This window comes from Ammospiza nelsoni, chromosome 3, assembly GCF_027579445.1.
Source record: "Ammospiza nelsoni isolate bAmmNel1 chromosome 3, bAmmNel1.pri, whole genome shotgun sequence".
NCBI classification, from domain to species: Eukaryota; Metazoa; Chordata; class Aves; order Passeriformes; family Passerellidae; genus Ammospiza; species Ammospiza nelsoni.
In genome coordinates this window covers 70614448-70758626 of record NC_080635.1, presented here as the reverse complement: position 1 = coordinate 70758626, position 144179 = coordinate 70614448, and the positions used below count along the sequence as shown (strand labels likewise).

Sequence of the window (144179 nt, the reverse complement as noted above, 5' to 3'; positions counted from 1 at the left end):
CAGATGCTGTTGCACTCATGGAAAGAGTAAGTTACATTGCCACAGCTCATATGCTGGGATCCTGAAACACTGGATTTCACCACAAAACCAATCTTTGCACATACTTTTTATATATGCAATTCAATATCAACACTAGAAACCTTTGGAATCATGATTTTGATAGAAAGTAAGGTCTAAAATTTTTTAAGTCATTGTTTCAGGTCTTTTTGATGTTGCTGTTGCTTCTGCTATTTTACAAACAGGGTGGCAAGCAGATGATGGGAAGATATTCCATGGGTATAGGCTTGGATCTGTTTTGGTGGCTTTACCCAAGACAAGCAATCCTCAGACACTCCAGCAGTTACACTGGACAAAACAATAACTCACGGGGGTGAGTGAGTTATTATTTTTTGCATTGACATCACACACATTGTGGTGTCAGTGCAAAAAAAAAAAACCCATTCCCACGGTGTCTATGCTCTTGTCTCAATTCTTCAACAGAAATTCTTGATTTTAGAAATAAAACCAATGTAACAGTCAAAAATGCAAATGACACCATTCTGACCCACTCTTTGACACAGTATTATAACTTCCAGTACCTCAATATCATGAAGAACAAAACAAGTGTGAAGCTGAAGTTACTGTAAAAGCAAAGTCTAATATTCCAATGATTTCCAATGAAAATGGCACATTCAAATTTAAGTTAGTCTACACATTTGAAAATCTGAATTAATTAAAAATACTGTTTCTAATGGTAAAATGTAAAACTGCTCTTGAAGAGCACAACCATAAAAAAAATTCTTTATTATCAGAAAGTGATAGAAAAGGAAGATGCAGAAATGGGGAGTGGAGCAATAGTTTCAATACATGTATTTGCACCAGTGAATATCACGCTCTTAGCGAGTCATTGATAGCTGTCACTGATGGTCTTTACCCATGTACAAATGTAGTCAGCCACTTCCCACTGCTGCGGTGCCAACAGAAATGCAACACACACACTGAAACGCAACAAATTTAGTGCCTGACTGTCCCAGGTGCTGAGAACCCTCAGCTACCAACAGGCCCTTCAGTCTAAACCAAAGCATACTCTTGACAATAATTTAGTGGTCAAAGTCTTAGCAGTTTAAAGAGCCTGTCACTTTTTTTGCTTTCTTAGCTTTTTTCAGTATATCACACTTTTTTCTGTTAGGACGCCGGCACCTTTCATCGATGCTCGGTATACATTCATAATGCCACACCTCTTCCATTTTCTCCACAGGATAAACTGCCTCCACATAATGACGGATCAGTCTCAGTCTGATGGGATCAAGCTGTTTTTTATTACAAGCACCTGAATGGTTGTACTGCAGTCTCAGATTCTCCGGAGTAAAGAGTTCAGGGAAGAGTCTTACAAGAAGCCTGGCAGCAAAGTTGCCGACCGACAGGCTCTGCTGCACTATCTCTCTTATCTCCTTGTCAGACAGCAAATACAGAGAAGGCACGGGGAAGTCTGGATTAGGAACAACAAGTTCATCAAGTGGTATTTTGCAAAAATCCTTGCTGCTTCTTTCTGGTGGCAGTGGCGGCCCTTCAAATTCTTCCCGAAATCTCTCAGGGTTTATTGCATAGGTGAGAAATTCCCTCCTGTCGGGCCCTGGCACATGGATTTTCCGTTGCTGTTGGTACGAGCGCCTTTGCTCCGTGTCTCTTCGTCGACACCTCTCGTCAAGCTTCCCAACAAACTCTAATGTCCACACTCTGTCATTCTTCGCTCTGGGGTACAGTATCTGCACATAATGTCGAATTAATTTAATTCTAGTGGGGTCAAGCTGTTTCTTGCCTAAAGATCCGCTACAGTTGTATTGCTTCCGTAAGTTTTCATGAGTAAATAGTTCAGGAAATAAGAGAACAAGCAATCGGGAAGCAAAGTTGCCTATGGAAAGACTGCTTTCATATATGCTTTTAATCTGTTCCTTGTTCAACAGGTAATCTGGGACAGGGACATCAAAATCAGGAGGGGGAAAGTCAAGTTTGTCAAAATCTATGGGTACAAGCCAAATTTTTTTGGACCGTCTGCCAGGCTTTTCATATTCAAAACTGTCTTCCACTTTTATGATTGATACATCATCTGGTAAACTAGAAGAATCGTAACAGTCATCTCTCATCTGGTCACATTCACTTCCATCCATATACGTACTTTCAAGCTCATCATTTATTCGCTGAACACACTGCTGCAACCAGGCTTCCTCTTCTTGCACGTCTGGAAAGTAAATTTCAGTGTACCTACGGATTATTTGAAGCCGATGAGGATCCAGCAGTTGTTTTCCAGAGTCTCCAAAGCAGCTGTACCTTTCAGCTAATTTTCTGTGGTCAAAGAGCTCTGGAAACAGTCTGTGTAACAAAAAAACAGAAAACTCTCCTGGTGAAGAAGCTTCATCTAAAAATTCATTGAGATCCTGAGCATCCAGCATGTAATCTGAGGCAATGACATTACTCCTGTCCAACGACAAAGCTTCTTCTTGCTCTTTATCCTCCATAAAATGAGAGGATTCGACCTGTTCAGTCTCATAAAAACTGGATGATTGCACATTCTGCTGACTGTTTTCCATTTCCCTTTGAGCCCAAAATCTATTGAAAAAATCATTGACTTGAGGCAAACACTCCAACTGCCACACAGCTGTATTCTTCACAGAAGGATAACAAACTTCCACATAGTTACGAATAAGCTGCAGATGAAGAGATTCAAGTTTCCTTTTGTTGAGAAAGCCACATGCACTACAGCTCCTGCCAAACTCATCATCACTGAAGAGCTCTGGGAAGAGCTGCACCAGCAACCGGCAAGCCAGGTCTCCACCCGATGTGCTTTGATCCATGATTTGTTTGAGTTCCGTAGAAGTCAACTGGTACTCCGGGGGAGGCTTGAAGTCAGCAACAGACTCTGCTGGGCTGACTTGCTTTTTAATTCTGCTAACCTCCAGAGACAACAGGTCAACTTTACTGTGAAGCTGAGTCATATTGGTGTTGAGGGTGTTCAGTGTGTAAAACATTTTCTGTATCAAAGAATATATATTTGATTCTGAATCTGCTGATGCTGCCGCTAGTGCAATGCCTGAGTCTCTTTTGCGTTGATCGTTCAAAGTCCGAATTTGTGAGGGACTGCTGGGGTTGATTTTTTCAAACAACTCATAAGAAGCAAACTGCTCTGCTCCTGGTGGGTTCTTCTTCTCTGTGATTTTGTGTGAGATGCCATAGAGAGGTTTCTTATAAGATGGAGTGATTATGTCACTGAAAGATTCTTCTTCACAGAGCCATGCTACATTAGAATTCTTGTTCTTGCTTGGCTGTTCTGCATTCGTGGGTGAGCCAGCATCTCTGTTCCTCATGTTTGAAAGGGAGCCCTTCAAATGAACAAATATTGTATTAGTAACACTCCCTTTAAAATATTAGCTATAAATATTTGCTCCTTAAGCAGGCATTGTTACATAAATATGCAAAGTCAAATTTTCTCCAGGGGACTTGTGTTAAACAATGAAAATTAATAATTTCACTGGAAAAAATAAAAATACAGTAAAGAAATATTTAGGTTTCCTTTTTGTTTTCCTTTTTTTGGCTTATAGCTTTCCCCATGGAACAGAAATGCAATAATAATTCTTAGTACTCTCTACCCACAGAGCTCTAATTACTCCCCCAAATTAAGTATCATTAGGCTTCACCTTGGATATGAGGATCTTGGGCTGTCAAGAATTTGGGTGGCAACAAGTCAGCAACAGAGCCAAGAATAGCATCTAGATTTTCTGACTCCTAGTCCTGTGACCTTGCCATTGCCTCCAACGACTGCATTTAACATTCCAGCACTCTCTTTAGGTTAGCTTTTGAAAATGTCACAAAGGCTATAAACCACAAAAAATATGCTTATTCCCTTTTTTCTGATGTGAAAGGTTTATATATGTTTTAAAAAAAATCTTTATAATGGTGCAGAAGTACTAAACAAGTCCTAGAAATTTATTAATTTTTAAAAGGTATTCTATTTAAATAATAAAAAAGTGGAAAGTACCTTGGTACAATATATTTTTTTTAAGGAAGCCTAACAGAAGATTTCTTTATTTCTGAAAGACAAGGAAGTTTAGACTCATGGATTTCTAACTTTCTAAATTATTTAAACTATAGAAATTTATATAATTTATAAATTATATAAAACTAGTAATGAATTCTTGAGGACTTAATGTTCCAATTATTTGTACTTATTCCTCATTGCTTGAAATTGGAACCAAGCATTTTCATCATCACACAGTAGATATGCAGGGCTTGATTTGGGGTTTTTTTCACAAACACATGGATATTGCAAATAATTCTTAAAAGTTAAGCAGATACAACAGAATCAAAATCCAACATAAAGAATTCAAACATGAGAAAACACTCCGAGATTTGTAGATGTTTCTATACTGAAACAATTTTCTTGGCTTGTTCTATAGAACATGAATTAGATAGAACACTACAGAATTTGCATTCAAGTATTAAAACAAATGAAACACAGACTTCAGGTCTGAGCTGAGAGCCACAAGAAATTTGAAATTCTAGTGAAGGCCCCATTATGTCCTACAATGAGGAACTTGAATTAAGGTTTCTTTCTTAAGAAACAGAACTGTGAGTCATGAAATCAATGTGGTCCCTATGTGTACTCATACTTGGCATCTGCTTACTGCAGTGACAAATTGAATCTAATTATTTTTTAATTTCTAATGCAATGTATACTCAAAGGAGACTCAGAAAGAACAAGCTGGTTTCCACTCCAAGTTTAGAAACCAGCATTCAATTAAACTGAAGCTGTTTCCAAGTACTGCTCTCACTCACATCACATTACCCTACATACAAAACCTTGTGTTTGCACATCCAAAGCTGTGTGAAGAGACGATCAAATGAAAATGTAATGCCAAGGAGATGCATTTCAGTGTGCAGAATCCCTGGCTGTCATGGTGCCTAGGACACCTGGTTTCCAGGTCCCAGTTAGAAGACTGTCCCACTCCAGTCCCACTCATAACAAAGCCAGAACAGCGACCGAACTGTGAGCAAACTGAAAGCCACGCTGCCCCCACCAAACTGCAGGCTCCTAGGCTGGGACTGAAGATGTCATAGCCCACCTGTACTTCTCAGTGAAGAAACAGAGGAAGCTCCAGGTGGTAACAGAGCCCTGCATAGACATCACCTAAAAGCAGGCCATGAAAATCTCACTGACAGTGTGCACAATACTGCTCCCCAGTCAGGCACACAAACTGAATTACAAAGCTTTTTATTATTCTACATCTAAAGAACAAAACCAAACTTTTCTTACACAACCAGTGAGACCTACCACCTAAGCTGCTCTTTCATTAACACTCCTGTTAACTGAGAATATACCAAATATGCCTTCAGAAACAGCATATGCCTCTTTCAATTCCTCTTCTACTACGAAAATACCTTGCTGCTAAATAGCTTGCCATGGGCCACCAGGTATCTGTCAGTTCTCATTTGACCTCCTGCTGTTTATTTTCCCTAATTAATTAATAATAAAACTTGGCAATATAAGGGTAACTTCTATTGATGTGCCCCTCACACACAGTCAGGCCAAATCAATATTAGAATGTGTATTAAAGAACATTAATTCATTACTTTGACAGTAAGATCATTAAAGTTTGCAGTCTCAGTTTTGGACATGGTGCTCTGGAGCTCATGCTAAGAACTACACTACAATAGCAGCTGAACTTCTTCCTTCACTAATGCAGCTCCCAGTGTCTGGATCTGGCTGCGGGATGGATTTGCATTTCAGAATATTTGCATTTCAGAAACATATAGCCAGTGTTCTCCCAGCAGATGACAAAACATTTGGGCCTTAAAAATATTTAAGGATATTTTAGTTCAGATGCATTCTCATTTTCTTTTCTTTTGCTTTTAATTATCCTGTCTATGATTTCCATCTGGGAACAGCACTATCAACACCATAAATACATGGCTTTTGCAAAATGTACAATTTAACTAATCAGTTTTCTGTAACACTGATCTTTAAACATCCATGAATTGCAAATAATACTTGCACCCATTTAAGATTATCAGTTCTAAAGTACTATCAAAAAAGAAGCAAAGATATTGTTCTATGAGACTCAATGCATGTAAGACACTGCTGCTTTTCATACTACAGTTGCATAGCAAGTTTTTATGTTCTAGACATTTTATGAACATTTGCAAAGTACAGTATTTTGCAAAACATCGACCAATACAAGAAATTGTGAAATAGTCTCTCACATACTCCCTGGGAATCCTAAGCCAAGTTTTAAAAGTTGCTTAGTTATTGTGCTGCTTAATCCTCAAGTCCATTTATGACCTTTGTTATGCTTAATAAACAAAGTCTAAATATCTCTAAGAATACAGTGCATAATATTCAAGCACAGAAGTAAAGAATAAATAAATACCTAAGCAAGAAACATATACTTTCAGGCACATAAAAATATGGAAAGTCCTGCACATAACTTTTTAAAATCTACAATCTTCTACATATTGTTTTTTAAAAAGAAAATCAGGAAAAATTAATTCATGATTATGAAGTGGCACTCAAAATTTTAAAAAAAGAGTGAAGTCTTCAGATAAAAAGTAATTTAATAATATAATTACCAGCCCAAAAGTACAGCTCTGTTTATATCATAGATAGATGCCTATATGATGTGCAGTAAAAATATATAAGCACAACATTCTTCAGAATAATTAAGATTTTTCCACTGTTTAAATAGAAATAGTTAATAAAGTCATCAATTAAAACAAAATATTGGTACTAGAGAAGTAATTAACTTTAAAAATCCTGTTAAGATTGAAGACTATTTCTGGTTGGTTATTTAACTAAACATGCTGATTCATTGGGGTCAGCCAAGAATGAATTTTCATTGTTATTCCTGGGTCAACTTCTGATATTATAAATCCAAAGTTAAAATTAATTTCAAATAAAACTTTAAAATTTATTAATGGCAAACAGGAAAATGCAAAGCAAGCACAGTTCACATTATAAAGCTCTTTTAAGAATCTGAATGTAAGGAAAACAATTGTAAAAAGAAAAAGAGAAAGGAAAAGAAAGAAACCGTGTAATAAGATTAAAACCTACCTACCACAGGCATTCAGGGGGAAAAAACAGCCGTAAGAAGTCAGAGAGATGATAGTCAAGAAAAAGAATCACAGAGAACTACAGCTATAAAGAAGACATGAAATGTGCAAATACAACATGGAATAACTGGCTAGGTAGTAGAAGAGCAGAAAAGGATACGTGCATTAGGATAGGTCACAAACTAAATATAACCCAGGGCCTGAAGTTATTCAAAAGAGGATGAATTTGAATCTAGGTTATTTTAATAAAGTGCTGAGTGTGAAAAACAGGAGGTCATTATACTGCTCTAGAGGGTGGCAGGAGAGATGTTACTACCCAACACTGGACACTAGTCTGTCTGGACTCTCAAATGGAACAACAAAAATATAACGTGACTCCTGAAGAAGAGCTGAAAAAAGAGAATTTTAATCTTGGAAAGGAAGGACTGAGAGTGGACAACATCACATGAATTTTCCCACAAGCAGAAGACTTTTCTAGGAACAGATGATCATTGCTCTCCCTACTGAAAAGAACAAGGACAAAAAGAAGCTAGCTCAATTTCAGCAGAGATTAGTTAAAATCCACCATTACTAGAGAGGTGAAACACAAGATCAGGATAATGGAAAAGACTGGGCATCTCCTTCACTGGCTAGAGAAACATCTGGATTGTCCCAAGCTGGGATGCCACATCAGATGCTGTAATACATTCCACTCTTGATATAACTGAAATATTCTGCATCCCTGCATTTTTATCCTTCAAATAATACAGTAATTTATACTGTATTATTTTATACATTTTATTTAATGTCTTACTGACATTAAATCTTTGTCACTGAAGAAAGAATCACAGCCCTGATTCTGCCACTCGGGATCAAGCTGAGGGACTGTGTGACAGGAGAGGGATTGTAATCAGTCATGCCCAGTTACTCCAAGTCACTGCCCCTTCCTATGTTATCTGCTGAACAACAAAAATATAATTCACATAAATGAATTAATCTATAACTGTGAACTATATTTCATAAATATGACCACTTTCATGTTATTTAGAGAACACCCAGCCGTGTGCAAACTGGCTTAAGATTAGCCACATTTGCAACAAACTCATTACTGATGCAAATTTAGTTAAAAGACTTGCATTCTACTTAAAGCAGCAGAGAATTTAGCCTAGAAAATATGAACCAAAAAATCACAGTCATGTGTAGAGCAGTCACCTCTTGTGTAAAGCGTCTCTTCTTCACGCTGGGTAAGGCATCCTGCTGGCCTCCTGACCCATCACAGCCAAGGGAGCTCTGTTTCCGTTTGCTGGAATCCTGTAGGCAAGTCACCGCACCATCCAGTGAGTGTTTCTCAGCTGATCTGGAAGTTACTGAGCAGTCCAGAGCTTCATCTTTATTTTCTGTTTCCACTTTCACATTTTTCTTAGGAATTTTTACTGAAAAAAGAGAAAGATAAAGGACCCTCTCCAGAAAACCATGACATCCTTAGTATAATGTTCTGTGATTTGTCTCTTTATACGAAAATGTGTTTTGAAGAACTTCATTATATTTATTACTTCTATGGTAAGTGTATATTGGGGCCACCACAAAATCAAATCATTCCATTTTCCAATAAATGACATCTTCTTGTCCAAAGAAGAATCTAAAGTATAAACAAATAATATTACAGGAGGAAGATTTTTTGGAGGGGAGGAAGGATGTAGAGCAGAAATAATAATGACTAACAAAGATAATGCCCTATTTTAGATAACTTTAAAAAAAACATTAGTGTAATTTGTCTTGATCCAACTGCATTCTCTATTAGGTGGCAAATACTTTAAATCAACAAATATTTCTGCCTGATCAAAAATTATACGAAGTATCATATTTTACCTTCATCATCATCAGTGATTTCAGCTGAATTCATCTTCTATCTCTCTAAAGAACAAAACAAAACCACAAAAATAAATATCAGCATCTTCTAGAATCAGGGAATATCTACATCTCCTCTTGTAATTACTCTTAATCTAGAAGTATTGAGTTAACAGCCCACAAATGACTCCCAGTCTTTCCAGTCTGTATGTTTGTTATTTTCAATAGTTATTTTCAATAACCTTCATGGCCATCTACGGACCCGTCAACAGGCAAACTATATTGTTAATAACGCACAGCAGGTAGGGAACTATTTTAAACTCTATGTCTTTTTCTGGTACAGACAAACGTAAAAGTCATTCAAACCTTCTCTGTAGTGTCTTGGCAGTATATAAATGGAAGTTAATTGTATTAAGTCTTCCCCCTGTACAAAATCGCTATTATTACAGTCAAATGTGTTCATATTGTCCTTGTGGTTGACACAAAGTCATCACAGAAAGAAAACTCATCATTAATAGTAACATACATCCTGGAGTATGTTTTTATTTAAAAATCTTTCATCTTTTGGTATAAATTGCATCAATTCCAGCAGAACATTGCACATAGATCTACACTAAGTCCTTTTTCTCTGTCAGCCTCTAAATAATGTGGGTTTTGTAGGGAAAAGCAAATATATATATTATGCTAGCATGATTTTAGTGTTACTTCTCACGTGAAAAACTCACCTGCATTTCTGTTTACTTGAAAACTAATTTTGCAAGTTACTTGGGGCCAAACATCAATCTCTGTACGTGTTCGTAAAAGATATTCTAAATCTTTGGAGATCTACAAAGCAAACAACTTGGTCAGATATCACTGACCCTTCCAGGGCACGCAGCTGCAAATTGACACTCTCCACTGGAGAGCGGGTGACTGGCAAACGGTCACGCTCTGCTCATGCTCCTCTACACGCAGCATTACGCTTATCTGGCCCAGAATATTATTGCTTTACAAGTGAAAGTCAATAAAACCAGTCAATCAAAAGTGTACACATAGCCCAGGAGTGGGAATTATAATGAAATTGATAAGAAAGATGGGGAAAGAAAGACAGAGAATCCATTGTGGAAGGAAAAATAGTCTGTAACTCTCTCCTGAATAATGCTGAATCAATTTTTATTTTTTTTACATCTCAAAACACTTTTTAAAAACTCTGTAAACACGTGAATGCTGTGTAGATATGAATTTCAATTTGTAGGTCATTGATGGCTGTAATGGTAACTATGAGGTTCCATTCTGGATTAGATCTTGTACAATTTACAATAGGTGGCACCCAAATAAAAGATGCACAGATTTATAAAATCAGCTTATACTGGGCCACCCTTGAAGCCAAGATACTCTTTGATGTGCTGATCTTCCATATGGCCCCTATATACAGCCTTGTAAAGGGCATCCTCAAGGGGATAAAATGAGATTGTCTTCATCATCACGTATAAAAATAAGCCTCTCTCAGTTGGATGTAGAGCTACTACAAACCCCTCAGATACCTTATCCTTTTACCCACCATAATTCCCTATTTCAGGACTTGTATTGATTTATGAATTGATCCATATATCAATTATGCAAGCCTAACAGTACCATAATCATGTCACTTAAACTCCTGCAAATTCTCTAAACATAACAGCGTGAAGCTAAGTGGCCTGCACCAACTTTTAAACTACCTGATAAGCCCTGACATGGGTTAATACCCGGTCTTATTAACTCAACAGTATTTAGAGATTTAGACAAAGCCACTACAGCTCCTCATGAAAAATCCTAGAGCAGTCTACTTCTCACAGCACCATCAAAAAGCCCTCCTGGACCTTAAGAAAATCCCATTGTACTAACAGTTCATATTTTGCCCTGATATCCCACATACATTGATAGTTACTGCCTGCATCTTCCTTGCACTTTTCCATGCTGCACTAGGTATGGCTCTGAGGGCTGTGGTACAAGACCAACAGATGTCAGTGCTCAGGGAGTGTGACATACAATCTTTTTGTGAGAGCCTGAGGTGACAGTAAGCAAATCTATCAATACCACTACAGAACATTCTAAAATGGAGATCAAAATGATTTTTCATATAATCCTAGACTGCTTCGTTGGAGCAAAACAGTGAAAAATGTTAACCAGAAAGGCAGAAGAGAAGATTAAAAGGTGGCAGTGGATGAAACAAATATTTAGGAAGGAATATTTAGGAATTTTATTTTCTTTCTAATTCCTGCTATTACTATTGTTAAAATGGGAAGAATGCTTTAGAAGAATTCCTATCAGAGGAAAAATCAAACTAAAAGGAGAAGATAAATGACTACCTGAAAAACCACTCTTTAACACTGGAAAGAAGTGAAAATTAAAGCAAAGCAACAGTTAACTTTCTGAAGGAAACAACATTAGGAAGGCCAAAGCTACCCTGAATTCAGGTCAAATAACACTGAGTTAAAACATTGCTTCACAAATTTTAAATACAGGTTTAAACCTTTTAAGGTTTTTTAATCCGAAGACTGCCAGAATACAATTAAAAGTGAATAGTGAAGATCAGTGTCAGAACCAATGAAGCCTAGGAAGACTGTGTTCCATACCTGAGATCTTAGGTGTCAAAAAAAAAGCATGAACTCCAATTTTTTTTTTTCATTTTTGGGAGCCCTGGTAATAATCTCTTTCCTTATCTAGTTTCCTGTCTTCTTTGTGAGATTTGTAAGAACTCTGGTATTGAGAAAATGAAGCACATCAAACATATAACAGCTTCTGTTAAGAGACAGGATTCAATTGTCCCTTTGATTTCCTGTCTTGCAGCCCCACCTGCTCCCTTGGTCAAGCATGGGTGCCCACCTTAACCTTCCATCTTGATAAACTGTCAGAAATCAACTCCTTTTTTTCCTGGGTCACTTTCCTTGTAAGACAGAAGCAAAGGGCCCAGCTCAGGAATATGCACAAGGTTTGGGCTGGAAAGGAGGAATTAAAATCTCTCCTCATACCAGCAAGTCACTGGCTTGGTTCAACTATTCAATGATACCTTATTTATTCCACCATCTTGCTTCAAATCTGGGTCATAGTGGACCCACGGGTGACTAGTGAGCAAACAAAGAGGCACCAACATAGCAATGGCATCATTGCTTCCACAGGAAATTAGGATTTATGAAAAGGTAGAAAGCCTGTATCTGTTTCTGAGTGTGCCTGTGCACGCATGCCTGTATATGTAAGATTAACAACAATTTTGTTGATTGTTTCAAGTCCACTAAAGATAAAAGATTTCATATTTGCTAAAATATTGTTTGCTGTGCATCAGTTCTTACTAATAATAACTTCCTCTTTAAAAGAGGTAACACTGTCAAAGTCTGTTTCGAGGTAGCATTCTAGCTCAGACTGTGAGATTAGGCAAAGCTGGAATGAAAAAAAAAAGTCTAAAAGATCTTGGGGCAAAATACTGCAAAAAGCAATTGAGTGAGAAATACATACAGTAAAGCAAACATCCAACAGTTGTTCCTTGTCATGTTGAGTATACAAAACATATTTCAATCTTATATGTATTTTTTTCAAAACGGAAGATAAATATACTTATCATCCTCAGCCTAATAATTGCTCAATGCTATCTAGAGGACAGCTGTTAGCAAGTTCTAGGAAAGAGTGAACACTCTGTGCTGAAGTTGGAAGCCCACGCCTGCAACTGTGACTGGCAGAGCAACCAGCCTTGGCAGCTTTATCTCGCTGGGATACAGACAGATGCTGCACTGCATCCTGTTTTCTGGTGAACCCCCTGGAAGAAAGATTCCAAACCAAACACTTACACCTATGTCAACAGCCAAATCCAAGGGAGTAGGGAACGAAGGGGAGTCCTGGAACACCTTGTCTGTCACTACTGGACAAATTCCCTTCCCACAGATCCTGCTCTCCCTTCTCATCAGACTAGGCAATGAACAAGACAGTTCAATGAAGGGACTTAACACTCCCTACTTCAATTACTCTTGCTTAGACATCTGCCTCTATTCCAAAAATGTACCAGGTCATGACACTTAACTGCACTATTGTATCATTTTGGTAATGACATTCCACATTGAAATGGTATTACCCATGGACAACAGAGAAGCTCAAAGAATAGGGCAGTGCTGGGAGTTCCAAAGCATGGAATAACACCTTAAAAAGATGTTTTGGAATGTTTCTCTGTGCATTTAGTGTTACCGACCACCCTGATGCTGCTTTGCATGTAGAACGGAACATGTGAACCACCTACCAAAAATGCACCTACTCAAAATATGCACTGAAGATTTAAAGATTTAAAGCACTGGGGTACGACAGATTTTATGAGTAAGGAAAGAAATTGCAACTCATACTCAGAATGTATTTCATTCTCATATCATCTAGTATAATGCATATTGCTACTTCAAAGTAGCATAAGGTTTATCTAGTTATTGATACACAAAACAAAACTGAATGTTTTGTTTAGTTTGTTAAGTTATATCTTCCCATAATGTGCATTCTCCTCCTCCTGTTTACCACCTAACAATTACTCACGTGTTTGCCTTGAAGGATGCTTTCCCGACCCCTCTTATGATTTTGACCATTACAAAAGCACAATACAGGGAGAAAAGATCCTGCTCATCATGTAAGATGAAGGTAGTTCTCTGCCTTTGCAATCATTCTTAAAGAAAGCCTGACTGATCATTTTCACATCCTGATTTAAAAATTGAATGAAAAAATTCCACCAGAAAAAAATACTGCTGTCCTGCTGTTTGTAACTAAAGTAACTCTGTACTCTTTGAACTCCCATATCTAATGTGCTAAGTTCTGACAAATGAAAAAAATAGTGTAAAAACCACACAGGAAACTATAAAACTGTACACATGCTGCTTGTGGAAAGCAACTGGGATTTCATCACACTTGTTAATGCTAATCATAAATGAAAATTAATCACTACCTTAAACAAGTTACTAAATAATAACAATAATGATGATTATCAGTTTTATAGAAGTTTGCTGCTTAGAATTTAACTCCTTACAGAACATTGTATTGTTCAATTCACTAAGGCATGGTAAAAATGTAGAAGTTGCTTCTTGGATGCACATCGTCCCACTAAGTATTTTAGCTTCTTCATGTAGGTTGGCAGGAATGTCCCTAATTCTTCATTACTGGCTACAAGAATGTTATTAAAAACACAGGGATTGAGACATTGTGTTTTAAGTTTATTCCCTTTAAAGCCTCATGGTGGTACATTGCTTCATACATAAAACTCAGCTCATAATGAAAAGTGTTCTTGAGCGTTGCTTCTGAAAATGTCAACTGTTCTTCTACATTTTGGGCAAATGTTAAGACATACATGTTTGTTAGTAACATTAAATACATGTTTGATAACATATGCAGAATAAACTGCTCTGTTTCCTTAGCTTTCAGCATGCAGTGAAAGATACAACATCCCTCTTACAGCATATGTATCCTAATAAAGTTAAATAAATGAGGAACAAAAAGAAAAAAAGCGGATCTTTTAAGGAGATGACACTAGCTAAATTTTCTAAGACATGTACATTCAACTGCTGTTTAACAGCCAAAATTAGCACCTCCTCCTACACATACCATCATGTAACAGGACTTTATCACTGAATTGCAATGGTATTACACTACATAACTAGAGCATGATTTACCCAGAGCCAATCAAAAGCACTGTACATATATTCATTGTCAGCAATTGACAATGATTAATCAATTAATCTGGGCCAACACTCAAGTGTCTGTCCTGCTCCCTGTCTCAGACTCTCTGCCTATACTTCCTATCATGCACTGGGTGAAGCACAGAAAGTAACCAAAGCCTCCCATGGGAAGTCCAGAGCCTTGAAAGCTGGTGGGAGTAGGTGGAAGCAGCGCCATTCCACACAGCAGGTGAGCAGAGGGCTGCTCCAAGTGCCTGGCAATGGTGTGGAACTCTGTCCCTCGTGATGATTTAGAAGACTGATTCCTATAGAACAGTTGGAAATAATGAGAGGAAATAACAATTCTCAACCCAGCCCTACAGTCCCAGAGTCAAAAAGGACTGGAGGCGTGTGCCCTTTGCTCAGGCTGCCCAGGAGCTGCCTCCTGTTCGGGGTGCATGCTGCTCTCCATCCAGGCTGTCTCTTGGAAAGCTCTCCTGCTGGGCTGAGAAGCAAACCTAGAGAACTGCGAGTTCTGCGCTCTGCTTTGGGTGCCAAGTAATCTGCATCTTTTATTTCCTAACTGCAGCACTGGGTTCAATAATTTCAATATTGCAATTATCCTCAGGGTAGATTTTATTCCTCTGATTTGTAAAAGACAATGCAACTCAAATTCAATTCAACTAAATTAGACATAAATACCACTCCAAGACAGAGCTGGAAAATGTATTTCTTAAAGGCAATGCTTGCCTTTTGTTCAGGTCTATGGGCCAGTGATTTGGGTCTATGATTTGACAACAAATTTTACATAATTTTGACAAGGCCTTATAAATTTTGAAGAAGCAGAGGGTCAAAGAAGTCCAATACCTGAAATCACCTTAATAAAAAACACTACCAAACAAAACTGACCACCCATCTTAAAGAAACTAAGATCTGAATGTTGCCTCATTTAACTGAGCAAAGAGAAAAATGCAAGTAGACAGCATATGAAATACTAAAAGCAAATGCTTTCTGTTCTATTCGTTTTGAGGTAATAGGGTGCTGCAGCCTTGTTTCTCAATAAAATTTGTTCTTAATATCCAGTACTGACCCTTGTAAAACTAAGTACTGTAGAAAACAGTATTCCAACATGACGAGCATTTTGACTACATGAATAGTAAGTTCTAAAACTACAAAGATTTTAAGGAACCAGCAGATGTCGTTGGAAGCATTACTCTTATGGAGAATAAAAACCCTCATGTTTTCATACTTTCAAAACCTCCTTTGCTGTCCTGTGGAGCAGGACATGAAGCCTCAAATCTCCACTGAAGCCAGCCTGCAACAAGGGTGCTTTTTCAGTAGGACTAAGAGGGCATGCACTTAATTTGGGTCTTTCATATTTCATTTTAATTAAGTTAAATATGCAGATTTAAAAAATAAAAAACAAACAAAAATGCCTAAAAAACCGACCAAACAAAAACCCCTTAAAAACCCAAAAAACAACCCAACAAATCAAAACCACTCTGCTCAGTTTTCTCACAATTTGCCTAAAATTGAAGTTTTCTCAATCTGTCCTCTGTACTTCTACCAAACAGCAATTTAATCTTGCAGGGGTCAGCAAAACACTAACCTAGTTTATTTCCAGCAGTAATGCATGGATTTGTCTTTTCTTCAACCACGTGTTTTCCACTGGTCTATTAAAACATTTTGTTTTCCTCTCTCCCCTCTCAGTCTGCTTTTATTTTAAAATACTGTTCCATCTGAACTCTGTGCAGTTTAAATTCTCCTCCAAACTTCATTCACCTTCCGTTTATTTTTATCCACTGAACTTACCTAACCTAAGAAAATACTTAGCGCAAAGATAAAAACTCAGTTGGTCCAATAATGAGTTTGATTTAGCAGGAGATAAGAAGTATGTATGAACATCCATGGGTAATTATTTGTTTTACGCGATGTAAATCATTAAAGTTGGAAACAGGGAAAAGGTTTCCCTTTCCCTGCCTAGATGTCTCTGCCCCATGGGTCAGGCATACTCTGTGTTTATGGGTGGCAGCGCAATCCCTACTCACACTTCAACCCAAAAAAACTCTGGGACTGCGTCAACGCTATGTGGGAGCCGTCACATGGCTGCTGGCCCGCGGCCGGCTCGCATTCTGCTGGTTCAGAGTTTGTTCCCTTCTATTTACAAAGGGCTGTGTGGACACACCGCAGGGAAAAGTAGGGTAGAGGCAGCGGGCGATCAGTGCAGGGGAAGCGGGCGGTGATCGGGGAAGGGGCGGTGAGCGTGGTCCGGGCGGAGGCAGCGGCTGTTCGGGGCAGGGGAAGCCGCGGCTGACCTGGCGGGAGGCGGTCGGGCCAGGGGCGGCCCGTTCCCCCGCAGTGCCCTTCACCGGGCCCCTCAGAGCGCGACCCAGCGAGGACCGACACGAATTCCAGCGCAACCACCCGCCGGCCGCTCCTCCCGCCGTGTATGATAGGACAGGCGGGACCCTGACCCCGGCGCTGGCTCCCGGGGCACGCGTGGCCCCGCGGAGCCCCGGGGCGGTGCCCGGGCGGGCCCGTGGCGGGGCCGGGCGCGGCCGGGGCTCCCCCCGCGCCTACCGAGGGCCGGCGGAGCGGCCGCCACGTGGGAGCGGCGCGCGCGGCGGCGGCGGCGCGAGGCCCCGCCCGGGGGCGGGCGCTGCGGTGGGGGACGCCCCGCGCGCACCGCACGCGGCGCGGCCGCGGCCGCTTCCGCGGTCAGACCCACGAGCCCGAGGCGGAGGCGGCGGTTGGTGCTTCCGGTCCGAACCCTGCCCGGGCGGATCTATGTGGCCGGCGCGCGGGGGAGGAGGGGGAAGGGGTTAAGGTGAGGCTGGAGGTGACGGCGGCGTGACCGTTCCGTTGCCCCCCCCCCCCCCCCCACCGGCTCCCCATTGTCCCCCTCCCCCAGCCCCGCGGATGGAGGCACCCGGGCCGGGCGCGCGCGACCCGCGCCGCCGCAGCGCCGCTCGGAGCGGCGAACAAAGAGACCCCCGCCCGCGCGGCCCCGGCAGCGCGGCCCCGGCCCGCGGGCGGCCGGGGGAGGGGCCGGCCCCGCGCCTCCCCCGCTCGGCCCCCCCCCTCCCCGTTCTTCCCCCACCCGCCGGGGCGGCGCTCCCCGCTCGCCGTGGGGTGCGTGGAACGGCGCCCGTCCCCACCAGCGGCGGTGGCGAGACTTACCTCTGCTCCGCGCGGGGCCACGGGAGCCCCGGGGCGGCGGGGGCGGCTGGAGCGGCCGCCGCTGGAGCCCGCGCTTCCCCCCCGCTCTTTGTGTGCGAGGGTCCGCGCGCTGCGCTCTCGCGTGACGTGACGGGACCGTGTGTCATTTCCGCACAAGGACACCGAGCCCCGACCCGCCGCGGCCAGCGCCACCCGCCGCCCCGGGGCAGGGGCAGGGGAGGGAGGGAGCGGGGGTGGGGGGGGAGAGCGGCCCGCTCCTCCCCCGTCCCCTGGCTCCCCACCCCCCGCCCTCCCCGGCACTGCCACTGGGAACGCGCGCGGTTCCCACTGGAGACCCCGCGCCGCGCCCGCCCCGCCGCCCACTCGGTGCCGCGCGGGCAGAGGCCCCGCCGCCGGGAGTGCCACGCGCCCGCCCCGCGACACGCCCTGCCCTGGACCCCGCGCCCGCACGTGGGGCCGCCGCCGCTCGGGGACACGGCCCCGCGTGACGGGGCCGGGACCGGCGGGGACGGGGCGCGCTCGCTGCCGGCGGCCGCCGCCGCGCGGAAAACGCGCTCCCCCCCGCCGCCCTCCCCGGCCTTTGCGCGGCCGGGCCGCTCCGCGCGGTCTCGCGTGGAGAGTCAGGCGGCGGGCCGCGCACGTGCGCGCGCGGGGGAGGCGGCGGCGGGGGCCGCGTGCCCACGGCAGGTGGCGGCGAGCACGTGGCCGCGCGCGGGCACACTGTCCCGCATCCCCCCGCGCGCCTTCCCAACACCCACCCGCCACTCGCGTCCCGCCGCCGCCACCGCCAGGCTGCGACAAAACCGGGGGGATCCGGGTCATCCCCAGGCAGAGCCGGGCTCCGGCCGCGCCGCCGGAGAGATCGCCCGGCTGCTCCCGAGACCCCGGCCGCGGCCGCACCGATCCCGTAAATCCGTCCCCACGGCGGCGTGCCCGCGGGTCAGCCCGGGGCAGCTCTGCGGGCGGAGCTGGGGGACGCGCCGAGAGCTCCTCGCACACACGGGCTGTGACACCCGCACGCCGCCTCTGCCCGGCCCGGCAGGCTCCGGCCCCCGGCGCTGCCCCGAGCTGGCAGCGCCCGTGGGAGCGCTGCCCGCCCGCCTTTATGTGACCTTAACGCGGGTTTCTGTGCATAGCGCCAAGTGGGAAACGCCGGTGTTTGGTGCCGCGTTAGGCTTAAGCCTGTACTTTAAAAAAAAAGTTATTTCAATAAGTTGGTTTAATTCAGATCCAGGCTTTTTCCCACGCTGGTTAAACACAAGACCGCTTCCATGCTCCGCGTTTGCGGGGCAGATGGCAGCAGTGATTTATAAAACAGACATCGCATTCTTTTTTAATTAAGTATCCTTGTAGATTTTATCTTCCCTGAAATTGACAGGAGCACATAAGACGTTACATTAGTCTGCCAAATCATACGTGCCCTTTCGACTAACAGCTTGTAGGAAACCAAACCGTTTCCCAAAGATTAAAAAATAATTAAAAAAAAAAAAAAAGTGGGAGAGCGAAGTCTGGTTTTGTATCCTATGGTCAGTTCTAGCAGTTATGTTTTTTGGCTATATATAACACACCTTTGGAACTTGGCATTTTTTTGGGAAATGTTTTGCTTACACAATGAACTCAGCCAGTGCTGCCGTTCCTAATAAATAGATTAATTTTGCTGTTAATAAAAGTACACAGCCAAGTGCTCTAATTATATTGTAGTTGCTTTACGTTTTCTTTTTTTTTTTTTTTTTCTCCAGAATAAAAGAAGTTCAGTCTAAAGATGTTTATAAAAGGTGTTTATTATAAAATAAGTAGGTGAGGGCTGATGCTGCCATGAAGCATGATGGATTCTGTGCAGCATGGAGGATTTATCTGATAGAAGTTACAAGGCAAATACACACTGCCCAAGCGGCAAGTAAATGTGGAGGTAGAACTCGTGAGCTCTGAGCAGTGCTGTGAATGTAACTGATAAACATTTCGTTTGATTTTTCAAACTTTTTTTTTTAATTCAGAAGCAATACAAAGACATGTAAGTCAACTGAGAAATAACTGGACAAAAATTTCAGATAAATCTGCCCCACAAATAGCTCAGCACTTTCCTAGTCACATGCTGTTTCCTCTGAAATGAACAATACAAAGAGTGCCTCTTAAAATAAAAAATCCTCACCATTTCAGATTTTTGGCGCTTTCTTTAGATGCAGTTCTCTAAAATTTTGTTCTTCCACTTATGTCGCTCTTCTAAATTTAGCATTTGGGACTTTTGGTATGTTTACAGTGTCATATCCATGAATAATCCTAACAGATAATAGTTTGTTGATTTTAACTTTGACTGCTCCTTTTATTATTGCTGTTGATAGACAGCTGTTAAAAGGAGCCCTTAAAAGCGGGAACCACCAGCATTGTAACTCCTCCGATGAATCACTCCAACGAAGGATACATTTATTAGCAAGACAAGCGTTCTGCAATTAGCGCATCATTCTCTCTTTGGAGATAAAGAGCACTTCCCGCGAACTTTTCTGAGCCTGTTAGCGCTATGAACACCGACGTTCACGGCGTGATTTGCCCCCTCCTTTATCGTAAGGATAATTGAGGCTTTTCTTAAAGGGTGCCGTGTTTTAACAGCCGGCCCAGCTGCTAAGTAGTGCTAGATCTCAGTTGGATTTTACTAGAATGCTTTACTTAGTGGGGCTAGGGAAAGGCAACCATAAGGCAAGAGCAAGCCAGTGGAATCCCAAACTCAATTTCAGAGCCCTTGAGAAAATACCTTGCCAGTTTGAACTTCACCTCATTTCTGCTCTATAGTGCTGGCCTGAGGCATTGTAGCTACTAGGGACTCAAGCCCAGGAGGAGACCTGAAGGGCCTCAGCTAAGCATAAAGTAGCACGAGCATATTGTTGCAATAACAGTATTCAATGGAAAGGGAGCGAGCCAAGTTGTCTCCAGGCAATGCAGGTAGCAAGCTTAGATTGGCTTCCCAGCCAGACAAGTCCCATTTATTTTCACCATTTGAACTTGTGCTATACACGTCATTTATTCAAATGTTCATCTTTTCCCCACTTTGTGCCTTTGGCTCAAAAGCCACTCTGTGACACTGCGGCAATCTGTGAAAAATTCCAGGTCACCAGGGAGGGGAGTAGTGGTGCTCTAGCGAGAGAACTCTTCAGTAAAAAATCACCACTGCTCTTGAGCCATTACTGGCTTGAGCAAACTGCAGGAGATTTCAGTCACCAGCACGATGTGCTCAGAACCCCAGGGAAGCTGAAAGCACAGTTTACACTTGTATGGACTTCTCTAAGGGTGGGCTGTGGCAGGTCCCTAGACCTTTACTTGCAGAAACTCTAAGGTGCCGGCCCTCCCCGGAGAATGCCTTCTCTGAGTGAGTTCCAAGGATCCAGTCGGCCAGAGATTCCCCTGGGCAGGGGTGAGGAACTACGGTGCCTGGCAGGGAGGTGGCAGAGCTGGCACTGCTTGTCCCTGAGCTGGGACTCGGAACAGCTCAGTGTGCTGGTGCTTGGTACGACGACAAGGAGCAGAAGAATGAACCTAAATTTAGAAGCCTTTTTGCTTCCTGCGCTGCAAACATTTGGGATAAGCAAGAATCCAACTTGAAACCTTCAGCAAGGCTTCCTTCTTGTAAATCTTTGCAATAGCCTACAGCACTCACTAGGCAGAGATGTGGCATGAGATGTCAAAACCACTTTCAAGCAGAAACTAATTTTGGCAGTTTCATTCTGTAAAAAGTATTGCTATGGTACTAGTACATCGTCTATCACTTCACCACATCTTGAAACTAGGCCACTGTGCAGCCAGACACAAGAGTTATGGAGCCCGGAAGGAAAGGAGATGAGAAACAGTGGGGTGTAGAGCTAGCTCCTTGAAACTTACATACACTTTCTGTTAAGACTCTAATCAGCAAACAAGCCCCTTGTGCAAAAAGACAAGGCCACACGGGTAGCCAGAGCCCTTCCTGCTGCTCTTGGGCTGGCTTTCAGCGGTTCCTGTTGCTGGCCACACCGTGTGTGCAGCAGGCAGGGGAGCAGCCCAGAGCCACGCGGCTGTTCTCTGCAACACAGCGCAATTTCTTCAGCCGAAAGTGGTTCCAGCCTTTGCTGGAAGGGTGCTTGTCCCTGGGGACAGCCAAATGGATGGAGTCTCATGTTTCCTGCGGGTTCCTCCGGGCTGGCTCGGGCGCAGCTGGGCTGGATGGGACGGGCAGGATTGCCCTCTAGAGGGACGGCACGGGGGACGCGGGTGTCCAGCGGGCTCGAACTCCAGCGGCGTCAGGAGCCAGGCACTGACTCACCCAAATCGGGCAGATACTTAAATTAGGCAGCTTGGAATTCACCTTAAATTATTTAGGCATGTATTTGATATAAATAAACTTCAAAGAGACTGACTATATTGGAGGAGGGGGAGGGAAAAAAAAAAAAAGAATGCAGCTTCCAAAATTTTCTGCCTTGAATTAAAAGTGTCTGACAGGCACCATTAAAAAATTGGTCCAATTAACTCATCTGATTTGCAGTAAAATGTGTTCTGCAATTCAAAATGTATAAAACTTATATATTTAATGGCAAATAAAGCAACTTGATTACAAACTTTGCATACCTTCATGCTCTTCACAGCAAGTCTGACTGAAAGGACATGTATGGACACATTGCACAGGAATATTTGGAACCTCTGTTGGCCACAGGCAACAATACTGAACAAGTAACATGCTGCGGGCAATACCCATATATTGCTGTAACCCAGGCAGAGATGAACAGTGGCAGACATCTGAACTTTATTTATATTTTTAAACTTCCTGTGGCTGCAAGCAGTGTTGGAGGGTTCTGCCAGCAAAATACTATACTAGTTGGGAAACATTAGTTTAGAGTGCCAGTTAATGTAATTGCTTTTTTTTTCTGCCTTTTTTTTTTTTTTTTTTCTGAAGAAACAGAATTTTTACATTACACTCTGGGGTTTTATTTTAATTTTATGGCAACACTGCTTCTTGTTCTTAGATACAATGATAGATGCCACTGGAAACTTCAAAATTTGCTACTCAGCTAGACTGAGAGATGGGCAAGATGTGTAATTGTGTTGCTTGCTGAATCAAGGATATCAAAATAGAGAAATATACACATGGCATCTTTGGATTTTAAAAACAAGTCGGTTCATCTCCAAGTGCATGTGGGTTGGAAATCTTAAGAGTTTAGCTCACAGAGAAGAAGTTCCAAAAATGAACACTCATAAGAAAACCCTTTTCTAGCCTGAAGCAGCACCAGAGTATACTGGCAAGACAAGAGATATGTAACACTTGAGCACCAAAGGAAGAAAAATTTTATATAAAAGCTTAAAATAAAAATCAGATCGAAGCCGAAGTGGAAGAGTAAAACAGAAATGTAAAGGAGCTTCAAGAACAGAGTAACTCAACCCAGTGAGCAACCTAAATTCTCCTTCTGTGCTGCAGCAGTTTACTGAGACATCAGTTGCATCCATAACTGTTTAAAAACTGACAAATCTGAGCAACTTCACTCTTGGAAGCATAAGCCTCTTTTAATCTCTTGGCAATGAAATCGCAGTTCTCTTTACTCTCTGTTAGTTCAGCCAAGAACTGCGCCATTGTGCGCTATTTCACAGCTTTGCATTTAAAAAGAAGCAATGCTCACTTAATGCACAGTCATCCTATCATTGACACCATAACTAACTCTGAACGATCAAACATTTATCCCATAAAGGTCTGTTTGCCAAGTTCTGTTTTACATCCAGAAGAGGTAAATACACCCTGGAAAGTCCTTTCTCCCAAAGACATCCACATCTTCCAATCAAGTGCAAACAGCACATTCTTCTTTGTGTGCTTAACACTCAGTTCCATATCTTGCCCACTATATGGAGAAAGAATATTTTGGAACAATTGCATAGTCTCATACCTCACTCAGATATGTAAGTTCAAGTGCTTGCAACAATAGTAGAAAGAAAAAAATTGTGAAGCAATGTAGAAAACTAGGTTTCTTTGAGAACTCAGCTGGAAGATTTAGCTGCTACTACTGCTACTGCTACTACTACTATTATTATTATTATGTGTGTAAACAACTGTTTTTCTTGAATCAAAGAAGCACTATTCAGATAGTAGGAATACTCTTTGTTTCAGGTCCCAAAACTGAAACAGTCTTTCTAAGTTTTTTGAGGTCCAGCTGCTTCTGTCATGGCCAACATGTTATACAGTCTTTTTCACAAAAAATAAGTCACTGTCTTAGAAGCAGCTAGGGATTCTCCCTTCTCTACTACTACCCTCACTACTGTTGGGAAGCTACTCCTGAACCTTGCTCTTTGGGTGGATAGGAATCTTCCCTTCTGAACTTGCATTAATGTGGATCTCTGGCTCGTGGCTACTTGATGCCCTTTCTAGTATAACCTAGTCATACCCTACAGCAGTGCCTTTGAGAACAACCATGAATTTAAAAGGTGAATGAGTTTTATCCAACAGGAATTTCCCTTTGATATTGGTGAAAATTCAATCTGGACTGACTTTTGATAAAAACTGTAGGTGGAGGGACCTAGGTTTACAATAAGAAAAAAAACACCTGCTTGGTGGTTATTACTACAACAGAATGTGATTGAAAGCAATTACTTTTCATAAAAGTTGATGTAAGAAATACTTCTACTCATTAGTAAGGTGACTGCTTTTAGCAGCAGCAGTCATCTTCAAGAAATACTAGGTGTTTAAACCCTGTTTATTTTTCTGCAAAGATATCTTAGCATACTCCATCTAAAAGCCATGTATATTGCTTGTAGTCTTACATAATGTGAGCAGAGGTAGGGACATTCACAGTTTTTATACTTTGGATATAAATAAAATTGTTTGATTAAAAATAAATCTTACCAATACAGACATTTTTTCTGTAATGTTCTCCCGCTAAACCCATTTTTATGAAAATAATGATGCAAGCAACTAAGTGTAATTGTAGAAAATTATTGCTAGTGATTTGCATATGAAATACACACCTTTTACAGCCTCTACTAGCATTGTTCAACGAGCTTATAAATAGTACAGCTGAAATGCTGCAAACAGAAAACAGTTTTCGATGGGCACATGCTATGAATGAAGAAATGTTCAGACACAATGTGCAACTTGGAGAGCTTTCATCAAAACTAGCCAAGAGGGAAAAATGCCTCATTTCCTAACCACACTGTGTTTTGGATAAGCTGGTCACATAGAAAAAGCATCAGGCTCCTCTGCAGAGAGTAAAGCTTTTTAAAATAAGGGTTAATATTTTTTATGGGGGGAAAAAAATAACCTAATCTATTAGTACTTGCTGAGATTTTTCTAATGGCTTCTGCATAACATTTATATTTCTATAATTTGATATTTAATAACTGCTAAAATCTGAATCTCACAATGGAGGCCAGTCATTTGCTGTAGTCATTGAAGGCACAGAAAAGTCTAGTTTTAAGATACTGTTTTTGTTTCAAGTAAAATACTTCTGTGTACAATTTTAAAACTAAAGATTATGAGCATTGTTCTAATAATAAAGCAGAGTATTTTGAATCTTTGATATTTGGGGCAAAGGGTGAAGGGAGGAAGAAAAAGTGGAATAGGGTAAAGAAGGAAATGTCAAATATTTTTTTTATAATGTTGCTGCAAAATTGCAGTTCTCCTACACAATATATCAAAATATGCCTCAAATGGAATTTAAAGTAGAAATTTCTTAAAAACCAGATAAATCTGAGAACTACTGTTTCTGTTATCAGTGGGATACCTGCCTGTCACTATTAGCCAAGAGGAATGTTCTTGTACGATGTGATCCCCCTTTTCTCCTGCAGACAGACTTGCAGTTTCACCATACGAAGTCGGTAAAACACTGCTTTCCAGTTTAGTAGGTGATCCGTCATGTTGCTCTTTCTATTTTGGAGAAAAAGGTTGCCTTTCCTCAAGAGAGGCACACTGACTGAAGCATTTTGCAAACAGGCATGAATTTAAGTCAACTTCATGCGCTGCAGAGAAGGGATCTCCTACACAGGGGGGAGCCCGAGCATTCTCGGGCGGCTGTCGGGGCTGGGAACACGGCAGCAACGCCGGGAGCTGCGGGCAGAGTCACGCACGAGTCAAGCGCACGAAGGGCTGGACAAACGTGACCGCAGGAGGCTTTGGTGTATCGATGCCAATGTGTTTGTCATCCTCTTCTCCCCTTCTCAACTCAGGGCAAGCTCTGTACTTTATCTTTTTGTTTATTTTTAAGGAATTTGCTGTAAGAATTTTAGCTTAATGGCCACTTTCTCTTAGCTTTAGAAAACGACAACCCACGACACAGGCTTAGCCTAAAAGAGAAACACGTGAATGCTAATTATGTAAATAATTCATGCATTTTAGGGATTGGTTTCCGAAAGGTGGAACAAAAAAGGATAATTTAATTCAAAGACCATCAGAAGAGATGACTTTCAGAACTGGAAATATTTTTTTCCTTTGAACTGCTTTGAGAAACTGAAAAGCTTTAGCTCTTTATTTTTGGTAAGACACTGTGCAGGTAAAAGACTTTGAAGACTACAAAGAATAAAAAAAGTCTGATGCCTCACTCTTCTGTGAGATTGAAGTAGCTGACGAGAGTAGTGACAGCCAGTGCTCTGACCCAGAAGCCACTTCCTTGACAAATCTGCAGCATGGCACAATTGCCTGAGTTAGCCTTTTGTGCTGATGAAAATTCAAATACTGCTTGGAAGAACAAGCCACGGGGAGATCTCACCAGCAGGTGCACCCCTGAGAACACTGGTCTGGCATCCTTAGCACTGCTTGGGGCAAGAAGCACTCCCCAGCAGCTCCAGAGAATGCCTCCTTAATGTTTCCATTAAGCCAAAAAGAGCTTTTCAATCTTTTAGCAACTTGTCAAGTTCAACACTAAGTCAAATATGGGCCACATGTGCATTCTTTCTTGCCAATAAGGCAAGGCACATGGAGGGCTACATTAAGAGAAGCACAGCCAGCTGATCAGGTGTGCCAGGCCATCAAATCCATGCACTCAAATACACCTGGTAATCCCTTTCATTCCCTGGCCAGAGGCAGGGCCCCTCAATTCCTGGATGGTGCATTCATTACCTGATCCTTTTTCTGCTAACCAGAAGTTCCACACTGGGGTCAAAGGCAGTATCAGTCCTTCTCCACTGTCTGGGAAGCTGCTCAATAGCAACCAGAATACTAATTCTCCTGTATGGAGCCTTTTTGGCCACCAAATCCCTCACAATTCACATAGCCCAGCTTGCACATTTGAGGCATCCCACTGCCCGATGCTCTCCTCAAGGTAATGCACACAGAACCACAGGGTGGCACACCAGTGTGCACATGGCACCCTCTCCCCGGGCAGAAAACAGCTCCCTTGTCAGCCTCCATGGTGGCTGGTGGGGAGGAGGAGAACACACAAGGTCTTTGAATGGCTGGAACTGTTGGGAGTCTCCCCCCAGCTGAGGCACAGGTCTGCAGGGGTGGGTGGGAGAGAGATTCTCTTTGAATTGCTGGAGCAGACTGGCCAATCTGCCCACAGCTGGGGCCTTGGTGTCTGGCCAAGTCACGAGCACCAGGTGCTGGCATACGATGACTGTGCTCCATACAAACTTCACTGCATGCACCACAGGCACTGGATTTCATTTGGGTCTTCAGATGCCTGGCTGCTATCCAGGCTGCTGCAGATCACCTCCACCACTGCTAGCTCCCTCACAGACTGGATACTCTCAGTGGTTGTCCACTCTTGCCTTAATAGTTTACAAGACTTTCTTCAAGGGGATACTTCTTCATACTCAACACAAACTGCCTCCAGAGGGTGCTGATTTTTGCTCCTTTTCCAATCCTTTTGTTGATCCCCCATTCCCTTGTGAGGCATCCCAGCTGCTGGGCTGCCTTGCTCTCTAATTCCTGACTGTTGGCTCCAGTACCAGAGCACTGCAGCAGCCAGCTGATAATTAGCTCACCAGGCTGATGGCTATAATATTTATGTGTATCTTGCAGCTTACTGAGGGATAAGGAGTTGATGATTTCTGCATTGTTCGTGATTTCTGTCTCTTTCCCCTCCTGTTCTTGTGACTGTTCTGCTGCACAACAGGCTGCCTCTCCAAATCCTCCTCCTGCACCCTCTTGGGAAAAGCTTTCCCCCGACTGAGGGATTTTACTTCTGCCTCTATTGTTTCTTTGTGACAACAGGGGTAACTGATAGAGTTGAGAGGTGGGTGCCTGGCTTAGCCATGGTGCTTTCTGTGTGTCTTCAGGCACAGAGACCATCTCTGCCCTCCAAGGGTGCTGAACAGTTCTTGGCAGGGTTAGGCCAGGCCCAGCAGTGTGAGAAGTTGTGTCCCTTTAGCACAGCCAGGGCATCCTTTTCTCAAGTGTACTGTCACTTCTTCAGGATCCTGCACTTGTTTGGCAGTCAGGTTCCACATGATCAGAGGTAAAAACCTGTTCTAGATACCTTGCCACCCATGACCACACAACCTCAGGGCACATCCCTGTGTGATATTCCTAAATACTCAGTTAATCCTAGGAAAAGCTGGATACAGATTCTTGAGACACACTGATGTGAACATTCCATTACCCAGGAGTGTTCAAAATATGGGGGAGTCATTGTAACAAGCTGGAAAGCAACCCTGCAGGAAGCAAAGAGAAAGGTGCTGTTGTTTCCTCCACAAACTGTGTCTCAGAGGAAAGGAGAGAAAAGGTGTAATTGTTAATTATCTCCACGAGATGGTTCCCAAAGTACTGGGACAGCAGCAACACACAGCCCAAATATCAGATTAGGCTCAGGGCCAGTGCTTTCATCATAGTTCTCCAAGGGAAAACACAACCAAGAGCTACACAGCACAGCAAACTGCAAAAGACAAACCCAGCTTTCAACAAACTGTCAAATTGTCATGTTTACTCTTGAGCAAGACAGGGAGTGGGTAAGGGAACAAATAAACCTGCATCAAGAGTAAGTCAACATCACGACCAGCAATAGCTAAACAGGCATAAAAGGTTCCCTCTAGCACACTCTGGTAAAACATCTTATTATCTTGAGCCCTATGTGTCCATCCTGGGTACCAAAAAGAATTGTGTTGGACAGCAGCTAGGCTGCTCAATCAGTGCCCCCCACCATGGGATGTACTGTGGGTTTTTAGCTCTGTACAGACAAAGGATGGATACAGTCTTTCATAGAGGGATTTTCTGGGCTGAGATAAAGCACATCTGGGGTTAGACATGCCCAACCAAGTTCAGTGTGGTACATCCCACCCTCTGTGCCCAGCACAGAGGAACAGGGAGAGCATTCCTCTCTATCCAGCTGAGGCAGTGTGAGGCCAGAGGCAGGCAAACAAGGGCTTTTCTATTTGCATGCCTTGCTGCTTTACTAAAAGTAAATGCAAAATCATTCAACGAGATCAAAGAGTGATCTCCCTCACAAGCAGGTGAGGGAGATCTGAAGAGTACAAAGACAGTCTACTAAAAGTGCTTTATGATTAAAGCCTATTTCCCTCTGGTCTTTGCGGGTGCTTCAGCTCAGTGAACATGAGTGGGGGCAAGGAGACTCTCAGACCAGAAGAGAAAGAACTTTTTACTGAACCGCTTCTGTTCCTGGAACAATTTAAGGCTGCAATCCTAAAGGTCAAAAATATTGTGGGAAACTGGAATTGATGCCACCAAAAAAAAATACTTTTTAGTAGATTCTTCTAAAAATCCCTAACCATTAAGAGATAGAGAAGTGTCCCCACACTCTATCCCAGAGAAAAGAAACAGTGAGAAAATCTGTTGGTTGAGTAAAAGACAGTTTAATAGATAAAAGGGGAAAAAATGAAAACCAAACCATGAAAAACAAGCAAGGAAAAAACAATCACTACCAGTTGATTGACAGTCCCCAAACAACAGACCCCTGCAACATCGCCCCTCCCCACCCCCAGTTTTTATTACTGAGCATGATCTTGTACAGCACAGGCTGTCTCTGAGGTCAGCTGCCCCAGCTGTGCCCCCTCCTGCCCCCTGCCCACAACCAGCCCCTCACTGGGTGTCAGAGTGAGGAGCAGAGAAAGCCTTGGTAGTGTGCAAGCACTACTGTGCTGAGCACAGCAGGTCAGCAACATCCAAAGCATGGGACTGCATAGGATACTATCAAGAAAATTAATGCCATCACAAGTGGGATGCAGTAGATCAGGATAATTTTTTTATTTTAATTTGGTTTAAAAAGCAGCTGGGACCTTGTCCTGTATTTTGTGCATCTGTGGAACGGTGCAGCAATTCCATAGTGGTGATAGGTTCAGAGGAGCAGCCACCAGGAATGTCTGGTTGAGTAGCTGGGTGACTGAAGTAAATGGTGTGAATGCCTTCCTCAGACCACAGGCCTCCCTCTCCCTGACCTGCTTTAGAGGTAGGTGGGGACAAGGAACCAAGGAGACAAAAATAAGAGCATGACCAGACCAGAACAGCCCTAAGGTTACACATTGCTAAGAAGCTGTATGAGGTGTGAGGAGTACATTAGTACACAGCAATGGCTAATTCACCCAGAGTCTGACAGATAGATACAATATTTTGCTTGTAGTTTACCTAGAGGAAACAAGACAACAAAAATTTCTGAAGAATTACAGGCAAATACCTTAAATATAAGATTACTTGATAATATTGATAAGGGATAATTCACATTGTTTATTTGGTATTTTTTTAAATTAAGGTTGAATAATTCAAAAGCAATCTGAACATTCTGGTGATCAAGATACAAAAAAAGTAATTAATTTTTGATGATTCCCCTTTATTTGTAACAAGTACAAATAAAAACTTGTACTTGCATGAAAAAAATAAATGAGATGTACATAGTTTTGCAGTATGGTTGGTGTTTCTTTGGCATAGCTGAGGTGAAGTGACTCAGAATATCTCCAGCAACCCAAGCTTTTTGCAGCCCTAAATCATTATGAACCAATTAACATAGATGTAAAACAAAGAAAAGATGATAAATGGCTCTTACTTCATGTAATGTGCAAAAACAAGAGCCAAAAAAAGCTGAAATGTGACTCTGGTTGAACTTAGGTAGTTCTTTCAAGCACATTTTTTAATTAGAACTTCAGGGAACTTAATGGGTAAGTGCCTGGAATAAACCACAGTTCTCAGTGGTTCTCTTCTGTCTTCAGCCCTCCTGCTGCAGTAAAAACAGTAACTCAGGGAGAAGTTCCAGAGTCTTGGGAAGAGAGAAAATGCCAGGGCAGGAAAGAGAGAAAGTGCAAGAAAGAAGGGGTCTGGTGTTGAAGCCATTCTCCAGAACAAAGTGAGTCCTGAGTTCTGGATGGTGCTCCTAAACAAAGATTGGGACTCAAGGTTGCTTATTATAAATAAAATATCATGGTATAATGTGGGCAGAATGTACATAGAATATTATGTACATTACACAGGATGTATTTCAGTGTATTTTTAGAGGACAGAGTTTTTATTTATATTTTGCATTTGGTGGAATGCAACACTCGGATCTATGACAAACAAGCTGTGCAATGGGGAGGGAGCGCAGGGGGATAAGGAGGGAGGAGAGAATTTAACAGAAATAACTCCACTTAGTGTTTGACTGAGGGATGTAATGAAATCTGTTTGCTGTGCTAGCTGTCTCCAGATTGGGCTGTAATTACACCACAGAAGGAAGAAAGGTAGCTGAGTCTCAATCTAGATCATTTATGTAAACTCAGCCTTCTTGTCAACGGCATTCTCAGATTGCACGAGTGCAAACCACAAAAATCATCTCCTATGAACAAAACAGAGACGGTCTCAAATTGCAGGCTTCTGATACACCTTATAAGCCGTCTGTAATTGGACTTGAAACTCCAACACACTGAGGTTCAAAACTTCTCCAGTATTTTCTGCATTTTATTCAGGGCAGTGACTACTCACAGAGGACCATTCCTGCTTCCTTTTTGCCAAAGGCTGATGTCTAGCCTTACAAATTAACATTTATCTGGCTTAAATTAACACAAGTGTCACAAACATAGGAAATTCTTTTGTGTAAGACTCTGTTGAAACAAACTGCTGGATCTGAGGGAGGGATATTCCCTCCCCCAGAAGAGTTGGAAAAACCTCGTTCTTTGACCCAGAGCAACATTTTACATAGGCACAGTATAAACTCCAGGCACTCACTTCCCTTAACAGAGCCAAATTAATATTTGATTAAATATTTCAAAGCTCCTACTTACCATGCTTGACACATTTTCTCAGCAAGTTTCTCAAATACAGAACTCATTAGGCACAGGGTAATTTTACATTTGAATACATAAAAAGAGTGTGAGGAGACATAACTGCGTGCAGACAGAGAGGGATTTTCCCCCATTAATCCCCTAAACTGCCCTTCCCCTTGGATAAGGGTAAGTTAATTCCCGGCTTCGGCAGCCCGCTCTCTCTGGGCAGGTTATAGCGGGTTTCTCGTGACACCTGGATCTTCACGCCCTTCCATCCCTCCCTCTCTCCCTGCATCCCTCCCTCTGGCAGGAAAACCACCGGCCTCCGCCCTGGCGCCGTCCCCGCTGGTGCCCAATCAATACGGCCTTATTTCCTGTCCATTTGCTGAGGTCACGGAAACGGGACTCATTAATTATTTCTACCAGTGCAGCCTCAAGTGCGCTTCTGGCACGGCAAGCGAAAACCGTCTGTGACCTTTTTTCTTTCCTCGGCCGAATTTTGCCGGTGGCGGCGGCAGCGAGGGCGCGTTCCCCTGCCGGGACGGGACGAGGCGATCGGAGGCGTGAGGCGGCACCGCCGTCCCCGCCGGGTCGCTTCCACCCGCGGGGCAGCAGGTCAGGGAAACCTGGTCACGGCGCAGACGATGTTGGCCAAGGCGTCCCTGGCCTCCGAGGGAGGGAATCGCTCCAGGGCTGCCAGCGCTCTGTTTCCGTGGCAGCGGCAGAGGTCGATGGCAGAAGTCACACCTTTGCCAGCCTTGATCGCTTCCTGCAGCTGTTGGAAAACACAGGCACATCGGTGTGTGGGGGGGTTTCGGCCCTGCACAATTACCTCTGCGAACACAGGGCTTCTACCGCCTCTTCCCGAGGTAAAGGCAAAGCCAAAGCCATGACACAAAGCCCTTAAAGCCTCTCAGCTGCTCTGTTTAGCTCCCTACCGCAGCGAAACTGTGTGTAATGTAAACTACACCACCCGTTACTTCAGCACATAAAAGATGCTGGCTCTCCAATGGGCACGCTTAAACTAAAAAAATAAAATTAAACTTTTAAATATCTGAACATTTGATAACTCAGCCAGTGCCTGAGAGCTTTTGTTCAGAACTGGCAAACCAGCCATTTGCTCACATTCCTGTTTTCTGCAGTGAAAATCTGCATTTTGTGAACACCCATTCCATCCCCTGCTTTCAAAAACCAGCATAGGACGACACAGGTGGAACGACTATTTTGTAATAGGGGTTTCTATTTATAGACCATGTGATTACATTGCTCATAGTGGACAAAAGCAAATTTTGTCAGTAAAATGTGGTAAACTATCATACTGTACTCATGCAAAGTCCATCTTATCAATAAGGCCAGGGAATTTGACAAAGGCTTGGCGATACACCATAGGAGAAAGAAAATACTTTCATGGAATAACTGACATCTCACAGCAAGTTGCTGGAAAGATCTGGCACCTAAAAAACTTGGGTAAATGATGGGTTAAATTTCCTCTGAAATAATACAGACAAAATTGACAAAATAAAGCATGTTATTTTACCCATACCTGAACTTAGCAGAACTCTAAACAGCTTTTATTAGGGGCTTTTTTATTTTTAATTAGTATTTTCTTTTTGAACAGCATCAGGAGACTGTCATGAAACACTATTACATTTTCTGCTCTAAAATACAGGTGTTCCCAGACCAACTCCAGCCTGATTCCTTATCCAAGAGCCTGGGAACAAAGGTGAGGTGGATCTTTGGGATTTGATTTTTCCAAAAGCATTACAGCATTTCATGATCTTTAACATGCCCTACCCAGCTTTCACAACTGTCTAACATCATTGCACCAGCTTTTTTTAAAAAAAGACTTTTCTTGGATACAGGTCCTACAGTAACAAACTATACAGGGTTTCCTAAGTCATGTTTTTCATCAATGTTTTCACAGCTCAGTGCCCAAATTATTTTTTAAAATACTATGACCTTACCTATCCAGTTTAAATAATATACATATATATATATATATATATACCTATCTTAAAAAAAATTCTAGATATGACCAAATTGTAAGTCACCCATTTTCTATACATGATTGCATTCAAACAGAATGATTGATGCTTCTTATCTGAAAGTGGATTCATTATCTGTATTTAAAGATGAAATTAGCTGAAAGCATATTACAGCACTTGAGTGTTCAAGTCCCAGTTCATAAAAATTTTATTCTTCTCTTCAGTTGGAATCTTGCTGCACTGTGTGCTGGAAAGGAACTTGCCCTGAGGCATAAATGCATCACATAGCTAATTCAACGCGTCTTCTAATGAGTGGGAATCAGCCATATTTCCAGGGCTCTGCAGCAAAGGTGAGGATAGGTGAGATGAGGTGCTCTAGCAGCGTGCAAAGGTGTCCCTTCCTCTTCTCTGAGGGACAACCTTGTGGGACAGTAGAACCCCACACATCTTGAAGCAAACTCTGCTGAATTTGCTAAATCTTATTACAAAGGATTAGCATAACTTCTAGTACTCATGGAAATATATACTGAGATGTAAAGGAAAGAAAATAGCTCCTAGAAAGTGTTCAAATTGGTGAAAAGCCAGAGAAGCTTAGCTTAGGCATATATATGCTCACATATATGTACCATGACTGAGTTGAAAGAGCAGAGCCTGGAAAGGGGGAGAATCCTAACACAAGGACACAATCCCTTTACACGCCTGTCTTGTGTAAGCCCTCAGACACATGCACTGCTTTGAAGCCAATACAATCACAAAGCTCGTGTCAAACTATAGGCAGAGGATCACTACACAAAAATCAGACTAATCCGCTGTTGAGTGTTTCCCAGCAAAGTTCAAGGAACCTCAAAATGGAAAATACCTGCTTACATGGACAGCTTTTCAGTTAGAGATCCTCCTATGTAACAATTCATAGGCCTCAAAACGTACCTGGTTTGTATTCCCTTTGCAGAAGCAGCTGGTCAGCTCAAATAAGCATACACAGAGGCAAAGCAGTCTGAACTAACCAGACTACACACTAGCTCTATCTCAGCAGGGGTTGTAAAAGGGAAAAAAGAAGTACAAATATGGCTTTTTGTAGTGGGAAACTTCTAAAAGAAATACAGGAACTAACTCTGACAAACCAGGCTTCAGCAGCTCTGCTGTATGCAAAAGTCCCCTAATTTAAGATTTTAGTTGCACTCTTGGTTATATTACAGTTACGTTTTCAGACTCTGTCTCTCAGATTTTGAGCTTCAATAATTTTATGTAATGAACTTCACAGACTAAGGACACAGAAGAAAAAAAATCAATGTATCCAGTATAGATGCATTATTTTCAAATCTGGATAGGAGCAGCTTATTTTTACAGCAAATTATCAGAAAAGCAGAATTTACTGCTTTGATTTTTTACTTTATAAACTTTATTTAAGCTGCCTCATTGATTTCTTCTAAATATAAGAATCTGCTCTTTTAGTTCTACTTATATGGCATATTTAATTTTGTGCATATTTCCACTTGTAGGAACAACTTAATCCACACAACCTTCTTCAAAATGATATTCAGTAATTAAAACTGAATACAAGTCAAAACACAGATTGCTTAGCTACACTTTTCTCCATTTGAACTGCTAGATATGCTGGAATACTGCATTTTTGCTTTTAAGCTTTTGTTCAGACCATTGGCATTAAAGCCTTACTTCATTCTAGAAGTGCCAAGACTCTGAAAAAATCACCAACTGGGTTTTGGTTATTTAAATTCAGCTTAAAGAATAGTCTTGCAATAGCACAGCCAAGCTGAGGCTCAGATGAGATGTGATCTCCTCCACCACGTATCTGCACTGTTCTGCAACCTGTGCCCTTGCAGATACTCAGAACTTAACTGAGCAAACCCACACTGGCTCTGCTTTGAGAGAGAGGCTGGACCAGACATCCCCCAGAGATCCCTTCCAGCTTCCAGTACTGTATGATTCTGTGAAGAGACTTCAAAGTACCATGTTTCTCAGTCTGTTTGTTTTAAAAGGGCAAAGAGAGGGCTTCTCACCCATACCACAAAAGTGAAGGATTTGCCTGTCAGACCAAGTGCTCTGGATTGCTGTTGGACAGAACAGCTGGTCTGAGGGCAGCAAGAGGTCAGAGAGGAAAGCTAGGAACTGCTGGATTTTGGAGACTGAAGAACTAAAGGAGTCAAAAACTAAGCAGGTGTTCAAGTACAAAGTCAACTAATTTCAAATCTTCTCTGCTGAGACATTTCTGCTTCGTGAGCCAAAGGAAAGAAGATTCCTTTCACAGTGCTACCTGTAGGGAGCAACAAATCAGGAGCAGGGTGGGGAGGGGTGGGAAGACTCACTGAATACGTGGTGAATATTTTGGCTGTAATAGACTTTATATGCAAAGGGAGAAAGACAGCACTGAAATTCCTGATGTTTTTTTTTCTTAGTCCAACCTAGGATTAACTTTTTCCGATTAGTAATTATTTCCGATTAATTATTTCAGTGGCAATATCTCAAAAGTAACTTCAGATTTTTTTGTTGTTGTTTTAAAAGGATGATCCTAAACCAGATAATTTGTTATCTACTGAAATCTTTGAATATCACACATTCTCTCTGATCCTGAAGCGAGCTAAAACATTTTACATTTCTGAAGTACACAGTACTTGCTGAAACAAAAAGAAACCCTAAAACCTAAATTGATCTGTGGCTGAGTGACAGAATAATGCTCAAAATGCCTGCAGTGTTCTGCACTGGCTTTCCTAAATTTGTTTTCCCTTTTGTGGGAGCAGCACGCTTAATAAGCACTGGTGTTTTAGACCACTGAAATGTTAACCTTAAAAAAGTATCAACATATTTCATAGGTAGTAGATCAATTTTGTCAAATTTTTTCTTTGTTTACTAAAGAAGTACTTTGGAACATTTCAGCATCCATTCTTGCAGCTGGACATAGGGTTGAGCTCTTCCTTCTCAAAAATACACTGCACAATCATTTATTTGCATCACTTCATAGCATAGATATAAATTTATTTTTTAAAAAATCTTTTGTTTGCTATATGCAACATGACATGCCAGCTGAAACCAGGGCAGTATTTATCAAATATTTCCTGAGAAACTCTTCTGTACAAAAGATAAAGAAATGCATCTTCAAAGGGCCCAAATGCTCTGCAAAAGCCCCCATTAATAGAGTAGAATTTATTTTCTTTATTCATCTGACAAACAGAAAAAAATTCTTTTTACTTCAAACTGAAACCCACACTACATATAGGATGAGACCAAATGTGGGGAGGGTCGTCCCCAACAGGAGAGGAAAGATGGCCTGCTTACAGGGAACACTGCTGTTACACAGCTCTTAAAATACTCTGCCAAAAAAAATTACAAGCCATCCCAAGACACTGATTGATTGTACACATTCTTTATTATTTTGGAAGGGACACCAAAGCATTTCTATGCCTTTCACAATGAACTTAACAAGACCCACCAGTTCTTAAATCTAAACAATGGAGGTTGTGAAGACTCTTCACCCAAAAGCATAATTTTCTTAAATCCCCCTAATACAAAGCGTTTGTTAATTGTCATCTTAGCACACACAAGCAATCAACTTCATATTTATGTTAAAACATATTATTTGCTTTAATGAAACAAATTTATGCTGGATTTATACCCCAAAGAAGTGGGAAAATACCCACTGATTACAAAGATGCAACTGATTGTTGGTACTGGATGTGCACCTTGATAATTCAGATATTAATTCCAAAAAATAAGAAAATTGCTTCATCTGAATCACTTTGGATGCTTTTGTAATACTACTAACACATCTAAAAAGCCCTATTGACTGACTATGCTGTGTTTTTTATTATATGTAACAAAAGGAGCTAATGGCAGTGGTTGCTCCAAAACAAACACGACAAATCTTCATGCAAAACCAAGAGGGTCATAAGCATCTACACACAACGCTCTGTTTTTAACTCTTTGCTGCATTTCAGGAGCAAGAGGGTGAGCAGCCTGTGGCCTACAGTCCCATGATGACTCCCTGGCATGTTAACAAAGCCATGGGATGACTGTTCCTTACCCCATGGGGCTGCAGACCCACAGCCAGCACTGCACAGGATGGCTGCACTCGCCGTGGCAGCCAGCGGTGGGGTGGGCAAGGGCAGCCTGCACCTCTGGCTGGCACCTCTGGCTGGCACTGTGCTATTGTTATTTATTAGCAGCATGGCAGCAGGCTACCACTGAGAAACCTCCTTGTAGCCAAATGTGACCTTTCCCATTTTTCTTCTGTTTCCCACCATCTGGGAAGTCAAGACTTCAGTGCCATGCAGTGTATGAACAGCTGGATCTGCCCCATCCTGACTCACGCCTTCCAGCATGGTACAAACTCAGCTCCTGGTGTTGATGTAGTGCACAATATTTCATACACAAACCAAGAAAGTATGTCATAGCATGCCATGCCAGACTATGCCATACTTTCCAAGCCAGTTTGGATGAAAGGCCTCTATAACAGACAGCAGAGCAAATGGACAGGGATACAAAAAAAAAAAAAAAGTTTTGCTACATCCTCTCTCACTTGACTTAATTTATCTTTTCTGAATATTGCATTTAGAAAAGTGACAAATCATTGCATAGCACAGTAATTGGCTGCAAAACACAAGATTTATTTCTTTATTTAGTATTATAATTTTTCTAGAGCCTTGGCCAGAAAACAAGAATTACTCCTAGCTTACTCATTTCTGCTACTAGTTGGGCCTTTGTTACACTCCTTTAACAAGTCTGTATGATGCCAAGCATTAAGGCCTCAGCTTTAGCAGAGAGATTTTAATCAGTATTATCAAGTGGTAACAATTACATTGAGAATCTCAGTTGTTGTTTGAGAATTACACAGCTTATCTTGCACACAAGGTATGCGTAACATAGATAAAAGCTTTTTGATTTTAAGAAGTCTGAGATTTTTGCCACGTACAAATGAGGGGGATGGGAAAGTTACATACATGAAATTTGTCCCTTACTTTCTCTTTTGTTATCTGAGAAACACCACAAAAATAGCTGAAACAATTTTTTCACCTCTTTCAGAGACTTTCAAACACCACAACGATGGATCAATAATTTGCCTGGATGCAGTGTGATAGCATAGGAAAAAACAGAGTGAGAATGAAACCCTCAGACACTAATGTGAGAAAACATATATTCAGAACACAGACAATATAAAAAATCTTTCTGATAAAAAGATTCAACAAACCTGGGATGAAAAATCCCTAAAAAAATTTGCAAAATATAGTGACTTTATTGACCTGGTAGTCTCAGACTTAATCAAATTAATAGAAAGCTTTTCACATTATATTTGTGTCAGAGACCTCACCAAACTTGCTAGTATGATGCAGCTATTTTTTTGTCAGTGAAAAAAATCAGGGGTTCCATTTTAATATAACATGCATCAAAAGAACAATTCAGAATTCTTAAGCAGTCTCAAATTTGAAATAAAACCTTCACTGTTTAAGAAGGCATGTTAAATGTGTGGATCTCAATTTCTCAAATTTACTTTCATTATTTTAATTGAAAGTGCAGCAAGCAAGGTAAAACTTTCTTAAGTAGGCTAACAACTTTTGTATACGCATATTTATGAGTTTAACTAAAGGAATAATATTTTTATCTCAATTAAGTGGCACACTGAAGTTCATAATAAAAACTAAGAGAAGAAAAATAATCAAAATTTTCAAAAGTTCTACAGGTAGTTTTGGTGATCTTTGCTTTTACAAAACTAAAGAGGAGATATTTTGAAGGCTCAAAGAGACACAAGCTCCAAGATTTGATTACAAATATTAAAGTAACTGTATCAACTGAATATAAGATAAGACGGGACTGTGATGCTGAGAAGAAAAGACTGAGCAATGTGCAAAGCACTGCCTGTGGTGATGGAAGAGGAAAGACAACCCAGCAAAAAGCAAAAAATAAAATACTGATTTGTAGAGCACATCATGCCCTCTAACTGGCTGTGTGCATGTGCTGGTCAAGTCGTTCTGCTGGGGACAGCTGCAGGTTCCTGAGTTCATTTAGCATAGATATTACTAATGACCACTTTTACTTTAAACCAACTAACATAGAAAAGAGGGACATGATAGCCTAGGCTTTTGCAACTGACCTCTTAAAAAAACCAAACAAACTAGACGTTGTTTGAACTCACAAAATCATGCACAATTTTTCATATCCATTCACTTTATAATATCTGTGCTTGTGCAAGAGATAGTTACCTAAAGCCAGCAAAAATCATGTGCTTTCTTGCAGAAATCAATTGCTCAAAATACAAAACTTGAAGGGCCTTCTCTCTTTCTTTACCTTTTATTCAAGTGTCCAAGTAACTGAAGCATAATATAAGTTTTTTAACTTCATGTGAAGGATACAAGATCTGAAATAATTTCAGTCAAAATGTAGAATAGTCTGACAAATGTTTGATTTAGTAAAGCAAATTTAGATGTTTTTCTTCCCCCTTTGCCTTTTTTTCCCAAAGTATGGAAATTATACTGTGTGGATTTGTGGAAATGACAATTGTGGATCACAATTATAACAATTAAAAGGAGAAAACTAGTTCTGGACTTGCAAAAGTAACCTAGGTTAAATATTCACAGGATTGGTCCCCAAGACATCTGAAGAATAAATTTGGTACCCTCAGTGGTGATTTAGAAGAAAGAAAACTGCTATAAATGTGACTGGTGTAGAGAGCAACCTAAAAGCATAATGATTTTAAATGGCAAAGTAAGTTGAGATCCCTCTGCTATTCTAAAAGGAAGGAAGGGCAGAGAGGCTTTTAAATAATCCAAATAGCAATTTTTGTTAATACAGAATAATTACAATGATCTGACCCATACTTGTGTGTTACCCTTCCATATGAGCAGCAATCAGTCAGAGCTGTAACACTCTTCAGGCCCTACTTCAAGAAGCAATTCTCAATCATGCTCATGGCTCAGTAATTTATATATTATTTCTCCACTGATGCTGGAGATAACTGACTGGACTTCATGATCTGCTTAAGACTCAGAACAAGTCAGGATCATGCTCAGTGAGCTTGGGACACTGCCATCTCTCTCCATCACACATGTGCTGTGCTGCAATATTTAACCAGGGGAACCTTTCAGCCATCTCCTGCAGCCCTTTGAGAGTTTCAAGGTGTCCCAGCTACTTCCAGTACAGCTCCTTAGTTCAGGTCTCCTTTTATTATAGAGAAGTAGCAAATACAGTGCTGTAAAGTTAGAAGTTGTAATGGGGACTGGAAGAAACCAAATTATTGTATTTGTGTATTTTTTAATAGATGGCATGGAACTAAGGAGATATTAAAAAAAATGTACCCTAACAATAGAGAGTGACCACTGATAGGATCTAACCTGCAAATGACTCCAGGAAAAAAAGACACAAAAGCCATCAGAAGGCTGGTTTGAAAACTGAGTTTGGGGAAGCAAATGGGAGAAATGACAGTAAAAATAATTATTCAATAACTACATTATTAAATTACTATTATTAGATATATTATTAAATTACTATTATTAAATAGCTACATTGTATAGTTACAGTGCAACTGTCTATTAATGGCTTTTTAAAATCAAGAAATTGCAGGAGCCATTCTCCCTCCCTTCATATTCACACATACAACTTACAACCTTGCTTTAATAAGGAAGTTTCTCTCAGTTGTCAAGAATATTCTCAAAAATATTTTTTAAATATTAAAAGTGAGATATAAATGTGATTTACCAACCTTCTTATAGTCCACAATGTTTCCTTTTCCTTGTGCCTTAAAAAGAAAGAGATTTTTTTATCAGACACTACATACTACAAACCAGAGTTGCAAGAATAAAGAATGCAATTAAATGAGCTACTACTTTGAACATTACTTACTTTCTTTAGGAATCTGATACAGAAAACCCTAAAATACAACCAAATGTGTTACCAGCTTACACAACATGGCTCTGTTTCAGATGAGAGCTGCAGATACTCAGCGTAATTTTTAGGCTTTTTTTATTATGACTTGTAGTTAAACATTTGGTGAATCCAAAATGTTTTGGTCTTAAGAAATCTTGCTGTTTGCATTAATTAATCTCTCCCATGAGATTCTGTAATAAACTCTACTTCCTATCAGCAATAACAGGATTTACTTTCTTTAAAGAGAACTCTGTATACCTACCCTGTCTTGCATGAGGCAATAGTCTAGAGCCCCCAAAAGGGCTGTTAGACCCTGTCAGAGCTGTGACCAGGCTGGAAGTGCTTTTAATTTAAGTATCAGCATCACCTTTTGAGTAAGTGAGATAAATAAATCAACCTGTAACTCCTAATATATTCAGAAAGAAATACAAACCATTTTTAAATTTCTTCTTGCCCAGATGCAAGCAAATATGCTGTCCAACTTTCTGATTTCTGTCACAGAATGATGTAGAAGATGTCTTTCTCATTCGTACTCTGACAGAACCAGATCATTAGCACTTAACCAACCTGAAAACCCTTCCCTGAGATCTGATCTGGATGTGCCATTATCACTTCATCTAACTCTAGCTCTTCTCTTTCCAGATTGAGAGAAAAATAAAAAATCTGTTTCTTTCTCTGTAGCTTCCTCAAGGGAAGACCCCAAACCTCAATTCTTCTGCAATGTGTCTCCTGAAAAGATGTAGATTAGGACCAGTACCTCTCCATGTCCTCTGTGGGGACTTCAGAGATCAGCCCAAAGGAGCAGACCAGCTGGGACAATGAGAAGAGCTGAGACCTGCACTGAAGAGGAACACTGTGTAGCAAGCATAGCTTCAAAGAGATGCTGCCAAGCTGGCCCACACTTTAAAAAATGAATTAATCTTTGTAAAGGAGGAAATATAACATAGAGAAAAGAACTGATGAGAGACTAAACAAACTGAAGATGAAGGAGAACAGTAGATAACAGAACTGATTCCTCTGAAGGATAAAGGGGATTGATCCACAAAACCCCTTTGCTTCTCTCTTTAATCTTAGGAGCCAGCTTTTCTGGAATGCATGTTAAGAAGACAGCCTGACAGCATTTGGGAGTAGCAAAACCACTGCCAATTACTGCTTCCTTATTTGTATATTCCCATCTTATTTGATTTGACAATTTTTATTCACCTGATTGGATCTTACAGCTGCTTCAAAATATATCTAGTAGTTATATTGTATATTAGAGCACCAGAAACATGTTCGTTAACAAGTGATTGCCTATATGCAGATTCACACTGCAGCAGAGAATCTGACAAGGTGTTTGAGGAAGATGCTTTTCAGCTGCAGCAATAGCAGGAAAGGTGTGCTCCATGTGCCTCCTCCTGTGCTTATTCTCATTACCAACAGCAAGAATACTTTCTCATGATCTGCTCCTGTCAAGCATTAAAGTCCATGGCTCTTGAGCTCCTCCAGGCAGCAACCTCACACAATCTGTCTCCTAAGCCTTCTTTACTACAACTGCACCATTCTTTTTTTCCTTTTTTATTCTCACAGTAGTACTTTGGCTCTCTAACTTTTTCTGAACCTCATCTCAGACACACAGATGGTTTTTTAGCCTTTTACATCAGACTTGCTCAACTGGTTAAGCTTCTGACAGGGCCTGAGTGTACTGTATGCGCTTTACCTATTAAAACCATACAAATGACATTGCATGAGAGGGGGGCTTAGGAGTGCACCCCTATGAGCACGGGCATCATGAGGAAGTGTCTGGTTTGAGAGCTTGGCCTACACTGAATGTCACATAGTGAAAGTGACTGTGGGTGATATCTCAAAGAGCATGTAGTTAGTCAAAGATAAATTTCCTCTCTAAACCAGCACAGGTCAAGAAAGGCTCCTGGACTAGGTGTTCCATATTGTAGTTGGTAGTAGTGGTAGCATAGTAAATACCATGTATAAAGTATGTGTATAATAAATAAATGTATTAAGTACAGCAGTCCTAGTAGATAGCAAATACTTTTGCATAGTGCATGTCACTTGGCACCCCCACCCTTTTCACACAGAACTGCTTCATTGTTTCCATAATGCCCATTTTTGGTACGAAAATTTAGTAAGCAGACGGCACTCCTGGAGTCCTGCAACCTCCTCTAGATTCTGCAGATGGGAAATTGTTTCAATGCTTTTATACACTGTGCTGTGGAAATGCCATTACTCTCCAACTGCAATAATCCAAATCCATTTACATTCAACTCGCATATGAGCCTTGTGTTGAGACTGTTGAGTTCCAAAAAACCTCATAATGCTTTATGAACTACTAGTCCCTAATTTCAAAGTGACAATAGGACTGCTGCATTTTAAGATCCCCCCACTCTATACCACTGTAGGACTGTAGATTCTGCATACACCTCCCAAAATCTGAAGAGGCTGAAGAGACCATGCCTCTTGCTTGCAGTATGTGAAGCACGTTAGAACACAGAACTAGGCAGAGGTTTATACTTCACATCCTGCACCTGATTCCTGCTTTCAAACCAGCAGAGAAAGGAGCCATCAGCAAGCACATCTTGAATGAATTTGCTTGCACAGAGACAGCTTCTTATTGAAGGCAGCAGCCTTTCTAACAAACTGTATAACAACAAGCATGAATTTCCAAGTGGCAGTCATCACTGTTGTTTAGACAGATAAAACATGTCCAACTGATGAGGGAACTCAACAGAATGCTTAATTTTGGCCATTTTGGTGCTTCCTCCTCCCCCTTTCCCTTCTTGCTGTCTTCTACAGTTATCTATTTATGCTTCAGCAACATCCAGGGAACTATTCATGGACTTGAATCCTGCTGTGGTACATGACAGTTACCACATAGTTATTTTATTCTTATTGTCTTCCTCATGTAAAAATTAGAGGAAAAAAATAGGTAAATAAGGGAATTAAGAACAAGAGTATCAGACAGCTAGATCTCAAAACTATTTTGTGATGGTCAGAAAGCCCAGCCCCAAAGATCTTTCCCCTTCCATTGAAAATTACTACTCCAGCATAATTTTGGCAGAAGGAAATGCATGCCTACCTTTCAACCACAGTGATGGTTGAAGTTCTCTGCTTTAAGCTGCCAGTGAAAGTAGCTTTACTAAGACATGGGACTGCACAAGCAGCGCAGAGGAAGGCACATACGCTCCACACAAATGAATCTGCCTATTACACTGATATACAAAAGTCTGACAGAGCTTGACTGTCAGGTCCCTACATTTCCCCTTGTTTAAAGTGTGGATGAGAGAAGTATTAAGCACTGCAGAGCATAGGGAAACCTCTTGTTAATTTCTAAGTTCCTGTGCAGATTCAAAGTACAGGTAGGAGGAAATAAACAAATGGCAAAACCAGGAAATTCTAAACAGTGCTTTATTTTACCTCTCTAATCTGTTTAAGCCATGCCTCCCTTCCACGGAATTCCTGATGAAGGATTGCAGGAGCAGAATTCAAACTGAAGGCCATGGTGTCACTAGAAGTTTCTTTAACAAATGGCTGCAGGTCTGAATGTAGCTGGAAAAGAAGAATACAGACACATTCAGTTCCCAGGAACAGTCTATACGTATCCACCCGCTCCTCAAATTGAGGTCCACATCCTGGTTCTACACCTACTCACCACTTCCTACTTTGACACTTGTACTCTGGTTGCACTTTTTCAAGTTTGGGGGAGGGAAAGAAAGATGTTGAAAGCCTTGCAGTGGTAGAAAGATGTGGTAAAGCGAAGCAAGAGAGTCTGCAAAGACACAGATAAAGGACAGCTTGCAGAGCTGGGCAAGGCATGGGACACAGCCAGGTAGGAGACTGTGGAGAGGCAAGAAACAGAAAAAATATAAAGGAGAGAATGATCCAGTCTTTGGTGGGAAGAAGATCAGCTTTTAATCTGTGCAGAGTACTACATTCTACTTTTGAGTACTTGAGAAAGCAGATACAGTATGACCTTTCTTCTAGCAAAGCAAATGCTACATAGCTAGGAGCTTTCCATGAAAATTATGCAATCCTTAATATACAACTATGTGTCAATGGTGGATATATTAATATTAAAGCATATACAAAATATTAAGGATATAACTGCACTTCAAGTAATTTATTGGTAGAATTGTACCTAGTAATGGCATGTAGTGGCATTCCTGTGGCAGTAAAATTGTGCTTTATAAAACCACTTCCTCCTCCTGTAGGAACTAGAAACTGCATAAATCAACTCAGCTGAAGCAGATGGGAGGTCTGTCTGCCTGTCTCTAGCTACATCTAACCTCACAAGTGAGGCAATACAGCAGAAGCAGATCTGTGTTTTCCTCTGGACTAACTCTAGCTTCAGACTCAATGTCTTCTAGTGGAGGTCAGAGACCTTGTCCAGGAAGTCCTGCTGCTGTAGAGGTGTAGGATGTTCCTGTTCAGATATGGTGACCTCCCTCCTTATCTTCCCTCTGTCCTCTATGGAATTTCCCTCCACAGCAGGTTATTCAGAGGGGATATGGCTCAGTCCATGCTGCTGCATGGGCAATTGAGCCTCACAGCACAAATCTCTGCATGGTGGCAGCCAAGACCCAACACATTATGTACAGACTGAGCAATGAGAGGCTGGAAAGCAGTGCTGCAGAAAGGGTCCTGGAGATCCTGGTTGATGACAAGTGGAACATGAGTCAGCAGTGCCCTGGCAGCCAGGAGGGCCAGTGGTGTCCTGAGGGGCATCAGGCTCAGCATGGCCAGCCAGGCAAGGGAGGGGATTGTCCTGCTCTGCTCTGCACTGGGGTGGCCTCATCTCCTGTCCTGTGAGCAGTTTTGAGCACCACAATATAAGAAAGGCATTAAATTATCAGAGTGTCCAAAGGAGGCTACAAAGACAATGAAGGGCCTTGAGGGGAAGCTGTATGAGGAGTGGCTGAGGTCACTTGGTCTGTTCAGCCTGGAGGAGACTGAGAGGAGACCTCATTGCAGTTGTCAACATCCTTGTGAGGAGAAGAGGAGCAGCAAGCACTGATCCCTTCTCTGTGGTGACCAGTGACAGGACCCAAGGGAATGGTCTGAAGTTGTGCCAGGGGAGGGTTAGGCTGGATATTAGAAAATATCAACCAGGGAGTGGTTTGCTACTAGAATAGGCTCCCCAGGGAAGTTGTCACAGCACCAAGCCTGAGAGAGTTCAGAAGTGTTTGGACAATGCTCTCAGGCACATGGTGACTCTTGGGGATGGTCCTGTGCAGGGCTGGGAGTTGGACTCGATGATCCTTGTGGATCCCTTCCAATTCAACATATTCTATTACATGTTTCCTCCTGCAACTCCTGTTAATGGGACAGTGGGTTTACGAGTAATGAAGCAGCAGAAAAGGTAAAGCTGCTGCAGAAAGATGTGCTAGAAGGAAGTTAACAGAGCCTTTAATGTAATGAGCTCCATTGCCAGGAGTGTGATTTTGGTAATTCACAAGCTCTGTTCATACCAACAGCTTCTGCAAACATCTCACTCCATACAGCAGTCAAATTTCTCAACACTCACCTGCTGGCTAAGATCTACAGCATAAGTCATGCTGTATATGACAGAGCTCACAAGCAAGCAACACATCTTACAAGCCCTTCCTTCTGTATTTAAGCTCCCAGAACAAAAGGAAAAGGTGTACCTTATGACTCATAGACATATGCTTCCCATACTGGAATGCCATGTCCTGGATCTCAGCGCTGTGCTTTGCTAGCTCCATTGCAGCCTGGCAGCTCTTGGCCAGCAAGGCACTGTGCCTGAGGAAAACCTGCTCCTTCCACCTAGATATGCCAATGTCATCTGTGAGGCTGTTCTCCTGAAAATGAAACAAAGGCTAACATGAAAACACCAAAAACTGCACGTGTCAGCTCACAGAAGTTAATAGTGTGGCACGTGTGAGTTCTGTGTAGTACATAACAAAACAAACCAAACTCTGGGTGCCATGTGCCAAATAAATTCTTTTAGGGATGAATAGAGGAAAATATCAGAATAAATATATTGGCAGTTTCAAACAAAAACCTTTTCCATTTTCCTGTCAAAAGGCAATGAAAAACATGTGGAACTGTCAAGGTTCAATATAAATATATATTTTTTTTAATTACTGTATCATCACACTGAACATTAACAGCAAACTATAGCCCTCATGAGGGACTGGGGAGGAAAAAAACCCACAACCAAAATTCCAAAACAAAACCAAAAAGCAACTCCTCCCCCCACCCAGAGTACATCTGCACTTCAGCCCCCTCCCAGTTACCAAGAACCAACAATCCCAAACAAACTTGAGAAGTCCCTACAATTTTTCCTTTGTAGTCAGGAAAAAAACTAATTGTAACAGGTGTTGAAAATTCTTATAGACTGCAGTGGAAAAATGAAGGGCTGTGAGAGAGGACTTATACCTCTTCTGCTTCCATATTAAGGGTGAGGAGCAACTGAAAGTATTAAAAAAATAACTAAAGTTGCAATTTAGAAGTGTCGAGGATTAATTATCAGGGGCTGATAGAGGCACGTCAGTTATGCCTCTACTGAACTTTACCACCTTGACTATAAGGTCAGAGATGCTCAACCTGTCTAAAAATCTTTTGTATCCAACATATTTATTTGGATAACTTTCCACAGTGTTTTAATTAACACAAATCAAATACTTTCTCCCAAAATCCAAATTCAGTTGCCACTCCTTTGACTCATAAGGTGTTAATATGCTACTAATTCATTCATGTCTTCAAAGCTAGACACTACTTTAATCTGTCTCACGTACTGACATGCCTTTAGGTACTCTCTAAGAAGGAAGGCGTGGGGGGGGAACCCCAAAACCAGAAAAGATCACAGCTGTTTTGCTTAGAAAAAATAAAATCTGTAATGAGAAGCTACAGAAAAAAAAAATTAAAGCACAAAAATGTTCAAAATTTTGTAATTTCTCAGTTCAGCTGAATCTGTAACGTACACTAAGCCGAAAGATATTCTTCAACAGAGTAATATAAAAACCACTCTTATACAACAAACCTTTTCCCTCAAAGTGATGTCAATTAAATTACTTAGAAATGAGCAAGAAGTAATTCTGTGTGACCCTATAGTTTTCTAGCAAGGTATTATCTGTCATGAAATCAGTAACAAATGAAATAGAATCCATCCATTCAGCTCTAATTTTCCTCCCTTATGGATATCACCCAGAAGTGCTGTGTTACAAGGGAGAGGATAATTTGAGACTAATGGAAAAAGTAGGAGAATTCTGCAATGCCAAGTAACACAGAGCTGTATCAAAATGCCTTTGCTTTCAGACATACTATTAAGTTATACAAGGAAAGTGAAGAACAGCGAAACCACATGTTTGCTATTATGCATATGACAACTTACAAAGTCAAACCTCAACTTTCCTCTGTTTCTGTATTTTTGTTTTAATATTTTAAATCAGCCCAGAGCATGTGCAAATTCCCATGACTGGCAAAATGTCAAAATGAGCATTTAATTCAAGTAGTTTCCCATATATCAAGTCTCTTTTTTTCCATTTAGATATAGGTCAATTTATTTTAAATTTAAAATCAGGAGCTGTTGGAAGACGAAACACAATCTTTTCCTTAACAACCAATCTGCTCAGTGAAAAAACAGTACTTACTAAAATTCACTGGATGATACTGAAAATTTGCAGTGATTTTTATAATTGTTTGTTTTACGTCAAATAAGAAAAAAATACTCTAGAAAGGTATCCTGAAACAATTTTGAAGTTAAAAAATATTTCAGAAGACCCATAAATTGAAAAGGATTGCTTTCTGTAGCCTTTGAGCAGCAAGAGAAGTGCAAACATTATCCAATATCAACTGAAGGAACTGAAGAAGCTTAAGCAGTCATTGCAACTCAATGTACACAAGAAAATTAATTCTATGATTTGTTACAAAATAATATTCCTAAACAAGTTTCAATTTCCTTAACAGGATTGAAAATTATGGCAGAAAAAGTTACTGTCTACTACATTAACATTATGTAAAAGCTTCAAGCACCTAAAATGAGCATCTAACTTCAAAAAACCTACAAGAATTGAACACATATTTGAAGATTGAAATCTTAAAAACATAAGTATTGTAAATCTCTGGGCTACAAGAAACAAGCCAGTCGTAAAAAGGTATTATGTCCATATGGATATGCTTCAGTAACTTGCATGCCTGAACATAGCTGATTTTAATTAAAGATTTTCTTATGACCACAGACCCCTAAAGCTTTTGCTGCTTAAGACAGAGGCAGACACATCCTTTCTTCAGCAAAATTTTCCGAAAATGACATTTTTTCCCAAGCTTAACTCTCATGTTATACATAAAGTGTCTGCCAACCACACCACATTCTTACAAGGGTATGTAGGACAATAGCTAAACACTATTTTAAAAACATCAAGGGAAAACCCAAACTACTTCTAGATTGCAAAGCTGTAAAATCTGATATCACAATGGCTCTTACTACTTCTAGAGAAATTTTCCCTGCTTTATAAGCTTTGTTTTGTTTTGTCAGCAGCAGGTATAGAAGTGAACATTAGCTGGCCCAGAAGACTCCTAAGACTTTCTTATAAAAACCTCTCTAAAGTCAAATGAATTCTAGTTGTAGGTGACAGTGCTCAGGTATTAACAAATGCCTGTGGAGTGACCTCATTCATAAATTCTGTCACCAAGAAATGGGTGCAGATCACAAGCACCCCTGATGCTGTCAGGGGGGCAGGAAGTGGAGGATGAAGACAGCTGAAACCCCCACCATCACTGGAAGAAAACAGCCATCTCCAGAGACAGTTTGCACAATGTCAGCATGAGTGCACAGGGAAATATCCAAATACAGCTCTGTCAATCATCACTTCCAATGGGAAATGAAGAACAGCTGAGGGCGCTCCCATTTTTCTATTGGCAAGGTCAGCTACTGCTTTGTTAGAAACTGTCTAGTTGAGAATCTATTTTATTAAACTACTTCCATGATTTAAACTGTGTTTAAAACAATCACCTCAGGAAACAAAAAACTCCTAGAAAATTTAACTGGGACTAAAATACATGATCACAACCAACAAGAAGGGCAGCTCTCAGTGACAGCACCAAGGATCCCCAGTACAAAAGCAACACTTACAATAACACAGTTTGATTTATCTCACCAAAGAAGATTTTTATATGAGGCTCAGCTGAAAACGTACTACAGAAATATGAATGAAAAACATGTCTTAAAAGTGCACAAACCCATTTGAAAAACCAAGAAGGAGCAGAAGTCAGAGACTCTAAACTTCAGCTATAGTTTGTAACACAGCCCATCATTTATTTCCATACCATGGCAGCTCTTTCTTAACCATCTGCTGCTGCACAAAATGATCCAAATGTCTGAATCATCTATATCAAACATTAATTCAGTTCTCAATGGGCAAATAATCCACAGAAACACATAGAAATAATTTTACATTGCATATTCAAAGTTTAAAATTAAGTAGTTCAAGAACTTCTATTTCACATAAATAAAATCCAGTGCAACCATGAATCACTCTACCAGCAGCAAGACCCTGTAAAACATTTCACACATGGTTCACATGAGCTTTCAGCAGATGTATTCATGCTTGCTGAACATGACAGGGCATGTTTTATTGGTCTATTAATACCTGTCTTCATTGCCTTTGGAGGAACAAGGGTGTCTGCAAATGGGTCAATAAAGCAAGCTACTGACTACTTTTATCATGACACTGTAAAAAAACAACACCTGGTTTTCAAAGAAAAGTTTGTAAACTTATCATAAAGATAAATATCTCTTCACATCTGTTACTTTTAAATCTCTCTGGAAAAACTTAGTATTTAAAAGAACAAAAGCAGTAAATAAGTAACATTGGCCTTCTTTCTAGCTATGCTCTTTTTCTCCCAAACACATTTTCCTATTCTTTTCACAGATGCTCTTTACTCAAATTCCATATTTTATGCTTTTCTTTAGTCTTGCAACAAAAACATTTGTTTAAAAAAAGTGAAAGCTCTGGCTCTGCAGCCCCGTTAAAAGGTGGTTTACATAACTCAAAATACATTTGATTTACTTCCTATAGTAAAATAATAAACAAATCCATTACTTGTAGCACAGACTCATAGCAGACAGTTGATGGACATGTGCAGTACTCAAAACATTACTCTTCAAAGCAGGGCCAGGAACCAAATATCAAAGAAGAGTTGGCAGAGCACACTGCATTTAGCCCATCCTTTTCCAGAAAATAAACTAACTTTCATTAAAAACCCTACTGTGGTCTAAAATAAATACCTGTTAATTCACTGTTTGATACAAGTACTTGCTACTAAGGCCTTTATTTTTTAAACTTGTTTAACATATTAGGTATGCACAACTTTCACAAAATTGCATCAAAAATTCCTAACAGTGGAACATGTTGGGAATGGTCCTGTCTAAGATAATAGCCCCATGTTGACACTATAATGAGCTTTGCTAATGCACATTTATCATCAGCTACATATTCTGACAATAAGAAAAAAATCCCCAAAACCCAACCAAGTTATTTCTCCTCAAAGTCCCCCATGCTTTAAGATTACAAGAGCATTCTGGAAGATTAAGCACAAGAGCCAACACAATGAAGTCCCTCTCTTGATTCTGCTGTTTGACCTTGAGCTTCCTTGTATCTCTTACACCTGTCAAGTGAATTGACAGGAATATTAAAGTAACCCCCCCTCAGTATTTGTTAAATGATCTGGAATATTAAAACAGAGTGGCTTTATAGATATGACAACATTCTCTGAGTTAACAAACATTTTAGAAACCTTCAGCCTCCTCAAAGCTGGAAACAGAGACTCAGAGCACTGGGGGTTTTTTGTTAAAAATAGATAACCACAATCACAACTGAAGACCAGACTAGACAATTTTCAACTTTGCACTCACTAAGGCAAAATTTTTACTCCCAAATTAGACCCAGATTTAGGGAAGGCAAATGGGAACTGGGAAGAACGTCCTTCACTTGCAGAATTTTGGGCTGAGCAAGGATATTGCAGAAAACTGCAATAGTTTATCATATCATCCCTTTTAGCTCCAGGTTATAGTCCAACATATGAGCTTAATATTGTTAATGCAATATCTTGAACCACAGCAGCTGTTTGTTACTTTGAACATGAGTGACAAGCCTTAACCTTCAGGATGTGTCAAAGCCTACACTTCATAGTTTGTATTGTCACTTCAAATAACCATAAAAAGTTAAATATTTGCTTTTTCTTTCCTGGTTTTACACAGATCTAATGATTTACCTATGCAGAAAAGATAAAGCATGATCAAACAAAATATACTAAAATGGGACAGCTGTAGGATTGCACGTGGCTGTGCAGAGGAAAAACAGTGGTAATGGAGCTGTCAAATAATTATATCCATTATATGTATTCAGGAGTAAACCAGGTCAGTCTTGTTAGGTCAAATAATTCTTTGAACTTTCCTACTGGGTTATCCAAATGAAGAAGACTGAAACTTTTTTTTTTTTTTTTTGTAAACATGAACTTAGGGTCTCAGAAAAGAAAGGTTAACTTTGCAGAGATATTTTTGTCTACCATTCAGGTAGACATTCAGCAAAGTTCAAAACAACTTGGTGCTAAGTTAATTTATTTTATGGTACTAAAGAGCTTTAAAACAACTGCATTAAGGACATTTAACATATGAAATACAGTTTTCTTGCCTCAGGGAAAAAAAAAAAAACAAGGTAAGAAGACATCCTTCTGCTTTTCCAAATTTAGGAAATTCCCAGCAATGAAAATACCACTACAAGCATCCCTCTGCTCTATTCCTAAAAAGAAAAAGAAGTTTGACATTAGAGATTTAGTTGTGGAGCAGATTAAAGCATTTGTCTTACCTCTGGGAAATGCAGTTCATAATTTTGTTTCAATCAAATTGCAATTAGGGAAGGAGGGAAGATGCACAAAGGACACAAATAATAAGACAGACTAACAACTGAACTAGTCTGTTTGCCAGTCTTTGCTAGAGAAACGTTCAGAACGTGAATGGGACACTGCCTCAGCAGAACAGGGCGAGGAAAGCAGCAGGGATATGTCTCAGCATAACATGGAACTAAATTTCTCAGAGAACTAGACAGAAAAAATTAAAGCAGATGCCACAACTTGCTGTAGGTCTCATCAGAAGGCACACACTACCCATTATAAAGGCTGAACTTCAGGCACTGTCATGTAAGTGTCTCTATTACACCACCACACTAATTGTGTTTTGAGTTAACTGGGTTCCCCTTAGGAAGGGTACAGTGTACTTGCAACTCTCCTTAGACAGAAATAGTCACTGAAACAAAATAAGTCTTTGCTATTTGTAACTGGGCCAAGGCAGGGTAAATGTCATGCAGCTGCACTTAGTTTATCTCACACTTCCCCTTGCAATCCACACATGTGGAGGACTTCAGTAAGGCAACAGAAAATAGAAAAAGAATGATTAAGGAAGAAAAGATAAGGATTTTCTGCAGTGGCAGGAACCCAAATGAGTCCACAACATTTCTCACTTACAGAGAGGCCATGGTTTCAAGAAAATGCAGTTTCATTGCTGAGATGAACCTGTAGAGCTTTACTTCTACACATGAAAAAGTTGAAGTAGATGAGTGTTTTCTAAATATACCTAAAATCTACTTGTGTTTAGAAACCTGCTGGAATATGGAAAACAACATTTCAACTATTCTTGGCAAAAATCTCAAAGATGTCATCTATTTTAACATATAACCCTGAGCATGGTCCTTGGGAGCAACACTGAAGGCTGAGGTCAGTTTATACACAGGGTAAATACAGCAGGTGCAGAAGCACCACCAAGTTCCCAGCGCTGCCCTCCTGCCATGCCTCCACCCAGGATCCACTCCTGAGAGGTGCCAAAGGACATGCCAGGCATGCCATCCTTTCCATGCATCCCAGGAGCTGTGGGCACCTCCTGAGTGTGCCATTACTGCTGTCCTGCTGGAGGCTCTCACTCAGCTCGGCAGCGTGATCATTCCCTTCCCTGGCTTCAGTCAAAATGAGATACACCTCAGCAAAGTTTGTTTTAGTGACATGGCTTTGCTGCTGCAGAACAGGAGAGACAGAGAGTGTCCAGGGGAGCAGCACCCTCCAGAACACAGAGCTGTTGTGCAGTGGCACTCTCCACCTGCCCACTGTGGTTTGCTTGGGGCAGAGGCATCAGGGCAGGCATCCGCTGCAGCAGCAGCCCATGAGAACAGCATTTCACCATGCTATCAATTTTGATACATATGACAACACAGCAATAGTAAACTAGCGCTGCAATTTCAGTACACAACACCTGCTGAACCATAGGATTCCGGTCTCCAAGGCACGTGAGACGACACCACTAGAAGTGAATCTATCTACCTCAGCGGACTGCAAGATCGATACTCACATATATACAGTGCTCATCAGTGACTGAAAACTTGCTATGATAAAACCTGTAGACGTCATGGCAACTTTAAATTATTGATTTTATTGCATGTGCTAAGACATGCAATAAAATGAAAAAATTTTAAAAATCTCTAGTTTGAAAGTAAATGAAAAAATGAAAATTAAAAAAACTCTTTGCTCTAACATGCAAGCCTACTCAAGAATGGTCTCTAGAAATTCCCTTAAATATTCTAGTAAAGATAAAAATACCTACATCTGATTTGACCAATTTTCATTACTGTGCCTGCTGAACAATAACACAGAATATCTGCAATTGCCTTTGACGAAATACAATATTATTTGTTGCGAAATGCTGGCAGCTATTATCTTGGCCCATGCTGACATCAGAAAATACGTGCACAGTGACTTCTGATGGAGAAGAACACAGAACCACGCTCCTACCACTCCAGGACAAAACTCAGAAGAAAGGACATGTCATAAATTCAGGAAGAAGCATTGTGTAAACCTCTTTGGGCTTGGAAACAACAGGTTTGATATGAAAATATTAATGATGTAGACAACATTGTAATGAATACCTCTAACAGAACCTTGGCTAGGAACCTCTGGAAGCATTTGGAAAGCCTGCAGTAAGATGTGCCTAGAGCTCCTGGTAATGACACGTGACAGTATTCTATTAAGCACTCACAAAAACAAAATAATTCCTCCTTGAGCACTTCCAGAAACATCTATCAGAGCTTACAGGTGTCATAATGATGCTACTGCTGAAACACACCAGGACTAACAACTCTTGTACTTTCTCCCTCCTTTTAAACAGGTGAGAAAGTCATTGTATTTACAGTAGTCACACATTAATATCACTAAATGCCTAGGGTACATAAATCTAGTGAAATTCTTACCTCAGATGATTTTGAGTTTTCATAATATATCCCTTGAACTAAGTCACCAATAGCACTTGAAATGAGTTCCACAACCTGTAAAAGAAAAGGAGAAAAAGCCTTACATCTTTAATCATCACCAAATTGACTAACAAAGCTACTGCCAGATTTCCAGAGAGATAAACCACGAAGAAAGCTAATTGTGAAAGACTTCAGGATTTACTGAGATATATTCTGTGATATGTCTCTGCTAAAACCTCTACTACAGTAACTCTTCTATCAAAGTTTTAAGTTAATATAAATGAAAAACAAGACTTGTTTTTCCTACAGTGTGAACTATAGAGTGTATTCTCACAAGGACGTTCACAGAACTAATAAATCCCAGTTCATGAATATGAGACAGTACCTCATCTGGGCTTTGTTTTGTTTTGTTTTTTTCGTGCCAAGTAAATACTTCACAATACCTCTCCTTGGGAGCTGTTAAAATTCTAATCTTCATGGCTAATACAGAAAAGTCAGAATCCATAGAAAGGTAACCTTTCAAATGTGATCATTTGGTATTCAGGTGCCATGGGAATGCACTGTGGATGTATTTAGTGCATGGCCTGAGGCTCAGCTGTACCACATACACTGAAAGTCTGCAACATGGGAATGTTTAAATCAGATTTATCAATCTGTATTATCTTCAGGGTTCAGGCTTTTTATTTTATTCAAGCGAAGCCTAAAAATCTGAACTTGATCCAGAATGTAAAACAAGTAGTCCACGGTCTCCCTGGAACTACTGTAAAATTTTAAGTTGTGCACATGAACTGTCTTAATTGGAACAAAATACTCAGATTTATTGTAAAATTAAATGCAGGCATTTCAAATAAGCACACCTTAAGGCTACCTCTGGTAGCTCACAAAGTTTTAATTTCTTGAATGTTTAATTTCCTATGCATATGACTCTATATCTGATTCCACTTTTTGCTTCCTAAAATTCAATGTAGTTCTTATTGAATTAAAAGATTTAGTTTCAATTTTTATCATTCTTGTAACTGAAGACAAGAAGTCAAATGATAAAAGCCCTAACAGAAAGATATTCTAACATTTAGGCATGCTTTATTTGATAATAAAACCACATTTGTATGCTAGTTTTGAGTACTAGGAGAAAGGTTGTGTTTTCTTTCTTTTAAACACTGGTTCATATACATATTCATATACACAGAGCAAGCGCTAACTTTAGAAATGGTGCTGATTAAAAGTCATGTTTTTTCATGCAATGCATATGGGTTAATTTGCAAGACCTACAAAAACAGCCTGAAAAAAAAGAAATCACATTGCCCTTTAGGAAACTAGACACCGAAGAAATATTGTAGCAATATGAGCTTTGAAGGAACTGAAAGGACAATGATCCGACAGTGTTACCAGATGTGTTGAGTTATTTAAGGGGGGGTACAGAGAAAATGAGGGGCTCTTTTTTTTTTTTTAACAACAACCCTCACGCCCCCCCCCCTTTTTTTTAAGGTATCAGATAAGCCTTATTCCCAAATCCAGGAGGACTGAGTATCGCCAATAGGTCTATGAAAGTCTGTAACTAAATGCCCAGGATCAGATTGTATTACAGTTTATACAAGCAACATCCCCAGATTCTTCTGATGGCTAGGACACATAATACAGATCAATCACTCACTCAAAAATGTTATGGTTTGTGAAATGGTCTGAGCTCAGAGACCTACACTGGTAATACGAAGAGGAATTTACAAAGACACAGAGTCCTACTCTAAATGTCAAAGTGATAGTATGAACTATTAACAATGCAGCTGGCTCTGGATAACTAGACCTTTTACTCTCATGCCTGAAACTCTAGACTGAGCAGGACCCTGTTTTGGGGTTTCTTTTTTCCACCTCTCCTCCCTCTTTTTAGTGCAACTCTACTCTCCAAGGCAATTTTAACTGGCTTAACACAAGCTTGGTGAAATATTTGTGAACAATTGTATCTCTTCCTCTAAGAGTTTATAAAACATCTCAGGAGAATGACATAACAACTATTTAGAAGAATCTTTATTATGTTAAATACCATTTAGTCACATATTGAACATTATATGTGAGTGAGAATTTAGTATTAATATTACCCCTCTTATTTCCAAATATATATAAAAATACTTTTCAGGTAATGTGAGGCTATACAGATCACTACCAGGAATGAAATTCCAGTTTCAAGAGCACAGTGGGATGCTTGCATGAGGCTCTGTTACCTCACCAACCCTTAATCTGATCTATGAAAAGTATCTCCTGCTTAACATCAGTGGCCTGGGGTCCTGAGCACTGGGGAAAGAAACAAGAAACGAGGAAACCAGGCAATTTTCCTCTGCATCCCAAAATGACAGAGGAAGAAAAATTATTACAGATTCAGTAGTATTCATGAAATGATACAGTGTCTAGCTCTTATGCAGCACTTTTCATCAGAAAATTTGAAAGCAATCAACATCTCCTGTTAAATTTATTCCCTACTGTTTTATGTAAGGGGAAAATGGCAACAGTGAACTGATTTTCCAGAAAATCATGCAGTCTGCCAGCATAAGAGCAGCAAAAACTATCCAAGCTGTCTTATTCTCATTGCTGCCTTTCTGCCTGACCAGTGCTGACATTTCTGAGATGCAAGTCTGAGGAGAGAGGAAGTTAGATGAAAAATGAAATGCTCTCAACTGCTTCTCTTCTCATTTGACAGTTGAGCTCCATTTTAAAAAGGTTCAGAGATGAGGGAAGAGAAGAAAGAATTGCCAGAATTAGTGCTTGAAAACAGCAAATCCAAAAGATACCAAAGGCAGCCTATTCATAATCTCTCTTCCCACTGTGTTCCACTCCTCAACAGGTTTTTGAGAAGCCTGGTTCCTCGGGATGAGCAGGAGCAACCACACATTGAGAGAAAACAAACTTCCATTGTATTTTTATTTTCTACTCTGCATCAGCATCTTCCAAAGTGCTGTTTTCTGCTCCTCCAGTATCCCCATGACTGGGTATTGCCCAGGGGATGACCCATTACTTGCAGGTGACAAATGCACATGCAAGTGATTCCACACCCTTTAAACACACTTTGCAATAGTTCTGAAATGTCTTTTTTTTTTTTTTCCTGAGGTGGAATTACTTCAACACTTTTTGTAGGGATGTGATCTCTTCTGCTTTTAAAAAGTCAACACAAAGGCCATCAGTTTAGGATGAATACAGGGAAAAGAGATGGATTGTTAAAGCTAAAATCTCTCCTACTATTTAGGCAGACTAAGTGGATAACATGGTGTAAATTCTGGACGAAACCATTTGATTGCTCATTCCACAGCAATGTAGAACACATGCTCTGACCTCTCCAATTCATTCAAATATAAAATAGTCCAAAAGACTATGCTGTGTTTCAGTCCCAGAAGAGTTCTATAGGGTTAAAGAGCAGAAATTTGGTGAAATTTAATTTACCTTTTTCTGGTGCCCTAACTTGTTTATCAAAAAGGCACAGCTTTAGCCCTTCAAGACTCTTTAATTTTACTTTGAATCTAATTACTCAAGCTCAAAATTTCTATCTATTACTTGAAGAAGTAAATTTACTCAGGAAATCCAATCAATGACTTAATGAATGTCCTCCTTCATTCTCCTGAAATCAGAATTTTGTGTATTTTCCTGAGGACTTATGCATAAGAGTTCAGAATTCCCAAAGCATCACACATGGTGTCACATGGGGCACATGGTCACTGTTGCAGGTACAGCAGCCCAGTTCATGACTGCAGTTGACTGTCAAGGGAGATTCAATTCTGTCTAGAGAAAAAGAGGTGTATTTTAATGGAAGTGAAACTCTGTGCTAGAAGGAATGCAGGGAAACCACAGAACACATTTTGGTACAATACTTTCTCCAGAGTTGAAAGACATGATTCAGACCCTATCAAGCACAGTAAAAAGAATGGATTTCGAGCCCCACTCATCCTTCACAAGGTTTTTAAACAACCTGGATGAAAAGACAATATTGGTGCCATCAATTCAGCAATGCAAGCACTTTGCTCTCTTAACTTATCTACAAAATACTTTGTTTAAAGTTTACTGCAACATAATACAAAACTTAGGGGTTTTTCCCTGGTTTTCCTTCTGGTTTACAAAAGGAATGAATCTGAGCTCCATTCAAAGAATGGTCATTTTATTTTAAATTCAGCTGAAATGGAACTGATTACACTATTTCAGAGTAGCAATGTGGTGTCTCTCCAGACTCTACTGGATATTTTCAATGGAAACATCACAGAAAGGATGAAGCTCTTGTGGGAAGACAGGAAGCAGCACTAGGAAGAAAAGAGCAATGGATATAACTTTGTTCTTCATCCCTCACAATTTCTATTTGACAAACTTTCACAGCTTTGCCAAATTCCTTCCGAGAAGGACCACAAGTAATTCCTTCCATCCTTATGTTGAAACAATATCCTTTCCTCACACATCTGCTATTGGCAGATCCTAATCCTGATGCTGATGCATAGATTTGAAAATGTAGCAGGACTTCTCCACAGAAATAAAGAAAATGAGATAGTCAGGAACCATTAAATACACAAATAAAAATTCCTTCAGCTTGCACTTCCCTCCCCAAAGAAGCACTAGTTTGAGAAATACTCCAACACTCAAAAATTCCACAGAAACTAACCCAAAACCATTGCAACACTAGGATGCTAAAGCCAAAACTCAGCAAAGAGAGCTGATTTTGGATTTTGATTGTTCAATAATGCCTTTAAAAAAAGTGGGGGGAGGGGGGAGTGAAAACTCTAAGGAGTTCCAAGAACAGTGAAATTCAATTTTCTTTCCTGGCAATCTCCTCAAACACCATTAGTCATACAGGTAATCAAACGTGCCAGCCTAGAGAATGGGTTTTTTTAATCTAATGTTTATTGAATCCTATTGGATTTATTGTTTGAAATCATCTTGAGCTTTACTGTCTTTTGGATCTGGCTCTCTCTTCTTAGTGAACACACAAAAAGGACAGTGATTTGCCTTTCAAGCATTAAGTGGTCTTGGAAAACAGAGTTATGGCTTTCTTCATTCTGTTAATGATGAATTAGTAGCAAACTACAATATAACAATACAGTGTAAACATATCATCCAACCCTACTACTTGTTAAAAAGGTGCTTCTAAGACGTTACAAATAATCAGCAGCTGTCAATTTGAAAACTGCCAATATTGTTAAATATCTACCTTAAGGTCAGTCTGCCTTAGGGATTTTCACCAGTGTTAAGTTACCCTTTTTATGCTGATGCAGCACTATCTACAGAATTGGATTTCATCAGTGTAAAGACTTTTAGTGTATAATTCAGTCATTTTCCTTAAGGACAACATAACCAACAGAAGAAATATAATTTTCCTTGTCTACTTCCACATGATACCTTACACAGTTTCTTAATACCTTTGCAGATCCACAGCAGCAGATCCTTGCACTGAAGTGCTGAACAACTGTTGCTGAGTGGCCCAGGTTAGAGAAATACCTGATTGCTGATGGGTAATTTAATTACAATTTTGTTCTATATAAAACAGTGAACAAAGAAGGCATAATGACTACAGGGTTCTGTAGATATAAACACGTCCCCATCCATAAGTGGTGCAGGAAAGCATGGTTATAAAATGCTGCTCCCAGTCACGCTGCTGCAGACCACCATTAAACTGGGATATGTTCACAGAGGAACTGAGGATTAAAGTGAATAACACAAATTGTACCTGCAAGTAGCATCTACTATTTCAAACAGTCTGTACCTGAATAAACGTGAATCAGAAGTAAGTCCATTTAGCATCTGACAGAGGGAATCAACTTAATGAAGCTGCAGATGTTTGTTAAACTAACAAATCAACAACCTCCTTTACCTGGGATAGCAGCAATCAGACTCTAGACTCCAAGTGAAATGCTGTTGAATTTCAAAACACTGATATTAACAAGCAGATACAGTCCATTGAGAAATTCAATATTCTTGCTAGCCAACAGAAGTCAAATACATCAGCATTTAGATTAAAATTACAATTAACTCATTTATATTACTGCTAAAATTTTATGCATTTTACCATATTATTACACTGAAACCACTCCAGATGTTACAGCACTTTTACAAAAAATGCTGCCACAGAAAGGTTCATTTTAAAGACAAGCTTTACAGCAGTGAAAAAAGAAGGGAAGATATATAATCTATTGCCCTACTTACATGGTGCATCGATTTTAGCCTCTCCTGCAGTACAATGGGTATAAACACCTGATGAGAAGGAATGCAGAAGAGGGAACCAAATTCTCCTCAACAGTGCCCACTGACAGGATGAGGCAACAGGCACAAATGAAAACATGAAATGCAACCTGGATACAGGAAAACAGGCTATTGTGAGGGCATCCAACAATGGATGCCCAAAGGGGTTGCAAAGTCTCCATTTTGGGAGATATTTAAAGTCTGTCTGGACATAGTCCTGGGCAACTGTCTCTAGCTGACCCTGCTTGAATGAGGGCTTTGGACTGCACAGACTCCAGAGATCCCTGTCAACCTCAACCATTCTCTGACACCAGCAGCTTCTGGAGGAGGACCACAGCTGATTTTACATATTTACATCTGCAGCACCAACAACAACTTTCCTCACCTTTGAAATAATACAGTCAAGGTTACACAGCTGTATTTGACAAATACACTCTTAGGTAAGAGTTAGGTTTACTGATTGTACTAGGAGTAGATTTCCCTATTATAAATAGCTACATTCTTGGGAGACTAAGAAAGCCTATGCAGACTAGTCTCAGACTCTTATTACTATTGCTAACAGCCTTCAGTTGCAATCAAATCATGACAAAAATATATTTTCACTTTTTAAAAGTGTATTGTCTGTTGAAGCCATACTCCAGATGTACAGCTGATTACATACCAGCCACTATAACCTCCAGTCCTGTAAAACTATATATTAACTGCCTTAACTGTCATGAAAATCCACCTCTAGAACCAAATACCCCCCTTACATCCAAAGATGAAAGTTAGTATATATTAAATACTCACACACAAAATAGGTCTGTTTCAGCTAATACTGGGACAGCATTTCACCCAATACAGATCTGATTGCATTTGATCCTCATACACACACTCAATAGGAATCTTCCTACGTTTGAGAAACAGATTTCAAATAAAGCCATGAAAACAAAATTTAGGATCTTCCATTTCTTCAGCCATAAAGAGAATGAAGCTGACATTGCAAATATAATTTCTGGAGGTCATCACCTTTCCTAACCTAATCATAGAATCATTAGGTTAGAAAAGATCTTTAAGATCATCAAGTCCAAACTAAGCCCAGGAGTTTCAAGCCCACTGCTAAACCATGTCTCTAAGTGTCACATTTACGCATCTTTTAAAGACCTCCATGCATGGTGACTCAACCCTGTGCAGCCTCTTCCAGTGCTTTTGTTGAAGAAATTTCACTGGTACTCTCATTTCATATACCTGCTCTGTGAAAATTCTTTTTAATTTTATAATTTGTGTAAGGGATAAAGCTATTTAGCAATGAATTCCTCCATGATGATTATTCACAGCTGTGAAAGAAAAAGCTGTAACAAACATCTCTGTTTGAGAAATGCAGGCAGTGCCAATACCTATTGTAATTTAGTGGTGAATGAAGTAGCAGAACTGCTGGCTTTTGAGAGGCCTTTCCCACAGTATGCAACTCATGCAGAATATAACATCATATACTCAAAAATTTTCATTGTTTCAATTTCTTAGAATAAATTTTGTTTTCTTTTTAATATCTATTTGCTACTATTCTGGTATTGATCTTGGATACATATTCTTGTCAACAGTCACAGAAAGATTAAATCTAGACACTTTTTAATGTTTGTCTTAAATCTTTCAAAGGGAATTTCTCTGAAAAGTGAGGGTGTTTGACTTCAGAAAAAAGAAAAAACTTTTATTCCAACATTTGGCTTTAACATTCAATTAAATTTAGATGTATATATATACAAGTATATATATATATATATATATATATATACACACAGATATAAACACACACATATACATATTTAATATGCACATATATATCTTAAGCCTGTAAATATTTCTGACTCTTTAAGTATTTGTATTCCCCACTAGATAACTACCAACTCAATGCTGCACATTAAGGAAGCAAATGTAAGAGGAAGAGACCCCAACTACCCAGAACTCATTAGTGATTGTCTTGAGATGTTGAATGACCTTTGACTTTCATCAGATTCAGCCTTTCTTCATTTTCTTTAATTTTTATCTTCATTTATGTTTAGTCATCTCTGAAAAGCCCTCTCTTTCATGTAGATGGCATATCTGTATTTTCCAGACCATTCTGTTAATTATCAGGCAAACAGCAGTTCTATAAGACAAAGAATTACTAAATCAGGTGTTAGAAGCAGCTGTGCAGCTTATCCCCGAGGAAGACAATATTTACCTGGAATAATGACAGGTATTTGGTTAATGAACTCAAGACGAACTCAAGCAGTAAACATTGACTTCGGCCTGCTGGGCAGACCAGAGAAGCAGAAGGACATGTCTGATTGCTACTATGAAGAAGGTGAATTCAGATGTAAGTTGAGGAGATTGTTAGTGAGATGATTCAGAGGCAAGAATATTTCATGGACTTTATGCAAATTGGTGTAAAGATCTTTGGTAGGCCACTGAAAATTCACCAGAACTGAATGGAAAACTTCCTGAGACCGTCAGTCACTCGGTCAATGCGACATTGAGGCAGAATCTCAAACATTCACAACTCTGTTCTCAACAGCACCATGCCCTGATGCTTTAAAAATATTCTTGCAGCATGTTTTTGGGAAAGACTTTAATCTAGACTGATGATACAACCACACCTATGATGACATATTCTGCTATCAGTCTCAGCTGTAGTCTTTCCATGTTCTGCAGCAATCATTCTGCAACAAGGTACTGTGTGGAAGTTACAGACATCCATGAGGGAAGTGGCAGAAATCGCTCTGTCTTTTTAGAAGTATTTTTTCATGCAGAAGTGGGAGGACAGAAAACAGATTGAAATCTAAGCATAAAATTTTCCAGTAGTGCCATGGCCAAGAATCAGAAAAATATACTCTTTCCATGCAGTCATATACTAACCCCCATGGAGACTAACTTTGGGAAAGATTAACACAAGCATTAGCTTTAAAAACCAGTACAGGTGCAAAAGGCCACTAAGGTAAAGGATAAATCTATTTGAGGAATGCACTGATTAGGAATGAAGGCAAAGTTAAGCAGTTTTAATCTCAAACTGGCATTCATTGCAATGCAACAGGACTCTTACTGATCTAAAAGGAGACTGTTTCTAACATTATCCCAATTACACATTAAGTCTAATTTTTAGAATTTTAATTTAATTAATAAGTTAATAAACTGTGTCACCTAATCCTCTGATTTAACTTCTCTAAAAGATTACTTTTCAAAAATATAACCACAGCCATTAAGGTAATGAAATTTTACAAATATTCAATTATATTACTGGTTATACATAGCAAATGTTAAATAGAAAAAATCCTGTGCACTATTCAGAAAACAGAATGCTTCATTTGCTCAGGTGTTATTTGAGGGGCTACTTCTTGAGAACAATGGCAAAAGATGCACTTGCCAAGACACTGTTCCACAGACACAAGCATCAAAAGAGACCATGAGAAGAGTACAATGCAGTAATTAGGAGACTCACTAGCATCATTCCACAGTTTTATTGTCATCATCAATATCATAAAAGCTGTTGTCTCTAATGACAGCAGAAATACTAGGCAAAAGTTTTACAGCAGTGGTGTGGGAAACATTTGATTACCAGGTACTGATTCCAATGGATTTTAAGCTTTTATCTCTAACACACAAGATTTTTTTCCCCTGCTAATGCCTCAATACTTTCACCAACTATAACAAAAATTGCCTTTTTCCTACTAAAGGAATTTCATATGGTTGTCAATAAAACTTCAGTAAATAAAACTTATTGAAAATTCACTGTTTGAGAACATTTGGAAGAAAAACCAATACATGTCCATTAAATGAACATAACGTTTATTTCAATTACCATCTCTTTTATGTTTTACTTTACAGTTAAATGAAATCTAATTTTACCTCTCAAAGGATATGTAAATTAGTACATTTTGGTGCCATCTAAATATAATAATTATAACAAATAAAACTTTTCTTCATTATGGTTCATACATAATTATCAATTATTATGCATTTCTCAGTATTTAAGAGTGTGTTTGCACTCTCCAATAAAAGCTATGCTAAGTTGCATGACAATATTCAGTATCTCAATATTTTAAGATTAGGAACTGCTTATTCAGGGTCACCTAAGGAAGAGCTTTATTATGTAATAATTCAGTCATGTTAGCTATGTTGCCCTGTGTCACCTCCCATTAGTTTAAGGGTCCAAAAACATTAGACTTCTTTCTTGGTTTTCTTCTCTCCCCCCCAGCATCCAGACAAAGCAGTGTTCCTTAAGTGTACTTTTCCATAAATCAGCTCAGAGCTCTTTAAACTCACTGGCATGTTTCAGCAATGTCTGGTTTTGAGACACACCCCTGTGGCATTCTAAAATACTAAATTAAAACAAAAACACTCAACAATATAGATACTATCCTACTCCCTGTCTTGTCCAGTACATCATCATCAAACAGTGCTGCAGGGGAAGGTGCACCAAGCCAGACATGATAAAGGGCTTCAGAAAAGCTCTTTAATCAGCTCTCCACATAAAAATCTGAAGGGTTTTTTTTCTTCTTTTTTTTCCCCTCAAGAAGACAACACAATTATCAAACTTTATAAACTGCCTCTTAATCAAATTTGATCTAATCTGATCTCTGCTTCTCCCCAAATTCCTGTCACCCAGCTGCTCTGTAAGCTGATCATTTTAAAGATACTCATCTCCAGCAGCAGCTTGTATTGGGAAGAAAAAGAAAGTCGATATGGGAGCAAAGAGTTAAAAACAACTAAAAATATATAAAAGATTCAAAAATGGTTCTATCACCAGCTTCAGTTTTCTATACGAACACTGTAACTGGGAGCAAGCACATTACTTCTTAAAGCTACTGAATCCCAGTAGGAAAGTTCAGGTAATAAAGTTCTCTGTTTATGTTATGTAAAATATAATAAAAATATATGCTGTAAATATACTTAGCAGATATTTATGGTTCAAATCTTCCACTAGAGATAGCAAAGAAGAATCTCTCTTTCAAAAGAACTTTCATTGCTCTGAAAATAACTCATCTCCACTACATTTAAGAAGGAGGACCCTCTACTTACCTCAAACAAAATGCACTGTTCTGAGGGATGGTAATTTGAATCTATTACAAGCCAATAGCTGCTAATGGTTGCCTTTATAATGGCAACTATTAACATTTAGTTTCCATTTTAAAAGGGTATTTCTTGGCAGATTCATGATGGGGGTTTTTTTACACATTTATGCTCTTTTGACATCATTCAGGGAATGAAAAAGTCTGATACAAGTAACACTGTTAAATGACGTGTAAAAATTAAAATTGTAAATTCTAACCTGGCTTGCTTGTCAGTGCTCAAAAATGTCAATTTACTTCAAAAGAGCAACTGGCACAATTTCACAAAGAGTATATTCTTGATATCCTGCACTGGACACCAAGGTTGCTTAAGTTCCAAACTGAGCCTTCCCCACGGGACCACAACTGATGCTACAGAAGTAGAAACCATAGTTCATAATAAACAGTTCTTATCTGAAGTGCAGGGCACCTTCAGGTGGTTGCAACAGGAAGACATAGGAGGACTTAAATTAGTAACTTATTGATGTTTATGTAAACACAAGGCTTATTTGATAAACAGCACACTTATGCCTTTAGGAATACATAAACTTAGCATAAGGAAATGGATCCATTACATAAGTACTACATCTGTGCTACTGTTTATTTATGAACAAATAATACTTAATAAAACAATGCTCTACAATGTGGTCTTCTGGCAAAGCTCTACATTGACAGACAAGATTCTTAAATCCAGTTCCAAGCTTTCAGCCTGTAGATTTTGAAGTGTTTCTGTGAAGAGTTCAATCATTTCAAGAAGAAGGTACTGAATTACAGTGGGAAAAACTGAGTCAATTCTCAAGATTTCAGTAAGAACCACAGAGAACACTACCATACCACATACTTCATGGTTTTGGGATAGGCTTTTTCTTCCTTTGCGGAGGTTTATTTTTGTTGTTTTGTGTATGTTAGGGTTTGGTGGTTTTGTTTTGGTTGTTTGGCTGGTTTGTGGGTTTTCTTTCTTTATATACAAAGGGATGCCCTCTTATCACTTCATGAGGTTGCAATAAATGCATTTGCAAATTATTTTACCATTTTCTAGGCATTGCACTAAAATGCACCATTTCAGCCTTCTGAAGTTCTATGCATCACTCTCTTTAGAGTGTAAGAGCATCAAAACTGGTTATAATTATGCCTTTTGAGCATCTCCTCAATAGTTTTGTAAGACAGCTGATGATTCAGATGCTCAAGGAAACACCAGCTTTGATGCTGTGACAGGCTTCTTCCAACTTCTCTGTTACAAACACTGAAAAAGCACATTATTTGATAATATCGTGGTCAGTATCCACACATCACTCACGGTAAAAATGCCCATATCCCACATCCACATGACAGGTGACAAAAAAGCCAATTAATGGTTATTACTTTTGCTATGTTTCCATCTGAATGCCAGCCTAAAAATATTATAGGAAGTGAAGGTTACTTAAGCAGAAATCAAAGACAAAACTAACACTTTTTGCTATCAGAGTCAAAGAGGGACTTTTATTCAAAAGATTTGCTTTTAGCAGTTTCATCCCCACATCCTTGGCTACGCAAAGCAAGACAACAAATGTTAAAGACATACTGTCTTCAGATGGCAATGAAGAGCCATTCATTAAACAGATCGTTTTACACATTTTAATAATTTATTAGCACGTTTATTTAAAACTGCTTATGGTCACATATCCCACAGGATAGCTGGGAGGTACCCAATTTTGTTAGGCAAACATAATTTACTTTTCCATCACTCCCAACCTACATATTTACAATGACTTCTACATATATATTACATGTATCTTATCATGATCCTAGTATTGGAGCATTGCAGCCTCAAAATGAGAAAACCTATCAAAATAACCTTGTCATCCCATATAAACACACCCCAATCCAACAAGTCAGCACATCACCACACATTACTGCATTGTTAGTTAAGCAGCAAAACACAAACATGCCCTTCCTTGCCAAAGGTTCACCATTCCACTGCTGATATAACAACTACTAAAAGATCCCAAATCAATTCATCTTTGGGCTCAATTCTGTTCTAAAATCCATGAATTAACAATAAACAATCTGCTACAGGATGCAGTTCTGAAGTAAGGTTTTATCCATATCATTTTCAATCAACAACATAATTTATCATTGCAATCAGCAGGCCAAGAGCCACCATCCAAAAGGTTAGCTTATATAAGGTGATCAAAAAGTACAAAAGAAGTGTTAACACATCTATCAATATAATGCTTTGTACTGTAAAGGCTTTTGAAGAAATTAGTGCTCATTTTCAACAGTTTTTATTAACTTAAAAGATGTAGGACTTTGCCACGATTACAGAAACGTAGCACTCACATGCATCTGCCCTTCAATATTTTTAGCCTCAGTTGATACCAACTTTGTATTCATAATTAATGTACCATGATTTCACAATGCAGAAAATGAGAATGCTTTCTTCTGAATTGTTAAGTGTTCAAAAACCAAAATTTGCAATGATTTTGTAATAGCACAACAGCAGAGTTTACCTTACAGGAGGCTTTCCAACTGACAATTAAAGCAATCTAGAGTCCTTGTATCTCAGAGATCAAAAACCATAAAACCCAATACACCACCCCAAAATGTTCTTTGGCATAACTTTAGCAAACTAATGAGAGATATGAGCACTAGTTTAAAACAAAACCCCAAAAACACAAACCCTGAGCCTTGATTATTGTTAACATCATTACAGTAATATTCTATAACAGTAGCAAGAAGAAGAAAATTACTATGAATTAACAACAACAATTCCTATATTTAATGTTATTTAAAAATCAAAGTGTTACCTAAGGCAATTACCTTGCAGCCTTTTAATATCTACAGGGAAAAGCCTAAGGGAAAATAATTGACTTTGCTAATTTTACCCTTGGCAATTATAAAATAGCTCTGCATTTCATTACGACTACAGAATTTCACATCTAATTGTCAGCCCCGAGAGAAGCAGGGAGATAAATGCATCATATACAAGCTCAGACATGAATTTAACAGACAATAAAATTATCCTGGTAGCAAAGAGTTCAGTTATGTTAAAACCCCCTTTAATTTAAATTCTGGTCTACACAATAGCTATGCATGTCTATGGAGGTTATGGCTACCATGGTCAGTACGATGCATGATAAAATGCTGCTCATTTCAATAGTCAATTTGCTAAATGCCAGCAAAAAAAGCAGTACTGTGATTTTTACTTTTTACATCAAAGAACACAAAACATTATGAAGGAAAAAAGTCACAGTTATTTCACACTGCTAAAAAACAGATGCCAGATTTGAAAATTCCTCATTTACAAAAGAATAAATACAGTATGTTTAAATCATTGCACCTGTCAAGAGATTTCTATAGCTTGTACTTCAATTTTTCTAACTTTGCTAGTAGGGTTAGACGTATGAAAAAGAATAATTTACTAAGTCAATCAGTTTCCATAATGGCATCCCACTTATCGTATGTAGAAGCTATGAAAGTATTTAGATGTCAGAAAAATGAAAAAAAGTGCTAAAATGTTTTGGCAGAATTTTCCAACATGCAGTATAATGATTGCTTTAAAAAAAAAAAAAGTATTTCTTTGCACTTGTGCTTCATTTCACTGTAGGCTTGTTTCCTGGCAAGTCTTCAGGGATTATACATTCCTGCTGCAATACTTAATGATGTACTAAACCCAAAGTAATAGTTGCTACATTTTGCAAAAGTTTCCTCTTATGTTGAAACAGAAAATTGATGTAGGGTTAAATCCTTTGGTCTGTCTTGAGAAACTTACAGGGTACTAAAAAAAACAGCTGATACAAATTAATAATAATTACTAAAATCAATTACATCCCATTTCGGTTATGGTGTGCACTATTTATTTCTTTTCCTAATACTTACTACAAGTTAGCACCATAATGGCTTAACCCACTATTCCAGCAGATTGACATCTAATTTTCTGTCTCTTCTCTTGAATCTCAGCTCTGTGCTAGAAAATGACACCACTTCTGAGAGAAACTGTCATACTTATGATCAAAGGAGCACAGAAATACTCTACTACCACAAGGAGATTTAGCATGATAATCTAAAAAAAATAGACTACTCAGGCTGACAATTACAACGATGCTGATTATTGACAATTGCACATGACAAACATTTATCCTACATTACAACATGGCCGCAATCTTCAAATGTATGAAAAGCACCTCTGCAAAACGTACTGTTTCCTGTTTCCACTGGAGTGGCACACTTAGCTCTTCAGCCATTCATGCAGGTGCTACTAGGCTGGCACAGGGATGCCCAAGAATCCCTCTCCACCACTGGAGGTTTTAAGAACAATCTAGATAAATGTGGATCAAGAATGATTTTGTATAGCTGATTCTATCTGGCAAAAAGAAGAACGGACTAGAGAAAGGATCTCTTAATGTCTCTATCAATCTCATTTTCTAAGATAATACATATACTCAATTTGTTTCTCATCAAAAACATCTCCCTGTAAAGTTTCAAACAGTTTGTCTAAGCAGTTGGATTGCAGTTGTCCTTCAGAAGCCAGTACATACACATTAGTAGGGCAATCCAATATTCAGGCACATCCAAATCCCTAACAATATTAAAAGCAAAAAGTCATCTGAGACAAAACAGTAAAGCCTTTTGCTCCCCAAATTATCTAAGACAGAAAACCTCTCACAAAGCACAAAGTAAAAAAAAAAAACAAAAAAACCCAGACCAAACATGTCTTCAGCTGGGAGTTGTACAACACCAGAGGTGTTGTAGCCTGACATGTAATGAATATGCCTTAAACTCACCAAACTGACCACCCATCCATTACTTCAGTGCTTCAGAATGTATACTGAAGATATCATCACAGTAATTCCATAGGAGACTGTTAAACACATTCAGAGCAACAGCAGACTGCCAAACTGACAGCTATAATGGTAAGGCTGCTGATTTTTAAATGATGCTCCATATATACATACATAACTGCTGATTTTTAGGGGGTCTCTCTTTCAAAATACTTGCTAATATTTACTTGCTTTGGCAGTAGAGGAATTTTTCTTTTTTACCTTGGTATTCTGCAACTGTGCAAGGCTGGTGCAAGCATTTGCTAGGAGAAAATCTCCACTCAAAACAGCCATTTTATTCCCAAACTGCATATCCTTCAGAGGGCCATCGCAGGACTTGAGTTCACCAATGTTTACTATGCCACGATGCACCAGAAAGGCAGTATGGATCAGCTCCGTGATCTCAGCCAGACTTCTTTGACTGAAAGAAAGAAGGAAAGAAAAAGCACAATTATGTTTGATGCTATGAGTAGAACAGAGATTCTTAGTGAAAATAAACAAACAACCATATGTGCTAAACAGGTATTTTATTAATTATCACGCAAGCTCTTCTATGTACTTCTAGAAGCCACAACCAGGAGGTGTCAAACACAGAGAACTGTCACTAAGTATTTCCAGGCAAACCACAGGTACCACAGGCTCCACTTGGGAGAATGCTGCCCTTTGTTTGAATTCTTTCACAAAATAAAGCAAAATAATCAATATAGTCCTCACGGGTGCTTTCTTTTTTCTGTTTTGTCTACCAGAAGCTTGAGGGACACTGACATGAAGAAAATGCCAAGCAGAAAGTAATGATAGAAAGAAACAAAGGACATATCAGCAGGGGGGTCCTGAGCAAGCCAATCCAAACAATGTAAGAATGCTGCAGTCAATGACTGCTCAAATTAGAGTTAAATTAATAACAGAATACCTTGCAGTTCAATACTACCAAAGGGGATGGGTTCAGGCAGGAGAGGAAAAACAGCTGAATGTTTTAGAACTGTGTACTAATGATATTTCACTGGTGGTTTTAGTCAGAAGCAAAGGTGACTATCTAGCAAAGGGGCCAATTTTATTGGATAGGTTTACAAATCACTTCTAACTCCAACATATAACATATACATTCTCAGTTTAGGGGTTACAAACCCCTGTGAGAGGCTTATCACAGAGGTTATTCCATAGAGGCTTGCTCTCTATTTTTTTTTTGGAAAAGGCAAGAAAAGAGTCATTAGCACAGCCCTCTCCTCCCCCCTTCTCCCACAATTCAATCCTGTAGCCGTCAACAGTGACTGTCACTCTAAGAAGCCCAGAGATGTCACCTTAGCTCAGAACGACAATGGGGTGCTGAACAGACACAATAACTGAGCAGGGCCAAAGGATGGGGGAAACAGCAATGCTCTGGAGCATCCTTTTAATGCTAGATACACACAGGACTCATTCTTACAAAATCTTCAGCACATTCACATCTTCTCTGACTCAAGCAGTTCCCTTTCTGCCATGGAGATTTCACATATGAGCAAAATGCAATCCATGCCCTCAATTAAACAGATGACTAAAGGCCTTAAAGTTCTAATTAATTACAACATAGTACAAAGGCGTGTTATGTTCTCTGTGCTTACTCAGAAGTGGCCAACACCGATTCATTGAGTAACCAAACTGATCCATACCTTCATGTACAAAGATACCAGATGGTACACGCTCAGGTTAGATTCTTCCTCAGTAATAGCACAGTGCTGAGCAAATTAATTCTGTTTACTCTGGACGGTGCACATGTGTTCCAACTGCCCCAAACCATATTAATCTAAAGAAACCTTCTGCCCCAAATATATGTGACCTGTGAACAGTCCCAGCAGCAAGTGTTTCAGGGCAGTGCTTGGTGCCAATTAGCAAGAGAGAAGAGATGGGATGGTCATACGGCCTGGGCAGCAAACAAAAGGCAGAGGGAGAGGATAAATAGAGGTTCCCGATGTATTTTGCCAAGCACAAAAAACCCCCCTGAGCTGTTTTAAAAGCTGCCTTTATAATCCACAAATTGTTGTCTCCATGCAGACAAAAACAATTCAAAAACCAAACATTCATTCTCCATGTAGACAATAAATCTGAAGGTTGAGGCTGCTTTTCAAAGACGTGAGGTAGAAACTCACATAACCCAGTCGCAGTATTGTAATCACGTTTGGCTCGTCTCTAACAAAGGGTTAATAAATTTTCAAGCTCGGAGAAAAAGACTAACAAGACATCCCGATGCTCCTGCTGTCATTGTCAGGGCAGCCCTTGGAGGAAATGTCCGTATCAATTCGGTTTATCAGATGGACAGCTGATCAACATTAAACAGACTTGCTCTGGGCAGATTGAGCCGAGCTACCTGCTATGAATAGCAACGAGAGCCCTCTGCTCCCGCCGCCGAGCTCTGCCATTTCCGCCTGCCGCAGATCCCAGGACATATGGGGATCCCTAGTGACGAGCACATAAAGCTGCAGCTAGCTCAGGCGACGGCTCATTTCCCCCAGCTGAAAGCAGGCATTAATTTCCTGAGGAGACCAGGCCCGCCTCTGTGACCCCCAACTATTGAAGCAAAACAACGACTGTCCTATTTCTTCATTTAATAAGCTCTTAATGAAGGAAATCAAAATCCCCTCTTTGACTTCAGCATCGCTCTTCATGAAAAGGTTACACAAATACATCAGTGTCATGCTTTCCACATGCTCAGGATCTGGATGTTTTCATTTCTTTTCCTATAATCCGTTTGTTCTTCAAATAGTATTCACATTATTTGTGCTAACAAGAATCATATTAGGCAGATAATCTATGCCTAATTCTGATCTTACATACTGCTTTCCCACTTTCTCTCTAGCAGAGAGAAAATACAAGAATCAATGCTATTGCAGAAATCCCAGGCAATGCATTTTTTAATACTTTTTGTGATAATCCCTAGAATACCCAGGCACAATATACAAGCGCACAATGCCACAGATAGAGGAGGATCCTTGACATGACTTTGTAAAGAGCAGTATCCAACAAATAAACACTGCTGTTATGAGGTTGCTGCTAAATGGCTGAAGAAATACTATACACAGCTTTCTCCATCTGAATACAATTCAGTGATTAACTAATTTCGTATTTGAAAGCAGTCAATCCCAACATACAAAAAAAAATAATGTTTTAGCAATACTGGACTTAGAAAGAGGGCAATGGGATGACAAAATCTGACTGCCTCCATCATGTTTTCACTCCAGAGCCCACAGTCACAAAAAAATAAGTGGCTGCCGCAAGAACTACCTGTTCTTACCTTGGTACAAGGTTGTACTGAGAAAACAGTCAACGTTTCTAAACACACAAAGTTCCCAAATGGAACGTGCTAAAAATCAGGAAAGCTTTATCACCAAATGCTAACGCACTTCCACACATTTCACCTGTGAAGTAAGAATTCCCTGCAAACCACCACCAAAGTTCCTAATTTCAAGTCCTACTCTAAAAAGAAATAATAGGATTCTGTAAAACATATGATAAAAGAGACACATTAAATAGTACAGTTGTATTGAACTTGAGTTAGTATACCTTTCATTATCAGCTAACCATCAGAACTATACTAGGCTTCTCAAGGGATAACAGGCTATGCAAAAAAATATTTAATAATTTAAAATGTGTCATTTTTAAACATAATATTTCACAGAAATGGGCCAAATACTTAAATTAGCCTCTAAAAACCATATTTGACTTTTTTTGAGGCAACTACAATGAACAAAGACAATGAAACTGATAGATCAAAAATTCTTAAAGAACTCTTATCATTGAAGCTTTGAATTAAAGTGACTAACAGTACACACCCAAGGTTTGAACATTTTCTTTGTGATTGTCAATTCAATAGTTTCCCTTAAATACAAAAAGAATTGATTTGGATGAAAAGCATTCAGGACTTTAAAAAAATTTTTAAAAGTATCAGCATCCATTCCATTTCAATGACAACTATAATAATCTTTATATATACACACCTATGAATTTGAAATAAAAAGAAATAGTGTCTTTAATGGAAAATTACATATGAAAAAGCATTAACTAAAGAATTAAAGTAATAATTTCAGGTACTGACTATATATTTGGGCAGCACTTAGTATCTGATTTTACCTTTTTTGTGAACCATGAAAAGTTCTATGAAGACAAGGAGGTGCTTAAACTACATTCATGTTGATCCTGTATGCTCTGGGTACTAGCTGGCGCTGCACCAAGATAGTTCACTTAGTTACACAGCAAGAAAGGGCAGTGGTTTTTACAGTTCTTTTTGCCATTCACTTGTCAAAGTCAGTGCCATGGCTAATAAACCATGATTAGAAGAACAATGCACAGTGAGTAACAAATAGCATCATAGTGATGGAAAGTCTCATTCCAATCTTCTGTGAATGGTGTCTTTTACAAGAAATTAAATGGCAGGGGGCAGGTGTTTAGGCCAGTCAATAAGTATGGCAGATGCTGTCATTTCACTAACAGGGAAAATTTTCAGGGTAAAGCAGCAGATTTGAGCAGAAGGCCAAATATTCACTGTATTCCCATGACTGATGTATCTGTTAACCAGCAGAAAACATCTACCAACTCCTATCCTTCAACAAGGCTAGAGACCAAGACTTCTGTAGTTCCTTCTGTCTTGGTCTTAAGATGTGGGAGTGTCTTCCACCTAAGGGATAAATCAAGTTGAAAGACATCAAATCTATGAAGTTTGTTGAATATGCTGTTTAATTGCATTCCTAACAATCACTTTATTTTTAAACTGGCTACATATCCTACCTCTTTCATCTCCTTCTCTTCCTAGTATCACAAAGTTTTTTAAGTAAAATTTCTATCAATGCTCCTTCATGCACTTTTCTTCATTTATTTTTGAAAAGATCTTACATTTTCACACTCTGTCACCACCACCACTGATTATTGCTTAGGTTCTTTTCCATAACTTGTCTTAGTAAGATCTTCCCTCAGCCCATTATAGGATTTGAAAGTTATCTGATTTTTAGTGGGCAGATATTCGCTTGAACTTGGCAAGCCAGTTCCCCTAAGCATTGTAGGTGGTAGGCAGTGGAGAGTGAAAAGCCTGACTGGAAGTCAGGGTCTGGTTCCCTTCCTTAGCGCAGGAATTTTGAAGAAGGGTTTTCACAGGTCTTGGCTTCATTGTTAGGGGCACCACAGAACAACCAATTCCCACTTTGTACTCCAGACAGCAACACCCAAGTGAACCAACTTGTATCAGCTTCTGAGTAGGGCCACTGATGCGCCAACACGGCCACCACTGTGTCGCCTCAGCACAGACAGGAGCCCTCCAGCCTGGGATCCATCTACCCATATTAGAGTGCAGGAATCCACACTTGCACCATCATCCCCAGCAAAACGAAGCCCTAACTGCTGAACTTGTGTCTGCCTTACTCCTGTGATCAGCATCAGTGGCCAAAGAACAGTGATCACAACCTATAGCACATTGTCCTTGGGTTGGGTGGCCTCATCACAGCAACTCCCCTTTCAAGTCACACAGCCTAAAAAAAAAATAATCCCAGCCTGGAAACAAAAGCATCAATTATGAAGAATCTAGATAAAGACCTGGTAAAGATCACTACCTCAAACTCAGTTGAAAAGGAAAAAGTGTAAATCTGAAAAGCCAGAAGGAAAATACCACCAGAATCACTAAGTCAAACGGATGCTTTCCAGTTCCCAGAGGCAGGCACGCAGGCTGGGACCAATAAAGAAGGGAATATCAAGAGTAAACCTGCTCAGTAAGAAGCACCTGGCTACTGCAAGATCCAGAAACCAGTGACAATGCAGCTGTGTGAACAATGAGGAGCAGGTGGACTGGGCTGACATGGTTAAGAATCAGATGCACTTACTGTACAGACAAATTTTGTCATGTTGGGACTTTATTAGCCAGAAAGATACAAAGGACATTCTGCAAGGGACAGGTATTGAAAGAACAGTGAGATGTGGTGGCAGGCCTAGGTATGTTTTTTAATCCCCACAAACCTGGACATGTGAAACTTAAATAGCTTTGATCTTACTTCAGTTATTACAGATTTCATAAGCATAGAAACTGTTAAAAAGGGAGATATCAATTACTTTTCCTGTTCTCAGACATCCTTCCTACACTCCTAGAGAAAAAACAGACTCAAGACATGAACCAGTACTTATGTAAGTATTGTTAAAAAAAAATAGCTTTACAGCTTAGGTTTTATGGCTTTTTTATTTTTTAAAGGAAGGATGGCTAGCTTAACCTAACTGATCAAACCAAAGGAAAAACCATGAGTGTTCACCTAAAGATAGAAAGAAAAAATTAGTAAGTTATCTGGAAAAAGACTTCTTGGATTAATTGAACATTGATGCCAAAAATCAATAATAAAATTTAGAGCTACTAATTTATAAGCATATTGTCAAACTTATAAAATCACATATCATAATCACATTTTAAAATCAGTGATTATCCCTATGGGAAGAGTCACATTTCCAAAATGAAGTAAAGCTGTCAAATGCAACATTGTGTTCTTATAAAGCGATTATCAAGATTTAAACTTCTAATAAAAGGCAGGTTGAAATTCCAGTTGGTATCTGCTTTAGACTATATGAACAACTATGCAGGCTATATTAAGTACTTCATCAAGCAATAGCACAAGCTGTTTACTTCTCCAAAGACCTACTTCTCTCATTTTGTAGATAATGATGCAGATATTCAGTGTTCAGTATGCTCATGCAATAATGCATATTGGCAATACGTAGATATATTGACAGTGCACTGACACTAGGTTGAATTTCTAAAAGGAATTTTGCTAGCTCAAGAAATGTTGCATTTAACCTGAATTCTCTATAGTAAAGATTCAATTTGCTACAAAGACCGCATATCAGAAAAATTTAGGTACAAGTGAACGTGAGTTCAAGACATGTGTTATATGAAAACAATATAATCTAAATCAGTATACAAACATTCTTTATAAATATGACAGATAACATTCACAGGCATATATTATACATGAGCAATATTTTCAATGATAAAACAGGCTGAATCAGTTAGGCAAATTAAAAAGAAAAATGTGAATATTTTTGGAAACTCCTTATGAATATTTCTGTGTGACGAAAGAGCCACAAATCCCCAATTAAAAACTAAATTAAAGCTGATTAAAAACTAAAACAAAAAGAAAAAAAATTGTGGTTTAGACAAAGCTGAAACAGCTACAATTCCTCCCCCACCTAGCTTCGACAAACTGAAAAACTGATAGGAACAAACACAAACCAGACAAGGTATGCAAGGAAGAAAATTGATAAAGGACTGGATGAGAAAATGCAGAGATTGAGAGGGAGCTGCTCAACAGCAATTTAAAAATGTATATACTAAAAACGCCTCAAAACCAAGAACTTTAGGAACTGCATTGGTCCATTATGTAAGGTTAGGCAGAAACAAAACTGCATAAAGGCAAGGCACTGTAGAAAGCCTGTTATATTTTAAGCAATATTTTTATACAAGCAGGTGTTTATATCTCTTGGCCCAGAAGTGAACATTGGTCATGAACAGTAGCAGTGGGTAAGATTTTAGAGTTAGCAGGTCCAGAGAACTCACACTCAGGAGACAAGACAACACAAAAGGAATAACACAGCTAATAAACACAGCTAATAAACAGCAAAGAGAGTGAATAAACCTCAATATGGATTCAACTGAACTGTTTCAATATGCTTTACTCAAGTTAAAATATGCAATGCAAAAAAGAAAAAGATTAATCAAAAGATCTGAATGCAGACCACAGATATGCAGGACTCGAGACTCTTTCAAGAAGAAAGCACCCAAAGTTTGGAAAAGGGTGGAAGGAACAGGTCATTTGAGATAATCAGCTAAGATACAGAATGTGGCTGTGGTCAAATAAACCAGTAGGATCCACAGATGATTTAAGGGAAGATAGCAAAAGTAGTGTCTCTGTTAACCCTGAGTTTCTGATACCAGTAAAAATCATCAATTGAAAGAAGAATTTGAGAAAGTATGACTTCCCAACATTTTTGTCCTAACAATCAAAGCAAAGAAAACAGATGAAGTGAGGAACAAAAGCTATTTTATGCATGGACAAGGCTGATATTAAATCAGTAGATTTGGTCACAGATATTTAAAGGAAGTTTAAGCATCTATACTACAGAAAACAAAGTCAACAGAATTTGCTGATTATAAAGCAAACATAAAATAAGATCCACTAGCCTGAGCCTAAGGAAATCCAAAGAGAATAAAGGGAAGGCACTTTCCAAAATCTCTTATAAAGAGCAACAATGGATTCTCTGTCAACAGTGCCATTGAAGGTAACACCAGAACACCCATTGCACAAATATTAAAACTGATTACAGCTATGTTTTGTAAGGCAGCCAATATGACTACCAGAATGATATCTCTCAGTTATTAATATATGAATGAACAGTGAAGGCAAGGAAAGGAAACTTTTCAGACAATAAACAGAATATAACTAGATTAGCAGCATATGTTGGTCCCTCTATCTGAAAACTCACCATTGGCCAGAAGCCCATTTTCCTTTAAGGAGGTATAAATACTTTCAGCACTGAGATTTACAAATGCATTTATTTCAGCCACCTTCTTCAGGAGAAACACCAAAACTGGTGTTTGGCCCATTAGAGTTACTTCCCATTCCCAGTGCAGGAGCACACAAAGCCACCATCAGGCAGGGAACCTGTTCTATTACGGCAGATATATTAATTCTGTCTTACAGTGCACAGAAAATAAATATTTCAAAATGTATTTGAAGCAAGTTCTGCAAGAGGAAACAACCTACATTCAAGATTCATGTCTGTTTTCACATATTTAGGTATCCACACCGGTAATGCAGTACTAACCTGGAAATACATACAAATATTCCTGCTAAGAACAGGAGATAAAGAAAAACAGAGACCTTCTACAAAATTATTTTATGGATATAAGGGTGTGTATTTTACATAAGTATACATATTTTATTTAATTACAGTTTTCCATATAACCATTAGGAGGTTCTAGCCATGCAAGTCACATTTATTAAAGGCAGCATGTCAAATAAGAGTTGACAATTACAGGCTATATCAATACACATTATGCCAGATGGTAATGAGCCGTACACAGAGGGCCAGCCATCCAAAATAATCACACCATTTTCCACAGAAATGTTGAAGAGGTTATGGTTTATTACACAGTGCTCATTAGATATACAGTGGCAGCATTAGCAATTTTTCCTTCATTTTTGTCTCATTTAAGACTCTGCCCCCACAAGCCCATTCAAATTAGTACACAAGGTTAAAATCATTACGGTCAGTGGGAGAAAAAAAAATTAAGTTTTATTTTTATTTTACAGTAATGGTAGATCAAAGGTCCCTGGAATCTATTATTCTCTCAATTATTATCTAACACGGGATACAAAAAGGAACAAAATTCACTTTCATTTGCTGTGAAGAAAGATAACAGTAAATGGGTAAACTTTGTATTTCTTAATTAATAACTCTAAGTGAAAACAGTTAGGTTGTGACACAAGGTGACAAAAGTCAGATAACAAAGTTAAAACTGAACTTTCAGCCTTGGCTTTGAACTTTCTCTTCTGCTTTTCAATCTGCTGCTTTAACAGCACGGAAATATTTAAGTGTCCAAAAGGCAACTCATCTTTCACAGCAGGTGGAAAAAACAGTTGTCTCAAATAACTAGAGTGTCATCTCTGAGAAAACACCTATAAGATGATTTAAAGTACCTTTCTAGTCAGCTGCATATGTTGACTTCCAGTTAGAAAATTACTATTGGAGACATTTATTTTCCTGCCTTTTTGTGTTTATAGATGGTATGGGGGTGAAAAGATACGAGGCAAAAGCACAGGTATGTTTATCACTTAAAAACATGCCAATGTCCCCCAAACTCCAAGTGACAGCCAGCATTTGGAAGTCATAAAACTGTGAAAGAGAGGAAGAACTTTAGTGGACATGGCACCTGACAACTCGACTGCAGAGAACTGTGTTTCCAGTCCAAGCCCCTCGTTTGAAGCATTCAGTGCATCACTCGGAAATCTGGGTCTCCCATCAGGCAGCCACCCCCAGCTCCCAAAGCCAGGGCATCCTCACACCTCCTTCCTTGGCCACTCCTGCCGAGTTACTCTGCTGTTACACAAAACCTTGAATTACTCATTCAGCCAGATGGCCAAAGAGTGAAAAAAGTATGCAGGAGACTGTGGGAGAGAAAGGTGGGACACCTGGACTCCAGATCCCGCTCCACTAAGTTAGCTACCAGGAGGGAAACAACATTACAAACTCAGGCATTTCTGACCTGGATGCCCTATATCCCTCTGGTTGGAGAAATGTTCTGAAATTTCAGACAGAGGAGTGCGTTTGCATCCTTTCAAATTCTCAAGAGAGCCAAACCTGGGCTTCTTGCATCCTCAGTGAATGCTTAGCCAGTGGCTAAAGAACATAAACCAATGTTAACAGCACATCCCCAGTCTGACAATCCCCTTACAAAATTTCCTAGTTAAACTGACCAACAAATTTTATCTGTATTTTGAAATTGTTTGAAAGACAAAAAGCAAATTTTATTTAATAGAGTCTTAGAAAAAATGTTTACAAAATTAAAAAGAATGCCATTAATTCCAGGCATACCAGCCTTACGACAACTGAACAGGTACTCTGGTAAAAAAAATGTTTACTACATTCAGTTAACAACAATATTTTGCAAAAAGGTCATCCTACCACCTGTCTTTTGTACAACTCATTTTATTACTGACAAAACCACTTACCCTAACAAGGTGGCACTTCTGCAAGAAGACACCAAGCAAATATGAAGCAAATATGAAACCTGTGCAACATGAAACAAATGCAAGCTCTGATTCATTATACAACCTGAAAGGCATCAGGCTAATTTAAAGGTCTAAACAGAACATAGAAAACATCAAGCAGAAGTTTTATGGAGTTATTTCCATGCTAAGTGTCTAGACAATTCAGACTAAGTTTAAATTCTGCAATGTTAATTCAAAAACGAACACCAGCAGCCAATTCCAAAAACAATGCTCACAAGAAAGCCCACCTCTGCACAATTGCAACTGGATTAGAAACAAAAAAACAACCACTGTTTCCTTACAAAAACATATTACATTTCTAATAGTCAAAGACAAAAACAAGACATTTAAAACTGATGGGGTGAAAGAAGAGCAAGCCAAGAAAAGAGCTTACAATGGAGTTAGCATGCAGGCCTTCCTTTTGGCTTACTGAAGTGAACAAGTTTTAGGTATTGGAAACGAGTCAAAAAAGGCAAGATAGGAGGTGATCAAAAGCTTTGGCAACAGCTGCTGTAGCATGGCTTTAGGAAAATGTGATGGTAGGATACATGATGCAAAAACAGACAGTAAGACTCAGAACTAAATAAAACATTGACCAAAACCCTCAAAAGATGAGGTATGAACAAAGGATTCATTTGTAGACTGGATGACCTTGCTATCAGCACAGCAGAAATCAAAAGGAACATGATGATGGAGAAAATCACATATTTTGCTATGGAAATGACCAACATTCCTTCCCATATGATGGCAGCATGTATCAGCCAGACTGCTTTGTAGGCAACACCCAGGGTGCCCATCCATCCAGGATTACCCATATTTGCTCTACAGCCACTCAATAACATGTATCCTCCAACTACATCTCATGCATCTATTCCATAAGAAATTTCACATCATGGTCAAATATTTAAATACCTGCACTAAAACCAGCTAAAAAGATATGAAGGGAAATAAAAGGTCTTACAGGTAAGTGCAAGAAATAAGCTACTAACAATTAATTTTATGAACATATTTTTCCTATATTTTATTAGTTGTTTCTCAGCCCTGCAAGACTGAAGCATGTCTATAATTTTATTTGCAATGACTATGGGAGACAGTTGGAACCATTGTTAAGAGAAACTCCCATTCCTGTGCACTGTCAGCTATTCTGAGACTGCCAGCTTGACTTATTACTTCCAGTTTTTCTCTGAATTCTCTCTGAAGAGTTTGTCTGTAATTGTATTCAATGTAGCTGAAAGATAAGGTGCACTAACCTTGACATTAAATCTCTAGTACTAATGACACCTGAAATACATGGAACCTTTTTATGTGAGAGGAAAAAGAAGGTAACCTTTTTTATGCCATGAAAAATGAACACTTGATAAATGAGCAGTCCTGTTAAAAGAATAGATTGCTCATATGTCTAACTGCACAAGAAAAAGGCATTAAAAATAAAATGTGAATCACTAGAATACAGCGTACCAGATAGGGTTGGGGTTTATTTTATAACTATATATATTTTTTTATCATGCTTATATAACAATTACTGTGAATTCTGAGATACCCATAAATATCCAAGATACAGAGGGGATAAAAAGATCCAAACATATTGGTTGCACAACGGCAGATAGCTCCTACTATGAAATAAACCTGCTGTATTCTGAAGAGTTGTAACTACATTTCTGTTAATCAGCAATTAAAAGTATGGTTATCACAAGTGCTCTCCTCTCCCCTCCTGAACCTTCAATGTTCAGAATTGGATAGGGACATCAATACCATACATTCAAATTTTTTTTATGGGAATACTTTTGCTTTTCACAAAGCAGAAGTATGCAGCAGATGGGTATTGCCTGCCATGTACAGGGGAAGAGACTAATAGCTAAAGGGAGACAGCAGACTTCTCAGAGACCTTGCTCCTTACACCAGGTGTGTTGACAGAATTGCCAGCAGGGAAAGGATAATAAACCTTTTGGAGCAAGGCAATGACTGCTGCTTCTGGGACCATATCAGCATACAAACAAGCATTTGGTGCTGTTGAGGTCTGCAAAGTTTTGTCATTATTATTCATATATACTTTATGCAAATGGCATACGGTGTGATATTGATAAAAATGTGTCCTTTGATTAAAAAAATGACTTATTTTATACCATTGGCGCCATTTCCATCTATTTTTACCTTATTAAAATATAAGGTATCTGAAAATTTCACACTTTCATTTTTTGGTTCTTTCATCCCAGAATGATTCAATCTACACACTTTAAGAAGGGATAAAATGACATCAACCAATTCAAGCAACATTAACCCCAAGCAAGTGATGATGGAGACACAGCTCTATGCTAACAAGCCACCTTCAAGAGCAAACTTTATTTCTGCAGAATTCCTACCAGAGTGCACAAAATACGATCCTTTCCTGACTGCAGCTAATATTGGAACTCTGCTAAAATTTAATTTGCCTACTGGAACAGATATGAATGTAGCTGGACTTTTGGTACTGGCTTTGTTGTACCAAAAGCCAGAATGAAATTTCAGCTATAAGACACTGAAGCAAGCTTTCCGTGCAGCAGTGTCTAGGTGAAAGATAGCAAGTACAAGAAAGGAATCAGAAATGCTATTTAGTATAAAACAGAATTTGTTTATGTTTCTTCCCTTTCTGGCAATAATAGATGCATAATTTATTTGGCTGCATCTTCTCTTTCCACAAAAATGTACATAAATTTGGCCAAGTCTTTAGAAAAATTAAAAATTGTAACTTCAAATACTTAAATGGACTTCAGGAACCGGGCAATCAAGCTCACGAAATTTCATATGTACCAATCAAGCTGGCACTGCTGATGATAAGTTTTGAATTGCTGCAAACCCTATTAAAAAAACCCATTGTCTTTCTGATTTCCCTTTTGACTGCATAAGCACCTTCTCAAATGAAACACAGTGAGAATACCATATTGAATTCATATTCTTGAAATCTTTATCCCTTGTTCTCCAGCTCCTTATTCCACTTCTCAAGTCATCGATCACTCTTATCTATGTACTCATACACCTTTATACTGGAATATATAAAAAATAACCAAGTTTTGATGTACAGCACCCTGTCTGCACCACCAGCATATTATTCTGCCTTTCTTTTTTATTATTGTTTGCTCTAGAAGGATCTCAGAGCGGTCAAATTGCACATGAAAATCTACTAATGGTTAAAGGCCAGATACCAATGAAGCCACAAGAAATATTCATTAACTTAATGTGATTAGGGTCCAGAATATGCCGTTATTTCAAGTGGAAGAGAAAGAACATTGCATAATCTTTATACAGTCTCATATTTTCATCAACATATATCCGTGGAGTTCTCAATTCCACCTCAGCAGATGTTGTAATATCTTCAGTTACCTTGTATCAGAGTACTGACCAAATCCTACTAAGCAAATAAATTAATTGATGCAGTATGCGTTGTAATACTTAACTTCATATTGCTACAATTTCCCAAGAATTGGAGAGATTTGTATTGAAACTGGATAACTGCATTGTAAAATTTGTCAAGGGAGATGTTAACAGGACAGAAAAATGATTGGTGGTATTTCAGCAGGTAGAAAAACAAGGAAAATATTCTGGGATTGTAGGACAAATAAATTATAGAGATACAGTTATTTAAGAATTTGAATGAAGCAATTGGTCACACTAATATCATAGTTCTGATGGAAAGCAGTCCCTGAAGCTGCTGTGTGCTTCCATCACAGCACTGGATTGTACTTAGGTGATGGTTGGAGATTTCTCTTCACTAATACTATTATATTTTTTGTAAAGGAAATGGGAAAGTTCTGAAGTAGAGAATTGTTTCAAGGGGAAGGTTTCACAGCAAACACAGTTCTGGTGAAGTGCTCTGGTGTGTGGCCATGCCATGTCCCAGGAAGGCTGTGCCAGGCCTTGTTACCCACATGTGGCCTTTCTTTGCAAAGCTCCCACTGGGGTGAAAGCAGGGCTTTGCTCCTGGCCCACTGCAGAATCCCACCAGTGCTGCTCTGGTTTTGCTTGCTATGCTGCACATTGTGGCAGTCCAGTTCTCGCTTCACAAGCAGTGGGAGGAAGAAGCTCCAAGAAAAGGGAGGGCTGGACAGACAGACAGACAGACGCATCATTACAATTTTTCCAAGGTAAACCATCCCTACCATGCCTTCTCTGAAGATTACTGAAAATTACTTACTTTTTAAAATGGAAACCAAACACACTTAGTGATGTACATACTGAGTTTACCTTGCTCAGCTATCTAGTGCTATAAAGATTTATTTTGAACAAGATTTGAGCTATATCTCTGAACAGACTTTGATCAGCTCTAATGCAGAGCCTTTTTATTTATCCTACAATGTAAGGAGAAGACCTTTTCTTGTTCAACATATAATTGCTGTATTTGCACATGCTAAGTATGCTGAAAACAATAAAAGTTAATGAAGAAAAGTACTGGTTGTAATGAATTAGTAATATTGTTAGATTTGTATTTGGAGTTGGTTTTTATTGTTGCAGATGGAAGATGATCAATAGGAATATGTAATCAAGTTGTATGTGCTTTTCATCTCCTGAGACTCATCTTGTAAATGAGATGATGAATCTCACAGGATTTATCCTGGAGAGAAAAAGCTAAATAGAATAATTTAGAATAACTGCTTAGATTTCCTCTCACTAAAAGCTATGGAAAAGCTACCAAGGACTGGGAGACAAAATTACATATTTCTTTAAGATTATAAAAGACATCACTGCTCATATTTTGACATACTTTTCCCATTATCTTTCAAACAATTTTGTCAAGAGCATTGTAACTTCTTAATGTACTTAGATATTGAATATTTTAGGACCATGCATTTTCTCTACCAGTTAATTAGCTAAGCTTCCAAAGTACTTGTTAGTTGGGATACTGTACCTTTGCTGAAAACCAGCCTTCCAGAAGATAGAAATAAGAACAGTTAAGTCCCAAAGGAAATCATTTTTATGATAAAGAGTCCTAATGTGCCTCAGTAAAGGTGAGGATTGATTGTTATGGCCTATTGTTACTATAATTAGAAGTCAAACACCAATTAGCAGTTCCATTAATAAGATTAATCTCTGCAATATCTGCAGCTGAGACCCAGGGCTTGTGTGCAATAAGCCAGTGTGAAGTTAAAGTGCAACAGCTACACTGTACTAAAACTCTCAGGCTAAATACTTACATCACACAAAAGGTAACACCTCTGCTTTCTTTGAGTTTTGAGTTTCTACATACACTATTGGTCTTACTATATTTTTCTAATTTAATACTTTTAATTTTGTTTAAACATGTTCTACCATGATTTAGCAGTCATTGATGGGGATAGGTGCAATGGAGCATGAGGTCTCCCAAACTTTGGTTCACAGCCACTCCCTCTGCATTGAACCAGGGCAAGGTATATTTAATTTAGTTTCCATTACTAGTAAACCCAGAAAAGTAGTAATGGAAAAAAAAAAACAAACCAACTTCTTACAAATATCAAAGTACTCTTCACATGATAAAAATCCATTGTACAGTTAGGAATCATTTTTTTACTTGAAAATATGAAGGTAAGAAACAGTCAAATCCAATCTCTGAAGTTAACACCCTATGCAGTTCAGAGCACAGAAACTGAAAGAAGGGTAAGATCTGAAATGAGGTGAAGAGTCACACACTTGTGCTCATTGTATTCTTGTAGGCACTGAAATCGTCATTTGTATGGTCTTTCTTTGGTTTTATTTCACTTGTGTTTTACCTTTTACAGTAACTCTCAAAGATTTTGTACACAGATATACCTACACCATGCAAGGTAAAAAGAAGGCTTTTGTAAAATATAATAGCAAACAGGTCAAAGCAACCTTGAAGTGTCATTTACACTCTAAGAATACAATAAACCTCACCTCCTTCACCAAAATTCATTCATGTTTCCCATGGCTAACTAGCCAGGAGGCTTTGTAATGTATTTGCTTTTTCCTTTCTTTCTTTTAAATGGGGACTATCTAATTTCTTTCCATAGATAAATACATCTAGATTATTGTAGAGCTGGAAAGCATTTAAACAACTATTTAAAATTACAAACGTCTTTAAACTTGTCTACAGTAGGAAGAAGCTGCTGACAAAAAATCACAGGTGAGCTGAGCAAGTGAAGATACAACTTACACAGTGAAAGACCTGCTTTTCCAGAGAGCACTGACCTGTTCCTAAAGCAGAAGGCAGCCCTTTGGTACTGGAGCCATCTACTCTGACTGGAGATGTGAGTCACCCGAGCATTAGCATCTCTCAGCTGCTTGGCTGCATTCACAAGAACAGGACAGAAGCTACTTGCCAATAAATGCAGCACTCAGGGAATGCAGAGCCAAAGGTGCATATCCTCATGCAGGATTTATTCTGGCTTTCACTCAATGTGGAACACCTTTTACATCTTCCCAATTTCCAGAGAAGGTGTCCTCACACCTCATATGCTGTTATGCTAAATACATAAAGCCAAGTATTGCCATTTCAGATTCTTCTCACCCATAAAATCCCAGTCCTACAGCAGTCCAGGTCAAAGGCATAAGTCAACCAACCAATGTTCATCTGTGCATATTTTTGCAGACTGCAAGTCTCAAAAGCATACTATGATCAGCATATTACCTCTGAGCTTTTGACTATACTAGTCCATATTTAGCTTTGAAGGACCATCATTCACATAAGCTTGGATTCCCTGGAGGCAGCCTGAGTGCTCCTCATGCATACAGCAATTAAAGACTGCTCTAACAAGCACAGCACCGCCGCTGCTACAGCTGCCATGGCATGGGTTTTGGAGAAGAACGGATAGAGCTGCAGATGGTGAGCTGTCACCTGTGAGAAATAGAAGAGATTCCCAGTGTCCCCATTAATATACAGCAATTTGTCCCTAATACACAGTGGCATATCCCTAAGTCAGACAAGACCTTTACACTTGTGTTCCTAAAGTAGGTAATTTCTCACAGTCACCATTTCTAATTCTGAAAATCTTGGGATGCAAAGTTCTTTGGATACTCCAGCTGACAAATGACCATAAAGACACCTAACAGGCTAAATGATGCCAACCTCAGTGTAGCCTCTTGTGAGCTCCATAGTCATGAACGCACACCAGTGACACAATTGGACACAGAGCTGAGGCTACAAGCTGGAGGTAGAATGCTCACTCATCTGTTTAAAACACATCTTGATTATCACCTTGTGAAGAAGACTCTCTTCTTGAAAGACCTGACCTTCATGAAGAAAGCTAGATGAGTCTGACCTCATTGCTGACTCTGCTTTCAGAAGGAGGTGGGTCTACAGACCTCCTGATATCCCTTCCAACTTGAATTATACTGTGAACCTAAATGTACTGTCAGCATCATCTGGTTAACCCTAAAGGAGGTTAATGGAAGGTCAAACGTTCTTTGAAAATGGCATAAAGCTCTTTGGAATACAGGAAAGGAAATAAAGTTAAGGGAAAAGCTTTGTTTTCCTATCTAGCAAGAAGCTGGGAGAAACCTAGATAGAACTGCAGAGTGACAGATCGCTATGTCCTCTGTCCTTACAGTCCTTAGAAAGACACCTACCCCCTCTGACTTCTTTGTAATCAAAGAAACATTCAGAGAAAAAGAAACCTAAGGGTGAATGAATCCTCTGGTTAAGATCTGGATTCAAGTTTTACATGTTCCTTGGAGCAGGTTAGAAGATTACTGTGATATGGCCACAATGACAAAGAGCATGTGAAATGACTCTGTGACCCCTCTGTGTGTGTATGTCACAACAACTTAGTATTGGAACATGGCAAGAAAAAAGACTCATCACCATAACAAGGATTTCACATCTGCTGCCAGCTTACTCTTAAATTGGGCTTTCATTGGAATCAGCATCAATGCTGTTCCAAAATAATTACTAAAACACTATGGAAAAGGTATCTAGGTTCATGATTTCTGTCACTACGGTATTGCCACCACTCTTCCAAGTAGCAGGAAGGATTCTGATTCTGAGACAAGTTTATCCAGTAGGTACCTTCTTGTAGTAAAGCATGTTCAGCTTGCAAAGTGATGAAAGGTCACCTGTATCATCCTGAGGAAGAAGGTGCAAGGACAGAGTCCAGTATCAATAGTACAGAACTGAAATTCAATTTCAATATGGAATATTGATTAGAAGGTCTTTGCTTGTCAATGGCCATAGGATCCACCAGTGTGGATGCCCAGGCAGACTTGACTGAAAAAAGGATTGCTTTAAACCTCTGACAAGCATCCAAGGAAATCTGCAGAGCTGACTCAATGGATGTCAATACTAGAGGGTATTTTTAAAATTGGCACTAATAGGGAAAAAAAAAAGAAAAGAAAAAAGGCAAAACAGAGAGAAGAAAATAACTTGCTGTGCTAGAGCCAAGGATGCTGAGGGCTGAAGAGATGGCCCAAGTTTGCTCTTTGGTGTCACTTGCACTCTAAGCTGCAATACAGAGGCTACGTCAGGCATCCATTACTCAATAAAAAGGCAAGGAGATCCCTCAGTCCCCAGGCAGTAATGTCTGGCAGTGCCAGACATGAACAGAAAAAGATACCCCTTTGGGTACTTTGAGAGAGGACCCAAGCCAGTCTTGGTATCTTCAACTGTGAGAATGTAGCTCCACCATGAAGCATAAAGTTGTCAGTGTTCAGAAACCACATGATCCTGGAGTTTCAATTACAAACCTCACTACCAGCAGCAAAGTAAAACACCAGCAAGCTGCATACTTCACTATCCAAGTGAGCTTTGCTCTGAGAGAAGGCAATGCAGTGTCAGACTCAAGTATAATCACTAGTTAGGAAATGGATCTCAAAGCCCTTATGAAGCTCTAGCCTCCTGTGTCACATCGGAGGCACTCTCTGATACCATTAGTATGATAAATTATTGTTAATTCAATTCTGAACCCAGTGTGAGTTCTGCTTTCTCTTTAGCACAGGAGTAAGGACTTTCAAGGGAATATGGGATACATGCTTTGCTTGAGCACAGGCAATGACATCAACTCTTACATGATACTGTCTGCATACTCTGTACTGAGCACTACAATTGATCCTTATATTTGCAATGCTTCTGTAGCCAAGGAAATATTTTCTTTAATGCTAAGAGACCAGCAGAAAGTTTTAATTTAGGAAATCTGTCCAGCAGCTGAAATTGAGCTGTTTATCATGCTGCTACTTCTCTTCATCCTCTTTTGGGATCACTGGTGCTGAGCTGGAAGCAAAGCCAGGTTCTTTTCCTCGCCAATAGGAATAAAGTCAGGCTGCTGCCAACACGATAGGGAGGTGGCTGTACAGCATAAAGCATGCCAGGCAGGCTTTTATAACACTTCCTCCCTTATCTTCAGCATGGCTCATAAGGCAACCAGCAGTTACTATGATACCCTGCACACAATGACCCCCACGGCCCCAGATTAATGCAGGCAGATCACGACTCTGGCAAATTATGAAGTGCTAAAGCTGAAGGCAATGCTGGCCAGAGGCAGCACCACTTAACTACACTAGTCCTGCTCCTGTAACCACCTAAATTGTCATCCTCATTATTCTGGAAAAGATTGTTCTCTGGTAGCAGGCATTGGTTTTGTCCCATTGTGTACCAGTGAAAAACAGATGCCAGCTAGGAAGCTAGATTATCTATTTTTATACATTTAGGTCAATTGTCCTTTGAATTGACATATCTAGAGAACAAGAAAATAGGACAATTTTTTTTCTATTCCAAATTCAGCTCTCAGTATCTTTCTATTTTAATTTTAATTTTTGTATTGCCTTATTGTGATTTAAGAATATGAAATAGAGAAGAGGTTATACAGAATGTGCCAAATTCCAGGATGAAAAGGTCCACCATGGTTTTTTGTGTTTTTTCAAAGTAAATGGTTATCACATCTACATCTACACAGCTACATCTTCCTGGTCACAGATTATACATTTAGTGTAGTACCAGTTACAGAGGACTGATGTAACCTGGCTATCTACTGCAGGACTGAATATTTAAATACAGCACAAGAACTGGTTCCAACACAAACACTGGGAAAAGAAAGACTGGGCTGGTGCAGTTGCTGACAAGTACTGGAACAACTTAGCTCATGCTCAGATTTCAGAAATACAATTAATTAATCACTACTAAGTATCCTAAAATCAAGTCAGCCATATCCCAGCTAACAGTCCACAATATAATGTTCAAAGCACATAAGTATCAGGCAGTGAAGATGCTCATTACAGTGCCAGAAATAATATTTCCAGCAAAACATTATATATAAAGATGAAGTAATTATATGGCATGGCAACAAAAAGAGCTGTATAGATTACAGCTGAGCTGAAAATCTGTAAGAATCTGTTTCCAAAAAATACTATCCAAAGCTGGAGACATATAAGCAATAAAGGATTAAGCATATTTCTTCGCTTCATATCACTGAGGGATATATTTTGCCTTTGATATATATGTCAAATATACACAAACCACATATAATTACATTGCAACCAAGACAGCAGACAAAAATGCACTAATGGAAAACAACATTCTTTTGTTCGTCTTCAGGAGAGGGCAGTTTGTAAAACACTGCTTGTAATACATGTTAAAAATATCACAAAAAACCTTTAAGATCACAACTTTACAAGCTGCCTATTCTCTTAGCTATATACAATGGAGAAATGGAAATCAGAAATTACACTCACATTTAAATAAGTGCAGTTGGAAAAGTACCTTAAATAAAGAAAGAATTCCAAAGCCAAAACCCACAGTGACTTCAATAGAGGGCAAGAACTGACCATTATGACACAAAATGAAAAAATGCAGTGGCATATTTGCTTGTATTTACACCAAGTTGCAGGACTTAAAGCGTCATTGAAAATCCATTCAAATTAACAACTCCACAGTCATCACTTTTGCAGACAGTAATGAACCTTAGGTGAACCTGTGTGGGCATATTCAAAACTGCTTTGTTTTTGGCGTACCTTTGTAACTCTGAACTAGATATTATAATGGCTATTGACTTGCTCAAACTTAGATTATTAGGCTAGATTTTCAGCTGGTTGAACTGGCATCATTCCAATGATGTCCATTTACACCAAATGGCTCATTATTAATTCAAGGTCTTATTTGCTCCTTAATGAATACTTCCACTAGTCACCTTCCCAACGGCAGCTTTAAATGCTCAAACTTTACCTCCATGGTCAGAATCACCATACTCAAGAACTTAGTTATCCAAAAAATAATGCTTTTTCTCTCCTTTTATGAGGCATACTTAAGGTAAAACTTTTTTAATCATTTACAAAACAAACAAAAATACCTCCTGTGCCATAATTAACTAACTAGAATTATGCTTTCATACAGCATCATTTGCATATAAATATAAAAATTTTACAACCCGAAGGGGACGTTACAGATGAAACAAAATAAGAATGGAATTAAACAGCCAAAAGGACAACACAGCTTTCCATAACAAGCCTGCTTTACAGCCTCGTCCTTTTTCTTACTTGTTTATGCCTGTACTAATTCATATATGTTTTCCTTCTCTGCTATTTTAAGATACTACACAGATTTAAATTTTTTTTCTGTTTGGTCTTTCCAATTCTATGATACTAGTTCTGCATTTTGAAACAAAACAGGATGGAAACCTGCCACTAAGCTGGTCCATCTTCCTTTAGTGTATTACAGAGGTCAGAAACACAATTAACAAAAAACCCAACAGTCTTGTTTCCTCAACCAAGCAACATACAATTTTTCAAAAGGTTTTTAAAAAATTCAAAGTTTGCAATTATTCAACAGATCTCATGACTCGCTTCAATAGAATCGTTCACGATCAAATATACAAAGGAGAGCAACCACTAATTTTCATTACTGATGTTACTAGATTAAGAAATTTAGTTTAAAAGCTTACAAAATATTTAGGAACTCAATGAAGCTGAAATATCTCAGTGAGAGCCTAAGGAACCATAATGGCAGGCTCAGTAAACCTGCTGTGACATGTGGGAGATAAAAACTTTATTCTACACTGCTGCTGCATGGGAAAACACCCTTCAAACAGGCTATACAAAAACTTCTGTGCTCAGTGAGACCAACTGGTGTCCCACAAGGCTGGCATCTCACTTGGAAATTTCTAGCAAACATGCGTACTCAAATAACATGGGAGGAAATCAAAATGAAAATACTCTATTTAAAAATGTTTTCTAGCATTGGGGGTTTTTTATTCTGAGTACCTCTTAATGTAAACTTTCAACTATCTTGACCCAAATGTTTTCAATTTGGTTGTGTCCAAAAACCCACAATTAGATACAATAAGAGTTACACACAAAGAGTAGGAAATGGTTTTCACTGTGGAAAGCTTACAATAAACCTGAGGAACAAAGATTTGTGATTAGATAGGTATTGATTTTCCTTGACAGGTGAACAGGCCACTTAGCATGCTTTGATACCACCAAGAAATTGCCCATCAAATATACCCTAGCATACATACCTGGAATAAATTCCACTGACCATGTCATGCTGGAAAGAGAGCTCTGCTGTGCTGGGTCCAGCAGCTTTGGAAATCAGCAGTACGACCAAACCTCGCATCTGTAAATTGTTTCGGCTATCATAGACAAAACCCCTAAAACAGAAGAAAACAAAAAAGACATATTTTCACAATCCATGTTCACTGGTTGTACCAAAGTGGAAAAAAAGACTTAGACCTCAGGCTGCCATCCATTCATCATGTCTTTAATATTCATGTTAGCAGGGAAATAAGTTGCAATTATGAATCATGATCTTCTGTCATCTTTTACCTGACACAATGAAATCCTACTGCTGCAGAGAAAAACAAGTATTTAGGATTGAATTAAATCTTGATTATTTTCAAGGAGAAGCATGTCTCTTGCATTTCATGTCATGCACAAGTCAGGTGTAACCCAATGAGCTTGGCAGCTCAGGATACCCCATGCTCACAGCAACCCTGAAAGCAGTAGAAGGGAGATTCCATCTAACTTCCCAAAGCAGAAATTTTTTTTTAGCTCAGCCCATCAGTACTTCCCAGCCACTCAAACCCATGAAAGATTGCACAGCTCAGTTCTCTGCTCAAGGGAACACAAACTGTGGCATGCACCTTTGTTTTGTTTACTGGCTACAGGTAGTGAAGGATTTTAAGGAGGAGGGGGACAGCTGCTTGCCTTCAGCATTCTGTGAATCTGTAACCTGCATATTTCTATTCTCACCAAACACACAAATATATAATGTGTTTTTTTAGCATGCTCCAATATACAGTAGACAGAATGTAGCCAAGGCAGTTATACACTTAAAACTGTATAGATTTCCAAAATCAGTCATAATGAACATTAAGCTACCCAGGAAAAAGACAGAAAAAATATATAATGAATAATACATAGTGTGTATGCATCCTGGACACAGAATTCATAATTGTTTGTGGTGATGTAAGTACTTTTCTGGCTTGAACTCCAGTTGACCACATTACTCACAACCACAAAAGTTCTACAGATGATGCAACTGAATTAAAATATATTTCCTCAACACTATTTAAAACTCCATCATTTTTAAAGAAAAGTGGTTTTCGGAAAAAAATTGGCTTTTTTCCACATATGTATGTGGTAAAATCAGAGTGCATTACTAAAGGCAGAGATATAGTGAGAAATGAATAATGCTTTAATAAAATAGCAAATTATAGTGATACTCTGAACAATCACAACACTTTGCTTTTTCATGCCCAGCGCTCTACAGCTTGTCAAGCGACAGGATGTTACAAAACTAGACATAAAAAGTGTTCATCACAGGAACATGGAGCACTGGCCTCTAAATAAGCCACTGCCTAGACAGTCACTAGAAGTGAAGCACTTTCACCTGATTCGAACAAGGTAAGAAACAGAAGAAAATTACCTGTGTTGAAATACTCAGTGTGTAGCAATAGCAAAAGCAGCGTTATGGGCTGTTCAGGGGGTTTCCAACACCACTAGCAATGAATACCTTACCGTCTTGGAAAACTGTTAATGAAAAGTGCAGCTGTGGGTGGGGGGAAGATCAGAACATAAAAATCAAGTAATAAGGAGCAGTATGTCTATCATTGCTACACCTAATCATACAGCCTCGACGTTACATATGGTTTGGATGTAATTTTAGACAGGATTTTCTTTGAATTACCAACCAGTAGTCAGAGTTTAACTCCATTTTCAAAACATGTTGTGTTACTGACATGTATCATATCCACACTAAAGCAAACCGCATTAGACTTGAAACAAATAAAGCCTCCGGTGATCATCCTTTAGACACCAGAAACTACTGCAACTACTTGACATGGCTTCAGGGGTCACATTCACATTCTGAATTAAGCTCCCCAGAGATACCCTGCACAAGTAACAGCAACACAAAAGTCTTCCAGATGGTGCAATTAGTCGTGATGGGTATGTGGCAGGAGACAGGTGCCTCCAGGGAAAAAAGTGAACTAAAAGCAACCCAAGTGAAATTGCGCACACAGAAAAAGATACATCAAGCTGACAGTCTTTTGGAAAACCTCTGCTGAACAACACAAGCGCAGGTATAGGGTACCCAAAAAAACCCCTCAATCATTAGCACAATTTTGCTTCCTCTTAAGTTTACAGGCTGGGTATCTGCAAATGACACACTTCATCCTTGGGGCACTGCATAACAGAAAAAGGTAGGAAAGTCAAACACCTCTAGGATTCCGTTTTGGAATTCAGAATTCGGGGGAGGGAAAGACAGTTACTCTAGATATTATCCGTGTGACAGAGTAACCCAGTTGAAAACCGGCAGATTCCCAGTGTTAAATACAGCACAGCGTTCCCCACAGAAATTTCCACGCTACAGCAGAGGGAAGAGGCGCCCGGCTGCGGCGCATGCGCGGTGTGCCACGGCAGCCGCGCCAGGGCCTCACACCGCCCACTCGCCCAGCGACACCGGCTAATGGCGAATGCCAGCGGATTACACCGCCCACCGCCAGCGCCCGTCTGCCACGCAGAGTGCACCAGGCAAACCTTCCACTCGGCGCTTTGTGTATGCTCCACGTGTGCGGCTATTTCCGTAGAACTGTCACACTTCTATTAAAGCAAAAATCTGCTATTCATCGCAAGCGTCATATGTGTTTAAATACTGAAATACCACAAAGATTTTTAAATTATTTGCATGAGACAAAACCACGTTCCTAGCACTTTTTTCATTATATTAAACTGTGAATTTAAACAATAGAGAGGAAACATGGAAACTGTAACAGTTACTGTTATAAATTATCAAATCGAGAGCCAAACTTATAAGAAAATTTAGCAATGATTTATTAAATTGTCAGCGAAACAGAATTTCGATCGGCAAAAACCACGACAGCTGAGGGCAGCGCCGAGCCCGGGATCGACGCTGGGTGAGCACACGGACCTGACCCCCGAATGTCAGTCTCCCCCTGTTCACAAATGCTGCTTTGCACAGCGAGCTCTTATACAGTTTATTCCGCCTGAGGCAGAGATGACCAAATGTTCTTTTGTGTCCCTTCACATGCAGAACCGTGGCTACACATGTGCAGAGTTGGACAAAAGTCCAATCCAGGAGTCTAGATGTTGTCCGAGAACTGCGGAGAAGTCGGCATTCACATGTAACAGGGCGGCGCCGGTGATCACCGTGGTAGACGCAATCTCCTAGGTGAGAATCACTCTTGAGCGGTCCTGGTATCCCAGGGAAGTCCGTGATCATCACCCAGGAAGGTTTCATTCTTACGTTAAAGAACCTGATATTATCTTAACGACATCCTGGAACTGGATGAATAATACACTGCTCCCGGCTGGGGTGGTCAAAAGACATAGTTTGGATCCTACAATATTTTAGACATTAATAGCATGAATTATCTCTATCATATACTACAGTTACCATAAGGAAGAGCTGGACACAGGGATAATTTCATGGTACCAAAAGGCAGCAAAAAACCCCCTGCACAGGCAACTGTAAAGACAACTGACTCTGCAAATGGGTGTAGCAGAAGAGACCATACTCATGGGTAGTAGTGCTAATTCAAGTTTAATTATGAAGAATGCAGAACAAATTTCCCAACAAAACTGATGTGATAAGGTATTTTGAGAAACAAAAAGGGGGGTTTAAATGTTCAGCTTATTATAGATGGATAATGAGATGACTGACTCTTGCAATAAAAAGATAACTATTGTGTGAATATTAAGAAAAGCTTTAATGATGTACAGTGATGTCATTGTAGTTTAGATGTCCTCTGTTCAACCCATGGTTCCCTTTCCCCCCCTGTATTGTGACCATCAGATACCCTGGGCTGTCTAGGATAAGTAAAAAGAAGGCGTGCATGTGTCCCTTACCTGGGGCACTTTGGGAATGGAAAAGCTCGGGGCTTTGGGGGTGCGGCATGGCAACACCTGATCTCCAATTAAGTTACAAGAAAGCAGTCTCCACCAATAAATGGCAAAGAAGAGCTGACTGACATACTTTGGGAGGGGCCAGGGCTGGCTGATGCAACCCCCCCCCCCCCCCCCCCCCAACCCCCAGGGGTATAAAAGATGGAATATCCATCTTGAAGATGAACCAGCCACTTGGTATGCACGAGGGGCAGGTCCCGGTGCTGCAGCTTTTTCCTTATGTAGTCTTTTGTTGTATTTTTTGTTAAGGTTTAATAAACCTTTTTAAGTTTTCTTAGTGAGCAGTTGTTTCTCACAAGCTAAACGTTGTTAGTATTTCCCAAGAGTTCTGCTCATGACCCAAACAAGCAGGAGCTGTGGGGCTGGCAGCCCTTCCATCAGTTACCCCACAGGAGCCCCTCCACTCCCATCCAGGTGTGTTTGATGGCCACAGGACTGCTGGTAAAGGCTGAAGTGGACAGATCACAGTTCTCCTCACCTCCTCTGGTGATTTTTACCCTTCCTTTCCATGCATTCTATTGAAGGTGTCCCATTGACAAGATCAGTCGTTTTGTTTCAGGCCATACACAAGCCCCGTGTGGTTAACAACGGGAAGGAAAACAGAGAGAAATTCCATTCCCCTACCTTCCCTGTTCAGCTGTCAAACAAAAGGAGGGGGAAAAATTATCTGTCCACACAGCTCTAATGAAAAGCAGCTGGGAAAGTCTATAACACAACCAAAATCAATTACACTGATGAAGAAGATTTATAAGCACAGGATAGTGTCATTGAAAGCCCAGGCTAATTTTAGGCTGAATTACAAACTATTCTGAAAAAGAAACCCCTCAATTCAAACTGACAATCCCAGATGTGACAATATAAACAGAGTTTTCAGCCTGTAACATCTCAGGAAAGCACCTTCCATTTTCCTCAACATAGAAGGGTTATCAGGATGCACTCACAGTTATAGGCGCAGGTACCTTTTAAAAATAATATAACCCATTTTGTTGAAATTAATTATAACAGACAATTCTATAGCTATCACTAGAGGTAAGACATGGAGCTACTTGGAAAGATTCTTGGCTTCCTTATTAGAAATGCAAGAAATACCAGCCTCAGGGCTTTTATCCAATTTGCTATATTAATGGCTTGTCAGAAGTAAATAAGAGAAAACTCTCTGACATACTCATTTTTTAAATGGATGTTAAACCACTATATTATTTATGTGCATATCTGAATTATAGGATTCACCATCTGACCACATGATCACACTCAAATACGAATATATTTAAACACTGAGAGCATTCAAAGTTATACATTTGGTATTGCTAACAGCAATCTATAGCAACTTGTTTTTACCTGCTACTCAACTTTCAAGTACTTATTTAATATCCTTCTGCATATCTCTGCAGAAGAGAGATAAGCAGAAGGATATTTAATAAGTACTTGAAATAAGCACATTAAAAACCCTGACCCATTCCAACTTCCATAGCCATATCTGTAGAGGAAAATCAGCCTTGTCATGACATGTGCTTTGAGCATGATTCAGAAGGGGAAAGGAGACACACTTACTTCACATGAAGAGAACAGCATTAAAAAATGGGATTCAAATTAAATACACAGCTGACAGGAAATTATAGAAGGGAGGATGCTCTGCCACCCACATGCCATCTCAACTCAAAAAGCCCACTAGAGGCTGCAGGTGAGAATGTGAGTTTTAGAAACTTATTCTTGGGTTTGGACAACTAAACATCTCTTTGCATATGGAAAATGAGTATTGAGGTTTGGGAAACTTCCTTACCTGAAAAACAGGCTTGTGAAAAATGGGATGGGGCTCATCACCATTTTGTAACTGCCTGGTAATTAAAGAGTTTATCCAGCAAGGGCAGACCTGTCCAATGAGTCACACCAGGCTTGGAGGAATTGGTGTTCCTGTCCCACATTGCAGGAATATGCTCTTAGACCAGGTTTCAAGGGAGTCTTTAACAGCTCCCCTGCTCCACCTGCGTCTGAGAAATAAGGGGTCTCACCCCATCAGCTTTGTGAAACCAATCACAAAGAAACACAAGATTTCACAGACAAAACACCAAACAAAACTCTGGTATGAAGAAGACAGGGACCTGTCTCTGCACTAGCTTTTCATCCAAAAGCAAAAAATTTAAAAAGGTAATTTAGAAGTGTGGCTTTTGCTTATGACACAAGGAAACCTTTTACTAACTTCAACCATTATGTGGTGTGATGATTGCAGAGTTAAAAGCAAGCCAAAACAGTAACTTAGTCATGTGAAAACAAGAATGGCTGTGGTCCTGTGAGGAAGTACTTGCCTGAAATTTACGGGCTCATAGCTACACATCTACAGGCAGAGTCACTGAAAAATTAATACAGAAAACGTTGTATCTGTGCTTTCACTTGACTACTCTTAGACTTAAAGAGTACTTGGGAATTAATTGAAACCAAGGTCTTCAGTAAAAAAACAGGCCTCAAAATGCGCAGTTCCACAACAGCTGCAGCATTTCTTGGGATGCAAAGAAACTGTATAAATTTGGGTACCTTTTCTTCCATTTATGAAGTCTCAGACACCTACTCCGTTGGAGAGAGTGACTAAAGATCATTGAAAATACAGCATGTACAAAATTCAGGTGTTCAGGAGTCCCAAAAATCCAGAAATAAAAGCGTGTCTCTAAAATATTACATATATTTTTCACAAACTGAACAGAAACATAACAAGGGTGGTCTTTGTTGGTTTATCTTGGAAGAAGGTTTCGACAGTGTAACTTCTAGAACAGAAAGCTCCTTGGGGAAAACTCCTAGAGTCCTTTACAACTCAAGTGACTCCAACTGCTCAGTTTTCATGGGGTATTGCTTACAAGGATAAATATTTCTTTAAAAATGGAGAAAATTCCATCCAAAGTTTCATCACACTATTGTTTATTAAATGTGATCTTCACAGGGACTGGGAGTGTGGAGAACTACAGTCCCAGGTAGAAGGCAGGAGGCACATGGAATTTGGTGTCAATTGCATCATTCCCAGAAGTAATTTACCACAAGATAAAGTCTTGCACATAGCTTTTTCAAGAATCTCAAGGAAAAGCCACAGTACCCCTCAAGACTGGAAGAGAGACTGATCTCTTTCTGGAACTGCTACATGCACTCACTTCTTCAGGTTTTAGTAACTATCCCGAATATTGCACTACTTTTGAGAAGAAAATTGCAACACCTTCTGCAATACAACAATGATCAAAAAAGATGGAGCCTTCCAGAAACTATAAAAGTCAGAAGGTTGAATAAAATTGTGGAGATTCAAATGGGCAAGATCCCACAAAACCCAAATCTTATTCTTAAGTTTATGAAACTACAGGCTGTGGATCAAGCACAAAAAAAATACAGATACTTGGCCATGGTAACTTGGAGTTAATTGTAACTGAGCACTTGTAGCTCCTAGAAATCAATACAGGCTTCGAATTCTTGAAATAAAAAACCACAAAGCTTTCCCTGGAGTCTGTAGAACCCTATTTAGACACTTGTATTAGTCTACCATTGAGTGCTGCTAGGTTTATTTGATTTCCCAAAAAGGCAGAAGTTATTTGAATCATTCCCCCATGAAGATCAGCTACATAGATGCATACTATTTACAGGGGTTTTGATGCACTTATTTCCTTTAGGGTAGGATTTTCCTTAGGATCAATGGGACGAGTTACTTTAAAAAACAAAACCAATAAACAAACAAACAAAACCAATCCACTAGAAAACCCAAACCAAACAAAAAAGCCCAAAAAACCAACAAACAAAAAACCCCAACAACAACAAAAAAGCCCATACTTAAACAACTCCCATTTTTCTGCAAAACTTATCTGGTTAGATATAGGCAAAGAGGAAAAAGATTTGCTTGGTGAGAAGAAAAGGACCAAATGCACAGAACAGTTTGACATTGAGCATGAAAAGGCTGTTTTGAGGCTGCATGGTCATCTAAGACCTGAAAAATACCTACTATGGATGCTGCAAAACTGCACTGTAAAAATAAAAGGCAGCTATAATCACACATTTGTCTCAAAGACATTGATTATTCAGTAAAATAATTATTAACTACTATTATTAGTTTAAGTAATTCTACCCTCCACCATGAGATCCTATGGTAGAGGGAAGGCAAAAAGGACCACTTTAAGAATAACAGTAAAGGCACCACACAGGAAACAAACCACCGAAATGTATTTTTAAACTAACTGCCAGTCTCCACTGTTTTTCCTGGTCAGGAACTTGATTTGAAATGTGATGGGTATAGCAGGCAAGCTAACATCAAAAAATGCAGTCAGTATCTGAGTGCAATTACTTTGACCAGGAGTAGCTTGCAGGTCTGGCACCCTTATTTTTCTAACCACAAATACTTAGACAGAAGCCTAAATTTTCTGTGTCTGATTTCTCCATCAATATTTGCTTTATTTAAACTTTGTGGGAGGTCTAACACCCCACTGCCAACCAGTATCAACAGGTGGACTCAAGCACAAGACTACTTTTCTGGGAACAGGCTCTCTCAGATGCAGGAATAATCTGCTAAGTGAAAGAAATAAAAATATTTTGGAAGAGTTCAGGGAATGACAGAAAGATGATTGGCTTCAGAAGGCTAATGAATTCAGACACCTCTGGAGGTTCAGTGTCACTTCAGCAATATTCGGCAATTGTAGAGCCTGTCATAAAAATGTATTTTGCATGAAATAAACTTTACTCGGAAAATGTAACAATGAAAAAGGTCAACTCTGGGCCATTATCTCAGACTGAAAATGCTCACAGCTTGTTTTACAAATGGATGAAATAGAAAAAGGCAAAAATGTTAGGCTATGTATTGCCATGACAGAATGATATAAAAAGTTCCTTTAACCTTCCTTACTGAATAAGATTTCTAGATACAACTTCACTGATTTTCAGTATTATTCAGATGAATTAATTACTAATATTTATTCCCTTAAAACACTGAAGGCTCTTGATTAGTAATGAGAAAGAGGTTCCAAATTTTGTCCTTCAATAGACTGCTCTCCCTTCAAGTAGCTCAAGCCAAACACATGCCGAGAGTGCCATAAACAAAAAGGTTTCTTCTGGGTAGAAATAAAAATTAGGTGGTTGAAACCCAACCAACAGCATTACTCCAAATGCAGCACCCCCACAGTGTCACTACTTAGTAGAGTTAGGTGTTTATATACAGCAGAAGCCTTTTGTAAGCCAGTGGGGGGAAAAACACCTTAAAATATAGTGGATGATTAGCACAAAGTGCAAGGCAGCAATGTGAACATACAGTCTCAAATGAGAAAAAAAAAAAATAAACACTCCCAGACTCCATGACAAGTATATATACTTCTAAATACTATACCTAAGGGTTTTTCAATAGTTCAAAGTAATCAAAGCAAACTTAAAAAAAAAACCAACAAAACAGTTTCAAGTCAAGAGTGGAGACCACAGACACACTTAGACTGTAATTCTTAACAGTATTATCTTCATTTACTGTTTTTCTCTAGACTTCTGATTCTAGACATTCTTTTTTTTTTTTTTCAGTGAGACCCAAGTGACCAGCTCTGATAACTGAGATGAATCTGGGATTTTACTTAAGGTTAAGGAGTATTTTCAATGTGACCTCCACCCAAATTCTGCATTTGTCACTCCACTGTGTCAATATCACAATTGGGCTTGTTGATCTGAACTAAAACCCAACAAGTATCTGTCACCTTTTTGGGGGTGATTGCTAAGCATCAAATAAGCTCATCAAATAAGTTACCAGCAGCATGCTTTAAATTTCTCAGGTCTTGAAAGAAGATACAGAGCAAAAATACTGGAAGTATTTTACAGCAAAACAATTGTTAGGAAATATAAATCACTAGAAAACTTTAGATATTTTCAATTCTCTTTTTCCTCAGAAAATGCAAGACTTCAGAAGGCCTGAGATTTTAAGCAAACACTTGTGGTTTTGGAAATGCTGGTTTCCATGGCAACCAGTAAGGTCTTCTTTATATAGCATTATAAACAGATGGTAAAGACCAGTCATGTTTGCTTCTTTGCCAACATATCAATAGAACTGCTGTACTACTCTATCTCTTGTATTAGAGTTATTAAGTAACTTGGGTATTTGAGCAACAAAATCTACAAATCAGACTTGCTTAACTACTATGGGTTTTTTCCATAAACACATGAAGACTCGTAACAGTAAAGTCACTGTAGTCTGTATAGGCAGATTTCTTTGGCAAAGCTTTTTATAAATGTTTTCTCAGCACTCACCACGTAGGGTACATTACTACCACAAATATGAATCTGACAGGGATTAAAATAATGAATTCAAACAAGAAATAGAAATCTGACTGTTTACATCCACTGGTACTAAAGTGTACTTCAGAATTGTATTGCACTTGGAATTATTCAGAGAAGATATAGCGAACTGTAAACTCATCTTCATTATGTCATAAAAAGTAGAGGTTATTCTTGCAGGCAATTTGTAAAAGAAAGAAAATCTCTTTGCATTTAAATCTTTTAGTTATAGCCATGGCACACGATATACAAGTGGTTTTCTTTTCTACAGATGGTTGGTAGTATCAAGAGAATTTGATTTGGTACAGCATTCAATTTGGTACCTCTCTGGAAAAGTCTGAAGTACCAACTGCTGGGAGTGCAAGCTAACATAGATTTTTGCTACTGAATTCAGCTAATTCCTCCAGTGGTTTAGTTGTTTAATATGTTTTGTGCCAAAAATGAGGGGAAAAAGAAAAGAAGTAGAGGAAAGGTTGAAGCAGAACCCACATCAGGTTTTTTTGACTGCATGTCAGGAGTCCAAATCACACATTTCAGATCAAAATATTCCCTGCATTCTAACCAGATTAGAAATTACTTTATTATCAAAATACAATAAAAATATCAGTATTTCTAATCCAATTTTCTCTGAAATTCATGCCCTTTCCATGAGGGCTGGCACATAAATTCTCTATTGCTTATTTTTGTTAACTACTTTGTGTGAATTTTGTGGTTTGGTGGGGTTTTTTCCACTGAACAGCAGCATGTCAAGGACAAATGCAGTATCTAAAAACATGTCTTTATAGCAAGCACAAATTTCCAGGTCCACTCCTCTCCAATCTGCTCCCAGTATCACACCAGTTATCACTAATAAGTGAGATTCAAAAAAATCACCACACAACCCAAAGTTCTCAAAACCCACTCAACTTCATAAAACAACCAATAATACATTTTGGAAATGTGTGAACTACTAAAGATGTGACTATATTTGGCAAAGATCAAGAGGATAACAAGCATTCAGTATGCACAGAGAAGCCAGAAATGTGCTAGGGTATGGATGAGAAGTCTTCCTGCACATCAAATGAGACTGCATTAAGCAACAAGTTCTACAGATAGATAATCACACACAATTTTTGTGTTGGTAGTTGTATGTTTTTCTGTTTGGTACCAGGCAATCCATGCACAAATACAAACTAACAGTGGGGTCCATTCCACCAAAATTCCAAGAGTTATCAGCAGTGCTTAAGCTGTAGATACCTATCATTACTTAGCACAAAATTCCTTGGGTGGTTTGGTTACACAGCCTGTTCAGAAGGACACATTCAGATGACAAGAAGTCCCTATTATTGTCTACATCTTCAAGGATCAGGCTCACTGGCCACTGCCATGGTCAACATTCCAGTAATCCCAATACACCTTTGTCATTTCAGGATACTGTTCTTCACCTGCTGACTACACCAAAACTCACCATTTCCATGCTCCATGTTTTATGTTTTATCATAAAACATAAATCAAGTTTGATCTTTGAAAAATTAACTTGGTCAACAGCAGTGAATGAGGGTAATGTTAGGGAACTTTTAAACAAGTCAGATGTGCACCCACAAGTGCTGAAGAAACTACCTAACATTATTGCCAGGTCACTCCATGATCTTTAAAAAGTCATTGTAACCAGGGGAGGTTCCCAAGGACTGGAAGAAAGCATCACTCCTCTGTTCAAGAAGGGCAAGAAAGAAGCTGGAAAGCTACAAAGAAAGTTGAAAGTACACAGGTAGAGTAAAACTTTTAACCAGTACTCCAAATAAATCAGGTTACAATTTAACACAGTTCCTTTCAAAAGGGATGGCAATGCAGAACAAGCATTGAGTACAGGACCTAAACTTCAGTTTAGCAAGTTTATGGAACCTAAATTCATAACGGGGTGGGGAGTGAAAGGCAAAACCATGTTTTTATCACTGAAAAGGACTGCAGACTTTACCTGTAACACAAGAAAACTCAGCCCTCACACCAACCGCTTTATTTGCATTGGATATAATACAAAAAGATTCTAAGACAGAACACCAACACAAAGAAAGAGTAGGAGCTGCTTTACTGAAGTCACAGAGTTATTTGGGAAATGTGTTGATGGTACTGACCACCCCAGTTTTTCCAAGACTGCCTGGTGCCAGAGTCTGGAAGGCAAGTTAAGAAACTTAAGTCTGTAGGAATATCTGGAGTACATGAGAAAAAACTGGCAAGAGGAAGTAGTGCTGGAATGTGAAGCAGGAACCTAATTTCTCCCCACAACTCCCAAGGATTTTGACAGCATGGCAAACAAGTAGAAGGCAGCACTGCTAACAGAGGCATAAAAAGAGCCACTCTAGAACTGCAAAAAGAGAACACCTTACTGAAATGTCACTCTTGGAGTAGAAGCATGAGTGAAAAGAAAAATGAAAAATGGATGCCACGCCATCCTTTGTAAATTTGCTTTGAAGAAGCAAATCTACCACTTCAGATACCTACAGTACAAGGAAAACAGTTATTCACTATACAAATCAGGCAGCCTTGGAAAAACCTCCAAGTAACCACTGCAATAGGAGAGGTGAAAATAGAAGAATTTTCTTTAGGTAATCTGAAAATACAGATTTTCCAAGGTCCACCGCCTACGGAAAACTAGACAGCCCAAGGTGAAACTGCCAGAAGCAAAACTGTCCCAAAATTAAGAGTCACAAGGAAGGAAATTTAAGTCCCAGATCTGATCCTGCCTCCAAGAGATACAGAAACAAATAAAAACAAACTGGCAGGCTCTGACAAAGGAATACAGCACTGATATTATACACTTGCTGAGACAAAGTACAATGGAAGTGAGGAGAGAGAAACCAAGACATGCACAAAGCCAACTAATTTTTTTTTTTTTACATTAGTTTACATGTGGGTTTTTTTATTATTACATAGATTATCCAGGCATTTTACTCTAACCTGGCACACATCTTGCCATGCAGTTCACAACAGTAATAGCTTCTGCAGATAGTAACTCAGAATAGGACCTGCATTTTCAGCAGTAGCCTAAACAAATCTTAAAAGATTATAGAATTTGTTACATAAAAAATGTCAACTCAAATTGCTACAGGAAGTCCATCTTATTTTGAAGAGTGCCTATTTCTTCTTTAAAGACCTAAAAGCATCTTTATACTTAGTATTAATAATCTTAACTCTTAGAATCTTAAATCTTAAAAGATTTCTAATTTTTCTGGAATGAAGATTAACCAAATGCTGCTTTCAGTCATGCAAGATAATATTATCCAAACCAAAAAACACCCTACCAACAAAAGAAAACAAATCTTCTGAAAGTAGTTCTGTATGTATTTTACATATTCTTTAGTTATATCAAAAGCACACTGTTATTATTGTAAATGACAAAAGGCACCCATCTAAAGCTATAATTCACTTGAAACTATGAAAATTCCCAGGCTTGTTATTCTCCTGGGTGTACCGACATTTCAAGAAAAAAAAAGAGCAAATGCAATTATGGAAAAAAAGAGACAATTATTTGCAGTGTTCCATTATTTTATCTTTGGGTTTTCCAGTTATATAAGCCACTTTTGTAATGGAGTACAAATACTCTCCATGACTGCCTCTTGCAATACTCTCAAAATATTAAAGCAGAACCTTAAAATAAATAATAAATAAATCACCACCACCCTCTGAAAAAGCAGAAGTGTTCAAAAAAATCTCCAACTACAGCACAGGTCTGGCAGTGCTACATCTCATCTGAGGAAAAAAATACTCCAATGTCAGATTTAAACTTTTTTAAACTTTCATCCCAAATTTATCAGGTACTACGAAGCAGTTTTTCCCAAAGGATACTTTGTCAATATCAATAAAGTGCTGACTTGCAGAAACAAGTTAACAAGTTACGTTTTAAAATCAGTTTTTCCTCCACCAGTTTTCCAGCTGTTCCTTTAGCTAAACACCAACTATGCCTGACCTCACTTAGTTCACAAGAGACCATGGAAAAGAAGACAGAATCCAATATCCACATTGCCTGATGTGCTGTGACTTGATCAATCACAATGATGCTGACGACATTCTGCTTATGACATGCAACTACAAATGTTCCCATAAGTACGAATGAATTTGAGAGAACTACCATCTCAGCACAACCAGACAGCCTAGAAACTCCTGCTTCAATTTCTACATCCTTTTGTAAGATTTTATCAACAGCCATTTTGTGCTGCTTACACATAAAATCATTTGATTGAATTTCTGTTTGATATGATGAATGAAAACTTCATACATAATTTCAGTCTGGGAAAAAACATTGATTGCATGATCAAAATTTTATATTTATGATGGGTGCCAGCCTGTTCTAGTCTTCTATTTGGCCATCCTTGGTCAAAACGATATCGTGCATTCAAATAAAATTTTCTTAGCACTACACTTCTTGCAATAGTGCTGTTTATTAGCTCTAATGTGTATATATATCTAATTACTAAGTTTCTTGTAGAACACAAACATCAGGGCAAATACTTCAGCAGAAAATACTTCTCATACACTTGACTTTTAAAAATAATATACTTTTTAAAAATAAAGAGAGAGAGCATGACAAAAGTGGTAAAGAACTTTTCTTGTTCTATGTTACCTTACATCTGAAGGACTTAATTTTGGACCACAGCCAAAGAACTTCTATCAAAGTTGCTAAGCTTTCACCACAAATCCAATAGTCCAGTTATATCTTTACTGCAGTTTGCTGGCAAGTTCTTGAGTATGCTAACTGTGCTCCCTCCCATGCCAGCAGCAGGATACATTTTAATACTTTGAGGAAGCATATGCACTTTCCTTGGGATATGTTAGCACAAGAAAAAATGAAAAAGGTCGTTCTCATAAGTGAGCCTAATTTGCACATACAAGCTTGCAGCCAAGGAATATGTTTGTGTGCTACAACATTTTTCCCCCCATCCCACTAAACATTTTTTTTTCTGTACTCAAGCGCACTTCATCTGTGATTTCAATTTGCCATTGAAAAAAGCGTATGTAAGATGAGCTGCAAAATTACAGGATCGTAAATTTAAATGTCAAAATGTAAATGAAAAATGTACAGATATCCAAGAAGCATGGCACTGGAATTATACAGAGCTTTTAAGAAAAAACCCTAACCCAGTACCACTACCATTGCAACATACAGGGCTCTCAACAATTTTCTTTGCCTATCAACTTTGCATTTGCTAGTTGGCAAATACTGCTTTTTAGCATGGTTAGATGCCAGCCCAAAAAAAAAACTCAGTGATTTCATTTTCTCTCCTCACCAGACTAGGAGGTAGGCAGCTAGAATGCTAGAACCTTTCAGTGCCTCTAGGTCTGTGCTCAGACATCTCCTCCCTGCCCATAAGGCCAGCCACAGCAGATCCTGAGGTTTCTAAAATGAAATGTGATTTGTATTTTGTGGTGAAGTATGAGGGATCAGAAACAAAGAGTAGGCAGAAAATGAAGATATTAAATTCTCCACTAAAGCCCAGTATCTGTGCTTTATTGTATTTCGGCTACTCATTCCTCTGTAAAAAAAGTAAGAATTATAAATGTCCTTCCTTTCATGACAAACTTCTGCAGAGATGTGCAAGCTTGCTGTGTGGAAACTGAAAACTCTTTTACTTCATTGAAGAAAGTAGAAACTGTAAAAAAAAAAAAACAACAGACACAATGAACAGTCTGACCCAACACGAGATACAATTCACAAAAATGTCTGTATATGCACTTCTACCCCTCTACATTCTTCCTTGACACCTGAGCCTCTGGAGAGGTGCTTGTGTGGAAAGACAAGTATGGATCAACAGCCTTCTGCCACAAACATTACTCTGTCTCTCAAAAGGTAAAAACACCCAAGAACACACACAGCTGACTGTTTCTATGACCCAGATATTTCTTTAGATACACCTGTAAAAACCAGAGATTTAAAAAAAGGCTATTCACTCTATATTGAGGCTTAGCCTGACTTTTCTGTATAACCAGCAAGGCGAGCTTTCAGTTCAACCCTAACAGTCTTAAAAGTACCTTACTGCAACTTTAATGAGAGGCTGGTAACACCACTGCAAACTTTATTCCAGATTTCACAATTACTGTCCTCCTTAACTTGCCCAAAATTTACAGATTCAAAGAACAAACCTGGGTCTTTGCACACACATTCACTGCAAAAGGTCTCCACTCCCAAAGCAAACTTACAAAAGCTTTGTTGTGTCAGCAGACCAGAAGCCAGGCAGTATCTCCTAAATTTTGACAAGCTCCCCAGCTTATTTCCTCTTTCACCACATAATAAAACACTGAGGATCAGGCTTTTAGTAGCAAGCCACGAGGAAAAAAAAAAAACCCAACCAAACCTCAACCCCTGAAACCTTGAAATCAGTTACTAGTCAGGTCTGCTACTCTTTCAGGACTGGAGCAAGACAATGAAAAGATAAAAATCAAATGATCCTTCAGGCCCATGGTGTGGTTTGCACACTTTTGCATCCTCACTACAGAAATTTACTTCTGCTGAGTAGAGCCACAGAACAGAATGACAGCACCATGGTGACACTTTTCAATACAATAACATTTTTAGAGAGAACCACAGTTTTGCCCATCTTAGACAGAGAACAAACTTCAATTTACTGACAGTCTGTTATATCACAGAGAAGACTATATGGTTACATTAACTTACACAGAGCAAATATGCAGAGAATGATGTCCTTAAAGAAAAATATTTCACATTCTCAACCACCACAAATACATAAAGAATCACCCATTGCTTTGAAAACAAAGTAACTTCTGAGGGCACTGTAACATTATAGTACGATCTAGAACAATACTAAATGCTAACTAAATTTAAGGACAACAGTGGTTACCAGTTATATTCACTGAGCAGAACTTGAGATCAAATTAAAGTGTGTAGTCTTTAAGTAATCAGATTCTTGCTCTATACTTAATGACTGCAAATGAAAATTCAACTATCAAGGGTGCATCTGACAGCTATAGGTAAGTCAGCCATCTAAAAATAAGAATTTGCAAATGTTAATAGACTGTGTATAGGAAATGTCAATCCTGGTGCAAACTCTCCACAAGTAAAGTTTAATTAGCTCCCCTTATTGACCTTCTTGGAACTGACACCACAGAGCCCATCTTTTATCAAAAGAATAAAAACACTCTATTCGTCCTTCATATTAGACAGAAATTGGGTGCCTTTGTTAACAGGAAATTTCTAATGCCATCTAGAGACTCAAATGACAATGTCCTGATTTAATGTAAATGCTTCTTCCAGGCAACAAAAGAGAGGACATGTTTATTCCTGGTGTGTTACATCTGCTAATGTCAACATAAAATTCACTAAAATATGCTACCTTTGACCACAGTTATAGTGCATTTCCATGTATTAGGACAAGCTCTCTTTCCAAGACTTCATATTTAGATAAGCAAAATATCCCACTATCTTTAACCTATATTTGTAAATACCATGAGTCACAATGATTTGTTTGTAGTACTGGTGTTCCAATCTTATCAGATCTATAATACTTGCAGCAGCACCAGAACCACAAAATTTTAAAATATTCTTTCTTTAAAATAATGTAAGAAGCATATGACAGCATTTATATGATAATATCTAAATATGGAACACCTCAATTCTTTTTTGTCAGTCAGTAATGCTGCATGAAATTTACCCCACACATCTTCAAAAATCATAAAAACAAAGACTTTGGAATTTGTAACACTTTGAGTTCACTCTGAAGCAGAGGAGGATATCAAAAATGAGCTGGTATGACAAGTAACGTATATAATATGTAATTCCAGGTATATCCAGAGTCATCAAAATGTCAGATTCTGATGACTTAAATTACCTCAATTGAACAATTTATAAAATAGCACAAACTCCTTCTTTTTACATAATTTCCCTTTTTCATCATATAGAAATTATGTAGTATTTTAATATCTACATAGACTGTGCTTGTTATATTGAAATATATTAGTAGCCATGAACATAAACACTTAGAATAGAATTTTACTCTTGCCCTATTTTCTGTTATTGAAACCACTGTAGTAAATATACAGAATATACAGCGTGCTAATGCAAAAATAACTCATCTTGGGAGTTTAGTTCTTCCTTTAAGTCAATGGTCTTCTACCAATTTCACAAGAAAAATGGTTTATAGTGATACTAGCTTTCCAGTTTTAGGCTGAAGTGCTTGTGACAAGTCTCTTTGAATCCTCTCTTTTTAAGGAAGTTTTCACTGTAACTTATGAGATGAGCAGAGACAGGAACAAATACTCCCCTGCTAACCTTGTATTTTATCCCCATTTTGCAGAGACAGTAGCTGCATCTAGTGACTCTAACAGAGTGATGAAACCTGTGTGGTTGTACTTCTTTGCAGGACTGATATAGCTGAAGGATAGAGTACCATTAATGAAAGAAAATGAGCTCTTTCCTCAAACAGCAAGGACTTCTGGCACACTGTCTTGTTCTTGGGAATCTGCTACAATCCTGTTGTTAGTCTGCAGCTAAAATGAATACCAAAACCATTTGTTGCATTCTATTATTTCATCTAAGAGGGTAGCATGACTATTCCAAGAACATGTACAAGACTACAAGCACAACATCAGCAACTCCCGAATGTTGAAGGTTCAGCCATGTATCTTACTACTCTTATTTTTAAACAAAAAAAAAAATTCACACATAATTTTCCTGAATGGTAAAGATAGAGAGAAAGGGAGATGAAAGACTTATTTAACTGCACATCAACAGGACACTGTTCTTGTAAATAACATGTAGTAAAGCACACAGCAACTCAAATTAGATCTTTCCCAAGACAACCTAAATCTCTTTCTTGCCTCTAGGAAAGTGCCTTTTATAGCCAAAGGTTATGAATATCCAAGGATATTGGCTAATGTTACGAGCCACTGCAGGTCAGTGATCAGCAATTCCATTTCTGTGCAAAGTAATTAAAATGTTGGTGGTGGGCAGCAAGTAAGTGTTCCTAAGCCCTACTGGTAACATGGGATGTCACCATCCACACTAAGGAATCAGGCAATGAGATTTTTTTTTCAAGGGGACCAAAATGCCCATTACACATAGGCACAGCTGATATTCCACTGGCTTTCTTTGCTTTCTTCCTGAACCCTATTTGCAGAATTTTCTATTCATCAGGGCTTCTTATATTGGAAGATATACAGAAAGGATTAATTCAGTTAGGCACAGGGAACTACATACCACATCCTGAGTATCATCAGGCAACAAGTGAAAAAATGACAACTGTTTTCTCTTACAAGAAAGTGGAGTAAATTGAAATATGAAGTTTATCACCAAGAGCTAAAGAACAGTGATACAAAACATTTGCTGACCCATGAAAAATGTTCAGCAAGCTGGCCTGCAAAGTGTTATCACAGTAACTTGCTCTCCATATCAATATAGCAGTGGCAGCATCAGTTTTGACTTTTCCTTTCCCAGGGCTGCAAAGAACCACAAAGGCAAGATGCTCACAAGATGCTGCTTTGGGGACCACAGCTACAGGTCTTTAAACTACTCACGTCTGCAGCTATAGGCAAACACCACTTAAGAGAGCAGTTTTAAATAATTAGTCTGTTCAGAAAGGACTAGAATATGTCTAGAATAAAAACACTTTTATTCTGTAAGAGAGTCTACATCCTACTCCAAAATAGCTGTTTGCTATAGTTATGCCAATCAACTGCTGTGTGTAGATAAAGCACCAGCACTATGGAGGCTCCTACTAAAAAACCCATCAAAATTCTACTGCCAGCAAAGCATGCTCACTGTCTTGTGTGTTAGTTTTATTTGGGGAGTGGGAGCTTTGAATGAGTTAGTTTTTCATTTAAGCAATGGATAGGCTGATCCTTCTATCTCCTAGGCCAAGGGCAAAATACTTTTTATTACTAGATGTACTGTACACTGCTATGTCAGCTGCTAAGTGCAACAGAAATTTTTCCCAATGTAAAAAACAATGAGCAGAATTTGGCTAAAAATCATTATTGGAAGTATCAATGAATGCAACAGAGAGGCAAAAGCTCAATTAGAACTTAAACTGGCCACTTCTGTAAAGGGTAATAAAAATGTTTTTATGAATACATTTATAGCAAAAGGAGGGGTAAGGAAAACTTCCATTCTTTATTGGATACAGAGGGAAGTGTAGTTATCAAGGAAAGGCTGAGGTACATAACACCTTATTTGCATCAGTTTTCAACAGTAAACCAGGTCCTCCTCAGGACAATTGGCCTCCTGAGCTGGTAGATGGGGATGGAGAGCAGAATAGCCCCTCTGTAATCCAGGAGGAAGCAGTTCTGTGAGTCCTGTGAGGAGCAGCTGAGGGAGCTTAGGGCTGTTGAACCTGGAGAAAAGGAGGTTTCAGGGGTGACCTTATCACTCTCTACAAGCACCTGAAAGGAAGGTGTAGCCAGCTGGGGCTGGTCTCTTCTCCCAAGCAGCAAGTGACAGGATGACATAGCCTTAAGCTGTGCCAGGGGAGGTTTAAGTTGGATATCAGGAAGAAGTTCTTCACAGGAAGAGTGATTTGGCATTGGAATGGGCTGCCCAAGGAGGTGATGGAGTGACTGTCCCTGGCAGTGTTGAAAAGATTGGATGTGGCATTCAGTGCCATGGTCTAGTTCACATGGGGACCGGTTGGACTCAATCTCAAAGGTATTTTCCAACCTAGTTGATTCTGTTATTCTGTGAATGGGCTTACACTGCTTTTTCTCAGCTATAGACCCTACATGAGTCTCAAGAGGTGTTGCAAATACTTTCAAGTAAAGCTGTTTCAGATGAAAACAGAAGGCTGGGGGTTTTTGAGTTAAAAGGTAAAAAAACTGCAACAAAACTACAAGTGTTCTGTAGTTCAGACTTCACCTACATTTTTACAGAAACATGTTTCTTCAGAGTAAAACTGGTTATTTTCCAGACCAAAACTATGTTTTCAAAGCAAAGTCAAGGAACAGGAGAACTTGGATGGGATTCTGGCCATAATATTAACAAGAAAAAAAGCCCCAATAACTACTGTTACTTCACAGTAAAGCTAGAATGTTTTTCTGAATCTTTTCAGTAATTCCCCAGGGATACTGCACATAGCAAGTGTATCATTAAATCATCCATATCACATTATGAAATATTTTATATGTCCAGAGATACCAAGAATTTTCAAATCATTCATGGCTAACTTGCTAACATAGTTTTGACGTCCAGTTACCAGTGAAGACTTTCTTACCTCGCTTTTCACTTTGTCATGGCTGCATGAAAAGCTATGGCATAAATCCATTCCCATTTGAAAGCAGTTTACTTAGTATATTTATTTCTAGCTACAAAAACTAGAAGTGTTGGAGATTTTGAGCCACACTCAAAATAAAGGCTAAACATACTGAGACTACCTAGCACATACCACCACTAGCTAAACTACGTTATTTGCAAGTGTGGGGTTTAAAGCTTCACACAAGGAATTTTTTATTAACTTGTGAAACCAAATTTCATGCTAGCTACATGTCATTTTGGAAATTTAGAATGTAGCTGTATAATTCTTAGTTTCATTACATTACACATTAATTGAAACAAGGTAGTGAAATTCCTGCTTTTCAACTACAGTGGTGAAAAAATGAACTTCAAAAATTTGCATGAACTTCTGCATGTGATTTGACAGTATAAGCTACAAATTTTCCAACTGGTATCTCAAGCTGCAGTGACCTTTCACTGCAGAACACACAGTGAAGAAAGCACATGCCATGCAAAATAGAAAAAAAAAGAAAAGAAGCTGCTACTCATATTTTGAAAGGGAAAGTTCCAAAAGTGCATTGCCACAACAACTACTTCAGCACACAAACTGACAGTTTATTTCTTAAGCCTATCTAGAGTACTTTCAGAGCAAATTAACAAATCTATGAATTTACAGAGTGCAGAAAAAACAAGTGTCTCAAAACTGGATATTTCTTTGTTCTAAACGTTAAGTCCTGAGTACTGAATCCCCAATTCAGTGACCTTATTTGGAATCAGTGAAGGAAACAGACTTGTGAACTGAAATCACTTTCAAAATGGCTAATAAAAATTACACAAGTTTAAAGAAATAGATGTGATATTTAAGATGTAGCTCACCCAAACCACAAAATTAAAACTCAAGAACTTCACTTTAGACACTAGTATAAGTTTTGATCCTGCACATCTACAATTCAGCTTCATTTTCTCACAATGTCAAAAGGGGAAAAAGGAAAAAAAAGTCCTCATGGTGTTGGTACTAAGTTACTGATCCCTTTTTATTTTGGGGATTGTTCCTAAAACTGTTTGGACTGTAAATTGCTGAAGCCATTGCACAACACCGAGCAGATGTTTAGTGCTGGACTTCAGTTTAAATTTCTAGCAGGTGACTAGCACTGCCGCCACAAGCACTTTTGGTTTGTCCTCCTTTGTTCTACCTCCAGTTCCTTGCCTCCCCCCAGCAGCACAGGATGTAAACACAAAAGCAAGTTACAAAGAGTTAAAAAGTTATTACTCAGCCAAGCTGTGATTCCCGTCCACTTTTAGCCTGAGGCGAACCTAGGCTAATTAGACTCAGGTTAACCTGCAATGAGAAAAGGTCAAGCTGCATTGCATTATTTTGCATTTGCTTTGGGCTAGATGAATGCACATTATTCAGTGTTCACAGCTCATCTTATGAGCAGTAACCTCACGGCACACCCTTTACAAACAATTCTGGTTTTAAAACTCAATCCCATGTGTTGAGATAAAATACAGTTACAGTAAACTACCCCTGGCAATACAATGGCAAAAATCTGAAAATTAAACATGCAGTTTTGCTTTCCTGGTCCTAAAAAAACCCCACAAACATTGTACAGCTAAATTATTATTTAGCTAAATATTTAGCTAAATGTATGCTAAATTTATTTAGCTAAATATATGCTAAAACCATGGAAGGAATTAACAGAATTTCCACTGTAAGCACCACTGGGAGACTGTTTAACATCTGCCTACCTCTTCTCATGTAGGATTTAAATTTACTTTGTTGAATTGGTGGAAAAATGACACTGTTTTTGTAAGTGTAGATTATCATTTCAAGTGAGATACTCCTACAACCTGCACCCAAATGAAAACTGAAATTAATTTTATGACAGCTTGGAAAGTTTCACTTACTTAAAGAGAACAGACTTTTTTTCCATTAAAGCATCCTTCAGATCTACCAGATTCAAATGTCCATTTTGTAAGTATTTTATTCTATATGAATCCACACATGTCTTTGGAGGCCCCAAGGTGAGCTCAGTAGTCCACAACCAGGAAAAATCTCCTCTGCTCCTGGTCAGAGGTCTTCATTTTTTCATTTGGAAAGCTGTTGCAGAAACTTTTGAACAATATGCAACATGTTGAACAGCATAAGGTGCTGCAGAAAAAGCAGAAAAAAGAATGGGAGGAGAGAAAAAAAAGTGAGGAGTGAAAAGTGTTTTAAGGGAGTTGGTTCTTTGTCTGCAAAAGAAGTATCTGTTTTTACAAAAATCCATCAAAACATCATCCCATCAGGCCACAATTCTGAATACAGGGTCTCTTTGAGGGTTCAAGAGAAAGTAAGAGGAAATGAGAGTGGTTCAATTTACATTTTAACTAGGAATCCACACAGGCAAAGCCCCCTGTCTCTCTGGCTCCAAGGCCACAGAGCAATCTTCCACTTATATCAGCTAGCGCTTCTCTCTTTGGCTGAGTGAAAGCTGTGTGTCAGGAGAGTGGCTCTCCACTAGAAAAACAAATTCAATTTTAGGACATTCACTACTAGCAGGATTCCCACAGACATGAATAGAGTTAAAACAACGATTAAAAAAATATAGAAAAAGACAATAAAAAAGGCACTTCACTTAGCTAGTTCTTTCTTTTACAAGAAAAGACAAAGAGTGGAGTAAAGCCACAAAGAAGCTAGGAGATGAAACTAAAACCCTGAACTCAGTCCAGGTAGTCTCTTTCATAGCTATGAAAGAAAGAATAATTCCTTTTTTGTCAAATTATCTTACCAGAGTTGAAGAGAAAAGTCTTTTATCTCCTTCTATGCTCTTGCTTTGGAAGAAAAGTATCAAAATGTTGACTATATAAGTTGCTACAAAAGGACCCTACTGCATGGATTTTTTAAAATGTCACTTCGTTCACTGCAATCCAAGCACAGACAGAACAAGTAATGACTATACATGTATAGCTCACTTACAAAACTAATTATTGGTGCTAATAATGTCTAGAGCAACCTTCTGAAATTCTTGCAGTTTGCCCAGTAGGTTCATCCCTTAATAAGTGACATGATGTGACAGACATTCAGCACAACGCGTGAGGATTTGACTACACCATTCCCATTGTGAACACTAACTCACTGCTGCACTCTTGCAGGCTGCACTGAAAACCTTCCCCACCTTGTCGGTGTGAAGGACTAATTACATCACTTAAAATTGAGAGGAAACTCTTCTAATCAAGGATCAACTTTGGCATCTGCTTTTACATTCATCCTAACCTCCCTTTCCCATACGCACACAGGCACATTCATAGGCAAATTCTTTCAAAGAAAATCATTCAAATTAGAGGAGAACTTAGTCCAAAAGTACATCTATTTTCATTACAAGAACTTGCCTAATGGAATTATTCTCTTCTCCACAAGCCTTTGGAAATAAATTGAGACTGAGCTTATATACATACATAAAGCTACAGAACAGTAAAGAACATCACACATATCCTTAAACATATCCTTCTGCTATGCCCAAACTGCTCTACTGATCTCAAACCATTTATGATTTCTACTTAGATCTAATAAGCAACAACAAATAAATACTGAATTCTTTTGGACTTTTAAAATATTCAAAAGGACTTTTCTTCCCATAATGAAGCAGAACAGATGTCACATGCTACAACCTGCTGTTTGAGACTGCTCTTTATCCCTGCGTGCTCTCTAAACACCAGTAATAGTCTAAACAAAGATGGAATCAAAACAAACGGGACACAAGTGACCATGAGAGTCAGCATTATCTTGCAGATTAAAATATACAAACACAAGAAGTGGAGTTGCGCTTCCATGGAGAACCATCTCATCACACATGCTCTCATATAAGCAGATTTCTGCCTCTCAAATGAAGAATGCCAAAGTGCCCAATGGCAACATTCCTGTAATTTGTCCATTTAGCATCAGCACCATTTCTACATGCCTTTCTTTGTGATAATGCTCAATCTGCATCAGAAGTTCACTTCCACATTTTATCATGTTTTGTTCTATATTTTAAAAAAGGGCAAAATAAAAACACACAGCATTCCTTGGAGAACTCAAAGCCAGAAGTCTACTTCTTCAATACACATTATGTACAAAGACCGCACATACAATACAGCTAGGATTTCTATTTGTTTACTTTCCTCTGGTGGCTTGTTGGAGCAGTAATTCACTTCAGGACTTCATTTTTAGTCTGGTTCAAGCAAAAGAATTTATGCAGAACTGCAAAATTCTTTGAATTATGAAACATAATACTATTTAAGTTGCTACAAAAGGACCCTACTGCATGGATTTTTTAAAATGTCACTGGCTTTAATCATGCCAGAGAAGCATAATTTTTCATTAATATGCACATGCAGTTCTGCTACAGCTTTTTTCTTTCCTCTAAACAAGAAAAAGCTTACTTCAGAAGAACGTCCTTACAAAATAAGGTCTTGCCTCCTTCCTGGTCCTGCTACAGTGCTTCTGTCTGACTTTCATCATCAGAACAGCTTCATGAGTAAAGATACTCCTTCATTGCTGAAACCACTTTACTGACCCAGCTTCGGTTATGCAAGTCTTGGTGTCTCTTCTGTGGTGGTGCAAGTATCTGGGGAAAAAAAAATCTACTCTCTTTTTCTAAGAGAAAGATTAAGAGAATCCTTCAATTTAAGTTCTCACAAGATCAACCCTTTTTGCCTCACTTATGTCTCAACTTGTGTGGCAGCAAAGTCTTCAATGGACCTCTGGTATTTCCCTCCCACATCCATTTCCCTACACTGATCCAAAATGATCCACTCATACAAATGAAGTGACTACTGAACTTAAGATTCAGTAGTGATGCCTGCAGACCTCAAACACTGTTGGCATGCATCATTCATCTCCCTCCTGCACAGCTCCTCAAAGAAGCACCCATTGAACTTACATAGCACAGGATGGCACAGGAGGTGTTTTCTATAGCATTCATTCCCCATGCTCATTAGAAGGGCTGTCCACAGCACAAACTTTGCTACAGACATTGACATAGTAAAAACTAACTCCTGTCAGGCATGCAAACACACAGGCTTGAAGCTTTTGTTCCCAAGTCCATGATACCCCAAAAATCTACATGATTCATTTTCAGTGTACAACAGTTATCTACCAGAAAAATCCCAATGACGGCTTAAGAAGTCCTTAGGCCCAAAGGGACCTACCTCTCTGGTGAGACCAGTCCTGGGGAACGTTCTGCTATGTACAACTCACTCCAAAGGGCTCCAGTATGCAAGAAAGCACTGCAAGCAGCCTCAGCTTTCCCTCTGCAGCTTCCTGCAGCCTTTCACACACGCTGAACTCCAAACAGCAAGCACTCTGAAGATTAACAACAGACACCTTAGCTCTTGGTGTGCTGCAGAAAGTCAGCAGAGAAAGAAAGATAAGATTCAACCTATGGCAGCCAGTGCTGTCGGCATGACACATAACAAGACCCTAAATCAACTGGTGCTCCAGAAGAACTGCAGGCTTTGTGCCCAGGAGTATCACATTACAATAGTCAGGAGAAAAGTGATGAATAGATAAGTAATTGAGGTCAGGTCAGCCTCTGACAAGGGAGAGTTTTCTGTCAGCGAGAGGCAAGAGAAAACAGTCTTTGTGAATGCTAAGCTCTTGTAGAGCAGATGGGGACGCTCCCAACAAAGCCACATGCCAAACACACGGCAACTTTGTAGGGCTTAACAATTTTCCAGATACCATCACCATTATCACCTCCATCTTACCCACATTTGGCTTCAGTTTGCATTCCCTCTTTCCCAAAACCTCAACTTTGATTCTTCTTGGTGTTATTTATATCCTATCCTTTCAGGTATACATCATTTGCCTACTGCCAAGCCACACATCTGCAGTCAGCTTGCCTACTGGTCTGTAGAGAAAAGAATTCCCCAATACCAGAGACCTAGCAGGGGAGCTGCAGATTTACATCTTTATTTCTGCTATGCACCTTTACACAAATGCCGATGGAAGGAATATCAGGAAAATATTTAGGATCCACCACTCCTCTCTGAAGAGACAGCTTTCAAAAAGGAAGCAAGGCCAAAGAGCCAGTCATCCCAAAAATGGTTCCTAATGGATGTGTGTTTTTACATGACTGATGTTTCTCTCAAGAAGTGCGAAGAAAGAAAGCCTGGTTCAGCCACCTGCTACTGCAGAAGCAGAAAACAAAATGTGTGGAGAAGCCTCATGACACAGTGTCTTCCCACCAAACCTAATGCTGCTGAAAACGAATTGACACATACATTGTTATGTAACTCAGCATGACAAAGAAATTGTGTTTCTTCAGGTTTTGTTGGAGGTGACACTTTCTTCTTTTCTTACAAAACACTGCAAACTGTCACTCAAATTTCTATTCCTCTGCTCTCCCTGCCTGTTTCAGTAGTAATCCTGCAGATGGCACTAGGGACTAAGAAATTTCTTTCATTTTTTTTCTTGTCGGAGGTCTTTTACTCTGTATTCATTTCATGTTCATTGAATTGTACCATAGAGCTCATCTTTTAAGCATCTTGATTACTTCAAATCGATAAAAATTACCCTGTCCTCCTGCTGCACCTTTAAGTCTCTTAGGAAATTTCTGAAAAAAAAATCCTTTATTCACCAAATATTAGGCATCTGTAATAGATAGTACAAAATAATGGATGGATAACACCAGTAATTTAAGTAAAATGGCATATTGAACAGAAGAAACAAAGTCTATTATCAACACATAAGATGAATAACAAATAAACTCACATAGACAGAAATGTAACTTTAAACTTAGGATGGTGCACTGTTGCTCCTTTGAGATATCCAGAAGAGGAATTCATTCAAATTTCATCTTTCATGCTTTCTATGAAGCTATTCCTATAAAAGTTAAAATTCACTGTTCCCATAGTCATCTGTGGCTTGATTATCTCACAGGATGCAGGAGACTCATCTGAATTGGAAAGATACTTCTTGCTCAGTGCACCTTTTTTAGGTAGACAGATGGTACAGCAGTTTCAGAGCAGAAAGTTAAGTATCTAACAAACAGCTGGAAGATTTTAAGCATCCCACCTACCCTGTCTGGGAGGGCAGCCATTCTCATCTCAGTTTATCTGAGATTCTCCAGACAAGGTATTTTAAAAAGAGCATTGAAATGTATTCAGTTCCTAAGGCAAATTAAATTTCAGAAAACATATAGAGGTGACTGAGTGTGACCTCAGCTATCATTAAAAAGAAAATAGATCTGTAATCTTCTCTTTTAATGGCCAAGATAAAACCAGTTGCTAAAATATTCAAGGCATACTTGACACCTATTCACCTCAGAAGGCTAGACAGCCTGTGAAAGACAGACACATCCTTTCCTACACTGATCTCTACATTAACATGAAATGATGATGAAATAGAGAAGGATTGCTCCTGCCAGATGCCAGCAGTTGAGCTCCCCTACTGTCTCAATCATTGACTGAGAGGGTAAATAGAGAACATCTAGACAGAAACCTGAGCTCATAATTTAGAAGTTCTACTCATTGGCTGCTTGCAGAACTACATCATAAACAAAACCAATGTGCAGTAACAGCAAAGGACAACTACAATGTGCAAGGCCATTCACCCACATTTTGGAATCAAGGAGAGAAACAGAGAACTGTTTAAGCTTTTTTCATTTCAGCTAAAAGAAACCAGCAGAGAGTTGGAGGTGCTGCAGAGTTTAGAAGCTGCAGAGTTTAGAAGCTCAGCTGCTACTTCAGATGCAGAGACAAGAGTGTCCTTCCAAACTGCCAGCACGAAGGGAAGTAGTCACTTCTCCAGAACAAGGCAGCTTCCATAAGGAACCTAAATATCATGCACTGAGAGTGCACAATAAACCACCTCCATCAGTGAATTAGATCAAACAGAAAACACATCCAAAATGAAGAAAACACCTGTTTTTTTCCTTCTCCTGGATTAGGAAGTTACAGCAGTTCACAGAAAGGTGAGACCAACATCATACACAGCCAAAGCACAGGAGGGACGGGCAAAAGCAGGGAAGAAATGAGCATCACCTCTCCCTTCTAGCAGCAATGGCCAGCAGACCAACTCAGCTGCTTGTGAAACCACAATTTAAGATCTCTCTGGCCAACTTTGCCTCTTGAACTCAACACAATGAGCCTTAAGCCTCTTGCTAAAACTATCCTACTGCATCACTTAAGAGCCAACCCAAACAAAAAGATCTCTTGCATGCTTTCTATGCAGTATATCCAGAAAGATTTTCAGTTAATAAAACTGTTTATCTACAAGTTTCTCCTGAATCATTAAAAAATAAGCTCACAAAAGTATTAATCATGTTCTTGTAGATGCAAAGATTTTCTTTTCTGCCTTAAATTTTTTTCTTCCCAAAAGAGGCAATTAAAACTCAAACAACAATAATACAGCAATAATAAATATAGCTTATGTATTAATCCTATGCAGAACAAATGGGATTGATACTAAAATGAGAAAAGGAAAAAAAAATGTTTATTTCTGAACTCTAATGTCTATGTGGGTCATTGACACAGTGATAGACACAATGGCCTGACACAAACAACATTTTCCATAACAATCCTCCATTTCAGTACAGCTTTAATTTGTTGTCCTCAAAAATTACATTTGTGTTTTTCTTGCTGTCTCCCATTTCTCCGCTTCTACAAAGTTCTTTTGAACCAGAAGATTGATAAGCAAGAATGTAATAACTAAGGCAAAAATAAAAAGGAATAAAACTAATCAGAGCCCACTATAACAAAAAACTTCTCTTGCCAAAGGAAAAGTTTTGCAAAAGTTTTAAGTGAAAGAATTGTTACAAGAGCCAATAAAAGATTTCAGATGAAGTATTAAATCCCTCAGCAAATCATGAGTCTAAAACTGAAATCAATTCACTACAAAATAGAAAGCTAATACCTGAAATATTTTTAAGTCCCTACCAACTAGGAAAGCACTTCCAATTCCTGCATAAGTGTATATGCAGCATGCTAATGCTGGGTCATTTGCACATTCAGACACTACCAGGACTTCTGTATTTTTAATTAAAAGGTTCTTCTTCCCTGTAGTTCTTCTAGCATATTATTCATATTCCTTTTGAATTTAAAAAGTTACATGGCATTCCTTTATGTATTATATGTTCTCTGAAGATTAGTATGAAAAACACTAAGTATTTCCAGCTTTACTTGACAGGTACATGCTGATGCTGAAGAAAGGCTGTCAGACTGTGCGTGCACAATTCAGAATGCACTGAAGACAAATGAAGTTCATGAACTGCTGTCCATAAGGGGAGCTGCTTGTCCACTGAAATACATCTTTCTGTTGTTTTCAATTTAAAGTTATGAAAAGAGCATGTACGGTTCTTAGCTTTCAAAGCACTACACAGCCAAAAACCTCTTGGAACCACTGGAACGCTCTGGATGCAAACTGGAATTGTTTCATGTGTCTTTAACAACCTCACTGTGATGAGCCCTCAGTGTGCACACACTCCACCCTGACTCCTCTTCAATCTGCCTTCTGTAACATCCACCTCTTCCTTTTCCTTCTGAAATCCGTGGGCTTCTTTGCCTCCCCGACTCCTTCCTCCCTCATTAACTGCTTCTCTAATAATTTAGTGGTAACACTCCAAATCCCTACTCACTAGAAAATCTGTCAGGAGGCTTTTCCTTTGCTTGAAAATCTACTTTGCCCCTGGCTTGGCACATTTCATCCAAGCTGCCTGGTGTTCTTTTTGCCATTATCAAGCAATCAACTGAATCAACTTTTGCCAAAACTGAGCATCAAACTTCTTTCCCAGTGGACCTTATGCTTTTTTTCTTACTCTGTATAATATATTTCAGCTGTTAATTGAAAGCAATATAATTAATAGCAAAATAGATAACTGTGACTTTAAAAAAAGCCAACACAAAAAACCCCAACCAAACAAAAATAAAACCAAGCACCTTTTCAACACTTTCATCAGCAAACAGAAGTCTGCATCTAGTGCATTCAGACTATTTGCCTCAGGCAAGCAAGACCTCTGCATGGTATGTCATCATTATTTTGTGCTTTAAAAACCATCAGTGGGCATGCTTCCTTAAAATAGCATAGAATATTGTTACCTGGAGATTACCTTCTGCCTCAGTCTGAAAATGTGTTAGGACCACTTGTGCATGGAGCAAAAAAAAATAAATCAGGTTGGATGCAACTTTCTTTACATACTAAATAAACAAATACTTTTCTTTTTTCATAAGATGCCAATAAAAAGTTCCCATTTACTTAGAATTGACTTTGAACATCTTCACAAATAATGTTTCCAGTATTTTACATCCCAAACTCAATTTCTGTTAATAGCCTAGTAATACTGAGTTTGAAACAGCCAAAACAATCTTATATAATTTGTAGTGAAAAAAATTAAGCATTTTCTGAGTTAACTTCTAATAGTGTTTGAACAGAGGAATTCACAATAGCAGATAGTAAAAATGTTTAAAAAAATCACCAAAACATCCCAACAAAACTGAAGTTTATCAGTTGCACAACATCATGGTTAAGTTCCAATCACACGCAATTACCCACACTGAAGTTTTTCATGAGCTTTTCAGTTAATATTTCAGCTCTTGCACCCTGGTAAGCAGAGGCTCCAGGCTAGAACACTGACTTTTTTGGTTCTCTAGGGGGTTTTCCACAACACAAGGACTGTGAAGCAGAACATGAACACATGTTCTGATCTCAAGGCATCTGGGGCATTATGCTCCTGCCATGTTCTGAGTCCATATCCCTACGTGGTGCTGTGCACACCAAGCTGCCACAATTTGCCCAGGAAAAAGACTTGCCAACAGCCACACAGACAGAATGAAAACCCAGCCTGGGCCTGCCATGTGAGCAGTCACCACTTGAACCACTGAATGCTGGGAGAGCACACCAAGTCCAACAACTGAACTCATCTAACTTAGCATCCCACTTTCAAAAGATACAAAAAATTAAAATATTTGATAAAAATTTAATTACAGGATAATTTTGTTCTCTCCCATTGGCTGCAGGCATTGAAATCTGGTATTCTGGAAGATTATTAGAAAACTAAAAATACTTGCATATTAAAAAAAGTATGAAGATGGGGATTTTAAAAGAGACTCTTTTAGTGATATCTCTCCCATAAGATACTGTAAGAATGTTCTCACAAAAGTCTTTGCTAGAGGCAATTTCTCCTCGCTCTTGTTCTTCAACTAGCCTCCCAAAAATTCTTTCAAGTAATTAACACAATTAAAGGCACAATGATGAAAGCTAACTTAAAAAAAAAAAAAAAGGGAAAGGAAAGGGAAAAAAAAGTTTAATGTCTGAACTCTTTACCCTACTTTATTTTGTGAACGTATTTTTTATTGTAACTTAAGACACTACAAAATAAATTGCAGCTTGGCTACAATAGTCACACATGGGAAAACACAATTTAGGGTTGCTACTTTCTCTTCTTCATAAATCAGTCCCGGGCTCAGTTATAACACATGCCAAATATGACCTAAATGTATCACATCTTCAACAAGTAATCATACACGAGAAGAGGAAAATGAGCATTGGTTCAATCCTCACAGCCCACAAGCCAAGAATTAGGTTACCTTCTTGTAATTGTATCTAGTTATATACATACATGAGACAGAGTTTAAGCAAAAGGAATTCATACTGAGATCAGGATATGAAATTAACACCAATAAACCTGGCTCCGTATTTTGCACATTTTCTACAAAATTTCATACATCCAGTTATCAGTGCCTCGTTTGGTTTCACATTTAATTTCTGTGGTCCTCAGCAGCTTCAGAAAGCAATGTATTTCAATGGGTCCTAATCTTTCTCTTCCACAGCAGACAGGAAAATATGTTTCTGGTGATATCTTCTAACTGTCCAAGCTGATCCCTGAAATGCTGGACACAAACCAGAAATCAAAAGCAAAACAGCAGACTTGTTCAACGGAGCAGGATACAACAGCCTATTAGAGAATTATGCAGCAAATATTATCCCTCTCCACTGCTAACATAGTAAAAGCTCCTCAGGGAACAGCTTAACTCACCTGTAACTTAATTTAAAATTTAAAGATTTAAAGCCTAAAGTAATTAATTAAAATAATTTAGATCTCTTGTGAAAGAATAATTCATCACTCACAGGGGAAGAATTTAAAATTCTTCACATCAACAAATGATGATGTTTTTGAGGTAATCTAATGCAAAATTCAATTTTTAAATAAAATTACACCAGGTATGGAAACACAATAGGCTACCCACACCATAACAAGCCTGCAGGCTTCTGCCTTTTGTGTCTCAGTAGCAAAAATAAATATTCAATATTCTGTGAATTCATAAAAATCATAAAAGGGAAATTTAAAGCTAAAAGAGATCTAGCTCACTCTTTCTTTAACACTGTCTAGAGCTAGACTAGCTCTGAAATGTTTCTTTAGTATACAAATGAGGAAAAGGGTTTCCATTCTTGATATGGAAGTGTAAAAAAACATCTCCAAATTATTCACAATAAAGCTAGGACTAAACATGTATAATGTCTGACTATCTCATGTCTTTAACAGTACACATTTGAAATTACAAAACAGATAAAACTTGCACAACATGACCCCCTGAAGTGGAGGGTTTTTTGGTTGGTTGGTTGGTTGGTTGGGGTTTTTAAACCATACAACTACACTCTCCCAGATATTAGCAACACCTTCACAGGTTTCACATTTACATTACACTCCATAGCATGGCAACATTAATTCTATGTAGATTTAAAGTGCTAATTTGTCCTCCAACTTCTTCAATGTATTTTCTTGTTTCTCTAATGCTTACATTTATAAGAAGGGCTTATATTTGTTTGTCTCCAGATCGAACACATGGGAACAAATCTTGAAAGCAAAGACTCTATACAACATCAGGGACTTTTGCTTTTGAATGCCTTTGGAAAAAAAAGAAGATTGAAAATTGTTTCATGAGGATTAGTGGCAGTAGTTGGTAAGCTTTTCAGTTATTCATGAGCTTAAACAGATTTCCTTCACAATGTCAGGACAATGGTTCTTCCTCTCAGTAACACTCACTGCCATGGTTCCTTGTCTACCACTCCTTTTACTATGGCCATCGACAATGAGGACAAAGGCTTAAATGGCAGATTTCCTAAGGCAAACCAGTGTGTACATGACTCCCAAACTGCCCAGTAAGACTTGTTTACCCACAGCTCCATCATGTGAGAACATGAAAACAGCTTTCAATATTTAATACCTACATGCACACCAAGGTAATCTGAAGCTCTGGTACCACCCAAGGACAATATATTAATCCAGACTTGGTATTTCTAGGAAGTAAATTCACCTAGCAATTGTAACAGAAGAAGGAAAGAGAAGGGAACAATTATTGCCACGAAGATCCCTCAACTCCTAGTTGCAATGCATTTTTACATCTTAGCAGCTACCTGAAAAAGTTTTTTTCTAAATTAGCTATTAGGAAGATGGAAAGAACACTGGGGATTGAGGATGAGACCTGTGAAAATTAGAAATCAAAGCCCTAAAATGAAAACATATTCAAAGGAGCTAACTGCAGAACATCTGTGCAGGCAGAACAAAACAGCCCATCCCATTTCGGTCCACACTCTGACACAGATTGTTACTGACCACCTTCATTCACAGTTATGGATGCACATTGTGATTGTGAGCTGCTTCCTTAAGAGAACAAGCCTGGCTCAGGCCCAAGGAGCAGCTCCTCCAGGCTTGGATCACCATGCACACGGCATGGAAGTGGAGGGATGAGGGATGCACATACTCCCAATGTCAATCTCACTGTTGCTCTGGGAAGCATCAGAACATTGTGCTGCAGCATGGCATCCACCAGCAGTGCTATGTTTGCATTAATTAGAAAAAAACCCCACAATCTCTTGAAGTTTCATTCATGATTTTCAGCCACTAAAATTTTATCATTCCCTGACAAGGCCTGGTAAAAGATTTGGAGAGATTCAAGAGAACTCTTGAAGTGTTAGAAGTAGAAAAGCAATCAAGAAGGTGAATTTTCAGTTGGTGCTTTATTTGAAAATAAATTGAAACCAGGAAAAATTAACTTCAGCCCTCTCAAACTGTCACAGGAATGAGGATGACAAGAAAAATAAGAAAGTATAACCTCACACATCCCCTCAAACAAAACTGTGTGTTAGGACATAAACTCCAGCCCTGTTCCCCCACAAAAACCCACGGACAGAAATGCGATCCCAAGTGATTCACAAACAAACAAATAAGGCCATGTTTCTGTTGCTATAACATAACACACAGTACTTTTTTTTTTCCTCTGATGTAATTCTTATAACATTATTTTGGAATCTGACTATTTTAAACTTGGTTGCTATGACACGTTATAGTCATTAGATGGATTCATTTCCTACTTTCCAACTGGCAAGACTACTTGTTTCAGTTTTATGAAGTTATATCACGGACAAAGGACACATAAAACATACTGTAAATTCTAATAGTAGAAACTCCTTTAATGCCTTCCATTACTTGAATAAAGGAAGGAGGACTTCTGCCCACAATTACTCTAAAGGTAATCTCCATGCTTCCAGCTTTCTCAAGTTTTCTGAGACTTATTTCTGAAAATGGTCTTTTCACATTATTACTCCTACTGAGAGACATCTGATTTCTTGCAGAGTCTGTCAATGACTCCCATACTATCTAAACTTACAAATAATCAGAAAGTGACATTCTGCTAGTAGACAATAAAACATGGAATACAAATCCCCACTGATATTTCTGGTTTTAACAACTGGGGATGAAGAACAGATGATGAATTGGCCCATTAGTGTTTCAGTATCACTTCCACTGGGCAACCATGAGGTTTGGGGAAGACTTGTTTTTACTGTAGATTAATTTTTAATAACTGAAATATAGTCATACCAGACAGATCACATTCAGAAGCCAACTTCTAAAAGAAAACCAAATAGGAACTTCATCATGTAGCATTAAAATCACCAAAATCCTTTTAAAATATGCACACAGTATACCTTCATATTCACAAACCACATTAAATAGAAAGCATTTGGAAATCAGAGACTGGAAGGTCACTGGAGTAAAAATTTTACCCTTTTATAACAAGCATGAATATAAGATGCACTGGTATATCAAAGGAACCTTTTAGATTCTAGCTTATGAAAATATATGAATTTCCATAATAGAAAAACACAGTGGCTCTGTCATATTCAATCTCAAAACTCAACACAAATTTAACAGAATAACAATGGATCTTTAGGGAAAAAACCCCCACCCACTAATAAACATACGCTAACACCGTCATTTTTTAAATGTGCAAAAGAGGCGATTTTTCCACTTGTGGCTTTGCTTGTGTCTTTGGCCTAACAATTTTCATTTAGCTCCTAACAAGTTGAACTTTCTGTTAAGTCTGATTAAAAGCAGTCTTACCCAATCAGATTAGGGTGCTTCTACTACTGCCTAATCATTCATATGACAAACAGCCACAAAGAGTGTTGGCACAGACCATTTCCCCTCAAATTGCCTTAATCTTGACTATGCATTTGCAGGATGGGTCTCCACAAGCACAGCCTGCTACAAACCCAGTCCTACTTTATGACTGAAACATAGAATATTTCTTTCTATACTTTTTTTTTTAAGTGCAATAGGTAATCTATTTCCAGGAGCAATGACAACACATAGATGTATTGACCCTTTGATTATGATTATTTCATGGAGAGTGCTGAACAGGCAGTTAATGACAAAGATAGCTGTCATACAATTAGCTTTGCACTATGAGTGTGAAGATCTAGAAAAGAAATAATGGGAGATGTTAGGGAGAATTATATTTTTCTTTAAAGAGTACAGATCCTATAAAACTACTTAATTGTACATGTTTAGGGGCAGCTATCAAGTCAATCAGTTCACACTTATAGGATCATTTAACCAACAAATAATCAAAAATAATTTACACTTGATCTCAAAGAAATCTACTTCTAAAGGCAGTACTTTTTGAAAAAAATTGGAGATGAATGCTAAAGGGTTTGCCTGTTCATATTTTTAACTAGAAAAATAAATCTGAATCAGCAGTGCCATGGTGTAGGACTTCCTTCCCTAGCTGGGAAAAAGGAGAGGAACAAAAGAAAAATAGATGTAACAAAGTATAAACTTTCACTTTATTAAGAAACAGAAGATTACCTTCAGGACTTTCTTTGTTTTTCCCCAAAATGGAAGAGCTGCCATAGAATAGAACCAACTAGTGCTATTTTGAAGAAAGGAATTGGGGGAACAAGAAAGGAAATTATAACAACCATCACTTGTAATTTACATGGAAAAGAAATGAGAAAGATGAATGCAAAAGCTGGAGCTCCTGATGTTTCTTTAGGAATAGCTGAGGACTGAAGAAAAGATAAGTATGGCTCACCTGAAGAACCACCAGCAGCTGAAAAGGTCCTAGAGTTCCTCAGTTAAATTAAGTATTGAGGCAAATTTCTAAGCCTTATCTATCATTGTAAGTAAAATCCAGGTAGTTCACAGCATGTGTTTGATAAAAGCTCACATATATAATGAGACTCAACAGTTTTCCTATATGAACCGTCTTTCTTTCCTTAAATGTAATTCTTTCATTCAGCAACAGAGAAAAAAAAAAATCAAGCTAAAGTGATTGTCAATGTCTGACAATTGGCAGGGACAATTCAAGGACAGCAAGCAGCTGCTACAGATTTTAAACTTATTTTTTGTTATAGATCCAATTTTTAAATTCAGTGTTCCTTTATAGTCTGGTAGGTTTGTCTCTAGCAGGAGTTCCTTTAGGGCAAGCACTGCAGACAGTCTGCCTACCCTGAGGGAAACTAAGACACTCAGATGTGGGGTAAAGGAAAGATATTAATAATTTAAGACAGTGGTCTGCAACCCCTAGGACAAAGCAATAGGGTAAGTATGGAAACACCTAACTCCCGAGCTCACATTTGTCCTCCACGAACTTGTATTTTCCTCAATGGATTTACTAAGTGCTGCAGAGGATACAGTGTTACCCATGTTTTCTGGAGGAGCTCTGAAAATGCTCATGGTTAATGACACCTCCCAACACTGCCAGCACCTCCAAAGCAAGGAGAGAAGTCCAACCAGGAGGCTGCAGCAACAGAAGAGGCAGCACAGCAGGGAAGTACACTATTTGTAAGCTACAAAACACTGACCTCAGAGACAGAAAAAGCCCTGGGTAAAGTACTTTTTCCATTATTCCTGTAAGGTAAAGAGGTTAACTTCACATTGCCAAATAGAAGATTCACAGAGTGAAAACCACTTCCAGTAACCCAAATATTAATTTTGATTATTCTTTGACATTGGTTCTCATTTTCATTTTATAGAAAGGCACCTCATTTTGTATTTGGCAACTCTCTTCAGTGTTACAGAAGGAATTATTTTGAAACTATTTCCACTTATTCAGTACTCTTTTCCTGCGTTGAGCAAACATTGACCTAACAGTCATTCACCAGTCCATTAAACTTGGTATTCAATATTCACATGCATTATAATATCAATTGTATTTGAAAGCAGGAAAGAACAGATGTGAACTTTAAGAACTACCTTCATTTCTTCACTTTGGGCACGCAGTAGCCTACAAAGTGTTCTCCAGGTGTGCCATACTACATCCTTTCAAGGCTGACTGGCATTTGGATCTGGGCATTATACGTTCAGTTTCTCTGTCACATCTTGAGAACACAAGTTTAAGAACTCCCGCAGTCTTTCATTTAAGCCGACCAAGTTGTACTGGAAGTTCTACTGAAACCTTCAGACTCCCTATGCAAAATACCAGAAATTATCAATATCACAAAAGCATATTAGTTTTCACTGTAAATAATTCCATTAGAAAATCCCAAACAGAATCACCACCTACTTTGAGTACACTTTGTTTACAAAGATCACCCTACATGCTGAAATAATACATTCTTCATAAGCACAAAAACCTGGACTCAACATAGATATTTAAATGAGAATCACTGCAAAAAACCACCATTATTCAAGTGCACAAGAGTTTAACTAGCAGCCGTGCTTTTGCACCTTCATGCTGCAGGTTTCCTACTCAGTCCTACTTTGCTTATGGTGGCAAAATATTCATCAAAACTAAGTGCTGTAACGTACAATTAAACATCCTTTACATAATTTTTTCTACACAAATAGTGTGAATGAATGAGAAAACAAGAACTCAGCACCACTACAGCTGAAAACCCATGATCCTCACAATGGCTACCTTGACTTCTTGAGCTAGCATTTACTAATGCAGTATGTGTGTGTGTGGATATAGATAGACAGACAGGCACACATGACTGGCCAATATGTTTTATCTTCCAGACTGAGATTATCACCTTCAAACCCAACCCAAGTGTAATATTTAAAAGAAAAAAAAAAAGAAAGAAAAAAAAAGGAAGCTAAGATCCCTTGAACATGAACTGTGAACCTGAAGCCCGAATGTACAAATATTGATGCAGCTTTCGTCTACTGACACCTCTTCAAAAGAGCAGCAATATCTGATGGATCTCACGTACTTAAATGCTAAAAGAGCATTTAAATATATATGAGCATAATATTTATTGTTGGTGGAAAAAACTATTAAAAAACATACACTAGTGAAAGTAACACAGGATGAGAAATGAAATACAACATTTGGAAGAGAGAACAAACAGCACATATCTATTCCTCCAATTCTACCTGATTACGGCATAAAGGAAGAGTGGGACGTACAAAAATGGATTCTCTCTTCCTCTTAACGATACAAGACAGTATTAAGTGGTGGCTGACTGAGAACCATAGTGAAGCCCACAGGGACAAGGAATAATGTGGAAGTAATCAGAAGGAAAACTGCAGTCCATATATGAACGCGCAATTTCTTTCATGTCTTTTTACCTTCCAAAGTTAACTTTACCACATTAGCTCTTTGTGAGTTCGCTCAGCCAAAATACACAATAAACCAGTTTTGGTATTCAATAAGGTTTGCTTGATGGTGGTTATGGTAACAGAAAACCCTAGGGAGTACCAGCATTTCAAAGTTATGTAACATGATGGAGGTTTTTCAAGTCTATCACAACTGACTGGGAGATACTCACAAAACCTAACTTAGCTAAGAGAGGCCAGCATTCCTTGAAAGACAAGCATTTCTTGTTGGGGTGAGTCAAACCAAGAATTTAACTCTGGTCCTTCAATCAAGTGGAGCTCTCCTGAAAAAACCTGTTTCCACTAGCTATACACAATGCTTTGAGAAACAGTCTTCCTGGACAAAGCCAGACTTCCCATAACCAGTATAATTTGCAAATAGTATCAACCATGTCAAGCAGGAAAAGTATTTCTAGTATTTCTTCATTTCTAACATCAGCACTAATACTTTCTGCAGAAGTGTCCTGAATGCCAGCTGCGGTGGTCAGTGCTTCCAGGAAGTCAAACACATTTCTGCAGTGAGCACAGGAAACGACACAGCTGCCACATCACAGCTAACATCACAGGCATTCCGACCAAAAATCACATCTCTGCACTGCAAAAATATCTTTTACAAAGTGTTATAGCAGGCTGAAAGTAGAATAAAATTTAGTGAAAGCCAATGTGTTTTAACTTCTAATCTAGCAATTGCAGGAGAAGGACTTTATGACCCACACCTGTAACAGATTAAACAACTCAGTAAAACTTTAAAGACTGTAGTAGAAGTTCAACTTTGGCCAGACCTTCTGCTTATCACTTTGAGTGTCCAACTACCTGCTGTTTTCAGAGAAAGGCACCTCATTAGCCACTGTCAAGTAAATAGATGCTATCATTTTTCTGGCTTAGAAAATAAAAATTAATTAACATTAGAAACAAGTTGCTAAAAAGCTACTCATAGTCACTCACAGCAATTATAAAAGAGGACAATTTTAAGGTCACCATTCTGTTAAGGCAAAATATGAATTGGCAATAACAATGTCATCAACAACAGGCTGGAACAAATGTCTGTGTCTACGCTGAAACTGGTCACCTGCATAGGAAGGCAGATGCATGCCACACCTGGAGTTACAAGATGTGTTATGAAACTAAGCTGTCTCAAGCTGATAAAGAAACAGAAATATCAAGAAGCCAGTGTTATCAGACATCATAAACAAAAAGCAAGTCATCTTGAAAGTACTCTGGACCACATTATTGGGCCTTAAAATGTCTAGAGATCTACACTGAGCAGGCTGCAACAGAACAAAACCTGGTCTAGCCAGTCTTTTTATTTCTGTAATAATACAGGAAAACTGTAACCATGTCTACTTAAGCATTTATCACCAACAAACAATTCTGACAGAACTAAAATATAATCATTCCTCCCGCAGGCTAATGAGAGAATGGCTGGAGCTAAATGGTATCCCATAATAATTTTACATGTAAGAAGTGTTCCATTTCATTTAGTGATATTATAAAAGTGATGCATTGGCCATAACATTTACTGTTTACAATCTGCAGCAAGCTATACCCTCCTCAAGGGAGATTAAGTAATCAAGAAAATGTTATTCACACTATGTATTTGAGAAAAATAGATCACTGTGCCAATTACAGACTCTTTCCTATACTAAGAAGGATGTATGCTAGTCTAGAAAGGAGACAGGAAAGAGAAAAGACAGGAGATTTGTTTGCTTCTCAAGTGAAAAGGAGGTCATACAATCACACACTGAAAAAGTTTTGCTTTAGTCCAGCAAAGCCTGAAGAGGAAAAAAACCAGGAAACACTAGTTTTGAGTAGCTGCTGAAGACACTTCATTATAACAAATCTTAAAGCTCTGAAAAACCATACAGTGACTCACAGCACTACAAACAGAAAGATCCAGTAGTAGTCAGATTGCAATTTTGTTTCCAGAGTATCCATTAGAGGCAACTATTTTTTTAAATGATAGCATATCTTTAAAGTATTCTTTGTTAATACTGCTTATACAACATTTTCCACTAAAAGATCACAGTGATCAATACAGACTGCAGTGAATGAAGTGCAACATCTCCAGTAAACAGATGCTACATTATTCATTTCACAGATAAGTAAATGCAAGCATGAAAAATTAAGTGACTTGCTCTAGTCAGAGAGCCAAAAGCACAGCTGTGAATCTCATCCAGATACCCCAGCTTCCAATGATCCATTAACCACTAGACATTAGCCTTTCTAAAACAAAAAGCAACCTTTTCCTCACATTTTGCCCTCCTTCTAACAAGTCTGGCAAAGCTAGTACAGGGGCTGTTCACAGTGGCTGACTTTTAAGAAACCAAAATCTTTGAAATAAACCAAAAATTATTAAAATATAAGCTCAACTTTACCAGATGGATTACAGAACTCCCAAACCCATCACTGCAGGGCTCAGTTACCTGTCTCTGCCCTTCCAAGAGGAGGGTCAGCAATAGATCTCAGATTTAAAGTTGCTGGCCAGACACAAGCTTGGTGGGAGGTATCAGGGTCACACATCATCCCAGAAGAACACCTGCTGCAGTCTGGATTCACAGCAGGCACTTACACCCAGGAGCTGCCAGTGCTGCATCCAAACAAGAAGAAGAAATGGATGGGATCATCAGGGAAACGTATTCTGTCCCAACAGCTGCTTCTCCACATGTCCTGTCTCACAGGCACAGATACCTTTCAGCTGCCTTCAAGGCTCTCGGCACAGGCATTGCATTGCAACAGCCCAGTGACCCAAAGCTTGGCAAAATGTAAAAAACACTCATCAACACCCTGGTTACACTAAAGGCTTTCTGTGTGGTGGCAATTATGTCCTATGCTGTCTCAGCTCAGAACTTGCTCCATGCAGACAAGCATTGATAGGGAACCCACTGCTTTAAGAACCCTTAATGGTCTCAGGAAGACTTCAAAAGCTGACAAAGCCTTTAGGCAGGAAGGGAGGGTAGACACAAAACCACTGATGACAAAATTCCACCAGTCAATGATGATTAAAGAAAATTGTTTAGACCTGACAGCAAGCAATCAATTTGATTGTCACCACTTATAACCTCAAAAATAAATGAGCAGAAACTTGAGAAACAGCACATGCAACTAATCAATTTTACAGCACATATTTTTCAGTAGTTTCCACAAATACAAAAGTCTCCTTAAATGCTGGAGTACTTCTCAGATATATATAGCATTTATTCACTCAGAGATTAGAGTTCCAGAACATATCAATCACTTAAGTATTTTTTTAAAAAATGACCAAATAAAATATTTTAGATACCCTTGCTTTAAAAGTGTTGTCTGAACACACAACAGGAAACCTTTATTACTTTTTAAGAATGAGTAATGAGACAGATTAAAAGTATTTTAAAAAATCCTAGTATTGAAAAATCATTACCTGTTTTCTAAATTGCTGTGATAAGTCAGAGCATAGATCTTCGATTCAGAACTAAAATCACTCCATTTACATTGAAACATACAACACTTAAATTTCAGAAATAAATTATCAAGATCATTGAGGAAGCATATGGTCAAATTTCACCTTATTGCAACATCACACCATAAAACAAGGTGTGCAAGGTACAATTTGTGCATTACTGTGGGTGTGCTAAAACTTGTCAGCAGGATATAAACTCTTCTTACAGCACAAAGGTCAAGGCCATTGGAAATCTATCTGCAACAAAGCCCTTGGAAATACCAGTGAAACCAAGTAAGAAGGTCCAAAGTAAGGGCACAGGGTTTCAGTTTATGTGAGTAAATACTTCTTCTTTCCAGCACAACCAATCAGTTTAGTAGTGTACTCTGAAACACATATGAATTTTTAAAATTAATGTCTTTAATCCTGCTGAGCCAGGGCATGAGTATATCCCTACTGCTGTTCCACAAGCCACAGGCTTACAGAATTAATGCAGAAGCAGCCCACTTAAAATAATAAAAAAACCCAACAAACCCTTACAACATCACAGCTCCACCACAAAATTTCCAACCATGCCCCAAAATTCTGCATTTAAAATTCCCAAACAAACCAGTAACTCTACTACACATGACACAGACACTCTAAAGTTCCACTTTAGCACTGCAGGTCTCTGTGACACTTCTGTGACTGCAGAGCAAACTTAAGAGCCCAAACACATTGTGCTTCACTCCTTCTATTCCCTCCATTCCATCAACTGACATTAAAATGACAGAAGAGCATTTTCTTCTCATCCCTCCCCTTTATCACAACCTTCAGTTATAAAAAGTTCAACAAAATCCCCTCCACCACCATTTTCTAAAGTCAGGTATTTTCCATTTTTATTAACAATTTCATTTCTTTCTTGCAGAAAAGTCTACTCAATGCCAATGTCTAAATCCCCCTTCCTCAAAATTATGTTTCTCTAAAAAAGCTGTTTGTCCCCTGTACTCATTTTGTTCACTCAAGACAACCAGATTTAGAGACAGAGAGCTTGAAAACAAATCTTGTTTTTATATCGTTACAACACTGTGGATTTGCCAAGGACCACTAAAGAGCTACAATTTCCAACAAATGCTCATTTTTGTCTTACACCTGTTAAAAAATACTGTGCATACTAAACTTGGATTCTATTAATGTTGCTATAGCTTCAGTTATAGCAAACACGGATCAACCAAACAAAAACCACCAAAAACTCCAAAACCAAACAAAAACCACAATCAAAACACTCAAATCCACCACCAAAAGTGAAAAATTGCACTTTTATTTTTCCACTTCTATTTTTTCAGAAAATTGCCCTTTTATTTTTTTCGTTCATTTTGGTAAGCGTCTGAAGTTTTATTGTGTATAAAACTCACTGCCAATCAGTTCTTGTTTTACAGTCAAAGAAAACCTGCTCAGCAATCCGAATTTCTGCTTGGGGGGAAGGAATGCAAGACTTCCGTTAGTTTGCCTTAAGAATGAAAGAGTGGATACACGGCTTAGCAACTCTAAGATTCTCAACACAAAAAACTCATAGCTCCCAGCTGGATATTCCAAAACACTTGGTGACAAAATACACAGTTCCGAGCAGGTAATTTTAAACTGAGTAGCCTCTCTGCTTTTCCCCTTGTTTTCATTACAATATAGTTCTTAATTACAACAGAACTCAACACTGTTAGCGAGGCAGCCGCACTTTTCAAGGGAGTTTTCTTTTTTTCCCCCCGCACCGCACGGGGGAAGCGCCGCACGTGGCGTCACAGGGAAGCAGCTTCCGAATGACAGCGGCTAACGACGGGGAAAGCCGGTCACGGCAGGGAACCGAGCATCCCGAGCGGAGGCGAAACCTCCCGCCCCGAGGCAGCCTTGCCCTGGGGACACCGCTCTCACGGCACGAAGCCCAGAACTTCGCCGGAGCTCTGCCGAGGCCCCCAGCCCCGCCGTGCCCGCACGGCTCCCACCGGCGCTTACCGGGCGGTGTCGAGCAGCGGGTGCTTGGTGCCCACCAGCTTGCGGACCTGCATGGCGATGTTGCTGAGCTCGTCGCTCAGCAGGCACCGCAGGCTCATGAAGGACGTCGGGTACCCCACGATCTTCTCGGCCTCCGACACCACCTGGCTCCAGGGCGGGCCGCCCGAGGACAGGCACCGCAGCCCGCCGCCGCCACGGACCCCGCGCCGCAGCAGGGCACCCCACATGCTGCCTCTCCGGGGACGCTCCGCTCTCCCACTACGAGCTCCGGCGGGGCCCCAGACGCCGAGCGGTCGCGGTCGAGTCCCGCTGCCGGAGGAGCGCCCCGGCTGTATCCTGGCCCGCCCTGCCCGTACCCCGCGTTCCCCCCGGCGGCGGCGGCCGCAGCGGGCTCATTGTGCCCTGGGGGCGGCCATCTTGGGCGTCGCAAAGCACGGCGCGCCGTAAAGCGAGGGCGGCGAGGCGGGCGCTGCGGATGGGCGCTCTGGTGCCCGCAGGCAGGAAGAGCTGCCCGCTGTCCTCCGCCCTCAGACATCGCGGGGCTACAGCGCCGCCGCTTCTCTTTCCAGTCTGTCCTTGTCCTCTCCCAGAGCCGTGGCGGAGGATCCCGCTGGAGGGGAAACGCTCTCCGCACCTGGTGCGGGCTCCCGGCTGGCCGCAGGTGCCCCACAGAGCGGGATATGCTCTGCCTGCGCCCGGGTTGCTACAGCGGCCAGAGGGGAAGAGAGGTCAGGTCCCACCTAAAGTGTTTGGCCCGTAGTCTTCAGCTACTGAGGCATGATTTCTGTGCAGCGGTTTGTTTTTTTTTTTTTTCCCCACTGTTAGGATGGTCAGGCATTGGAGTAATTTGCCCAGGGAGGCGATGGAAACACCAACAGTGGGTGTGTTCAGGAGGCACCTGGGCCTGGCATTGATGTGGTTTGGGGGTGACAGTGCTGCTCTGATGCTCGGACTGACGGCTCATGTTCTGATCTAGATGGGCTTTTCCAACCTTGATGATCCTATACTTCTATAATCAGTGTGTGGGCATTCTTTTTTTCCTCTTCCCAGAGTTGTCTGGGGTATGGCATCAGCAGCCCTTATTTACTGCCTGCTCTTGCACTGTTGCTGTGTTGTATGGTGCTCTGCTGTGAGCCAGCCAAGGGGGTTATGAACAGCCTCCTTGTGAGCTGAGGAGGTACTTCCAGCCAAACAGTGGACATCAAAAGGGACAGCTAATTTTGAGTGCCCAAGTGAAGACCTCAGGATCCCCCAGTTCCACAGTGGGGGCTGCAGTATATCGTGTGGTGTTTCCTTAATTCTGAGCACAGCTGTCACTGATGCCTCTTTTCAGGTATCTGCCCCCAAAACTTGTGAATTCAGAGAATAGACTTAACAGAGGGGAAAAATTCACTGGCCATCTTCATAAATTGGGTTCAAGTGACTTCCTCCTTCTCCCAAGGAAGATTATGATGTGTTCTGTCTTTACAATCACTGACATCCATTCCTTCTATATCTTCAAGGCTTTGTTGCAACAAATCTGGCAACGTTTTGAGGAGAAAACAGTTCTGTTGACTACATTCCTGTTGAAAAGGAGGGTGTTACATTTCTTATCTTTGGAAATACAAGATACAGATCACTTTCTTTTGTTTGCATTTTTTAAAGAGAATTACATTGAAGGATACTACTGTAAAAGAAGATGCAAATAGAAAACAATCCCATCACAAAGAAAGATGTCTAGAAAAGCACAATATAACTTTTGCAGTTGCAAGGGAGAAGCTGCTAAAGAGGAACATACCCGTGTTTCAATAACTATAAAAATATGTTTATTGTTCTGACACCTGAGACAACTCCAAAATTCTAAAAGGTACTGCCCTAAGGAAGGGCTTTGACAGTGGACTCAACAACACCTGGACATGCCTGTGGCATCTGATAAGTGACCTCTCCCAGTGGAGAGGGGAAAAACTAGAATAGAGTTTTTATATAAGTTACCTTTCCATGAGAACTGGAAAGGTAACTTAAGAGTTAATTTTCTGGTGTCAAATCTTCACTTTCTGTGCTGCCTGTCTCTGAGAGAATAAAGCTTTGCTTTGCAGGAGCTGCCACTGAGGCAGTTCTGTTAGCTGGTGTCACAGAACAAACTGTTGCTAAATAGGGAGTTTCAGCTCATAAACACAGTTTAGAAATGACAGAATGCAGTGGCATGTTTCTGTGCAGAAAGCCTAAGTTAATGAAAATTGCCGGAGGGATGCACTTAAGAGGAGCTACTAAGGCACCTCATCCTGTAACAGTGACAAGTTCCTTGATTCATTTCCTGAGCCATATCCATTCTTGCACTTAATGTGGTTAGTGTTCTGTGAAAAACTTAACATGATTATACAATTAAAGTCTGCTTAAAATAATACATAAACTGGGGAGAATTAGGGTTCTATGGGCAATAAACCTACCATCTCCTAATATGTGAGACTTTAACTTTTTAAATTTGCTGTTCTTAATGTTATTCTGAAAATCTGAATGCCTCTGCACTCTTTATGTAGAATTCTTCTAAGTCCAAGTGGTTTAGAACTAGGGCAAGTGTTGATATCCACAACACTGCACACTATCACTAGGGCTTCCTCAGGATTCACCATCAGTAGGTTGATGTTCCTTAAAAGCAGCAATCGTTAGAGGAATAAAGCAAATATTTTGTCAGTAATTTTCCATCTTTTTTTTATTATTTCTTGACCACAGAGACTCTTTGAGAAGATTGTACTGTAATACCTAAGAACTTTCTGACTCTCACTCTCAGCCCAATGCTTTCCTCCCTCTCCCTTCTCTTAGCAGCCTGAGTCTTATTCAGGCTTGATGATGCTGATCAACAAGGATGAGTCGTCTCCCTTCGCTTTCAACATGCGTCCTAATCATAGCTCTTCTTATTATATGTGTTTATGGGAGAGACCTTCCAAATTGTCAGCAAATCTTTTGCAAAATTTCAGGTTTAGAGCATGGAGAGTTTCTCAGTCATGCAACCTAATATTTTTTAACACAAGGAGAATGTATTTTTTTGCTAACCTCATTTTTCAAACTGAGTGTACTATTTTAAAAATCAGCTTCAGGCTGGCACACCAATCACAGGAATAAATCATTACAAATTAGCTAATGTTTGACAGTTACCGGCATCAAAAGCCAGGGCCCTGTAATAGGCAATGATGGACCAACTTACCCATAGGCATTGCTGTTTGCACTGCCTGTTTCTGAAACAGAGCTTCTCAGTTTTCCTCTCAAAAAACCCCATCAGAAGCAAAAGTATGATGTACTTACCATATCATAAGTTGTGTACAAAACCACAGGCTTTTTTTTCTTTTTCTTTTTTTTGCTCATTTCTCCTCAGGATTGGAGAGAAAAATGTGCACTATTTCAAGAACTTCAGTGACTGTAAAATAGACAT

At 39.2% G+C, this 144179-nt stretch overlaps 3 protein-coding genes across 4 annotated transcripts in view; 1 reads left to right on the top strand and 2 right to left on the bottom strand.

The window, feature by feature from the left end:
* Nucleotides 1–17865, bottom strand: part of BEND3 (BEN domain containing 3) — a 19359-nt gene extending 1494 nt beyond the window's left edge. The window contains exons 1-4 of the mRNA XM_059468277.1: nt 17721–17865; nt 8929–8973; nt 8272–8492; nt 1–3356 (exon numbers count right to left, since the gene is read on the bottom strand). The exon at nt 1–3356 is cut by the window's left edge and continues 1494 nt beyond it. Of these exons, the coding sequence (XP_059324260.1) occupies nt 1095–3356; nt 8272–8492; nt 8929–8962 (2517 nt within the window). The 5' untranslated portion in view covers nt 8963–8973; nt 17721–17865 and the 3' untranslated portion in view covers nt 1–1094. The remainder of the gene's footprint in view (nt 3357–8271; nt 8493–8928; nt 8974–17720) is intronic.
* LOC132070690 (basic proline-rich protein-like) lies at nt 17460–20292 on the top strand. The gene is made up of 2 exons (XM_059467676.1): nt 17460–18889; nt 20199–20292. Exons 1-2 carry the CDS (start codon nt 17460–17462, stop codon nt 20290–20292), a joined length of 1524 nt encoding a protein of 507 aa, XP_059323659.1.
* A 10014-nt stretch (nt 20293–30306) lies between these two features.
* PDSS2 (decaprenyl diphosphate synthase subunit 2) lies at nt 30307–141140 on the bottom strand. Of its 2 annotated transcripts, XM_059468972.1 has the most exons (8): nt 140774–141137; nt 95172–95303; nt 72221–72419; nt 55936–56010; nt 47329–47502; nt 45101–45232; nt 41526–41561; nt 30307–32610 (listed from the first exon to the last, which is right to left on the bottom strand). In XM_059468972.1, the coding sequence occupies exons 1-8, from the start codon at nt 140998–141000 to the stop codon at nt 32452–32454; spliced, it is 1134 nt and encodes a 377-aa protein (XP_059324955.1). In that variant the 5' UTR covers nt 141001–141137; the 3' UTR covers nt 30307–32451. The 2 variants fall into 2 exon arrangements, with proteins under 2 accessions (XP_059324955.1, XP_059324956.1); XM_059468973.1 differs by lacking the exon at nt 47329–47502 and having other exon boundaries at nt 140774–141140.
* Between the last annotated feature and the right edge of the window lie 3039 nt (nt 141141–144179).

Coding starts and splice junctions, on each gene's coding strand:
- LOC132070690 (XM_059467676.1), top strand. CDS start 17,460: ATGGAGGCACCCGGGCCGGGCGCGCGCGACCCGCGCCGCCGCAGCGCC. Junction 18,890..20,198: donor ACGCCGGTGTTTGGTGCCGC/GTTAGGCTTAAG, acceptor TTGGAGATAAAG/AGCACTTCCCGCGAACTTTT.
- PDSS2 (XM_059468972.1), bottom strand. CDS start 141,000: ATGTGGGGTGCCCTGCTGCGGCGCGGGGTCCGTGGCGGCGGCGGGCTG. Junction 72,420..95,171: donor GTCAGTGGAATTTATTCCAG/GTATGTATGCTA, acceptor TCTTTCTTTCAG/TCAAAGAAGTCTGGCTGAGA. Junction 45,233..47,328: donor ATATGTCTATGAGTCATAAG/GTACACCTTTTC, acceptor CTTCTTTTCCAG/CTACATTCAGACCTGCAGCC.